The following is a 144179-nucleotide window of genomic DNA, read 5'->3' as shown; positions in this document are numbered from 1 at the left end:
AATCACTTTTCATATATTAAAACCAAGATACTGAGAAGAATCCTGAATATGCCCCAGAAAATCAAAGCTTCTACTCTACTCCAGAAGAAAGGTAGTTAAGGCAGGTTGATATGCACTGAAATGGGTTGCCCCCAAATTCATATGTTGAAGGCCTAGCCCCCAATGTTAAGTGGAGGGTCTTTGGAGATGTGGCCTATGGGAGGTAATTAAGGTTAGATTAGGTTGTGAAACTGGGCCTTCATGGTGGGGTTAGTGCACTTGTAAGAAGAATTCTCTGTCTCTCTCTGTCTCTCTCTCCTCTCTCTCTCCACTAAGTGAGCACACACCAAGAAAATAGCCAGAAAGAGAATTCTCACCAGGAGCCAAATTGGGTGGCACTTTGGTCTTGGACTTCCAGCCTCCGGAACTGCAAGAAATAACTTTCTGCTTTTTAAGCCAGCCAGTCTATGGTACTTTGCTACAGCAGCTCCAGCAGACTAACACAGAGGTCAAGACCCAGATACTGCAACCTCCCAGGTTTCTTGGTTTCCAGCGTGGAGCTCCAGTACTCTGTCAGTCAGGTAAGACAACAGACTACTTGCCACATTTTCTTTGTTTGAAGAAGAAAAGAGATGGGAATGGATTGTCCCTGAGGGTCTGGATGTGCTAAACTATGAAGACCTTAATAGAAGCCTGGCATTTATCCTAGCCATCCACAGGGGCTTCTTATTAATAATTCTTTTCTCTTTTCTCTTTCTTTCTTTCTCCATTTCTTTCTTTATTTCTTTCTCTCTTTCTTTCTTTTTTATAGAGAGAGGCAGAGAGTGCCAAGCATGGGGGAGGAGCAGAAGAAGAGAGAGAGAGAGAATCCCAAGCAGGTTCCGTGCCCAGCACAGAGTCTGATGCAGGGCTTGATCCCATGACCCTGAGATCATGACCTGAGCCAACATCAAGAGTCAGATGCTAAATGGACTGAGCTACCCAGGCACCTCATTAATAACAATTCATAACCTAAAGAACAACTTGAGCAATTAGATTTTTTAAAAATATGAAACATTGCTATAGATAAGATTCATTTTCAAGAGAAGGAAAAAAAAAAAACTGTGAAATTGGAGTCACAACCTTAGATTCAAAAAGTTCCTGGTCACTGGCCTATTCAAAACCTGCCAAAATACCACCTTATATCCAAAAGTCTGTTTTTATTCTATTGTGGAGAACTAAAATGTTGATTTTTTTTAAAAAGCCTAAGCTCTAAAAAATGAGTAAGTCACTTTAGTCAAAAATATTTTTTGTACGGCCTGAAATAATTAAAATGATATGGATAGTCTGCTCTTGCAAGCTTATATTTTTGAGTCATTCTCCTGACCTTGTGTGCTCATTTTGGAGTGCAAAAATTACCTCTGAAAATTGGTTGTAAACACAAGCAATGAAGGGGTAACCAACCATGAAAGTAATTAATTAAAAGAGTTCCCACTTAGTTGCACATTTTCTCCAGTAAAAACACTTTCAGAAAATTGCTCACATTGTAGACTCAGATGCACTACTAGCCAAATCTTAATTTAAGAAAATTATAACCACATACAATTACCCTAAGAAGTTAGCATCCCTGTGGTGGCCACCCCTAACCAGGAGAGCCAGTTTTCTGGAAGCCCCAAGGTATGGCTTAATTTGGAGAAACGTTAAGGCAAAAATAAGGTGGGAAGGGAGGAAGTGCAAGAAACATGTGCATGCCATTATAATAACACTTTATATGCACAAAAATCAAGCATAAAGACAACCTAGGGAGTAATTAAATTACCAATGATGTTTTTTATTATGGCAAAAAACACCTAAGATTTCCCCCTCTTAACAATATTTCAGTGTACAGTATGGTATTGCTAACTATGGGCAAAATGATGTATAGTGGGTCTCTAGAACTTCTTCATCTTGCAAATCTGAAAGTCTGTACTTACCAGACAGCAACTCCCCTTTCTCTCTCTCACCCCCCAGCTCCTAGAAACCACCATCCTACTTTCTGTCTCTCTGAACTTGACTCCTCTAAGGACCTCATATAGGAGGAATCATGCAGCATTTGTCTTTTTATAACTGATTTATTTCACTTAACAATGTCCTCAAGGTTCATCCATGCTGTAGCTTGTGTTAGAAGTTCCTTCTTTTTGAAGGCTGAATAATATTCCATTGTATGCACAGACCACATTTTCATTATCCATTCATTTGTCAATGGACATTTAGGCTGGTCCCACCTCTTGGCTCTTGTGAATAATGCTGCAATGAACATGGGAATGAAAACATCTCTTCTGGATCCTGATTTAAATTCTTTTGGAGAAATACCCAGCAGGGTAATTGCTGGATCATATCGCAGTTCCATTTTCAACCTGCCAATGAGATTTTATGTATACAAATCTTTGGGAATAGTTTTCTAAGATTAAGTTCTATTTATCCTGTTCTAAGAGCTAGAAGCCTTTTTCTTTCTCCTGGTTTTAGTGGAAGGCTTGTTTTTCCTTATTACAGATAATGAGCATGTAGATTTTTTGCTTTTTTTGTAACTAATATTATGATGTGAATTGTTTCAATCTTGCTGTGATTCTAGACACACAGAGCAGCTTGTGTGTTTGAGAGACTTTGTGTGCCCTTGTGCACATAGGTATTTCTTCTTCAGCCCCTTCCCACTGCCCAGAGTTACACAGCTTGACTCGCCCAGCATCCCTGCAAGGTCAATCAGGAGCTCTCAGCAGCTCTGATTAATGTCTCAGCTCCCTCTGTCCCACAGACAGGAGAATATTTTCCAAGTCTCAGATTAGATTTTCCTCATCTTCTTTCCTTTCTCCCAAGTTTTAGTGGAAAAATCTCTCTTCCTGATCTTCTACTCACTTTATATTTCTCTCTATTCCAAACCTCCTGATTTTATCCCTTCCCAGGGCACACACGTGAGAAAGAAAGTCCTTGCAAACGACACAATGTTATACAGAAGTCAACCCCTGTATAATGCAACTGTGGTGGGGAAGGAATTATTAATCCCTTCTGAAACCATATTTGATTTTTGTTTTTTAGGGAGAGAGAGGAAGCACATGTTGGGCCTGGAGGGCAGAAGGAGAGGGAGAGAAAATCTTAAGCAGACTCCATGCGCATCGTGGAGCCCAATGTGGGGCTTGATCTCATGACCATAAGATCATGACCTGAGCCAAAAGCAAGAGTCAGATGCTTAACCTGTTATGGAACCTGGACTGGATCCCGATGGAGGAACCAAGAAGCACTCAGAGGCCTTGGAGGACAGGAGATTTATTTAATGTGGCAGGCTCACAGGAGAGTAATTTCCCAAGAGCCCTGAGCACAAACAAAGGGGATCATTTATACACTTTCACTTCCATTCTGTGGCTCTCTGTGGCAGGCAGGGCAGGAGGGAAAACCCGGAATGGCCCTAGGGCCGGGACTGGGATTCCCCTGCTGGATTGGTCAACCACCTTAGAACACAGATTTCCCCTATCATTCCCCTCTTCGATGCCCTTTAAACACCTAGTTTAGAGGGCATCATCTTTATTTTTAAGGGGCAATAGTGAGTAAGGAGTGACTGGAGTCTGATCTTGGCAATTTGAGCAGCGATAAACCTAGCAAGAGCATTAAGAGTACAAGGACCAAATGGTACTGTGAGGAGGAGCGTGTGGTGGGAGCCGGTGAGGGGGGGCGAACCAAGGGAACAATGCTGAGAGGGAATCCCACCAAGTTGCCTGCTGGAGTGCTTTCCACTGGTGATTTACTTGTTCCTATAATTGGGTTAGAGTGTTTTGGATCACCCCAACTCATTAGCATAGAAACAACATTTCTCCTGTAAGAAGAGGCCGAGTCCCCATTGTGCAGCCGTGAGCAGGTCAAGCCTGCGCCTGTTCTGGAGGACCACTGAGGCCAGCGAATTGTGTTGGCACTGCCGAGCTAGGGCTGACTGAGTGAGGGCAGAAAAATCTGCCGTGAGTCGTTGAGTTAGCCCCTGGTACTGAACCTGTGGCATCCTGAGGCCAGTGGCGCTGAGGGTAGCTCCTGACGCAACCAGCAGGCTCACAAGAAGGCAGCGGGGGGTTCTCCATGTAAGTGGAGTGTCGCTCCCAGGGAGGACTGAAAGATCAGGTGAGAGACTGACAAGCGTGCGTGACTGATTGTGCGGGGTGTCTGGCCCTCCTCTGGCCTGCGGGTTTGGCAAGCTAAAGGTAGTGAGGAGGAACAGCACACCAGGCAGCAGAAGACCAGGACTGACTGGGGTCAGGAAAACCATAGTGAAATGCGCTCGGGAGTAGACAGCAGAGGGCCAATCAATGTTGGGTCCACAGTCTTAGAGGGAGCCATGGTGGCTAGTCTGACAGCAGATAAAACCTGTGGACAATAAGTGTAGTAACATACCTCAGGGTCACTTAATAAACAACAACAATGGCAAGTCTCTAGGGGAAAATCCAGTCAGGAGGGGCACCGGTGTAGGGTCCGACCCCTAGGATAAGGGATGTTACACCGATGAGAACTACGGACCACGGCAAGCAGGTGTCCATTAGTCAGTGGGGTCTCGTCAGAGGTGAAGCTGGAGCGAGTCTATAGGGTTTGGCTGGACTTTCCACTGGTGTAGCTTCTCATCCGGGTGATGGGCTTTGTTCACTCTGGAGTGGTGGACCCACGGGGTGACACCAGAGACCTAAGGGCAGTAGGAGTGGTTAGAACAACGGTGTGAGGCCCCGTCCACTGTGGTTTGAGGGGGTCCCTTTTTAAAAAAATTTTGACCCAGACTGAGTCCCCTGCCTAGAAGGAGTGCACCTGGGACCCTAAGGAGATTGGGGCCCTCTCAATGGTGTACCTTTGTCACTATTTAGGGTGGTCCCCAGGGCCTGAAGTTTGTTTTTCTGTCTCTTTACCCCCAATCTGATATAAGTTTCTTGGAAGGCTCCCCAGGCATGGGGGAGGCCGTCCACACACTAATTTGGAAGGGGAGTAACCTAGCATCCCGGGTGTGCAGCGGGCACACAGGAGGGCCAGGGGTAGCAGATCTGGCCGTGGGAGGTTAGTCTCCTCACAAAACTTTACTAAGGTTCCCTCAAGGGTAGGATTCAATCACTCTACTTTCCCTGAGCTTTGGGGCCGGTAGGTGGTGTGGAGCCTCCAGGTGATGCTGAGAGGCTTGGTCAAGACCTGTACAGTGTCTGCTATGAATGCAGGCCCATCGTTACTATGGATTGTTGATGGCAGGCCAAACCCGGGCACCACCTCCCGCAAGAGGACTTTGGCTACTTCCTGGCTTTGTTCCATCCTGGTTGGGAAGGCCTCGACCCACCCAGAGTATATTATGTGCATTATCGCTAGGAGATATCTGAACCCCCCATTTGGCAGCACATCTGCAAAGTTTATCTCTAGATCTTCGAAAGAGGTTACTCCCCTCCTCTGGACACCTGGCGGGGCCATGGTGCAGGCCGAGCTTTATTTTTAGCACGTGCAGTGTATTGTTCACTGGTTGCTCGGCACAGTGCTGGCGGCTGGCTGATGTAGGACTGCTTCTGCAAGAGGGCCTCTAATGCGGTTTTTCCCAGGTGGGTGAGTTGGTGGTATTTCTTGACTAGATGCCCTCCTGTTACTGCCGGAATGAAGACACACCCATCTGGCATCACCCGCCATTTCTTTTTACTCAGGGTGGCCCCTTCAGCCATGGCTCATTCTCTTTCCTTCTTAGTGTACCTAGGCGAAGGGACTTTTTCTTGGGGTGTCAGGGCCATGGTGAGGGAAGGGGCTCTGTCCATGTCCTTACTGGCTGTGGTCTTGGCAGCCTCATCTGCCAGACGATTTCCCCACACTATGGAGTCATCTCCTTTCTGGGGTCCCTTACTGTGCAGGATTGCTTCTTTTGGAAGCAACATGGCTTTGAGGAGTTTCAGTATCTCTTCCTTGTTTTTGATAGCTTTTCCTGCGGGGGTAAGGAGGCCCCTTTCCTTGTACATGTACATGCACCGTAGCAAAGGCTTATGGAGAGTCAGTGTGGATGTTGACCCGCTTGTCTTCACTGAGGGTGAGGGCTCGGACTCAGGCGTACAGGTCAGCTCGTGGTGCTGATTGTCCAGCTGGTAACGCCTCAGCCTCTAGGACTTCAGTGGTTCTGGTCACTTCATAACCTGCTTTCCGGGCACCCTCTTGCTGCCATCACTGAACAGCGTGAACTCTGGGTTCTTTATGGCTTGATCGGGTAAGCCTGGACACCTCATGTAGACTTCATCAGTTACCTCGGAGCAGTCATGGTCTGGTTCTCAGTCTTCCATAGGGAGAAGGGTTGCTGGGTTTAATGTCTTCACTGTTTCAAAGGCGACCTGCAGATTTTCACAGAGGAGCCCTTGGTATTGTGCTAGTTGAGAATTAGAAAGGAAGCAGTGCCCCTATGTGTTCATGAGGGACGTAACTGCATGAGGGTCCTTGACGTTAAGTTCTTGCTCCCAGGGTGAGCTTGTCTGCCTCCTTAATGAGTAGGACTGTGGCTGCTAGCGCCCTGAGGCACAGTGGCCATCCTGCTTCCACAGGGTCCTGTTTCTTTCATAGATATGCAACTGGCCGTTGCCAGGGCCCAACACTCTGGGTGAATACTCCCAGCACTACCTTTTCTTCTGTAGGTCCTGATTTTGGCCTAGTCCGGGTGGGATGTCTTCAGCCCATACTGAAGGGAAAGTGAGTCTGAACTCCGGCAGGCTCCTCAGCTGGGGCTGGGCCCAGGATAACCTCTATTCTTCTTCCCTTGGAGTGGTAATCGCTAGTACCAGTGACCCCGTCTCCTCTTGCCCTGGGTTCACTCAGAGGCTGGTGTGCCCGGTGGGCTCAAAGGTTATCGGAGCCCCAAGCTTGGAGAGTATGTCTCAACCCAGGAGGAGGATGGGCAATCAGGTAGATAAAGGAGTTCATGTCGGACCTTGTGGCCCCCAAGTTCACACTGATGAGCCTGGCAAATGGGCTGTTGTGTTGCCCATGTCCTGGTAGCCCCAAGGATGGTCACAGTTCTTTAGCTGAAAAGGGCCACTGACAACAGAGTGCTCGGCCCCAGGATCAACCATAAAAGTCATTGGTTGGCCCCCTATTTTCATTCTGACCATGGGCTCATGGGAGCCAAAGAGAAGAGAGCCTGCCCCCCACCCCCGAGTCTATTTCCACAAGGCCTATGAGGTCCCATTCTCGGGGTTCTTCCTTGTAGTGGCTGGGCTTCTGAGCCTTTCCCCAGTTGGGACATTTGTTCTTCTGATGCCCCTTTTCTTTACGGTTGGCACATTGATCCCTGGCCAAGGGGTTCTGGGTCTCCCCCATTTCGGTGGTCAGGGCCTCTCCATCTCACAAACCTGCCAACAGAGCCGCTCTGAAAACCCTTTCCCAGAATGAACCTTTCCCACCTGTCCACCCTCCCGGAGGAGACTTGGGTGCGTCTTAGCCATAGTGAGTCCATATTAAGCCCCGGACTGGTGCCCCAAGGACTAGCCATAGATCCTATGAGGTCACCACCCAAACAGGTTGGGGTCCACTCAGACTCCATAGTCTCAAGACTGTGGAGCCACAGACACAAACAGGCTGGCCATTCACTCATTTACACACTCACACCGAAGTTATTACAGTTCTACTCGCCCCCCCTCCCAGCCCTGACCTGTGGAATTCCTTTTGGAAATTCCTTCCTGCCCCCCAACCTTGGGAGACTCCTGACCTGAGGGACCTCCCACACTGGGAGGCCCTGACCTGTGAGACCTCTAAGAGGTCTCCGGGAGGTGATCAGTCTCCCCTTCTACCCTGATGGGTGGGCCTGACTGGGCCCTGGGGCCCCAGGCCTTACCAGAATCCGACACTGGGACCAGGGCCTCACCTGCCAAGTATCCTTTGAGGCCGGCGGGAACAGCGGAGCAGGAGCGGGCCTGTCCAAGGCGACCGGGTGGGAGACTGCTGAAGATTAGGCCGGGCGCACCTTCTGGGTTACGACCCCTCATTCCATCACCGCCTGTGGTTGCCCCCAAACCAGTGGCAACAATGGGCCAGCGCGGTTGGTTTTCCCGGTCAGGGAAACAAATGTGATGGAACCTGGACAGGATCCTGGCAGAAGAACCAAGTGGCCCTCAGAGAAGTTGGAGGATCAGAGGTTTATTCAACACCAGCAAGCTCAGAGGAGAGTAAATCTCTCGGGGTCTGAGCTCTGAGCCCGAAGCACAAACAAAGGGGGTAGTTTATATACTTTTACTGCCCTATCTGTGGAGCTCTAGCGCCCCGCAGCCCACAGCACAGGAGGGAAAACCTGGAACGGCTCTGGGGTGGGACTGGGATTCCCCTGCTGGATTGGTCGGCCACCTTAGCACACAGATTTCTGGTATCAAACCGGCTGAGCCAAAGAGGTGCCCCTCTTCTGAAACCATGTTGTAAAGAGGTTGGTTGAAATTTGAAAGCAAGCAAGAGCCGTGCGTGTCCACATGCTGCTGCTACTCAATTAGGTGTTAATTCTGTTTTAAAGATCTCAAGAACCTATCAACAACAGAAGTATAGAAATTGTGGCAGACTGTATTTTCCAAAGATGGCCACAATGGTGTCTCCCATCCCACACCATTTACTTGCAATTGACTTTGATAATCCTCTCACAGAGACATGGAGTCTATGTTCCCAGCCCATAAATTTGGGTAGGTTCATGACTCTGGTGAAAAGGATGTGTGGCTTTAGAGACTAGGTTCTAAAAGATGATAAAGCTTTCCCTGATTCTCTTGGGACACTTGTTTCTGGAAGCCCGAGTTGCCACATCAGTCATCAATCTGCTCTGAAGCCACCATGCTCAGAGGAAGCCCAAACTAGCCCATGCAGAGAGACCACACAGAGAGTCTCTGAGACTAATTGAAGAGAGCTGTCCAACTAACCCCAACTGTCCCAGCTCCAGCCACTGTCTGACTGAAACCACATGAGAGACTTGAGCCAGAACCGTCCCGCCAAAACTTCCTGAGTTCCTGACCCACAGAAATCACAAAAGATAAGACATGAAGTTTTGGGCTGATTTGTTACACAGCAATAAATAACTGATACAGAATCACACCTTTTCTCTTTCCTCTTTAATAATATTGTCTCACATAATCTTTCTTAAAATTGAGTATGGAATGTACAGGATGTTTACTTAAATAATTTTTATTATGAAGATAATTAGATATGTATTTAGGGGTTAAAAGGGCCAACTCTGGAGTCAGTCTGCTGGGCTGGGTTGTGGTTACCACTTATTTCTCACATAACCTTGGGCAACTTGGTGGGGTGGATACTGTGATTATGGTGGATACTGTGATGTTATGGAACTCAGTCTCCTTCAACTCCATGCTTAGACTTCCATGGGTCAATGGAGCCCATCATGATCAAATCATCCCCACGGACACAGTGATTATTTCAAGCCCAAACCTATTAGTGCCAGAACTTGGGCTGAAGCAAAGCAAAACAATCATAGCAAAGCCAGAAGGAGGTGTGGAAGTGACTCTTACCCCCAAGGTGTGAATGAGGAGACATGTAGTCTTGGTGGATGAAGCAGCCATCTTGTGATCCTGATGGAAGCCAATCAGAAAATGAAGCTGACCCATAATAGGGGTTGAGCCAAAGCAATTACAGAGAAGCTGAGCCAGATCCCTAGCCAAACTGTATCTGAGGCTCACTCTACTTCCAGACTTTTCTATGATATGATTTGACAAATCTCTATTACTATTCTAAAAACCTTGAGTTGAGTCTTCTGTTACTTCAGCTTTACCTCACTATGCCCCAATAACCTCATATATAAGATGGGGATAAGACTACCACCTTCTTCACCGAGTTGTTGTAGGAAACAAAGGCAATAAGACATTTCAAGTTTTTAGATCAGTGCCTGGCACAAAGAAACAAGCTTAATAAAATAATATATGTGTGCACATAAAGCACTAAAGTGATACGTATAGTTCTCATGCAACTATAAATTAAAAAGAAATTATAAATTAAACTCAAGCACACAGAGGCCCTGAAGGTATGTGAAAGTACTTGGTTATAATGTAGCCATTCTGATGATTCAGAATATGCTAATATTCATTTTCTTATAATGCCATAGAAATTAAAACAAAATAATCCTCACCGAGAACTCAGGCGTCTCCTAGAACACACACATAATCCTTGCAGAATCCAAAATGTCATCTCATTACACATTCAGGACATTCCTACCAAATGAAGGAGCATAGCAAATGTGATTTGAGATCTTTTCTAGGAAAATAAAGCCAGTTGAGTTTTTTGTTTTGTATCCAGAAATCCTTGAAATCAAAATGTCATCATTCCATACAGAAAAAGTCTCCAAAAATGAACTTCAAAAAATTGCTTGGGGGAAACTTTAGTTTCATGCCACATTTCCTAACAATAGAAAAGGTGTTATTAAAATCCTAAAATACAGTTCATTACGCTGATCCATTTAACACCACTTTGCTTATTGAGAGATATTGCCTCAGAAGGAACGCCAGTCCTTTGGATTTTTTCCACACAGTTTCATGATCAGCCGTTAGATTCAGAGGACCACCTGACAAGCCCAACACAGCTAAAGGCAGCTTAAGTTCAATTACATGTCTATGGTTCTAGAGTCAGGAGTTATTCGCACTGAGTTAATAATACTGATTTTGTTTATTTCATTGTCTCTGTGATATATACTGAGGCTTGTGCAGCTGGTAAATTTTGTAACTTGTTGAGCTATTTTTCACTCTTATCTACAAAGCTGCATTCCACTGAGATCTTTTCTCTCCCCCAACTGTAGCTGTACTTGCTTTGAGAATTCTCATGACAAAAATTTCCAGTTAAAGACAATGGCAATACAGATGAGTTTTGGTGGAAGACCAACTTCAACCATCTCTCTTTTGTCAACATAGTCAAGGGGAGGGAGTCATTTGATCCAGGGACATTCTTGGCAGATTGGAAAATGCTGACCTGGGGTATAAGTAAGATACTGTTTTGATGGCGGACTCTGGCTTGAGTCCAAGCTACGTGGCCAGGAAGATTCAGACTTGTACCATGTGCTGGATGGTAGAGGCTGTCCACTGGAAGTCTATTTGCAGGAGGGCTGAGATGTAGCAAAGAGCACAGTCTTGGGCACCATGTAACTTTGGGTCTCTGAGGTGTATCGGTGACTCTCTTCTGGAGAGAGGGGAAATGTTTAAAAGAACCTCTCTTTCTGGGGGATTTGTTTTCTTACAGTGCAACACCCAGGAACAGGCTCTATCAAGGCATGCCAGGATGATGTCTGCAGAACATTATTTCCTGGGTGGCCACTATGCCTGCCCTAGCTATTTGTTACCATATAAACAAACTATCCATAATGTAATGACTTAAAACCACAATTAGCACTCACAATTTTGTGTTAGAAATCTGGGCAGGATTCAGTTGGGGAACTCTTCTCCTTGTGCTTTTGCCTGGAGTCACTAGATGCTGGTCAGGCTGGGTCTGGAGGGGTCTCTAAGAAGGTTTTGCTCCCTTGTTTGGTGTCTTAGTAGAAAGGTCTGTACTACTGGGTTCAGCAGAATCTCTCCCCCTCTCCCTGGAGTCCCAGGGCCTTCCCATGTGGTCTTTTCCAACAGAGGAGCTGGACTTGTTCTCTGGCAGCTCAGAACTCCAACAGACCAGAGTGGAAGCTGCAAGCCTCCCTGGCCCTAGGTCTGGATCTGCCATAACATTGCTCCTAACATACTCGGATGTTGGAGCAGACACAGGGCAGCCCCGAATCAAAAGGAGGGGGAGGGGACTCTACTCTCAATAGGAGAAATCCCAAGGGAATGACAGCCACACTATCCTCCCTCTGCCCAAATAGCACAGACCTGGAACCTGAATGAGGATTGAGGTACCACAGAACCCTAGCTCAAGGGCACCACGAAGGGAATGAAAACTGAACTGAGGTTTTCTTCCTTAGGAGCTGGGGTGGTTGGCCTCAGCCAGAGCACATAATAGTCTAGAAGTCATGTTCTTCCTTGTACTTCACTGGGATACTCTACGTGATGAGCCGTGTTCTTTCCCTTGTGCTGCTTTCATCATTCTCCATGGCTTATTTGAATTTTCTCTGAGTTAAACAGATCATGGGGCTCTCCTGGAATCTCTCAGCCCCACAGAGGCCTAACCAGTAGAACAAGTCTCTAGTGTCTTCTAAAAAGCCTCACAAATATTCAAACAAGGTCTAAGGAGGTGCCATCAGAAAAGCACATTTTTTTTGCCACATCTAGAAGAAAGAGGAGGAGAAGGAGGAGGAGGTGGGGAGGAGGGGTAGGGAAGGGGGAGGGGAGGGGGGAGAGGGAGGAGGGGGAGGAGGAGGAGAAGGAGGAGGAGGAACTTCATGTTTGGAAAAATATATAAATATTTAGTCAGCTTCTGCAGAGCATTTCAAAGAATGTTATGTCTAAGAATCTGAACATAAAAGTTCAGAAGATAACATGATAATGCCTGCTTGGCAACCCCATCTTCCCAACGGAAATGAAAACAGGCAAAGGCAAAGCTTCTTATTCAGAATGGATTGTAAACACTAGGCCCTACCAACATACTAATTTGAACATTATTTTATTACTGTGTACGCTTCAGGGCTAAATTGGAAACATCTGTCTTCCTGAGAATTAACTGGAAAAAGATCACAGCTGAGCATGAGATGGCAAAGACCATTTCAATTGCCTCCTCCTGAAGACGGGCGTCCCTATCTCCTAAATGTTGGAAGTGTGTTTTGGGTGTGCGCACCCCATTATTTCTTAAACTACAATTAAGTACATACTACAAGTCTATAATGCACCCAGACTCCTCTATATGAAACATAAGTTAATTTTCTTAAATTTCCATTTTTCAAAAAAAAGCCTCTGGAACCAGGGAACCCCAGGCCTTACTGATCTGTGCATTCCAATTAATCATGTTCTATTGGCTCCACATCTAGACACTCTGACTCTTCATCTACTTGATTCTCAGTGCCTTAAACCACAGAAAAGCCTGTCTTTTCCCAGAATCCCCTTTTCCAATAGTCTCTAAAGTCCTCATGGAAATAGGTCAGATTGTTCCTTAGGCTTTCTTTCTATCTGTCCCCAGGGAGCTTATTTATAGTGAGACTGTCACCTGCAGCTCTCTAGATGCCCTATTTCTGGGTCAACAGCCCTCTTCATCCTTCTGCCCCAAGGAATCCTCTCTGCCTCCCTCGTGTCACCTCTCCCACCCCAGCTGCCACTGATCTTGGAACCCCTTCAGTTCCGACGACCCACAAGTCTTCCACATCTGTCCTCTGTCCACATCTTCCACTTAGGTCCTCTGACCTACGGGAAATATGCTTCTTGATCCTCATGACCAACTCTCGCAGAGGGACTCCCCACACCAGAGTTGTTGAATTCCTAAGCTGGATTTGGTTGTTTTCTTTATATGGAAACCCTCCCCTTCCTAGCACATACGAGCACTAGAACTTGGTGTGAGGGTTGCTCAAAGGGGAGCCACTGGGTTGAGAATGGGTTGAGAACAGCCTCCCCCTATACCTAGAACCATTTGTGCCTTGATCAGCCGAACTGTGCTACTCATCCTGTCAACATTTCCAGCCTTCTTTCTCACCCACTGTCGGTTATGTTTTTCTCGGCAGCCAAGATGGCTTCCATTAGAGATTCCCCAGTCAATAATGGCCATTAGATTCAAGTAAAAAGACCCTCATCCTGAGCCCCATGGTTTAGAGGGCTTAGCTTCAGCTTTCTAGACATGTTCCACCTCAGGCAGTGAGGATTCAACAGGACCAAGGGGTCGTGCTCACGTGGAGACCATGGTCTTCCATGCTCTGAGTGCCCAGATTCCTGGAATCTCTGCCCAAGTGGGCCCATGATATCTGGAGTTTGCACACCCTCTTATCTGGCTGTGCTTCTAGTATGTGCAGCCTAGACCTGGGAGATGGACCAGAGACAACTGCTGAAGGGATACTGTGGACAGAGCTTGGAAATGGGGTCTAGGTTGTCCACATATGTGCACTCGAACCTTCTTGCAGTGACAGATGGAGCTGCATGCGCAAGCAGAAGCTGGGCAGTACGGAGGCCACACCGGCTCTCCCACACTCTGATGTTTAGAAGGACAAGTCCAAAGAGTCTAAGAATTCTGAATCTGATCTTAGCCATCCACGTCATTATGAAAGTACATTTGTCAAAGTTGGAAGATATCTTGTATTTGATAGTTTATTAGGTTAATTTATAACTTTGAAATATTTGAACTTATTGTTGTGGGCCTTTGTTAACTCTCTTGCCCTGGTCCTGGCCCATGTCTCTTGAACAGGTCAGTATATACCTGAAGTTCATCTGTGGATAGGCTCAACTTATTTCCTTTGAACTCCGGAATCACCACAAATCAAGGGATGTAGTCGAGTGTCTACCTGTAATGGTATACATTATGATATCTAAGATGATACCCCATGATCCTGTCGTTGAAGGAACATGACCAAGAGCACCAGAGGACCTCTAGGGGGCAGTGTTGCCTAAGTCTCAACTCTGGCCCAGGTAAGGAACCCTGGTATACCCAGAAACCTTAAAAATGGAGACTGTAATTCACCAGCTCCTCCCAGACTTCATGCCACAACCAGTTGAAATCTTGGCTGTTTCTAAGACTATTTTACAAGATGAAGTTCAGTGGAAGAGGTAGGGCCAGTTTCTCAGTCTTCCTGATTATCACTTCTCCTTTTCAGGAAACAATACCCCTCTCCACTTTCCCCACCCCCCCGACCCATTAGGGAAGTCAGTGTAGGGACGTAATGGGCCCCAGAAGGGGAAAATCTGTTGAGCAATTATTTTCATTCATCCTTTGGTCAGACAAACTCCATGGTCCTGAGGCTCTGAGTTCCTCCAGAGTCTGCCCTAGGTATCATCAATATTAGTTGCTCTGGGTGAAGGGCCAGGAGGCCCAAATTTAAAGAAATCGCCCTTCACCTCCCGTGTAGGCTGAGCTAGGGGCCAGCCACAGGGATGAAGCACAGAAATTGACCTCAGGTACTATACCAGGGTTTAGAATCAGAAGGTCTTATGGTTTCTCCAAAAGCTGACATGAGAAATAACTTTTCCAAGCAAGTTATTCCCACCAGACTCAATTAACACCTTCAAGAGCTTGGGGTCAAGTGGGAGGGAAGAACTACTGGCTGGGCGTCTACTCCATGCCAGACACAATTAGGAATTGATTTAGATACCTTCATGAGTCCTCACAGCAACCAAATGGCTGATATCTACAAATCCATGATTCCCACTTTCCAGGGAGGGGCCCAAGGTTCAGAGACATCGTAACAGGGTATTAAGACACAAGTTTTACCTGAAGCATGAAGATAACACATAACAAAGGTGAGGGACAGCAATACAAACTTTTCAAGATTGGTCATGACTGTTGGATCCCTAAACCCCATGAAGAGGAGCAGGAGAGGCACCGACAGAGAGAGCTCTGTAGAGAGAGTTCTCGGTGTGCTTTGTGTCTTCCCCTCTCCCATTGCCGGTCAGGAGTAGGGATGATTTTTCCTCACCTCAAGCCTATGGAAAAGGGCTTTAGGGCTTCCACTTAGAAAGCAAAATGTGTGTCCCCTGTAGTTTGGGGGTACCCAGAGGACTGGTGTCTAACTCCTGCCTGATGAGTCTGAAGGGGGCGGGACTGCTAGGTTCCCAAATTGTGGGGAGAGGCTGCTACTGCACTGGGTTTGGCCTGACTAACCTAAATATGTCACGGTAAAGGACGTGTGATGGGCAAAGGATGGGTGGTGAGAGAAAGCTAAAGCTAAAGCCCTAAAAGGGCTTCCCTGGAGGGGCAAAGGGATCCCCAATACAGAGAGTTTAGGGAGGTACATCCCGATGCCTAAGGACTTGTGAAGGGGTCACAGAGGACCAGAAACTACAGAGATATATTCACTCAGGTCAAGAGAAAGAAGATGAGAGATCCTGGTGGATGAAGGGTCTCCCAAGAACCCGCAAGAGAAATTTCCAGAGAAATGATCAGCTTTAAACATTTTCCAAGTCTAGAACACGCCAGTGCTAGGTCTCTAGGTCAGTACCACTCCAGATGGCCAGAAGAAACATGAATCCTGCCAGAATGCTCATCCAAGGGCAGGGCCAGAACCAGCCTACCAGAGGGGCCAAGGGATACAAATTTCAATCTACTTCTGGGGCACCTGGCTGGCTCTGTCTGTAGGGCCTGTGACTCTCGAACTCAGGGTTGTTAGTTTGAACCCCACGTCGGGTGTGGAGATTACTTAAAAATAAAATCCTAAAAAACAATCAGCCTGCTTCTGGTTACCTCTTAAAATGATAATGGGATTTTTCCCAAAATAGATTATTGTAACTTGTATACATTTATTCAATCAGTTGTTAGCACTTTCTGTGTGCAAGGCATCATTTATCTCATTTTGTTTTTTCACAAAATTTTTTAGAAGGCTCATTTTAGTGATGCAGGAAAAGAAGTCCATGCAAATGAAAACTGTCCATGCCTGTTCCCTTGGCAAGCAACATGGGAGGCGAGAATGTGAGTGTCAGGAGTGAGCACTTGGCATAAACCAGCTCTCCACGGGTCTCTTCCAGAAAACACAGCTGCATGAGGATGATGTGCGAAAGCAAGGCCTACTGGAAACATCCCTAAGTGTTAACACATGTGACATAAAATGCAAAACTCGAGCTTCAGACTCTTGACCCAAGAATGGAGAGTTCATGAGAGCAGGCTCGAGCAATGCAAAAGAGGCATGTTTGCATCTTAAAGTCTTTTTCCTCTGTGGTGCATTGTACCTATCTGGTATGTCAGCCAGGCAACTTACAGAGGGAAAGCAGCCCACGACAGACCCTCTCCTCCCCAAATAGAAAAGTATACACAGTAGTCCCCCCGCAGTCACCATGTGAGCAGACACAGGTTCAAATATTTAAAAATGATCTCAAATATTCATGCTTGTGTCTCTAGCCCTCTCTCCAGATCGCTCTTCTCACACACACACACACACACACACACACACACGCAATCTCTTTCTCTTACTCTTCCCACTCCTCATCCCTCCCCCTTCCCTACCCTCCATGGGTCAGCATAGTAAATGTTTTCTGTTTCTTAGATGCATCACACTCTCTTCAGCTTCTGTATGTACTCCCAGAACTCTTTATCACCAGAAACCCCCACTCCTTAAACCCCAAGTCAGAGTTATGTACCAGCCCCGCCCCACACAGTCTCTTTCTATATTTGAATTGTCTATCTTTTTGCATATCCTCTAAACTCTAAGTTCCATGAAAGCAAGGAATGTGTCTTCCAGGCATGGACTTAACAAATAAATAGTGAGTACTCTCTCTGTGCCAGGCTCAACTCTGAGGGAGACATTCCCTTGCTCCCTGTCTGGAACAGTGTGGGTATCTCTCCCAACTTGGCTGACCAGCTGAATAGATACATGAATGCTCTGACAATTAGGAACATGTCAGTTAGGAATGTGTTCAACTACAGCAAAAATAAAACCTTCACCGTGGCTTAAATAAAGAAGGAACTTATTTGACTCACACGAGAAGGCAGAGGTAGCCTGTCTAACGGTGGTAATCCCACAGGGCTGTCCAGGGCTTCGATCTTCCTTCTGTCTATTTTTAGTGTGTTTTATGGCCCCACCCCCCAAAAATGTGTCCATGGCTTGACCTCTGGTACTTGTGAATGTGATCTTATTTGGAAACAGGGTCTTTTGTGGATGTCCTCATGTTCAGATGAGGTCATGTTGGAGTACGGTAGGCCCTAAATCCAATATGACTGGTTCCCTTATAAGAAGAGAAGAGACACAGACACAGAGAGAAGGCCATGTGACAACATAGGCAGAGATTGGCATGATGCTCCTATGAGCCAAGGAGTGTCAAGGAGTGCCAGCAACACCAGAAGACAAAGAGGCAAGGAAGGATCCTCCCCTAGAGACATCAGAGGGACACAGAGACTGGGTGTCAGGCCCTGCTGACACCTTGATTTTGAACTTCTAGCCCCCTGAACGGTGAGGGGATACATTTCTGTGGTTTTAGGCCACCCAGTTTGAAGTACTTTATCATGGTGGCCCTGGGAAATGAACAGCGTGTGACTTTCATCTTCATAGTTCTAGGACGGCAGCTACATTTCAAGACATCTGCAGTCTGCCCAGGGAAAGGGGGGGTTAGAGCAAAACTCTGACGGGTCCTTCTAGTCTAGACTGCCCCTGCAGGAAGCTTTCCCGGAAGTCTGATCAGGGATACGGATGAACGTCTCGGGGAACAGGACCGGGTCACGTGGTCACCCTCCAGCTGCACGGAACTCTGGGAAAGGGAGTATTTTTAGTTTTCAAATTCTACAGTTGAGGGCAAGTGGGATCGTAAATGACTGTGGGCTTACTAATTTCAAAGTCACGTAATTCATATCATAAGGCCTGTCATTGTCCTGTTCAGGGCACGAGTGTCAATACACCTCCCATGTCTCTCCCGTCCCCAGTAGATCCTTATTTAGCAAATAAACACTGCGTTCCTGAGAACGAGAGCCGTGGCACGGCTGACGGCTGGACGACTTCAGTTAGGAATCAGCCTCTCATAGGCGGTAACAGGTGAGAAATACTGCTCTTTTCTGGCTCAGCCCCATGACCAGGGTCGGGATGAGTCCAGTGAAGGAACCCTGCCTGAGGGAGAGAGCTGCCCGCCCACAGCTCCCGCTCCCTCATCCACCCACCCCTCTCTGCCCCCCCCCCCCGGCTGCTCTTCATCCCCTGGTAAAACTGGGAAACAGTCACTGAGCCGCAAACTCAGCTCTTCAGAGACCAGGTCACAAGGACCTGCCACCTCTTAGCATTTGGCTTTGACCTTTGAAAATGACACATGTCATAAATATCCTAAAAAAATAACTATTTGAATACAGACTAGAACAACAAATAGAATATAGATTAGAAATGAAAAGTCTTCCTCTACCAGCAACCCCCATCACCTGCCCCCAGTCACATGTCCCTTAGCAGGTGCCATCACTAAGAATGGTCTGTGTGTTGGGGGCGGGGGGGCGAGCCTGGGTGGCTCAGCGGGTTAAGGGCCTACCTTTGGCTCAGGTCATGATTCCAGGGTCCTAGGATCGAGTCCTGCATCAGGCTCCCTGCTCAGCGGGGAGCCTGCTTCTCCCTTTGCCTGCTGCTGCTCATACTTGCTCTCTCTCTCTCTAGTAAATAAAATCTTAAAAAAGAAAAAAAAAAAAGAACGGTCGGCGTGTTTCTTCCAATTTGTCCTCATCTGTGCATTTACATACACACACCCCACACACACCGTGGACGGCTTGTGTATTTCATAAATGCGATTACACAGCTACCCATTTATTTCATTTTACAATAGGTCTTGGTTTTGCTTGCAAGGATCTTCCCTGATTTATTGAAGCCCTCCCGTACTGGATGTCGGTGGTGTGGCCCAGACTCGTGCCAGACCGCCTGGGTCTGGTCCCATCCGATCGCAATTCTGCCTCCTGCCACCTCGAGGCCATTCCCTATTTTGCGTCCTTCCTCTGGACAGGGAGGCTCCTGAAATCACTTCCAGCGTTGTCATGGGGGATTAAGTGAGCTCATTTATGTAAAGTGCTTCGTCTAGTGCTGACCCAGAGGAGGCTTTCTGTGTCAGCTGTTATTCACAGTAATGGCAATATTTGTCACTTTCCTACAATGATATTTTAGCAGTCACCTTGTAGGCAGTCCTATGTGAGCATTTCTATGGGGCAGGTTTCTATTCCTAGAAGTGGAACTGCTGTATTCAGAGACACATTTAACTTTGCTAGACGGTACTAAGCTGTGTCTCCAAGAGAGAAAACATGTGTGTGTGATTGTCTATTTATTTGCACCTGAGCTAGTACCCGCGTTACCTCCAGTCCTGGGCAATCTGTGGGTTGGAATGGTGCATTAATGTTTTATTTTGCACTCCCCAGATTACCATGAAAAGTGTTGATACCTTTTCATGGGTTTGTGAACCATTCTTCACCCTTGGTCCCCTCTTTCTTCTGTGAATCCACCAGCCACAAATTTTACTGATTTTGACGCTGAGTTACCTTTCTTTTTCCTTAAGGATTTGAATTTGCTTGCCAAATGTCATGGCTAAAAACCTTTAGCAATTATGCAGGCCACCCAGATTTTCACCCAGTGAGTGATGTGCCTTTTATCAGTCTGCCATGCAAAATTATCACGTGTGTAGTGGTCAGTTACGACAGTCTTTTCCTTCGGCATATTGGGTCTTGCTCGGGGAGGCTTTTCCCACCCCAGCATATGGAAAACACTCCTCATTATCCAAGGATAATGGTTACCAAGGAAACAATGAAAAAAAAAAAGTTGGGGTTGAAATTTTATGTGGAACAGTAAAATTAAATAAGTGTTTCTTATACCTAACAGCATTTCCATTATAATGTGAACCATAAACTACTTTTCAAAATGAACAAGAAATAAATCAGGCTTTTACAGAGGGGGATCGTTTTTCCGACTGAAATCTGTGATTGCATAATAGAGCAATCAGAAGAAATAAAAGTTTACAAAAATATCTGCAGACAGTGTGAATTCTCCCAAGGGATTCTCTCAATCCTTTGATGTTTAAATCATCCCCTTTTGAAGAATGGATCCTGATTTGCTTATAAACTTTCTCTCCTTTGTTCCTTAACTGGTCTCCTGCTGCCAGGGTCTCCTCTGCCCATGGCTCTGCATGCCGTCTAAGCTGGGACCCACCATCATTTCATCAGCTGCATGAAGAGCCCTACCCCTTGCCAGGTCTGCACCGTCATTGTGCCGTCTGTCAGCCCTGGCACAACGTCGCTGAGTGTTTACAACCCCAGACTCCAATCAAAGATATTCGAGATCAGGACAGATGTTTGAGCAGAGGAAGATTTTTAAATGTGGCCAATTCATTGCTTAATATTTTCATGATGTGTCTATTTTTGCTTTTTTTGTGTAACTCTATAACTTCAGAAACTCTGATAATGAAGACTGGAATGATGAAGACTCCTGGAGCCTGCCAGTCCATTTAAGTGACCCAATACTAAGGGTAGACGGAGCACTATTCTAAGCACAATAAATAAGGGACTGTCGCAGTCAGGGTTGTCTGGAGAAATAAATATAGATATTTATAGGATAAATATAGATAGATGCATACATGGATAGATACGTAGATACATACACACATACATACATGGAGAGATACATAGATACATGCATACACACATGGAGAGATACATAATACATACATAGATACACACACACACACACGGAGACATACATACAAATACACATATATATTTACTCTGAGGAATCAGCTCATGTGATTCTGGAGGCTGGGAAGTCCCATGAGCTACCGTCTGCAAGCTGGAGAAGAAGGGGAGCCGGGGGGTGAGCCCCAGTCTGGGGGAAGAAGATGGCCGGCCCAACTCGGGCACTTGGGCAGAAAGACTGAATCCTCCCTTTCTTTTTGTTCCTCCCCACCTTTTTTCCCATTAGGCCCCTCACAGATTGGATGAGGACCATCCACGCTGGGGAGGGTGCTCTGCTTTACTCGGGCCCCTGATTCCAACGCGAATCCCTTCCAGAAATAATGTTTAAGCAGGTCCCTGAGCCCCTGTGCCCCAGGAAGCGGACACATACCACCGACCATCCCAGGGCGTTCCAGGCCTTACCACACCGGTGCTGTGTACTTTTTCCTCTACTGACGGAACAGCACACACCGAACGACCTTCGCCCCAACCCCACCCTACAGCCCCCTCACACTCACCCATATAGCCCAACGCCACCAGCCTACTTCCTCCGGAGCATTCCTATGAAAACCGTGGAAGGTTATCTCCAAAACCATCAGGGGCAAATCACACTTACTACCCATGAGAATGTACGACCCTGGTCAGGGCAGGAGGGGAGTTCAGAAGTGCGTTACCTACGGAACAGATGGGCCTCGTTCTCTCACCTGACAAGCAAGCCGATGGGGGCAGGCTGGAAAGCCGACAAACCCCACCCTGTCCCCGCTCCAGCATTCTACGGTTGTGCCTCTCACGGTCCCGAGCCAGGGCCTGACTCGTGTTTGACCACGTACCCAAGTACATTGGGTTCAACAACTACCTCTGAACATTTGAGGATGTCAAAGTTCAAAGACAGTGAGCTCTCCCCCTCCAGCCTCCACGTCGTGGGCCCTCCCTGCCACCTAGACGTTTGGGGGAACGGAGATCTCTCCCCAGGTTTGACACCTGAGCCTACGTGAGTATGATTCTGTGTCAACTTGGCTGGGCCATTGTCCCCAGATAGTAGTTGGTCAAACATTATTTGGAATCTCTTTGTGAGGGTGTTTTTGGAGGACACTGACGTTTAAATTAGGAGACCACGAGTAAAGCAGATTATCTGCCATGAAAGGGGTGGGCCTCATCTAAACAGTAGACAGCCTGACTAGAACAAAAAGACTGAGCTTCCCAAGAAAGAGCAAATTCTGTCAGCAGATGGCCTTTGGACATGAATTGCAACATTGGCTCTTCCCTGGGTCTCCAGGCTGCCAGCCCACCCTCTACATCTTGGACTTGACAGCCTTTACAACAGAATGAGCCAACTCCTTCGAAGAAATCTTTTTATGTAAATCTACATATATCCTATTGGCTCTGTTTGTCTGGACAACCCAGACTGATACTGTGAGTCAGGCCAGGCCTTCCGGTCCATTCATATAGGTCTGGTTTGGGAAAGGATATAGGAGGCCCAGGGACATTCTGTAATCTGGCATTACAGGGCCCAGGCACTTGCATTATTGCTGGTGATAAAATCAATATTTCAACCCCCTTTTGGGCTCCTTACATCTGTTCTCTATCAATCAAAGGAGGGAGGACGATGAGCAGTAGACACCCTTAACCTTAGGCATTTATCCCAGCTGGTTTCCAAAGGGATCTCAAAGTCATTCACACAAAGTTATATAAATGACAGGAGCCTCATGTATTTTTTCCAAAGATACCTGAATTTCAAAAGGGAACAAATATGGCTGGTTCTCCTAGTGGCTTTGTTTTTCTTCTTTACATTGTTGTGATTCTTTCCTACATTCTTCGGCTAGCGGGTATAATTTGTGCATTGGAAAAATTAATGTGAATAGAAATGGACTGTGTTTCACCACATCCACCTCCCCCAAATCGTTGTTCTTTTCCCCTGGTGTTTGATGGTGATTTGCCTGGCACCCCAGTCTAAAGCTGGATTCAACCTCTTTGCTTCCACAGGTTCATGCATACATCAGTAGATTTGCTGAACACGTTTTCACACAGCAGCCCTGTGCCCACGTGGTCTGGGAGTCCTAACAGGGGCTGGCCCTCTGGACTCGGTTCACCTGAGTTCGTATCCCAGCTCTGCGCCTGCAAGTCCTGCGAGCTCAGTCCAGTCCCATCATCTCTCTGTGCCTCGCATTTGTTGGTGTAAGTGAAAAAGGCCAAACAGCAGATGAAGTGAGTTGGCCAGGGAAGCATTTAGGGCAGGGCTGGGTCACTGCAAACACGCACTTCGTTTTCAGTTATTATCATTCCAGACGTTGCAAAGGGAATAGCTTTGGTGGGGGAAAGTAAAAGACGTTCCTGTCTGTTGGTCTCCATTTTCAGAGTGAAGAGGGAAGTGGTCCAGCTGTCGTTTTGAGGGAAGCAAACGACACGCGAAGAGGGAAGTTAGAGGGATGCAGGGTAGGGATGGGGGTCCGGACACGTCCAGCCGCACCAGGCTGGATCTCGTGGTATCCTTCAGGGCACGGGGCTGGAACAGGGAGAAGGATTAGTTCAGGGTTAGTCCAGGCTGGGTTTCACCTGGATGTGAGGGAGGGCTGTCAGGAACAAGGATGTGGGCCAGAGAGTGGGCGGTGGGACAGACAGAAGCAGGAGTATTGCGCCCTTCTTGTTTCTGTAGAGGACACCAGACTCTTCCATAACCAGCCTGAGCCACCTCACTGGCTCTGTGCATGAGGAAGGCAGCATCCCTTTTACTTTTCAAACTGAATTCAGCTCAGACTGCAGCATGCCAGATTAGCAGGAAGTTGAACATCTCCCATGTGGCTTCCTGCCAACGTCTTAGCATTGTGCAACCCTTCCCCTCCCTGCCCACCCCCGTGTGCTTATTGGTGTCTCCAAAGCCAGTCCCCTCCAGTCGCATGAAGGAGACCTGAGACAGATGCCCCTGGGGCTGAAGGAAACCACAGCCACCCCCAGAACTGGGCTGCTCCAGATTTAGCTGCCTGGCCAGGCAGAGAGGATCACAAGAGCTACAATTAAGCACTCATCTTGTCTGATTCGAAGAAATCATTGGTGCTACTGTGGGTTTCAGGACATAGCATTCCTTCAAGGCAGCAAAATCCCACTTTCCAAGGGTATTTCCATACCGGAAGCCACACACCCAAACCAGCTCAGGCTCCCAAGATCCCCCTACAAGCGTGCATCCCACAGCAGGCAGATAGGTGCCCCCAACACTACTCTCTCTGTAAGACAGTCTCAGCCAGAAGCCATCTCAATCTGCAGGGGTCCAAACGGCACTCAACCTCAAAAGGGAAAAGACTGGGGTTCCCATTTCTTTCCTCACAGGAAGTTTCTGTTCTTTCTACACTTTGGTGACCAGACAGATGAGTAGCCTCCATCAAGCCATCAAAAGGGCCCTGCCCTGCCCCCACAGGACAAGGCTTGTTGCCCATTTCCAAAAACAAAGGACTCTCCCAGAACAGAGAAAATCTGACAGACTGATGGTTTCTTACAAAGCCAAACACAGTCTCACCATATGATCCAGCAACTGCACTCCTTGATATTCACCCAAAGGAGCTAAAAACTCCTGTCATACAAAAACCACACACAGTTGTTATTAGCAACTTTATTTATAGTTGCCAAATCTTAGAAGCAACCAAGATGCCCTTCAAAAGATGAATGGATAAATGACCCCTACTTCATCCAGACAACAGGACATTATTTAGTGCTAAAAAGAAATGAGCTATCAAGCCTTAAAAATGCACAGAAGAACCTCAAACCCATATTACTAAGTGAAAGAAGCCAATCTGAAAATGCTACACAGGGTATTCTCCCAACTACATGACATTCTGGGGAATTCGAAACTAGGGATATAGTCAGAAGATTAGAGGTTGCCAGGGGTTATGGAGGTGGGATGAATAGGGAGAGCACAGAGGATTTGGGGGGCAGTAGAGATACTCTGTAACACCACAATGATGGATCCATTTCATTAGACATTTGCCCAAACCCATAGAGTGTGCAACACCAGGAAGGAACCGTAATACAAGTTATGGACTTTGGGTGATGATCATGGTTCAGCGCAGGTTCATCAATCGTAACCCATGTTCCACTCTGGTAGGAAATGTTGAAATGGGGGAGAGGCTGTGTATATAGCCGAGCAGGGGGTATACGGGAAATCACTGTATCTCCTCTCCATTTGTCTGTGAACCTAAAACTGCTCTACAAAAATAAAGTCTTAAAGATATTTTTAAGTAAAGAAATAATTGATCGTAGGTTGTGTTGCTGTTGCTTCATTTGAGCAGAAGTAGATGGATTAGAGAGAATACATTCCTTCTTTTGAGACTGGATCGCCTAGGACAGTGACCCTCATTCATTCACCCAACAAATATGGATTGTACACCCTCTGTGTGCCAGCACTGCCATAGGCACTGAGGACATGGCCTTGCGCAAAAAGACCGAGTCCCCTGCACTTGGGAAACTTGCATAAGAATGTAAGCTGTATTAGATAATGAATGCAACAGAGCTAAATAACACGATCAGGGGAAGGGAAGAAAAGCACAATTTTCAGTAAGATGTTCTGGAGAGGCCTCTTCGATAAGACTTTTAATAGAGAACTGGAGGATGTAAGAACCAAGCTTTCAGGCAGAAGGAAAGGGGAGGGCCATGGGTGGGACCAAGCCTCTCATGCCTGAGGAGGCTGGAGCAGGTGGAGTCCTGGAGACAGTGGCAGGAGGTAAGACCAGAAGCTTGGGTGTGGGCACAGGCCCTGTAGGGCCTTGAAGATCTCAGTGAGAACCTGGCATTTTACTCTGCGTGAGATGGGGAGCCTTTGGGTGATTTTGAGCAGAGAAATGACACGGCCCTATTTCCAGTTTAAAAGGACCATGCTGGTCCTTGGCTCCTAGGTGGAGAGACGGGTCATAAGAAGGACAAGGCAGAAGGAGGGAGACCTCGTAAGAGTTTTTTCTAACCTTGTGAAGGTGACATGGGCTCAAACAAGACTGATGGGAGTGGTGGTGGGAGGAAATGGTAAAATGCTTGATCATGCCAATGGGATTTCCCAATGGGTTGGATGTGGGCATTAGAAAGAGTGAAGGAAGAGGCCAGAAGATTGGGCCATGGGCATTCCAGTATTTAAAGTTTAGAGATAAAAGGAAAAACCAGCAATGGCCTGTGATGTGGAAGGGAGAGATAGGAGAGAGCAGAGTCTGGGATGTGAGGAAAGTATTTCGAGAAGAGACTCAGCAATGTTGTCAACTACGGTTGGGTCAAGATGAGGACTGAGACTTGACCACTGCATGTGTCAACGTGAAAGTCATTTCTGGCCTTAACTCAGCTGTCGAGGTGGAGTGCTAGAGGCAAAAACCGAACTGGGAATAGACTCAAGAGAGGAAAAGAAGAGAGAGAAGAGACAAGAAGAGAGGAGAGGAGAGGAGAGGAAAGAGCAAGCGAGGACAGCATGTACAGGAAACTCTTTTAAAGCGATTTGCTGTAAAGGAGAGCAGAGAAATGGGGTGGTCACTAGAGGGGATTAGGGGGTGAAGGTAAGGTATTTGTGCTGTTGTTTTGTTTTGTATTAAGATGGTGAGTATCAGGAGGTTTGAGTCCTGATGGGAGGTGTCCATAGAGAGAGGAAAATCGATGATGGGAGACAGAGGGACATAGTAGGAACACCGTCTTTGGGTGAGTGAGAGAGGAATGTCCAGTGCAGGAGAAGAGGTGGTGTTCTTAGAGGGAGCCTGGAATAATTCATCCATTGTAATAGAAGCGAGGATCAGGCTTTGAGAAGTTAGCCGAACTTTTTGCATCAGGCTTTCTTTTCAACTTTTTGCCATAAGGTGGCAGTAGATGGCTTCATATAAACCCAACAATCTTTAAAGAACGCCTTTGGGAAAAAGGCAAAAGCTTAAGTTGATTTTGAATTTTTTTTAAGACGCGATGGGTGTTGGGAAGGACTACACTGGTACCTCCTGCTCCTTCCGGCCTCATCTTACAGTGTCTTCTCGATCAGTCCATCCCTGTCCAAACTTCCTAGATAGATCTGTAAGTCTTCCTGATCAAACTGCTAAAGGATGTGTGGTGCTTTGCTGGGAAGAGTGTGGGGAGGAGTCCAGGCCATTGCCCAGGCGATCACAACTGGGACTGATCTGAGCATTGCCAAGAGCAACTAGGAAGTGTTTGCCGCCGTCAGAGCAAGAGAGGCTCAGTGCCTGGACTCTGAGCAGGGTGATGAGTATGGGAAGGACAGAGGCGCTTAAACACATATTTAGGAGATCCTGTCTAGCAGTAGAGAAGAGGGAGAACTCCAGACTGGGTCTCAGATCTCTAGCATGGGGGAACAGGAAGATGGTGCCATGAACTGAACACAAGGGACAACACAGGAGGCAGAGACCACAGTTTTGTACTGTGGAGTCTGAAGTACGTGGACAACATTTGGGGAAGGTATGCAATTTTCCACATAAACATGGCGCTCTCCAGAGAGCTCTAGGTTGAAATCATTGAATTGGTTACTGTCAGCAGATAAAACGTAAGAGTGGGTGACATCTGCTGGGCAGAGCATATAAAATAAGAAAGGTTATTTACCCTGAAAATCACCAATATTTAAGAATGAGCAAAGGACAAGAAGTCTACCCAGAAAGAACAGTTGGAAAGCCAGTTGGAGCTGGGGGAATTGAGGCAGTAGTGGTAAGTTTGGTTGTATTTGTCTGCGAAGAGCTGCTGTAACATAGTGCCACAGACGGGGCTGTGAAACAATAGAAATTTATTTGCTCACAGTTCTGGAGGCTGGAAGTTCAAGGCCAAGGTGTCATCAGGGTTGGTTCCCTCTAAGACCTGTCTCCTGGACTTGGGGATGGCAGTCTTTTCCCTGTGTCCTCATGCTGTCTTTCCTCTCTAAATGTCTTGTGTCCTCATGTCCTTTTCTTAGAAAGACACCAGTCCTACTGGGTTAGGTTTGACCTAACTACCTCCGCAAAGGACTTTCTCCAAATAAAAAGTCACATTCTGATGTGCTACAGGTTAGTACTTCAACACGTAAATGTAGGGGGACACAATTTAGCCCATAAAGATGGTTTGATAGTTAAACAGAGCACAGAGGCCCAGTAACTTAAAGATGCAGGGACGCCTGGGTGGCTCAGTCGGTTAAGCGTCTGACTTGATTTCAGCTCAGGTCATGATCTCAGGGCTGTGAGATTGAGCCCCCTGTCAGGCTCCAGGCTCAGCACAGAGTCTGCTTGAGGTTCTCTCTCTCTCTCTTTCCCTCTCCCCATGCCCCTCCCACCCACCCCAGCTCCTCCAGCTCACACACATACATGCACCCACGTGCTCTCTCTTTAAAAAAAAAAAAAAAAAAGATGCAAACTGCCCTTTGGATGTGGCAATGCAGAAGTCATCGATCTCAGTTGCTGCCACAAGACAGCAGGGCATTACAGGAGGTTCCTGAATGGGAACAAACACTCTTTAGAGACATGCAGACAAAGGCACATGCAAGGAGTGTTAAGAAGAGTAGCTATAATGTCTCTACTCACTTTTTCTCATTTGAGATGATCTCCAGAACAGGACAACTTCATTTACTGAGTACTTGTTATGTGCTAGAAAAATTCATTAATCTTCACAACAAGTTGAGAAACTGAGTCTTCTGGGGGTTAAGCAATTTGCCCACAGGGACACGTCCGTAGGTGGCCAGGCTGGGAGTCACCCTCGCAGCTGTTTGAAAGCTTCAAAGCTCATGCCCTTCCCCACTTCGTTAGGCTGCCTGTATTTAAAGCAGACAGTCGGCAAATTAGAGATGGGATATTTACTAAAAGTTCATTTGTAAGTCATTTGCTTGGATCTCAGAATACATTTTCCCATAGAAATGTGATCCGTGGTGACTGGGCCCCCACCAGCCCACAAGTGGGCTGTTTCAGTTGTAATGTATGAGAAATGTTTTTCATATACTACCAAAAAAAGAAAAACCTAAGGCTTTTACCATACTAGTGATTAAATAAAACAGCAAAACAAGAATATCATTGAGCAAAAAGCTTTTGAAAATTATCTTAAGTCCTAGGCCTTGATTAAATGTCGCTAAGGAAGTCAGTAGGGGAAGGCTCTGGGGCATTTTTTTGAACATGTGCATTTGAAACGTTTCTTTATTCTGTCCAATTTACTTCAAACATATGGTTCCCCTCCCTGCTCTTTGATTCAAGTCATTCATTGGCCATGACTGGGAAGTTTCTTAACTCATAAAAGTGATTTTAAGATGAATAGAATTTTTTTCAAAAATTAGTTAATATATGTAAAATATAAAATAGAGCCCGGCATGTAGTAAGTGGGTTATAGTGCTGGGTGATGGGGTCCGTGATCAAAGGAGCGAGACTGATACAAAGCGAAGGTCAAGCAAAGCTTTATTTCGTGCCAGCACCGAGAATCAAACCGACCGGCCAAGGCCGTCTCTTACGGAGAGCGCGACCACCCCCAGCTTCACAGACTAGCTTTCATAGAGCAAAGGCCCTGTGGTTGAGCCTGGCCAATGAGATTGTCTCCACCTGGCCTGACTCGTCCTTGCATTCTGGGCTCTGTTATCTCCACCTGACCTGATCCGTCCTTGTATTTGGGCTCTGTTATCAGGGACTGGTCGACCATATTTTATTGGTTTCCCAGACTTGCTTTTAAGTAAGTTCCTCGGGGGAGGGGGGCAGGGTCAGTTTAAGTTTTACTGCACAAACAACAAAATGGCTGTTTAACCGAGATGGAGTCGCTCTGGCTAAGTAGGCCCCTACACTGGGTACCCTTCTGTAGGCTCTTTGAATGTATTAACTCTCTTATATCCATTCATTTAATTCTTTTTTTTTTTTTTTAGGATTTTATTTATTTATTTGACAGAGATCACAAGTAGGCAGAGAGCAGACAGAGAGGAGGAAGCAGGCTCCCTGCTGAGCAGAGAGCCTGATGCAGGGCTCAATCCCAGGACCCTGAGATCATGACCTGAGTCAAAGACAGAGGCTTTAACCCACTGAGCCACCCAGGTGCCCCATCATTCATTTAATTCTTGTATATCAACCCTACTATTGCCCCAGATTTATATTGGAAAAATGGAGACTCAGAAAGACAAGTAACTATCCCAAGGTAACACAGCTAGCCACGTGCAGAGCAGAAGAGCAAACCCAGACTTTTAATGGCCTTAAATGGGAGGAAAGATGCTAAAGAAGATGTGTGATGGCTAATTTTATGTGTCAATTTAGCTAAGCTAAGGGAACCATTTGTTTGATCAAACACCAGTTCAGATATTGCATGGTATTTTTTAGATGTGATTATAATTTCTCTTTTACAATTTTTTAAGAGAGCAGGTGGATAGAGGGGTGGAGAGGCAAAGGGAGAGACAGAAAGATGGAAAGAGAGAATCCCAATCAATCTCCATGTCCAGCACAGAGCCCACCTGAGGCTCAATCTCACGACCCTGAGATCATGACCTGAGCCAAAATCAAGAGTCGGATGCTTAACCGGCTGAGCCACCCAGGAGCCCTGATGTGATTAATATTTCAATCAGACTTTGGGTAAAGCAGGTGACCTTCCACAATGTGGGTGGGCCTCTTCCAATCAGTAGAAGGCCTTAAGAAGGCTTTAAACTCAAAATACTCAAAGAAGGAACTCTACCTCTAGACTGCCACAGAGAAATTCTGCCTGAGTTCCCAGCCTTCAGACTCAAGATTACATCAGCTCTTCACTGAATTTCCAGCCTGCTGGCCTGCCCTGCAAATTCCAGACTTGCTAGTCCTGACGACTGCAGGAGTACATTCCTTTAAACTAAAAGTCTCCCTCATTCTTTCTCTTTCTCTCTAGAGAGGTAGATAGATATATAGATAGATACACAGGCAGACAGATGATAGACGGATAGATGAATAGATAGATGAATAGAGGGATAGAGAGAAGATAGACGGATGGATAGATGGATGGGTAAACAGACAGACAGACAGATGATATAGAGATCTTTGCTGGTCTGTTTCTCCGGAGAACCCGAATACACATGGGATAAACATTGCCCACAGTCACCAATAAGACTGTGGAGCAAAGCTAGGCAAAAGGGAAAGCGACTACAGAGGAAGATGTGGTGAGGGAGTGTTGGTTCGTGTTATACTGGGAGCCAGATACCAGTTAGTAGAGTTGAACCAAGGCAACCTGGCTTCTCCCAGTGGAAGAAGGAGTGTTGGAGAAAGTGGAGACCTCCTCTGGCTGGAGCGTTGGAGTGTGGGTGGGTGGAGGGAGTGAGCAACATGCAATTCAGGAGCACTGAAGAAAAATCGGCCCGAGGGGCGCCTGGGTGGCTCAGTGGGTTAAGCCTCTGCCTTTGGCTCAGGTCATGATCCCAGGGTCCTGGGACAGAGCCCCGCATCGGGCTCCTTGCTCAGCAGGGAGCCTGCTTCTCCCTCTCCCTCTCCCTCTCCCCCTGCCCATGTTCTCTCTCTCTCGCTCCCTCTCTCTCAAATAAATAAATTTTAAGAAAACAGGAAAAAGAAAAAAGGAAAAACGGGCATGAGCAAGCTGGGGAGCATTTACACAGGTCTCTCAAGCATCCAGGAACTCCTTAGTCAATAGTTTCATTACTTTCATCTTTATTCCTTCCCTAGGATTTTTGTCAGCTTTTTTGAGCTTTTTTGACATACAATAAAATTCTCCAATTTTTGAAGTTACACTCTGATAGGTGGTGACAAATGTACATGATCACGTTGCCCATCACCACCATCAGGATACAGAACACTTCCAGCACTCCCACAAGCTCCCTTGTGCCCCTTTGCAGTCCATCCCCTCTCCTCACCACCTCCCTCTACCCCCCCAACCCCCACTCCCACACCCCTGCCAATCACTCGAGGCAGCCTCTATCACCTTCAATTTTTGCTTTGCAGAGGATTTCCTATGGGTGGAACCCTACGGCACGCACTCGTCTGTGTTCAGCCACTCTCATTTAGCATCATGCTTTTGCGCTCCTTCCCTATGGTTGCATGTATCAATAACTCATTCATTCAGTTTGCTGAATAGCGTTTCATGATATGGATACACCAAATTTGGGTTCCACGTACTAGCTGGACATTCGGATCATTTCCAGTTTTTTTGATGATGAATAAAGCTGCTACATAGAACATTCATGTACAGGCCTCTGTGTGGACATATGTTTTCATTTCTTTACGGTAAATACCTAGGAGTGGGATTGCCAGATCATGTGGTAAGTGTATGTTTAATTTTATAGGAAGCTGCCAAATTCCTTTTCAAAGTGGCCGTATATGATACTGACAAGGAGAGGAAAGGGAGAAAGTAGGAAAAATCATCCTGCTGTTGTTTAGTGAAAAATCAATAAAAGGCTTTCAATAAGGAAAAGCAGTTTGGAATTAGCAGAGGGTTTCATTTCTATGTGCCATTCTTTTCCATGGGCCATAAAATTAGAACCTGTTGTGCTTTGACTTCTTCAGATTAATGTAATGTGAGACAGGTATGACCATTCTTGGACCTCAGATTCAAATGCACCAGGAAAAAATGCATTAAAAATTTCTCTAGATCAAATTAATTTTAACTTGGTGCCCACATTCCCTAGGCTGGAGGGAAACCCAACCTCAATCATTCTTAGGGTTCTTTCCCTACCTCCAGTGAAATGAAAAGGTGCCAGGGTCTTACCTCGACCAAAGCCAAGGGATGGGTCCTGCTCTGTCAGTCATCAGCTCCTCTGGGACACCGACTGCCCAGTCCTCAGGTCACTGTGCTGTGCTAGAGAGTTAGTAAGATATTTCTGCCAATCTTGGAGGAAGTCCCTGTTTGTCCACGTAGCTCCACATGTCAGCACCCCTGATATGCCTATGAGATTCTTGGGGCACAGGAATATTTTTTAAGCTTTATTTATTTATTTTAGAGAGAGTGCACACATGCATGTGAGTGGGTGGGAGAGGACCAGAGGGAGAGGGACAAGCACAGTTTGAGCTGAGTGCAGAGCCCGATATAGGGCTCAATCCCATGACCCCAAGGTCAGGACCTGAGCTGAAATCAATCAGATGCTCAACCAGTTGAGCCACCCAGATGCTCAGGGCACAGGAATATTTGACAGCGCTAGGGATCCCATAGCCAATTTTTCCTTGAGGTGTTGCCACCTCTGGGAGAAGGATGCAGTACCCAAAAAGGCTTATAAATAAAAATCAGGGTGGGGGAAAGTCTTGGAAATAGCTGCTACTTTCCACCCACATAACTTGTTAGCTACCTGAATGGGAGAAGAGAAAGAAAAATACACGAGAAGGAAAACATAAAGTAATGCTACCGAATTATCCCACCAATACAGAGTAATGTTTGTGACATGTTAATAATAATTTGTGTTTTTAAATGATGACAAAACAAAGACACAAAACTACTAGAAACATTGATAGTAAAAGGAAAAGGGATTACCTGTCCACTCACGTTCTGCCTGGTAGAGAGGAAGATCTTTCAGGAGACCCTCTAGCTGCATGAGTGACTTTCAAATTGCTCACCCAGACCCAGCAAGCATCCTTGACCCAAGGCAGACAAAGCTCTCAGGCTCACAGACCTGGCTGAAGCGGAGAGGAGGACTTGAAGACCAAAAGAAGTCCCTCCTAGAAGGGGGTGGGTCATCTCTGGCAATGACAGCCAGCTGTGCTGGGCTTTGAGGCTTTTCTCCCATACAGACATGTCTTCTTAATCTCGGATCTTCGGGTTTTTCAGCAACAGAGAGTAGAAGCTAGACTTCGTGGAGACACTGAGAGTGCGCTGGAAGAGGAGGTTGTGGGGCATGTATCGTGAGGCTGCTTGGTGTACTGCCAGCAGCCAATTGACAGATTCCACCATCATGGCGGCGACTATGCATTGTGCTTGTGATGCTGTCTCAATGGACAGTCCCTGGGCATCTCCACCAACCACTGCAGATTGATGGCAGTGGGACCCCGCTGGTCAAAGTGACTTTTAAGGGGCCTGAGCGTCATTAGCTGGAGGAGGATCTGACCATTCAAAGCCCCTGGGGTGAGGAAACTCTTGCCTCCATTTGCCAGAATCAAGGACAGTGCTTAATGCTCCCCCTAGGGCAGCTCTCCGGAGCACTTACCATACTCTCTTCTCTCAGCTTCTCCACAACCCTGGTTCCCCCCTTTGACCTCTCTTCCTCTTTGTTGGCCTGTAATTCTCCACTTGACATCTAAATGGTGGCATCTGTCCCGCTCTACCCTCCCTGCGCCATCCAGCCTGATGGTCTCCTAGGTCACTTGCTGTTGTCACTGGCTCTCCTCACGCCACCCAGCAGCCTTTCTTCTGCCTCTCTACAATTGGGAGGTCATTTGTGCCATCTGTCAGGGTTTCATATATGCATTTCTCTCAGATAGTGTCCCTATGGAGGGCAGAGTTAGGCACTCAGTGGAATGGGATGGAGTTGCTGAGCTGTTTACTGGACACTCATTTCTTACCTTGTTATTGACAATCGCCCTCTCCTGACTCTCATTCTTCCATTTTTCACACTGTTAAGTCTTGGAGGAAAGAAGTTTCCAAGATGGGAGTTCCCTCTGTCAATGTCAATCAGAGGTCAGACACCGGAGAAATACGTTTTGTTTTTATTTAAAAATCTCATTAGAGGACATGTATGTATCTGTTGTGTCCCATACACCAGCATAATCCCCTCCAGTTCCACCCGTGTCAGTGCAAATGGTGGGTTTTCATCCTTTCTGACGGCTGAGTAATATTCCATTGTGTATATGAACCACATCTTCTTTATCCATTCATCCACTGAAGGACATCTCGGCTCCTTCCACAGTTTGGCTATTGTGAACATTGCTGCTATGTTGTGCCAGCTCCCCTGCCACATGACAAAGTGAATGAATTCAAAGTAGGAATCCTTAGTGTCTTTGTGTCCCCATGCAGCTTACAGGGTGAAAGAGACAGCAGTTGGTAAGTGCTGTGTCAAAATACAGGCCAGGGAAATGCAAAGCAAAACCACAATGAGACAGCACCTTACACTTGTTAGGATGGCTAGTACGCAAAAGACAAGAAATGTGATTATTGGCGAGGATGTGGAGAAAAGGGGACCCTGTGTGCGGTTAGTGGGAGTGTAAATTGGTGCAACCACTATGGAAAACAGTATGGAGGTTTCTCAGAAAATTAAAAATAGTTCCTCCCTATGATTCAGCAATTCCACTTCCAAGTATTTATCCTAAGGAAATGAAAACACTAGATCGAAAGTTGATCTGCACTGCCATGTTCATGACAGCATTATTTACAAGAGCCAAGACATGGAAACAACCTAAGTGTCCATCAGTAGAGGAATGGGTAAAGACAATGTGATATGAATGGGATACTACTCAGCCATAGAAAAGGTGGAAACCCTGCCATTTGTGATAACATGGATGGACCTAGAGGGTATGATGCCAAGTGAAATAAATCAGACAGAGAAAGACAAATACCATATTATCTCACTTACATGTGAAAGCTTTTTTTAAAAAAAAGAACTAATAGATACAGAGAACAGATTGGTGGTCTCCAGAGGTCAGGGGTAAGGGGAGAGAGCGATGGCTGAAGGTGGTCAACAGGTACAAACTTCCAGTTATAAAACAAGTAAGTCCTGGGCATGTAATGTACAGCATGGTGACTGTAGGTTAATATATTTGTGTATTGTATTGTGTAAGATGTATCGTATTTTTGAAAGGTGCTAAGAGAGTAAATCTTAACCTCTCATTATAAGAAACAAATTGTAACTGTATGTGGGTGTGGTAATGCATGTTACCTAGACTTATTCATTTCATAATATAAACACGTATCAAACCATTATGTTGTATATCTGAAACTAATATAATGTTATATGTCAATTAAACCCCAATTTTAAAAAGCATACAGTCATATGTTATATGTCAATTAAACCCCAATTTTAAAAAGCATACAGTGGAATATTATCAGTCTTGGAAAAGAAAGAAACAATACAATATGGATGAATCTTGAGGACATTATGCTAAATAAAATAAGCCAGACACAAAAGAGTAAATACTATATGATTCTGGGACCCCTGGGTGGCCCAGTCAGTTAAGTGTCTGACTCCTGATTTCAGCTCTGGTCATGATCTTGGGGTCATAGGATCAAGCCCCACATCAGGCTCTGCGCTCAACAGGGAGTCTGCTTGAGGATTCTCTCTCTCCTTCCTCTGCCCCTCCCCCAGCCTTTCCCTAAAATAAATAAATAAATAAATACTATATGATTCATCTTATATGAGGCACCTAGAGAAGTCAAATTCACAAAGAAAGAACGTGGAATGGTGGTTGTCGGGGACCCGGGGGGAGAAGGGAATAGGGAGTTATTTTTATTAAGCATAGAGTTTCAGTTTTACAAGATGAAGAAAGTTCTGGAGACAGATGGTGAGGATGGCTACATTAACAATGTACTTAATGTACTTAATGCCACTAAACTGCACAGTTAAAAATAGTTATAATTGTACATTTTGTTATATTTTTACTACATTAAAAAAAAAAACCTTTAAAAGTATAGGGTAAATGCTGTGGGAGCTCAGAGGAAAGTCTCCTGTGTCTCTCCTAAGATGATTGTCATACCAACTGCTTAAATAATGTACTTTTTCATTCCTAGTATAGAGGATTAAGATCATAGGGGTGGAGGGGTGGAGGGGAGTGTTTATGAAGCTAATGAAGGATTGGGTAACACTAATGAGAAGTAAAATGCTTTGTTACACTGTTTTTCATGTGCAAAGACCATTGGAAGCACTTCCGAACAGGTGTGGGGCACAGTTTCTAAATAGTGGTCTCAAATTACCCTGACTGTGGGTCTCGAATCACCCTGACTGTGGGCCACCATTTCCATCTCCGCATGGATCTCAGGACTGCTCGCTTCTGGAGAAATTCACCAGGCAGAACTGAGCTGCTCGAATAGATGTGCTGCTTCCCAATAATGGAGTTTTCCTTTCCATTTTTAAAACAGCAAATTTCCTATTACTGCCAGATCCAATCACTACTTAACCACACAATGACTTCAACTCTCCCAAATGTTCCAAGGGGATGGAAAACATTCCTGCCGCACATATGTACTTGGCTCTGAGGCAAATGGAAAACACCAAGGAAGGGATGTTTCAGGAGGTGATGGCAGGCCATCTAGATCCTTCCATGAGAGCCTTGCTGTGGTGGGGAGTCCTATTTCAAATGATTTCCCTGGAGCCTGGCAAATAATAAATACCACTCTTACCTCTCGCCCCTTTTTGTGGTTTACTCTCTCTTCCACTCTCTGACCCCGGCACGTGCATTGCTTCTTCCCACCAAAATGGCTGTGCGTGTATGCAGCCACAGGAGTGGAAGAGTCTGGAATAAGGGAGCTTGCACACCAGTAGGAACCACCAGCCCAGCCCAGCCATTCAGGAGGGTTCTCACGAGAGCAAAAGACCATTAGAACTGACAATTCCGTCTGTTTATGTAGTGTTTCAACCATGGTGTTCCATTTCAGTTCCTTTTAGTATTAAATGCCCATCAGAGTTAATAGAAATTCTCTTCAGGGGCACCTGGGTGGCTCAGGGGGTTAAAGCCTCTGCCTTCAGCTGAGGGTCATGATCTCAGGGTCCTGGGATCGAGCCCCGCATCGGACTCTCTGCTCAGCAGGGATCCTGCTTCCCCCCACCCCCTGCCTGCCTCTCTGCCTACTTGTGATCTCTGTCAAATAAATAAATAAAATCTTAAAAAAAAAAGAAAAGAAAAGAAATTATCTTCAAAGGCATCCAGTCTTTTTAAGGAACACGAAAAAAAAAAAAACTAACAGATTAACAACCTGAAAATTTAATTTCTTTAGGTATGAAATCAGTGTGATTATCTTTTTTTTTTTTTTTTTTTTTTTGAGAGAGAGCGAGAAAGAACTTGTGAGGTAGGGTGGAGGGAGGTAAGGAGCAGGGGCAGAGGAAGAAGAGAGAGAATCCTCAGTAGGCTCCACGCCAAACACAGAGCCTGACTTGGGGATCAACTCATGGCCCCAAGATCACAACCTGAGCTGAAATCAAGAGTTGGACACTTAACTGACTGAACCACCCCCGGGGGCCCCAATATGATCACCTTTACTGAACTGGAATTCTCATTTATTTTCCACTGTGTCTTTATAATCTCTGGGATAAAATGGTTTATCTTTGCATGTCACCCATGTTTCTTAACTTCTGTTTCCACTGTCCACATATTGATGGTATAGATGCCTCTTCAGGCTGAGATGAGGGGGGTCTCCATCACAAGGAGTTCTGGGATCCTTCCATTTAAGTAGTTGATTCCAACTTCCAGTAACCATCGCATGAATTCCCTCCTGGATAGTATTCAAAATATCTTAGGTTCTCTCCAAAGGACCTTGAGGTAAGAGTGTGGATCCAAAGCAACCCAAGTGTCCCTAGATAATGAATGGATAAACAAAATGTGGTGCACACCTACAATGGAATCTTATCACGCCTTAAAAAGGAAGGAAATCTTGTCATATATTGCAATGTAGATGAAACTTGAGGACATGATGCTTAGTGAAATAAGCCAGTAACAGAAGGACAAACAGTGTATGGTTCCGCTTGTGTGTGGTACCCAGAGTAGTCAAATTCATGGACACAGAAAGTAGAATGGTGGTTGCCAGGGGCTGATGTTTGGGGAGGGAATGGGAATGGAGAAGTTAGTGTTTAATGAGGACGGAGTTTCAGTTTGGGAACATGAAAAAGTTCTGAAAATGGACAGGGATGGTGGTGGCACAACAATATGAATAAGCTTAATACCACAGAACTGAACACTTAAAAATGGTCAAAATATTTAATTTTATGTTATGGATATTTTACATACATAATACAATAAAAGTAAAAAAATAATTTCTTAAAAATAAAAAGAATATGGATCCAAGTAGTTCCTTTAGGAGGAAACCCCAGGAAGCACCATAAGGGAAGAAAAAAATTCCATCTAGGGTATATTAATGAGTTCCCACTGTAGGCAAGCGGGCGCCATTTCTCTGAGCAGAGCACACCTCAGAATGGTCCCCCTGAGAGTGAGGGAGCCGGGGTATTTATCCACCACCTGCAGTCCCATGCTTACTCCAGGAGCATTTAACTCTCTGACCCTTCTAGCCTGCCAGCACCAGGCAAAGCACCCACCAGAGGCCAGCCAATGCTCTGGTCCAGAGAGGGGCACAGGCCATGGATGCACACAAGGACTGTCGGCAGTCAGCCTCAAGGACAGGCCAGGGAGATGTAGGTCAGGCACCAAGAGTGTCTGCTACGGGCATGTGGTGTCCAGACAGCTCAAAATTCACGTTCCCCTAAAAGCAGGTCTGTTGTTTCATCAGGAAGAGAATCTCCAGCCCCACCTAATTTTCTGAGTCATCAAGGCTTTCTATGCATTTTGTGTAGGTTCTTTAAAAGTGCCTTTATGTGTCCCTACACTCACAATAACAAACAACATAGCTACGTTTGAAACATGTTTCGTTTTCATTCCCAAATTTCAAACTGTACCCCCTGAAAACATTTCCTTTTAAAGATAAACATTTCCATGCCTAGAATATTCAGCCTGAGTGTATTCCAACTAATTTTGGAGGGACGGAGGAATACTCCTTGAAGCCAGACAAATTTGTTTCACTTGTATTAAGTGTGGTTATGTTTAAATTTGGAGGGTTCACACTGAAAAGGCTGGGAACTCCTTTGGAGAAAGAAGTGTGCATTTTTTTTATTGGGGCAAAATATATATCACATAAAATTCAGCATTTTAGCCATTTTTCAGTGTAGTTCACTGGCAGGAAGTCCATTCGCAGTGTTAGGCAAGCAGCACCTCGATCAGGACTTCTTCATCTCCCCAAACTGAAACTCTGTATCTGTGAAACATTGACTCCCCATCCCCCGTTCCACCCCAGGCCCTGGCAACCACCCTTCTGCTTTCTGTCTTTGTGGATTTGACTCCTCTAGGGACCTTATCATATAAGTGGACTCATGCAGTGTTTGTCCTTTTGTGAATGACTTACTTCACTGAACATCATATCCTCAAGTTTCATGCATGTTGTAACATGTGTCCAAAGTTCCTTCTTTTTTGAAGCTGAATAATATTCCATGGTATGTATAGACCACATTTTCTTTAACCATTCACCTGTCAATAGATGTTTGGGTTGCTTTCACGTTTTGGCTATTGTGCTTCTTTAGATAAAACACCTCACATGGATTTACTTAATGCTCTGTGCTTCCTTCTTCTCATCAATAAAATAAGAATGAGAATAACAGGGCCCTCCTCCCAGAGATTAGGAGAGATGAAGACTGGCTGAGTTCAGACGTGGGAAGCACATGCAATAGAGGCTGACGTATAGTAATCACTTAATAGTAACTATTCTTGTTAGCATCATTGTGATGACTATTACTGAGAATTTTAATAAATCTACTTGTTCTTCTCTTGGTCTACTAGTCTCATGGGACCTCGAGAGTCAAGCATACAGTTTCTCTTTGCCATCACGAATCAGTTCATGAGGCTAGTGTGTTTCAGGGTTCCATATCAATATAGTGACTAACCATTTATAATGGTGCCTTGAAGATTATCAAGCAACAAAGAAATGTGTTCATAATACGAGTATTAAGCTTAGTGGCGGATTGGAGGTTATTCATACAGCATAATCTCATTCAAAACTATATTAAATCTATACAAATACATTTTATAAAAGTATGTCTGTTGTTGTTGTTGTTCAAAACACTGGAAGAACAGTGGTCCTTAGTTTCTCATCTGGGCTAATGCAATCCTCTCCTGATTTTTTCTCATCCTTCTTCTCTGGCTTTCATTCATTCTCCATTCAGAGACCAGTATGTTTCAAATATCTAAATCATATCCCAACTCAGGACCATAACCTGTGAGGTCACAGTCTGCCTTTTGATGTCTGGCCCTTCAAGACTGCTCAGCTCACCCTACGGGTTCTTTTTTTTTTTTTTTAAGATTTTATTTATTTTTATCTGACAGAGATCACAAGTAGGCAGAGAGGCAGGCAGAGAGAGAGAGAGGAGGAAGCAGGCTTCCCGCCGAGCAGAGAGCCTGATGCAGGGCTCGATCCCAGGACCCTGGGATCATGACCTGAGCTGAAGGCAGAGGCTCTAACCCACTGAGCCACCCAGGCGCCCCTTATCAGTCAGGTCTTCACTCAGATGTCTCCTCCTCAGGGAGGCCTTCTTGACCTCTTGACCAGAGCTGTCACCCAGCCCCTCACCATCACAGCATGCCAATTGTCTGCACACAATTGTGGCAACACTGAAAGTTCTCCTCTTTCCCCATCTGCTCCTTGCGCCGCTCTGGACTGTGAGTTTCATGAGAGCAGGGATCTTATCTTGTTCATTGCTATCTCCCCAGAATGGCGCCTGGAACAAGGCACAGACACAGTGGGTGTTCAGTATGGGTGCTGAATGAGGGAGCGAGCAAATGACAAAGACCACGCCGGAAATGGTAGTGGAAACTCTGAGTGGTAGAATTAGACCACAGATGATTTTTTTTTTTTTTGGCCTGCCTCTATTTCTCACATTTTCTACAATAAGTAGAAAATGTGTTTGTGTCATGTAAAACTCTTTCTGTATTAGGCAATCAAAAGAAGGTAGTTTGCACAGTTAGCTGCTTCTGTGGCACAGTAAAACCAGTGCAAGAAGAAATTTTGGGGAAAAAAAAAGAAGAATGAAATTTTGAGAGATCCTGCTAAGAGAGCTCACCCAAGTTTTCAGTTACCTTACTTGGCATTTGTGTCACTTCTCACATCCTCAACCTCCTTGGGGCACAAACAGGGACTTCTGCCTCATTCTGGGGCTTGGGGGACACAGTACCTGTCCACAGTCACTCCTTCTTGTGGAAATCTGAAGCGAGCATCATCGTGGTGCAAGACACAGAGGCAGGCACCAAATCTGTACAGCGGGGACAACATCCCTGCCATCATTCACCAAACAGGTATCGAGAGCGTGAGCATGAAGACTTGTTCAGACATCATTCTCATTTGTGGCGAGGACCCTACAAACAGGAAGTGACTCCACCCGGGGAATGGCTCTGCCGAAATGATCGGGCACCATTTGAGACCTGGACACTTCCAGGAGAGTCACATTTCAGTACTGGAGACATTTCCTGATAGTCATATTTATTTAGTAAGAGTCAGAGGGAGGTCAGAGAGTCATTTTCCTCAGGTCACACTCAGCCCATTCGGAATAGGGAGAATGGTGGATATGAAAATGTTTTCAGGAAGGGAGTAGAGCAGAAAGAGAGAAGTGACACAGTAGTCTGAGGGAGAAGAGAAGCATCTGTTCCCTTATCATCATGTGCCTGTCACCTTATCATGAATCCAACCTGAACCTGTATCTGTAGGATTCCAATAAATCTGTCAAGCAGTGTATGTGAGTGGGTTTATGTGTGTGTGTACATTCACACACACACACACACACACACACACTGACATGGTCCCCTTGTACCAGGCTGGGAAGATGAACCCTGAAAATGAGGGGCGAACATTTAATATTTAATACACACATTAATCCTGAGTAATGTGTATACTAAATATTAGAATGAAACCAAGCAATTACAGAGGTTGAACCTAGTCTGATTTTTGGAATAGTCTTGGTAACTGTAAGACATAAAGGCGGAGTACAAACTGCAAAGGCCCTCAATCAGGAAGCAACATGCACTGTAACAGAAGTGGCCTCAAGAACACTCCACAGTTAATTTAAAAAAAAAAAAAAAAAAAAAAGAACACTCCACAGCTTCAGGAAACCAGGAAGATGATGGCTTGTCAACAGAAAAAGTTAAAATGATCAAAATTATCACAATGTCTTGCATTTTTAAATTTGTGCGAAGAGTCAGGCTCTGAAAGATGTCTCTGGCTCATGCCATAGGATTGGCAATTCCAGTACTCACGGTGAGGAGACACACAAGGTGAGGGGAGGTAAGGGGCATGAGTGTAGAGATGATGGGAGATGGGGGAGTGTGGAGATAATGGGGAAGAGTGTGGAGATGTTGGGGGGGTAGTATGGAGATGATGGGGAGTGTAGACCTGGGGGAGTATGGAGATATTGGGGGTAAGTGTGGAGATGATGGGGGTGAGTGTGGAGATGATGGAGGAATGTAGACATGGGGGAGTGTGGAGATGATGGGGGGAGTGTGGAGATGATGGGGAGTGTAGACCTGAGGGAGTGTGGAGATGGTGGGGGGAGGGTGGAGATGATGGAGGAATGTAGACATGAGGGAGTGTGGAGGTGATGGGGGTGAATGTGGAGATGATGGTGGAATGTAGAGTGTGGAGATGATGAGGGAGTATATACGTGGGGGTGTGTGGAGATGATGGGGGGTGACTATGGAAACCATAAGTGTGGAGATAATGAGGTGTGTAAGAGATAAACCAGACTTCCTCTCTTGTGCCTCACTTCTATTATTAATACCGTGATTCCAATGCCCAAGAGACAAAGAATCCTTGGGATTATTGCCTCAAGAGAGAAAATCATTCCCTTTTTTAATCTCCCTCACCCTTCTTTATCAAAGCAGTACTTCTGGAGGGCCCTCACTACCGGGGCAGGAATGACCTGGGATCTGGGTAATAACTATGTCCACATACATACATCCATGTACACAAAATCCACCCTCACAGGCTGGGTTAGGTATGGCAATGTCCACTCCTAGTTCTGGATTTTCGTCCAGTCATCTGAGATCAGCAGGTGACTGTTTTTTCCTAGCGTGGGTCAAACACCAACCCAGGAACAAGATAAAGCAGGGAGGGGGATCAACCACTCAGTGGTCTGCTGAGACTGAGCTTGCAACGGACATTGGGCGGCAAGCTCCTGACCCTCCTGCAGCAGGATCCTCCCTGAGAACAGAGAGGCCTTGCAAGAGAGTCCATGGCTCTGAATGGAATTCAACCCACTGGCTGAAGCTGTCGCTAGGAGAAAGAGATCCCTGTATCTTGGAGCCCCGGGGAACGAAGGAAGGGGATCCTGGCCAGACTGACCCGTCACCTTGGCTTTAGGAATGTGGATTTCAAACACCTTGGAGGAAAAAATGTTACTGCAACATGGCCAGAGAGTCTTAGAATGACTGCAAATCAAGACCAACAGGAAGTTCTAGAAACAAAATTATTTCAGTCACAGCATGGAAGGGCATAGCCCCTGCTGCTGGGGTGGGGCTCCTGTGAAGGCTCCACAGGGAGCTCTCCTGGCGCTTTCTGCCCCCTTCACTCCTCCTGGGGCCAGGCCTGGATGATGGGTGAGTTTGGGAGGAGGAGCTGGGGATTCTCAGCCTGCAGAAGGCAGGTGTGCTGGGCCTCCCTCTGCCACATAGGACAAGGGCCCGAGGGAGGGGTCTGCATTGGTTTAGCTGTGCCGACAATGGGGGGGGAACGCCTCACTGGTTCTCAGGATGAATGTCGGGGACCCCATATTTCAACTGAGCATTAACATTAGTACAGCTGACATTGCCGTTCCAGCTGGCCCCTTGTCTATCCCGTTTTGAATTTAGGTAGGGGGCAGGGGTATCATAAATCATACCAATTATGAAACAGTGGATGTCCAGTGTTTCTGTGGAAAAAGAAAGCAGGTTAGTGGCTGCAGGGAAGGGAGGAAGGAATGGGGAACGCTATGGACTGAATAATATTCCCCAAAAATTCATAGATGGAAGTTAACCCCCAGGGTGACTATATTTGCATATAGGAACTGTATGGAAATAATTAAGATTAAATGAGGTCATAAGAGTGGGGCCCTACTCCACAGGATTAGGGCCCTTATACGGAGAGATACCGGGGAGCTTGCTCTCTGTCCCTGAGCATGCACAGAAAGGTCACATGAGCACAAAGAAAGAAGGCAGCACCTATAAGCCCAGAGAAGAAGCCTCAAAATGAAATCTACCTTGGAGCACCTTGATCTTGGACTTCTCAGCCTCCAGAATTGTTGAGAAATAAATTTCCACTTCTAAGCCACCCAGTCTGGGGTATTTTCTTAGAGCAGCCAAAGCCAACTCATTAGGGAGTGACTGTCAATGGGTATAATTTCTTCTTAGGGTAATACAAATGTTCTAAGACTGATTGTGGTGATGGACACACAACTCCACAAATAACCCCAAACCATCAAATTGTGCACTTTAAACAGGTGAAACGTATAGTATGTAAATTGTAGTAATAAAGCTGTTTTTAAGCAGTGATAACATTTTATACACAGATTTTGTAAAGATTTATTTATTTGAGAGAGAGAAAGAGTGAGAGACAGTGTGTGTGCACAAGCGTGGGGGAGGGGGAGGGAGAAGCAGAAGCAGACTCCTCTCTGAGCAGGAAGCCCAATGTGGACTCGCTCCCAGGACCCTGAGATCATGACCTGAGCCTAAGGCAGACACTTAACCAACTGAGCCACCCAGGCACCCTATACAGATTTCTTCTAGAACTTATACTCAGTGAAAGAGAGTTAAAGTCAACACATGTCAGATTCCACCTGCAAAATGATGGGAGCAGGCACATCAGACAGGAGGCTTGGGGTCGCAAGTGACTTCACAACAAGGACATTTCATCTCACACTGAGAAGTCCAGATGAAGGCCCTCTGGGGTTGGCTTATTCAGAGTCTCAACAACCCAAATTCTCTTATGTTCCAAGCATCATGCTTCACACAGCCATGTGCTGAGGTATAAAAGTGAGTGCTTTTGTATGAGATGTCTCTTTTTGAGAGCAAGGAAAGCCTTTCCCAGAAGGCCCCCAGGAGACAGCCTCTTACCTAACACTGGCCAGATGGAGTCACATGACCACTCCAAGACAGATCACTGCCAAGGGGGTGGGGTCACATGACTAGCTCAGACGAGGGAGCCCTGGGAAGACCTTTCCTGAGCTCCTGGGCTCTGAAAGCAAGAAAAAAAGGGGGAGGAACGGATTTAGGTGTACGACCAGTGGCGTCTGCTAGCGAGCTGAATGATCTCTAAGGGTCCTTTGCAGCTCAAATATCTGGTCACCGTGTGAAAAACCAACATGTAACACTGGTTAAGCAGTGCTTATCACTAACATGCGCACACATAAGATTTGCATCTTCCTTCTTTTACATCAGCTCAGATCTTCCACCGAGAATCTTGAGATTCCTTCAAGAGCTCAACCGGGGACAGGAATTTAGAGCCACACCGAAAAGGTACCCAAAGTCACAACATTAGTTTGAATAACCTATGATGCACTATGGTAACAAATTAATCCTGAACTATCAGTAGTCTCACATAACAAATATTTAGTTCTTCCTCGTGCTGCACAGCCCACGTGGGTCAGCAGAAGGCTCTGGTGTCACTCAGCAATCCAGGAGGACAGAGGATCCGCCAGCTGGTGACACCACCATATTGACACAGTTTCAGAATCTGATGTGACACAGAGCACTCCCATCGGCTCATTAAGGGCCTTCTGACTGGAAATGACCCTTGTTCCTTCGCACAACCCATTGGCCAAAACATATGGCCCTCACATAACTGCTAAGGATCTGGAAAGTCTTCTCATGTGCTCAGGAAGTAAAGAAAAAATTAAATGTGATGAACACATCTAGTCTGTGTCACAGACACTTTCCTTCTCAAATCATGAGAACCTGGACTCTGTCCCTGAATGTTTCTATCTTCTAGTTCTACATTGACATCTATCATCTGAATGATCAATTAGTGCTCTTGCATTTATACCTGATGACTTAATACATCTTTTTTAAAAGCAAAACCATTTTTTTAAGGGGGAAAGGCCCAGGGAGAGGGAGAGAGAGAGAGAGAATCCTAAGCAAGTTCCATGCCCAGCATGGAGCCCAATACAGGGCTTGATCTCATGACCCTGAGATCATGACCTCAGCCAAAATCAAGAGTCGGATGCTCAACTGACTGAACCACCTGGGTGCCCCACAGAAAAATAATTTTTAAAGTACTGTCTTAGTTTTATTTCCTTATTCTTTTTTAAGTCATGCACATACTATGTAAGCAGATGACCAAAATAAGTGAATATTCACTAAAGGTTAAGTATCCATGAACAGAGTCTGGGACTGTAATCAAATAATTTTATATTAAATACATAAGTTCACATATTCAATTACAAATACAAACATTATTTGGTTCTATTGAAATAAAGCATAAAGGTGGGACGTTCATAAAAAATATTATAATTCATATTAATTCTAGGCACACTGATAACAACTTTCCAACACCAAGTGGGTGTCTTGCAACACAGTTTTCATATAACTACCTGGAGTTAAGTATCATACTAAGATAGGATTAAAAATTCCATCCTCCACAAGACTGCCTTCATTTCAGATGCCAGCCACAAGTGGGGTTCCCAGGCCACATGCACCTCTGATCAACCAGCTATACATTTGAAGATTCCCATAACGCTTTCAGGTTCAATAATTTGCCAGAATGACTCACAGAGATCACTTAAAGCATTACTGTGATTACAGCTGAGTATACAGGATGCAATTCAAAAACAGCCAAATGAAGAAACACATAGGACAAGGTCTGGGGGCAAGAGGAGGGGTCAGACAGGAAAGGGCACAGAACTGCCATGCCTTCTTCTAATGGAATCTAACCATGTCATCCTCCCAGCACACCAATGTGTTCATCAACTGGGAAGCTCTACTGAATCTCGGTGTCCAGAGATTTTTATTGGGGCATCATGATTACACATGATTACACACAACTGATTAAATCATTGACTATATGACTGAACTCAATCTCCAATTCCCCTCTGTGGAGGCTGGGCTGGCCCAATGTTCCAATGCTTAAGTGGTTGGTCTTTCTGGTGACCAGATCCTGAAGCTGTCTCAGGAGCTACCTCGAGTTGCCTCATCGGCATAACAAAACACTGGTCATTCAGGAAATTCTATGGGTGCTTGAAGCTCTGGAACTGAGGGCAAACACAGATGTATTCTTTATTATACCATATAAACAAACCACATTTTCAGTCTTTCTCTTCATGCTCCTTAATCCTACAATATTTCTGATCAGTCATGATAATGACTGTTTTCCTGATAGGCTCATAGACCTAAACTAATATCATCAGGAAGGATCTTAGAAATTTCCCTATTTTGCAGATAAGAAAAGTAGGATTTATAGACGTTATATTACTTGCCTAAAGCCAAACTACTTGGTGGAAGAATTGGAATTAAATCCGTATCTTCTGTTTAGCCTGCATATTTCATAGAAAGCCATAATATCTCTTAATGCCATGTAGCTAACATACATTTCTGGAGAGACCCAGCTCCTCTAATCCAGAGTTCCCTGCAAACTTACCCCATAGCCCAAGGCTAAGCTGCTCTTGGTCACAGTTAGTAGTACCAGCCTTAACTGGTTTCTACTTCCTGATGCTACAGCAGCCAAATGTGTCCCCATCTTCTATTTTGGTCCTTTCACAGAGACAGAGAGGCGACAGAGAAGAAACCAGTCCAGTTCCCCCACCATCCCTAGATACCACAGAATGACAAGAGACATTAGACATTAGACATTAGAGACAGCCTAAGCAAGGGTATAGTATGATTACCATTTTATCAGTACCCACTCCACCCCTCAAAAAAAAAAAATCCCTATACCATCATCAGCATTTGGAAACTCTGTTCCTTTTTTTTCCCCCTCTAAAGATTTTATTTATTTATTAGACAGACAGAGATCACAAGTAGGCAGAGAGGCAGACAGAGAGAGAGAGGAGGAAGCAGGCTCCCCGCTGAGTGGAGAGCCCAATGCAGGGCTCGATCCCAGGACCCCGAGATCATGACCTGAGCCAAAGGCAGAGGCTTAACTCACTGAGCCACCCAGGTGCCCCTGGAAATTCCGTTTCTTTAAGGTAAGCAAATGCTTTCATTTTATGAGAGATATGTTCCAAAATTTCAAAGCCCTGCAAAGGGAGTACATTTACGCAAACTCTCCCTAGAATGTGACTGACTGCTATCTGATTATGGGTTTTGCTTTGCATTTCATTTTAAAGTCAGAGAGGATTAATACCCACAAAGACACTGAGTATATTAAATGCATCCTGAAATTATACTCTGAGCTGATCATAGCAACACTGGAATGTACTTGTATTTCATTTCTAATCTCTTACCCCTGCTTATGATGGAGATGTTGAGGGTGAAGTAGGGAATGGGAGGAGAGACAGAAAATACATAACTATAAATTGACTAGTAAAATCTTGAACTGTTTAATAATGGAGAATCATTGCCCAATTGCCCCATAATCAAGAATCATTGCCCAATTACCTATTAACTAAGAATAACCAAGAATGCTCATGAATCATTGCCTTCCTCCCTGGAAGACCAATGAATAAAGATATGAGTTTCTAATATGAAAGTAAAACTCAAAATTCCTTAAAAATTAACTCATCTAAACATGTATTTGTTAAAAGCACAAACATACTATGTTTTTTCATCTAGGTCTTTTATCAAGAGATATCTTCTCTACCTGTTATATATCCCTTCCTCTCTAAGGAATAAAAGAAATATGTTGGTTTTTTCTTGACAATTCTTTCTCTTATCCCTCTCTAATCGAACCTGTAATCAAACAATTGCCTTAAAGATCACAGTTTTCTTTTTAAACATTTTATTGCTTTTAAGTAATCTCCTCACCCTACATGGGGCTCAAACTCATGACCCTGAGATCAAGAGTTGTATGCTCCAACAACTGAACCAGCCAGATGACCCTCAAAGATCATAATTTTTAAGACCCCTAAAGAAGGCTGAACTGTATTAAAAGCTGATCATGGGGGAGGAGCAAGATGGTGGAGGAGTAGGAGAGCTAAATATCATCAGGTCCCAGGAGTTGAGCTAGATAGTTATCAAACCATTTTGAACACCTACAAACTCAACAGGAAATTGAAGAGAAGAAAAGCAGCAATTCTAGGAACAGAAAAGCGACCACATTCCTGAAGGTAAGATGTGTGGAGAAGTGAATCCCAAACAATAGGAAGATAGACCGTGGTGGGGAGGGGCCAGCTCCCCGCAAGCAGTGGAGCAGTGAGCACAAAATCGGAACTTTTAGATGTCTGCTCCACTGAGAGACGTTGCTCCAGAGGCTAAGCGGGGGTGGAGCCTTCACAGGGACAGTGTGGTCTCAGGTCCCACAGGGTCACAGAAAAACCGGGGGTGTCTGAGGGTGGCAGAGCTCCCAGGTATCAGAGCTGAGAAGCCCGTGGCAGAGATGGAGCCAAAGAGTGAGCTCTCAGCTCAGGGTTACCTTAAACAATGATTCCAGGCACAGTCGGGCCACTGCTCTTTGAACAGGGACCCCACAAGTGGCAGATGTGGGAGACTTACCCTACTCACCCAGGGGGAGTGGCACAGGATCACACGGCAGGAATCTGCTGGGTTTGGAGACTCCAAATGGAGCCGTCTGCCAGAGATAGAAATGCTCAGTCACAGGCTGGGTGAGCTTGGAGTGCAGCCAGAGACCAGGGAGACGGGAGGGATTGACTGCGTTTCTCTGATGGTGCACTGAAGAGGGGGGCCCCGAGCTCTCAGCGCCTCTGGGCCAGAGATTGGGTGGCCTCAATCTTCATTCCTGTCCTCTAAACAAACCCAAGCAGATTACTTAGCCCAGCCCCTGGCAAGGACAGTGCAATTCTGCCTTGGGCAAAGACATTTGAGAATCACAGCAACAGACCTCTTCCCCAAAAGATCAGCAAGAACATCCAGCCAAGACCAAGTTTACCAATCAATGAGAACTGCAGAACTCCAGAGCTAGGGGAACACAGCACATAGAATTCATGGCTTTTTTCCCATGATCCTTTAGTATTTCAAATTTAATTTTAAAAATTTGGTCTCTTATTCTATTTTTTAAAATTTTTTCCTCTTTCCTATTTTAAACTTTTTAAAAATGTTTTATCTTATCAATACATTTTTTTTAAAAAAATCTTTTTTAGATTTTCATTGTTATAGTCATATTCTATCCCTTCATTGTATTTAACCTCATTTTTTGTATACATATAGGTTTTTCTTTCTTTAAAAATTTGGGATACAGTTTCTTCTCACAGATCAAAATATACCCTAAATCTAGCACATGGCTTTGTCCTAGTTTCCAGCCTGATCACATTTTTTTCCTCTTTTTTATTATTTTTTCAAAGAACTTCTTATCTTATCAATTCCCTTTTTAGAATCTTTTAAAATTTTCATCTTTATAGTCATATTCCATCCCTTCATTGTGTTTACCCTTATTTTTGTATATATATAAGTTTTTTATTCTTTAACATTTTGGGAGGCAGTTTCTCCTAACAGACCAAAATATACCCAAAATCAAGTGTGTGCCTCTGTTCTATTCACCAGTCTAACATATGTATGTGTAATATGTAATATATACATACATAATATATAAATATAAACATTTATTTATATATAAATTTTTGTTTATTTGTTTTGTTTTTCCTTCTCTCCTTTCTTCTCTTTCCCAGTTTCAGGTCTCTTCCAATTTGGTTAGTGTATATTTTTCTGGAGTCACTGTTTCCCTTTTAGTATCTTGTTCTCTCAATCATCTATTCTTATCTGGATAAAATGACAAGGCGGAAAAACTCACCTCAAAAAACAAGAGGCAGTACCGATAGCTAGGGACCTGATCAATACAGACATTAGGAAGATGTCAGAACTAGAGTTCAGAATGATGATTATCAAGGTGGTAGCTGGGCTCAAAAAAAGCATGGAAGATACCAGAGAATCCCCTTCTGGAGAAATAAAATCCCTTTCTGGAGAAATAAAAGAGCTAAAATCTAACCAAGTTGAAATTAAAAAAGCTATTAATGAGGTACAATCAAAAATGGAGGCTCTTACTGCTAGGATAAATGAAGGAGAAGAGAGAATTAGTGATATAGAAGACCAAATGATGGAGAATAAAGAAGCTGAGAAAAAAGAGAGATAAACAACTCTTAATGGACCATGAGGGGAGAATTTGAGAGATAAGTGATACCATAAGACAAAACAATATTAGAATGTGAATGGGCTAAATGCCCCAACCAAAAGACACAGGGTATCGGAATGGACAAAAAAGCAAGACCCATCGATATACTGTCTGCAGGAAACTCATTTTATACCCAAAGACACCTCCAGATTTAAAAAGGGGTGGAAAACAATTTACCATGCTAATGGACATCAAAAGAAAGCTGGGGTGGCAATACTTACATCAGATAAATTAGATTTTAAGTCAAAAACTATAATAAGAGATGAGGCAGGACACTATATCATACTTAAAGGGTCTGTCCAACAAGAAGATATAACAATTTTAGTGGCACCTGGGTGGCTCAGTGGGTTAAAGTCTCTGCCTTTGGCTCAGGTCATGATCCCAGGGTCCTGGGATTGAGCCCCCCATCGGGCTCTCTGCTCAGCAGGGACCCTGCTTTCTCCTCTCTCTCTGCCTGCCTCTCTGCCTCCTTGCAATTTCTGTCAAATAAATAAAACAAAATAAAATAAAAAGAAGATATAGCAATTTTAAATATCTATGCCCCAACATGGGAGCAGCCAATTATATAAACCAATTAATAACAAAATCAAAGAAACACATGGACAATAATACAATAATAGTAGGGGACTTTAACACCCCCTCACTGAAATGGACAGATCATCTAAGCAAAAGATCAACAAGAAAATAAAGGCTTTAAATGACACACTGGACCAGATGGACATCACGGATATATTCAGAACACTCCACACCAAAGCAACAGAATACACATTCTTCTCTAGTGCACATGGAACATTCTCCAGAATAGGTCATACCCTGGGTCACAAATCAGATCTCAACCAGTACCAAAAGATTGGGATCATTCCCTGCATATTTTCAGACCACAGAGCTTTGAAACTAGAATTCTACAACAAGAGGAAAGTTGAAAAGAGCTCAAATACATGGAGGCTAAAGAGCATCCTACTAAGGCATGAATGGGTCAACCAGGAAATTAAACAAGAATTGAAAAAATTCATGGAAACAAATGAAAATGAAAACACAACTGTTCAAAATCTTTGGGACACAGCAAAGGTGGTCCTGAGGGGAAAGTATATAGCAGTACAAGCCTTTCTCAAGAAACAAGAAAGGTCTCAAGACACATCCTAACCCTACGCCAAAAGGAGCTGGAGAAAGAACAACAAATAAAGCCTAAACCCAGCAGGAGAAGAGAAATCATAAGGATCAGAGCAGAAATCAATGAAATAGAAACCAAAAGAACAATAGAACAGATCAATGAAACTGGGAGCTGGTTCTTTGAAAGAATTAATAAGATTGATAAACCCCGGCCAGACTTATCAAAAAGAAAAGAGAAAGGACCCAAATTAACAAAGTCATGAGTGAAAGAGGAGAAATCATAACCAACACCAAAGAAATACAAACAATTATAAGAACATATTATGAGCAACTATACGCCAGCAAATTTGACAATCTGGAAGAAATGGATGCATTCCTAGAGACATATACATTACCACAACTGAACCAGGAAGAAATAGAAAACCAGAACAGACCCATAAGCAGTAAGGAGATTGAAGCAGTCATCAAAAATCTCCCCAACAAACAAGAGCCCAGGGCCAGACAGCTTCCCAGGGCAATTCAACCAAACATTTAAAGAAGAATTAATACCTATTCTCCTGAAACTGTTCCAAAAAATAGAAATGAAAGGAAAACTTCCAAACTCATTTTATGAGGTCAACATTACCTTGATCTGAAAACCAGACAAAGACCCCATCAAAAAGGAGAAATATAGACCAATATCCTTAATGAACAGAGATGCAAAAATTCTCACCAAAATACTAGCCAATAGGATCCAACAGAGTACATTAAGAGGATCATTCACCACGACCAAGTGGGATTTATTCCTGGGGTGCAAGGTTGGTTCAACATCCACAAATCAATCAATGTGATACAATACATTAATGAAAGAAAGAACAAGAACCATATGATACTCTCAATAGATGCTGAAAAAGCATTTGAGAAAGTACAGCATCCTTTCTTGATCAAAACTCTTCAAAGTGTAGGGATAGAGGGTATACACCTCAGTATCATCAAAGCCGTCTATGAAAAACCCACACCAAATATCATTCTCAATAGGAAAAAACTGAGAGTTTTTCTGCTAAGGTCAGGAACATGGCAGGGCTGTCCACTATCACCACTGCTATTCAACATTGTACTAGAAGTCCTAGATTCAGCAATCAGACAACAAAAAGAAATAAAAGGCAACTGAGACAGCAAAGAAGTCAAACTATCACTCTTTCCAGATGATACGATACTTTATGTGGAAAACGAAAAGACTCCACTCCAAAACTGCTAGAACTTGTACAGGAATTCAGTAGAGAGCCCAGAAATGGACCCTCAAGTCTATGGTCAACTATCTTCAACAAAGCAGAAAAGAATGTCCAATGGAAAAAAGACAGTCTCTTCAACAAACGATGTTGGGGAAATTGGACAGCCACATGCAGAAGAATGAAACTGGACCATTTCCTTACACCACATACAAAAACAGACTCAAAATGGATGAAAGATCTCAATGTGGGACAGGTATCCATCAAAATCCTTGAGGAGAATGCAGGCAGCAACCTCTTCGACCTCAGCTACGCAATTTCTTCCTAGGAACATTGCCAAAGGCAAGGGAAGCAAGGGCAAAAATGAACTATTGGGACTTCATCAAGATCAAAAGCTTTTGCACAGCAAAGGAAACAGTCAACAAAACCAAAAGACAACTGACAGAATGGGAGAAGATATTTGCAAATGACCTATCAGATAAAGGGGTAGTATCCAATATCTATAAAGAACTTATCAAACTCAACACCCAGAGAACAAATAATCCAATCCAGAAATGGGCAGAAGACATGAACAGACATTTCTGCAACGAAGACATCCAAATGGCCAACAGACACATGAAAAAGTGCTCAACATCAATCGGCATCAGAGAAATACAAATCAAAACCACAGTGAGATACCACCTCACAGCAGTCAGAACTAAAATTAACAAGTCGAGAAATGACAGATGCTGGCGAGGATGTGGAGAAAGGGCAACCCTCCTACACTGCTAGTGGAAATGCAAGCTGGTGCAGCCACTCTGGAAAACAGTATGGAGGTTCCCCCAAAAGTTGAGAATAGAGCTACCCTATGACCCAGGAATTGCACTACTGGGTATTTACCCTAAAGATATAAATGTAGTGATCCGAAGGGGCACTTGCACCTGAATGTTCATAGCAGCAATGTCCACAATAGCCAAACTATGGAAAGAACCTAGATGTCCATCAACAGATGAATGGATAAAGAAGATCTGGTATATATATACAATGGAATACTATGCAGCCATCAAAAGAAACAAACTCTTGCCATTTGCAATGATATAGATGGAACTGGAGGGTATTATGCTGAGTGAAATAAGTCAATCAGAGAAAGACAATTATCATATGATCTCCCTGATATGAGTAATTTGAGAGGCAGGGCGGAGGGTCATGTGGAGAAGGGAGGGAAAAAATGAAACAAGATGGGAGTGGGGAGGGAGACACACCATAAGAGACAATCTCAGGAAACAAACTAAGGGTTGCTGGAGGTTGGGGTGGCTGGGTCATGGACATTGGGGAGGGTATGTGCTATGGAGAGTATTCTGAAATATGTTAGCCTGATGATTCACAGACCTGTACCCCTGAAGCAAATAATACATTATATGTAAATTTAAAAAAAAAAAAAAAAGGTGATCACTTTAGGCCAATGATCTGTGGATCGAGCAGTAGTTTTTCAAGGCCAACCAGTGAACCAGTGAATGATCAGGCTTTTTCATCAGAATTGCTTTGGGGGCTTTATGACAATGAGATTCTGAAGGATTATTATATAAATGTGTAAATGCACTATGCTCCTTTGATCTGTAATATACCAAAATTGTTATTAAAAACAATTGCTAGGGTGCCTGTGTGGCTCAGTGAGTTAACTGTCCATCTCATAATCTCAGTTCAGGTCCTGATCTCAGGGTTGTGAGTTCAAGCCCCACGTTGGGCTCCAGGCTGGGTACAGAATAATAAAATAAAAATAATAATTAAAAATTTTTAAAAATTGCCCTTTAAGTTATACATAATTCATTTAATCAAAACTAAGTATTTTTAAACTTCTCTACATTTTTTTCTCAAAATAGTAAAGTCATATAACACTTGATCATTATTGAATGGAAAGACCATAAAAAGAAACATTTATTAAGTATCTGTTATATGACTGAACTCTGCCAATTTCCCAAAGGAAAATTCCTAACTTTTGATGTTAGTCTTTCATTCTCAAATGAATGCCTTGATTTATTGCCAAATAAATATTAAAGAATGTTAGTAAATCAAAAGAGTGATTATTTTAAAATGCTAATATTGGGAGTGGAAATAAAAGAGCAAAAACAAGTATAATTTATCTCCTGTTCTATGTGCTACAACTTTCTCTAGTTTGGACAAATAGTTTTTTATATTTAATAAAACCACTAGGCTATGAGTCATAAGAGCAGAGCAGCTACATTATTTGCGGGACCCTGAGAAAAATAAAAATGCAGAGTTCCTTGTCAATAGAGCAGGAAAACAAAAATGATCTTTTCCTCTTTCATGATCTCTTTCTTGACCTGTCAAGGTCGTTTTTATTTGCTTTCAATGTCATGCTCCCTCCAGGCGTGAGGATGGCCATAGGTCAAGCGCTGACCGCCATAGGAACACCGAGGTGAATGCATCCAAGCCCCTATAGGGCCAGGACAGGCATGAAGGGCTGTCCTAGGAGATGGGAGGTGAGAGAGACCACATGCGGACCAAGGCTCTAAACCCCATCACGTGCTCCAGGGTCCCATAGGACTACACTAACAAGACACAAACTCAAAGATAAAAGCTGTTAAGAATTTCAGAATGGCAATGAGAGAGTATTGAACCCCAAGCACAGGTTCCCATTCTGAGAGTGGGGCTCAGGGTGACATCCCTGAGGCCGACTCCATAAGAGCATTGGGGTTATAGGAATACACTACGAGGACATCCAGAAACTTGTCAGAAGGAATGTTGGAAGATGCCGTTGCTTATTTTAAAACACACACACACACACACACACACACACACACAATTAGTCATTCTTTTAGAAAAGAGAACAAAACTCAGCCTTTTTGAGGAGGAGTGGGCAAACTTTCTGCAAAAAAGGGACAGATAGTGAGTGTTTTAAGTCACCTGTCTCGGTTGCAAGTCCAGTTCCCATGCAGCCATGGACAATATGTAAACGATTAGGGGCAATGGTGGGCCAAGAAACCATTACGGACACTGAAATTTGAATTTTATATGATTTTCATGTGTTATGAAATAGTATTCTTTTGATTTCTCTCCCAACCATTTAAAAATGTAAAAAAACATTCTTAGCTCACAGACAACAAAAACAGGTGGCCTCTTGGCCACTCAAGAGAGGGAAGCTGCCACATTTCAAGTCTAGGAGGCCTCAGTCACAAGACGCCTGCTGCCGATGGAGCGTCTGTGTCCCCCACAACATGTGTATGTTTACCCCTCACCCCTAACGTGATAGTATGGGGAGGTGGGGCCTCGGGGAGGCGATTAGGTCGTGAGAGTGGCATGCTCATGAATGGGGTTCTCGCTCTTACAAAGGAGGCTGCAGAGAGAGTCCTCGCCCCTTCCACCACGTGAGAAGACCGCTGTCTACGAACCAGGAAGCAAGATTTCACTGGACACCAAACGTGCTGGCACGTGGTCTTGGACTTCCCAGCCTCCAGAACTCTGAGAACTAATGTCTATTATAGAAGCCAGCTGGCCTATGATATTCTGTTCCCGCAGCCCGAACGGCCTCAAAGTGTGTTCTTCATTAAGAGATTCGGAGCTCACGAAACCATGGGAAGGACTGGAGGACTTGGACCTAGGCTGGGCTTTCAGAAATAAATCCCACAACAATACCTGAGACCTGGCCCGCTTCAAACTGCCGCCTCTGTCCCAACCAGGAGCTGGGAGTCTGGAAGCTTCTGAGTGACAAAGATCTGGAGACTTCGTGATGACAAAGCTCCAGACATGCCCCCGGCTCAAGAAACACCACGAAATCTCCCCAAGAACCACCCCTGCAGAATCCACACCCTGCTCCCTGCCTGGGAGGTCTGCCCAGGCCACACTCACCTGTGTCCCTTGGACTGGCTGCCTGCCACCTCATTAACGCTTGCTGGGACCCAGAAGCACAGCTCTTAGTGCAGGAAAACAAAGGACTGGGAGAGTAGAATGAGCACCGCCCCTCCCCCACCCCAGGGAACTTCCCTAAAGAGCCTAGCACTGTGCCTGTCACCTAGGAAGTACCCAGTACATTTCCAGCTAGAAACACACAATGAAAACTGATACATGTCTTCCCTCTTAGCGTAGGGAAGAGTCAAATTAAAGGGGAAGGCTAACCTGTGTCTTTTCTTCTGGGTGACTTTTGTCCCCACACTGGAATGACTCCCACTATTATCTATCCAGCAATAAGACAGATTTTTTTTGAAGGAGCTGGTTTGCAAAGCAGCCGAGGAAGTGAAACTCCTGGATAAAGTAAAAGAATGCTCCTTTCAACGAAGACAGTTGCCTTTTATGGCTTTTGCAGTAGATTCACTTGAAAAGCTTTATTTCCCTGCAAATACACTGCCCCTTCTTAACGATTAATTAAGCCAACAAAGCCCTAGAAATCTCAGAACTTTTCTGAAAGGCTTTACTTTTGCTTCCCAGGAACAATTTCAAGACTGGTGACATTTGTTTCTGCAAGCAGGTAAGGAGACCAGGGGTTCATCTAAGCATCACCTGCCCTACTCACCTCAGAGGGAAAGGGGACAACATCTCACCCTTCTGCTAAGAAGCCTCCATTGGGAGATGCCTGGCTGGCTTAGTTGGTGGAGCACAGGACTGTTGATCTCAGGGTTGCAAGTTCGAACCCCACATTGGCTGTAGAGATTCCTGAAAAATAAAATCTTTGGAGAAAAATTAAAAAAAAAAAAAGACGCCTCCCCTGGGATACATGTGGGGAGTGCAGGGACAAGGTGACACATCTGTGCCCATGGTCATCAGGTCACGCCTTTGCATGATTCTGGGTGAGCTCCTATCTTTCCTGGCCTCAGTGTTCTCACCTCTAAAGTGGGGACTGAGCCTACATTCTCCAGCACCTCACAGGCATGGAGGGCAGAAGAGAAAACACAGGCGTACACTGCAGACACCGCAGAACAGTAAGCTAGCCTGGCTGCCCCGCACTGCATCACCATGGCGGGAAGTCCTTTCTAGTTCTGTATTTCCGGGTAAAAATTCTTACAAGGGCTGGACACACACATTTCCCTGTTTCTTTCTTACTTTTTTTTTTTTTTTTTAAGATTTTATGTATTTATTTGTCAGAGAGCGAGCACAAGCAGAGGGAGCAGCAGGCAGACAGAGAAGCAGACTCCCCACTTAGCAGGGAGCCGCACACGGGACTTGATCCCAGGACTCTGGGATCATGATTTGAGCCAAAGGTAGATGCTTAAGTGACTGAGCCACCCAGGCATCCCTCCCTCTTTCTTTCTTACCAAAGAATGCAGTCTGAGCTGCCAAGAGTGCAGCCTGCGGGCTCCGGGGTCAAGACCTGGGTGCTGTGGAGATGCAGTGAAATGATGGGTGTCAGGTGCGCTGAACTCGGACAGTACGGGTGTCCAGAAAATGACAGCTGTTATGAGTGCAGTCTCATTGCTACTGTTTACCAGCCGCCACCTCCGGTCTAGATGTTATGTCTCAGTGACGTTCCTGACGTCGTTTTCTGGAATGTTCCACAGCTAGAGAATTTTCAGGGTACTGAAGAGTTCCTTGCAGCTTCCTGGCTAACACCTGCACACCCCTCTAAGGGATGCCAAATCTGGAGTCTTGCCTGTCCTGCCTGCTCTCCGAGAGGGTGTCAGCTGCTGTCCACTCACCTGTGCCCCCGTCCCTCCATCAATTCCCTCAGGCACCCGGACGATGCCTGGTGCTGCTCAACCCCCACCGGCCCCACACTGACAACGGGACAGGTAAGGCAGGATGAGAATGGCAGGGGAATGGAAGCAGCTTCATCAGAGAATCCAACTCACTGGCTTTTCCTAACTCAGAAAGCCCGATGCTCTGAAATCTAGACTTGCTTCTTCACTTTGCCTTCGAATGTGCTTCCATGTAAAAACAAGCCAGTCTGGAGCCAGAAAAATGTGGCACGCTGCCCCTTTCACTGTCACATATTACCCAGAAAACTCTGACCTCCTAGAATTTTTTGAAAATTCCAAATCTTGATTCTTACCCTGTCAAACAAAGCCACATTTTCAAATAATCTTTTTTTAAAAATAGACTCTTTTTTTTTTTTTTAAGATTTTATTTATTTGTCAGAGAGAGACAGCGAGAGATGGTACACAAGCAGGGGGAGTGAGAGAGGGAGAAGCAGGCTTCCCATCCGACGCGGGGCTCAACCCCAGAGCCCTGAGATCATGACCTGAGCCGAAAGCAGACACTTAACCACTGAACCACCCATGCACCCCAAAAATAGACTTTATTTTTTAGAAAACTTTTGGCTCAGCAAAATGGAGCAAAGGTACAGAGCTCCTACACATTCCCGACTCCCTCACCATGTGCACAGCCTCCCAACTGTTGACCTCCCCCAATCATCATCTTTAATGATCACTCTCATAAAACAAACTAAGGTGCAGAACCTTTTTTTCATGCATCTCCTGGAATAACTTGCCTTGTGTATATAGTCACACTCTAACTTGGCAAAAAATTATGGGAAATGTAGCTATGCTTGATGAAACCATAATTCAACAAAGCTATCAATTTTGGTTCCTTCACTCCACATTTCTACTTTTTCTCCAAAGAAATCAAACTCTTTAAACCTGTAGCAGTATTTTTGGGGGAGGTGGTGTTGCTGTTACTTGTTTTTCAAGTAGGTTGTCCACACGGATCTTCTGTAAGAGGGAGAAAAATCTTTCCTTTCCTCTCTTCCGGACTCAGCATCCATCTCAAATTCGATCCCTTTCCCTTTGTGGTCTGAGTTCTTCTGCCTCTTTAGGATTATTATCAGAACCACTGGGTTTAGTACCTCATCTCCAATAATCTGCTACTCAAAACCCATAACCCACAGGGATATGCCCACAAATCCCCTGCAGTCTATGCATTCCCGTTTACTCTCAACCTTCTGGTACTTCCCAGGTGTTGGTTTTTATTCTCCCAATGATCACCCTGAAGTCTTGTTTCTTTCATATTCCCAAGACCAAGCTAGACACAGTGTGTGTGTTCCAGTTAAAGTACAGTTGCTCCAAGCTGCCTTACACAGGGCAGAATCCAGAGTCTTTCCAGATCGATAAAAGTAAGATGGGAAGGCCTATGCTGACTTGTTAAGGAGAAAGCCTCTGTTTTAAATTCCTTCCTCGAAGGAAGCTAGACTTGCTTCCCTCATTCCCGTGGCATGGCCGAGCATTACTGATCACCAGCCCATGGCACGGTTTTGCAACTACCAATCCCGGGTGTGATAGAACATGTTTAAGTGAATTATACCGGACTCCTAATCATTCATCACCTTAAGTTTTTTTCCAGACTATCTTGACTCCCTACATAGACTGGGAGTTCCTGGAGGGAATAAGCTATCATATTCTTTATTCTTTCTTTCCTTTTTTCTTTTTTCATTGCTGAGGTATAATTTTACTATAATAAAACTCACCTATCTTAGGTGTATGATTTGGTAAGTTTTAACAAATGTATTCAGTCTTGCAACCAACATAATAGTGATATAGAACATTTCCATCATCCTAAAAAGCTTCTTTGTGTTACTTTACAGCTCCCTCTCCTCACCCCTCAATCCCTACCAACCACTGATTTGTCACTAGGTTTTACCTCTTCTACCATTGTATTTAAGTGGAATCGTGCAGTATATAGTCTTATATGTGTGGCTTCTTTCACTTAACATGCTTTTGGGATTCGTCCATTGCTGTATCAATAGTTCACTCCTTTTTATGACTGAGTGGTGTCCCACTGGATGGATAGATAATTTGTCTATGCATTCACCAGCTGATGGGCGTTTCAGTTGTTTCTGCTTTGGGGCTACTATGAATAAAGCCGCTTGAATATTTGTGGGCAGGTCAGAGTACAGACATGTTTCCTTTTACCTTTGGTAACACAGAGGCAATCTAGGAATAGTTTAGGAGAAATGCTGCTGGATTGATTGTATGGTATGTTAAACTTTAAAATTAAAGAAAAAAAAATCACACTCTAAATTTTCTAAAGTGGTTGTACAATGATACAGTCCTGCCGGCAATAAACGAGAATTCTGGTTGTTCCACATTTTCACCAACACTCGGTAGTATCAGTCTCTCACTTTCAGCCATTCTGGGATGCGCAGTGTTACTACATGGTGGTTTTAGTTTGCATTTCCCTTAGTAATTCTGTTGAGTTTCATGTGCTTATTTACCATCCATATATCTTCCCTTGTTGAGTATCTACTCAAGTCTTTCGTCCATTTTTGGGAGGTGGTTTTAAGAGGTCTTTACGTATTCTAGATCTGTCCTTTGTCTGCTACATGCTTTGTGAATACTTACTCCCACTCTTTGGTTTGCCTTAACAATGTCTTGTAAAGAGCAAAAGTTCAATTTGATGAAATCCAACTTAGTGGTTTTCTCTTTCTGTTTTCTCTTTTATGTGTCCTGTTTAAGAAATCTTTGCCTAACCCAAGGTCACAAACAACTTCTGCTATGTTCTCTTTTAGAAATTTTACTTTAGCTTTTATGTAAGTTTATGATTATCTTCGGGTTGATGCTGGTGTATGACTTGAGGTAAAACTTGAGGTTCCTTGTATTTCCTATGGATTTCACGTTGTTCCAGCATATTAGTACCATCCTTTCCTCATTGAATTACCTCAGCAGCTTGTCAAAAATCAACGGACCACACATCTGTGCATTTATTTCTGGATTTGCTCTTCTGTTTTACTCATCTACATGACTATCCTTTTGCTAATACCACTCTGTCTTGGTTACTGTAACTTCATAATAAATCTTGAAATCAGGTAGTGTAAGTCTTCCAACTTTGTTCTTTTTCCTCCTAAAATGTTCTGGTTAAGTCCACTGCATTTCCATATCATTTTTAAATCAGGCTGTCAAAGGAAGGAAGGAAGAAAGGGAGGGAGAGAGGGAGGGTGGGAGAAAGGGAGGGAAGGAGAAAGGGGGTAGGGAAAGGAAAGGTACAAAGAAACAAAGCAAGCAGGCTAGCCAGTCTGTGGGCAGGCTACAACATGGATGAACCTTCAGGACATTATGCTAAGTGCAATTAGCCAAACACAAAAGTACAAATATTTTATGGTTCCACTTATATGAGGTTCCTAGAGTAGCCAAATTCATAGAAAATGAAATGGTGGTTGCCAGGCGCTAGAAGAGGGGAAATGGGGAGTTGTTTGATGGGTTTGGGGAGATGAAGAAGTTCTAGAGATGGATGGTGGTGGGAGTTGCACAGCAATGTGAATGGACTTAATGCCACTGACTTGTACGTCTAAAAATGGTTAAAATGGTTAAAAATAAAAAATATAGTACGCCATTTTTTAGGAGGGCCTGCTGGTAATTTATTGCAATTGCATAGAATCTGTTGTTCAATCTAATGAGAATTGGTGCCTTAAAAAGAGTGTTCTGATTGGTGGGCATGACATCTCTCTTCATTTATTTAAATCTTCTTTAATTTCTCTCAGCAAGATTTATAGTGTTCAGTGTACAGGTCCTGCACATGTTTTGTTCAATTTACCCCATATATTTTATGTTCTTTGATGCTAGTTCCAATTTTCATTACTAGCATATAAAAATTACAAGATTTCTGTATATTGGTTATATAGCCTTGCTAAATTTATTAGTTCTAGTTGTTTTTTTTGTAAATTCCTTAGGATCTTCTACACAGATGATTATGTCATCTATGAATAAAGACAGTATTACTTTCCAATCTATACATTTTCTTTCTTTTTATTGCATTATTGTACCAATTAGGACCTCAGTACAACGTTGAACAGAAGTGGCAAAGCAGACATCTTTGCCTTGCTCCCAATCAGAAGAAATGATTCTTTCTTCCACTGTTAAATACAATCTTAGCTCCAGATTTTTTGTAGATGTCCCTTACCGGGTTGAGGTTTCCTTCCATTTCTAGATGCTGAGAGCATTTTGTTTTGTTTTTTTTTAAACCATGAATGGGTATTGAATTTTATCATATGCTTTTCCTGCATCTGTGGAGGATCACAGATTTTTCTTCATCAATGTGGTCAATTACCCTGATGTTTAATGTTATATCATCCTTGAATTCCTGGAATAAAACTTATATGATCATAAGGCATTTTTTTTTAATGTGTTGCTGGATTTGTTCGCAAAACATTGCCAAATTTTTGTTAAGGTATCTATGTTCATGAACTCTGTTGGTCTAAAGTTTACTTATAATATCTTTGGTTTTGGTATCAAGAGCACAGCTGGGAGTTGCCTCCCTCTTCTATTATCTGGGTTTGTGAAGAATTGGTATTATTCCTCCCTACATATTTGGTAGAACTTACCAGTGAAGCTGTTTGGGACTGGTTTTCTTGTGGGAAAGTTTCTAACTGAATTCAATGTATTTATTGGAGATGAGTATCTCAAATTGCTTCTTCTTGAATAGGTCTAGGTGATTTGTGTATTTTAAGGAATTTATCCATTTCATCTAAGTTGTTGGATTTATTGGCATGATATTGTAACACTCCCTTTTTATCATTTTAAAGTCTCTAGAATCTATAGCAACTTGTTCACGTTCACTCTTTTTTTGTGTTCACTCTTGGTATCAATCATTTGTGTCTCCTTTTTTAAAAATTTTTTCTCTTTCCTCCTCGCTGGAGTCTGGTTGGATCCACCTGCCTACAGGCTGGTCAATTTTATTCATCATTTTTTAAAAAATTTTAAAGATTTGTTAATTTGAGAGAGAGAGCAAGCGAGCACAGTGGGGGAGAGAGAAACTTTAGCAGACTTTGGCAGTGAGCGCAGAGCCTGATGCAGAGCTCTATCCCAGGATCCTGAAATCATGACCTGAGTCAAAACCAAGAGTTGGATGCTTAACTGACTGCGCCACCCAGGTGCCCCTTGACATTGTTTAAAAATCTGCCTTTGGTTCCGTTTACTTTCTTTACTGCTTTTCAGTTTTCTATTTCATTGATTTCTGTTGTTTCCTTCCTTCTGTTTAATTTGATCTTTATCTATACTGTTTCAGGATGGGAGCTTAGGTCATTAATGTAACACTTTCAAATTTTCTTAGTCAAGCATTTAGTATCATAAATGTCCTTCCAAGCACTGCATTAGCTACATCCCACAAATTCTGATATGCTGTGTTTTTGTTCTGATTCAGTTTAGAGTATTTTCTAATTTGCCTTATAATTTTTTGGCCCATGAGTTATTTAGAAGTAGGCTGTTAAATTTCTCAATATTTGAGGATTCTTCAAACATCTTTTATTGATTTCTAGTTTAATTCTCTTGTGGTCAGAGTAATACTTCGTGTGATTTCAATCCTCTCCAATGTATCAGGATTGTTTTATGGCCCACCTGGTCACTATCACAAGTGTGTATGAAAATATTCTGCTGGTTGTCCATTCTACATTCTACAAATGTCACTTGTGCAACATTTCTTTCTTGAAGTGCTATCTGCTCACACTATGTATTGCTAAGGCACAAGTGTTGAAATCTCCACCGTAATTACGAACTTGCCCTATTGTCCCTTCAGTCCTTTGTTGTAGGTATTTTGAACCTCTTATGAGGTGCACATCTATTTAGGATTGTTATGTCCTCCTGATGAACTGACTTCTGTGACGTTGTGAAATGTTCCTCTTCATCTCTGGTAACACTCATTGTTCTGAAGTCTACTTTGGTTGTAAAACAGCTTTCGTTTAGTGTTAGCATGACACATTTTCCTTATCTTGGTATTTTTAACCTATTGGTATCCTCATATTTAAAATGGGTTTCTTATAGACAACATACACCTAGGTCTTGCCTTTTTATCCAATTTGACCACCTCTGCCTTTTGAGCACTTAGAACATTTACATTTAATGTTTAATAAGGTCAATGGGTGGGTTTAAATCCACCTTCTTGCTATTTTTTATCTTACCTGTTCTTTCCTTCTCTTTTTCTTCCTACCTTCTTCTTTTGGATGGTTTTTAGTGATTCTGTTTCCTCTCTACTATGGCTTATTAGATATTCCTGTTTTATTTACTTAGTGGCTTCTCTAGGGTTTATTTTATATATTCACTTACTATAATCATATTCGAATATGATACATATATAGTGTGAAACCCTTACAATTTCTGATTCCTCCTTCCTTTTTGTACTACTGTGGTCTACAGGGAGCTGTGGCTGACTCAATTTTGTGTAACCATGCCCACGATCAGTATCCCCACAATACAGCAACCTGCACACAGAGCCCACTGTATGGGGCAAAGTGAGAAATGGATTAATACATCCGTGTTAACAATGGTATCACTGTTTGGGGACAGGCTGACTGCATAGTCACCAATTAATCAGCCACCAACCAGCCTTCGCTCTGGAGCCGGGTACTCCAAGGCCTCCAGCTGTGCCAGACATCATCCCTTTCTTTTTGCTGGATCATGATGGTGCCTAGGAGACAGTCAGGAATTTCCATGGCAAAGAAGGGGAGATGGGAGGTGGGGCTTGGAACAGCAGTTATTTACCAAGCAGCTTAAGAGGTATTTCAGTATTTTTATGCTGGTCAGCCATTCAGGTGCGTGCAGCTGCATACATGCCCTGGAGATAGGGAATGTGAAGCACTTCCCTATAAACGCTTCTCTACGGAGTCCTCAAAGATGTATGGCCTGTGTGCTGACATTACAGTGGGACAGAATTCTCTGAGGGCATGAGACAGGTATCTAGGTTGGTCCAACATAGAAGGCAGAGCAGAAAGAAAATATTCACAAGTGTGTTACAAATAATAATGGCAAGTATACTGTGTGAGACAAGTCACATTCATTATCTCTAAACCTCACCACGACCCTGGAGAGCATATTGTTATTCTAATCTGCAGATGAGGAATAGGAGGCAGGGAAAGATTAACTTGCGCTGGGTCATAGTGAAGAGGCAGACCTGTATTGCATCCATCTCACTCATCCCAGCGCCCCCTTTGATCAAGGCTATTCCTCCCATTATGTGAAGAATTTGTTACTTACAAGTGTTTCATTTGTATGAAATAGTGTCAGCAATAGCAAATAAAGCCCAGGCTCATGCTTCATCTCTCTGGATTCCTGAAAGCTCCCCTTAATTAGCCTTCTAATTCTAGAAGAGGAATCATGCCTTGGAGCTGAAGGAAAAACATGGGTTACCAAAGTTCCATGATTATGGTAAATTAGCCTCATAAACATAGTACTCAAGCAACCCAACCCCAAATCCCTTAATTGGTGCCACAAGGTATGATCCTCACAAGGCATGGCCTCTCTGGGGCCTGCAGTCTTCCTTAACTTAACATTGTCCAGATGCTGTGTATAGCAACTTTTTATTTTATTTTTAATTCGTCTGACAGAGAGAGCATAAGCGAGGGGAGAGGCAGAGGGAGAGGGAGAAGCAGGCTCCCCAGCGAGCTGGGAGCCTGACACAGGGCTGGATCCCAGGACCTGGAGATCATGACCTCAGCGGAAGGCAGACGTTTAACCATCTGAGCCCCCTAGGCGCCTAGCGACTTTTTAAACTGGAAGTGCTTCCTGCCTTTTATTACTACGCCAAAGGACTAAAAGTAAGTTTGAAGTTTATATTCTATTTTATGATGGCATCCTTTCTCCTAGGTGACCATACTGGGTTTTTGGACGGGAAACTGACTCAACTTGCTCAGTAAAGATGAATCCAACTTGCAGCCCCTTGAATCTGACAAATCTTAATTTTTTCTTTCCTGAAAAGGAGCAATAGAAATTACTGGTGTCAATCCAAATATCCAAAAGCTGTGAGGACTTTCCATGAGACCAAACTCCCAAATCTATGACCAGAGTACGAAGTAAAACCGCAAATGTAGTAAGTGAGATTTAGTTTCATAATTAACACACCTGCTGGCTCAGTTATAACAACTCAAAAGCAGGCTACATAAAAAGAAATCAACCTCATAAACATACTCAAAAACTACAAATAGATTTTGGTTTTTTACACTCAATGGAACAAAGCTTCACACCAGAACTCTTGGACCTACACAAATTCACTAAACATAAAAAGAAAGTGTCCTCAAAGATAGGAGTAAAGACCTTACACACACTTTCACGGTATTAATACTTCTGTGCAACATAATAAATAGATGTTTAAAAATTTTTTTTCAAAGCCAACTTAAAACATTTTATGTAAAATTTGCCATTTGACAACTAACTTTCACTAAAAGGCTCAAGATTACCCCATCAGCCTTACTCCACAGTGACAAAGACTTGGATATCACTGACCTAATTAATAAATCTGAGTGACAGGTTCAGTTTCCCATTGAATGTAATCAGTGCCCTGGGCTCTGCACAGTAGCCACCTTGACAACATGTAAATTAAAGCAACCAAGACCAGTCTAAATATGTGAGAAGTTGCCTTAACTTCTTTTTGCTCGCAAATGCCTCTCCCTTAAACTTCAGCGTAAGTGCTGTTCTCCTGTGGCAGATTAAAAAACCATACCCACATCCTCTTTAAAAGGAGTAGGAGAGATAGGAGGCAGTAGGCAGGAGGACAGAGCAGGTTTCAATTTTTCCTCAGCTGCTTCCAACTTCCTTACTATGCTGGCTAAGATTCTTCCAAAAACCTCACATTTAACTGTCAAGCACTCTTAATTTTGAAAGTACTGTGAGATTTTGGGGTGCCTGCATGGCTCAGGCGGTTAAGCCGCTGTCTTTGGCTCAGGTCATGATCCCAGGGTCCTGGGACTGAGTCCCGAATCCGGCTCCTTGCTCAGCAGGGAGCCTGCTTCTCTCTGGGCCTCTGCCTGCCACTCTGCCTGCTTGTGCACTCACTCACTCTCTCTCGCTCTCTCTCTCTCTCTCTCGCGCTGACAAATAAATAAATAAAATCTTTCACAAGGTACTGTGAGATTTTGATTTTTAGGTCTTCATGTGAAACGTAAAATTGATCACTGCAATGAACTTTGGTATATAATTAATAGGTATCAAGACATAAGGCAAGTTTATTTATGAATCAGTTTGCATCTAACAAAATGATAGGTGGGAAACGTTCACTTTTTCAGATTTTATAAAGGAGCTCAGAAAACCTGGTGGATAATGCAGAGATTGTTATGAAATGGTAGACACTACCATGATGTAAGTCCATTCAAACGTGTCCACAGTTAATAATAGTTTGTATAGGGGCGCCTGGCTGGCTCAGTGAACATGCAGCTTGATCTTGGGGTTGAGTACGAGCACCACGACAGGTGTAGAGATTACTTACAAAAAAACAAAACAGAACAAAAACACCTTTATAAATAAATAAATAAATAAATAAATAAATGTCTGTATAGTGGTTAAGAGCAGGGGCTCTAATTCCAATCTTTGTTGCACTGTTTGTATGACACTGGGAAAATAATTAAGCATTTTTATGCCTGAATTTTCTTATCAATAAACATTTATCACCTACATCATTCAAGGAATCATACTAAGCACTTTGGGGACTCAGATAAACATATCTTACTTTCAAAAAATTTTAAAACCTAGCTGGAGACACAAGCAATTTTGAGTAAGTAATTATAATAGAAAAGGGACGTACTGAAAGAGCACGAACCCTGGGGCAAGAGTGCCAAGACCAGGCCTCCAGCTCTACCACTCCCTTTGAGAACAAGAGCAGGTTATTTAGTTCCTTGAACCTCAATTTCGTCATGTCTAAAATGGTGAAAATACTAGTCTTTACGCCTCAGAGTGTTTCCTGACAACTAAATATGTTTATTACAAAGAGCTCATCAAAACCACAAAGAGATACCACTTCACACCCATAAGAATGACTATTACCAAACACATACATAAAAAACACCAGAAAATACCAAGTATTGCCAAAGACGTAGAGAAACTGTATACCTGCTGCACTGCTGGTGGAAATGTAAAATGTATAGGCCCTGTGGAAAACACTACGAAGGTTTCTCAAAAAATGAAACCCAGAGTTACCTTATGACCGAATGATTCCAATTCTAGACATACATCCACAAGAAGTGAAGACAGGGACTCAAACAGATCTCTGTACGGCCACGTTCACAGTAGCGTTATTCACAAGAGCCAAAAGTTGGAAATAATCCAAATGCCCACCGAGAGATGAATGGACGAACAGATATGGAATATTTACACAATGGAGTATTATTCAGCCTTACAAGAAATGAATTTCTGATACATGCTACAACATGGATGAACCTTGAAAACACTAAGTAAAATAAGCCACACACACACATACACACAATTCTGATTCCACTTCTATGAGGTCCCTAGAGGAGTCAAATTCATAGAGAGTGGAGTGGTGATTACCAAGGGCTGAGGGAAGGGGTAAATGGAGAGCTGCTGTTTAATGGGTAGAGACAGATTCAGTTTGGGATGATGAAAACATTCTGGAGACATATAGTGGTGATGGTTGTACAACAATGTGATTACTAATGCCACGGAACTATGGACTTAAAAACAGCTAAAATGGTAAATGTTGCTATGTATACTTTATATATGTATATTTTTTTAAAAAGTTTCTGCTACATAGTAAGTGATCAATGAATGTTAACTATCCTTAGTGCTTTTAAGAGAGTTCAGGAGAGAAAACTGTTTATGGCCAGTAGATCATAAATGTAGGCATGAAGGTGCCACCTGAGGTGGGATTTAATATGGATAAGATGGACAGCAGTTATAGCACTTATACATATCAGTATTTTGTGAATCAAAAATTAGATGTTAAGTGACAGGGGCTTGCAAATCCTTCTGCCAAAATTTAAAATGATAAATTGACAGCTATTGTGCTAGGCATGGGGGTTATATTGATAAAGATATAAAACCTTCTCTCAAAGAGCTCATAATCCAGTGAAGGAGTCTAAGACACAAACAGATAAGCATGGAAAATGAATATGTGCAAGGATCAAATAAAGGCTCTTTCCATCTAAATCTATTTTATTGGATAGCTTGCAGTAGCTGGTATTACACTTAAAAATCTGTAAAGAACTCTGGTTACATTTTACTTCTCACCCTTGCGCGGGAGCCATGCTCATCTTCTCTGCACCCTCCCAATTCTGGTATATGTACTGTTGAAGCAAGCACTCTGGTTAGATGATCTCCTTTTCCCTTCTAACCTATTTTTCGTTAAGTCCACCAACACACTTCTTTCCACTTATTTCTCTCTTCTACTAAAAATCCAAGTATGCCTTTCAATCTCACTTTTTAGTTTCTTCCACTCAGCAAAATCACTGAAATCACATTGAAAAACAAAACAATAAATTAAGTTACAACATATAAAACCGCTGATGAATTCAAATGGTTTTTGACCTACAAAAGCAGCGATTCCACATGGTTCCCCATTATGTAACACCAAAGTCCTTAAGATTTTTAAATCTGAATTTTATATATTTAGAAATTAAGTACAATAGCAGTAGTAAGACTTCATATTGGCAGGTAAACTGTTGATTTCCAACTTATAAATCTGAGAGCTGTTTTTTATACCTAAAGCCCAACAGCCAATCTGATCTAAAGCCAGTCAACCTTTCTGTCACTGTCAGTTACTTATTTTAAGTTTCATTGCTATTTGAAACCCACTTTGGAATCTTCACCCTGAGTTTTTAAGATTCCAAATATTGTTACTAGACAGGAGGTGATTAACATTTAATGGCCAAGTTTCACCTGAGTGACCTATCATACAACAAAATATACTACAAACAAAAAGGAGGAGACAACTGACACACAAAACATGGGTCGATCTCAAAAATACGTGGAGTGGAAGAAGGTACATATTATAGTATTCCATTTATTGGAATTCTGAAAAAGATACATCTAATCAATAGCAACAAAAACCAGATCTTGGTTGCCTAGAGAAATTGGAAAAGGGGTATATGAGAATTTTGGGGGGTGATGGAAATGTTCTCTACCTTGATCAAGGTGACAACTTCATTGGCTGGGGTATAAGTTGGTCAAAATTAAATGAAACGTACACTTAAAATGGGTGCATTTTATTTTATATAAACAGTACCTCAATAAAGATGATTTACATAAAAGAAAATGACAGTATATTTTTAATTTTAATTAAAATCTACTTTTAATTAACACGTGAAAGATGAATGCCTTTAAAAAATTAACATATTGTGGATAAAGCTGAAGTTTTCTTTGACCACCCTCTCAATCCTGGTTTTCATTCCATATCTCTCCCATCTATACCTCCTCCCACAAATAATTACTGTTATGAGATTGGAATTGGTCCTTCTGAACCTTTAAAAATATATTTACATACATACATGGTCACAGAAAATGTACAGTATTATATTGTACGTAAATGTAACTTGTATATATTTTTCTGCAGTTTGCTATTTTCACTTAGCATTATGTTTCTGAGATCTATCCATGTTATTATAAAGTTTATTTCTTTTAAATCCAATATAGTTATCTATCACATGACTATACCATATTTTATTTAACCAGGCCATTCCCCTTCTGACAGATATTTAGGTGGTTTTTGCCCTACTACATTTCACCAGTGCAGTGGTTAAGTCGTAGTTTCTGAGGTGGCCACAGGGATTACAGATTGTGGTTCCAAGGGGATGTTAACCTTAGCTATGAGGTTTCATTTTTAAAAATGAGAATGTGTTCGTGTATTATTTATATAGTTTAAGTACAGACTTTAAAGAATTTTCTGATACATAAATTATCATAAAGAATGAAACAAAATCTATAATAGGAAGCAATCATCTATTAAAATATAAGCAAAACAAAGTTAAAGGACATAATAGTATACTCATGGTTTGAAACAAAGTACTTACTGAAAATTAATGATCTGAGCACTAAACAAGTCATATAAACATTCTCCTACTCAAAGAAATTTTAATTAAAATGTTGTCATACTGGTTACCATGACATAAGCATAATTAATACATGTACCAATACCTCATTATATTTTTTGCTTTCTCCTTTTATGACTATGATGTCTTTCCCCATCCCTGAAATGACAGGAGTGGAAAAAAAGGTATTACAAATGATGGACATCTTAATATCAGAATTTTAAAATAGTAATTCACCAGTAATATACTTCAGAACAAGTTAAAAGATACAGTGAGAAGTAAAGAATACTTTTTTTTAACTAAGTAAGCTCTACCCTCATTGTGGGGTTTGAAATCATGAGCCCGAGATCAAGAGTCACATGCTCTGCCAACTAAGACAAACAGATACCCTAACAGTAATTTCTTTTAAGAGTAAATATGGAAAATGAATCATTAAAACTAAAGGACAAAATTGACATGGGGATAAGCAAAATGAGAATTTTTTTTAAACTGCATTTTAGAGTTCTGCTTTAAAATTGACTTTGAATATATATATATATACACATACATATGAAGACCAGAGAACTTATTCCAAATAAAATATTGAAGTCATAAGGTCATAGACGGAATTCAAAAATTGTCTGATATCCTTATGCTGGTTGCTATCAAGTCCCTGTAATTCATTAAGACCAACCCTGTACTTTTGAGAAGTATTTCCTACTAATACTATTTAAACTTTAAATATATCCTCTGTAAAAGCAAATTATTTCATGTTTACATTTGAAGCTAATGTATTTAAGTCAATAAAAACTGTTCAGAAGTGCTAAAAATTACTTCAATGGAAGAAGCATTAACAAACCAGAAAGCAGTAAAAGAGCATAATAACTCTGATAACTAAGTTAATTTGTATATAATTATTATAAAATATCATTCATTATATGAATCAAAGCGATTACTAAGGAAATATTTCATTTTTATAAGAGGACTAAATCACAGCCAGCTTTAAACCTACAAACTGAAGGACAGTAAGATGAACCAAATTATTAAATCAATAAGCATTACTAATTCCTGATCACCAGCGGCCCTGGAGAGAGACAAGACACCACTTGAGAAGCTATTATTAGACAAATACTGAGCGTATACTACTAAATCAGACATGGACTTGCCTTCAAGAAGCTCAGTCTACTAGGGAGAGTAATAAGTTAAGTTCAATAAAAAATACGTGGTAGGCGGAATGCTGACAAAATCGGAAAGATCAGCTCTGCCTCAATGAGTGAAGAGAGGTTTCATGGAAATGACTAAGCTGGGTCTTAAAAGACCAAGCAGGCTTTAAAAATAAAAATTAGGCAGCAGAACCTGACACAGACAGGCATAAATGTGGCACAGTACAGATGAGTAACTATTTAAGCAACTGAGGCTAGCTAAAGCATAATTCACTATTTCATGGGGTAGCGGCAAAAACAAGGATGGGAAGCCAAAAGCCCTGATGCTGGCGGTCTTGGGAGCCATTCTAAACAATGTGGATTTTGCCCCGAAGAGTTGTAAGAGTGAAAATTCACTCAGGCAGTAAAGCAGGGATGACTCCATATGGGACAAGGTTACAGATGGTTAGTACAATTACGAAAACTATTATTTCCCAGGTGGACAGCAGTAAGGAGGTACACATAACGGTATCTTCAGGTAGAACTGACGGCAATGAGGAACTAAACAGATGGCAGGAATAAAAAAGGAGCAACTAAAATAACTCCATGATTTCTGGCTTAGGTGAACAGATGATGGCTGTTCCATTAACCAGAAGAGGAAATGCTGGGGAAAGAGGATCCGTACGAGAAAGAGTTCTGAATAACACTGAGAGCCATGCAGATGCCCTGTAAGCAGCTGGACTACTGGACCAGATTGCAAGTGATATAAATTTATTATTTTACCTTTAGTTCATAACTTCCCAGCTGTCAAAATTCTATCAGCGATATTAACAAGGACAAAACTGACTTGATAATAAAGTTTGGATCTTCTCTCTGACCCTACAGACCCTTTAACTCAGGAATTAGCAGGAGAAAGAAATGACAAGAAAAAGGAGGAAGGAGCAGAAAAAAGAGATCTAGGCAAACACCTAATTTATAGAGTTAACTTCCTACCTACCTTCCTACCTAGACATTACTTCCCTATGTCCTTGCTAGGAAACAAGGAGTAAAGAGGGAAACCCATATCGAATCAGGCATACAGAGAACTATGCCACCAGAGCTATGGTTACTTGAACTAAAATCAAATGATAAGAAATCTCATCAATAACTTACTCTCCTTACTGTAATTTACTCTTACAACCCATTTTTTCAACGTTGTCTACAACAAAAGGATCTATTTACCTTTCAAGAGTAAACAATTCAACATCAGATGATACAGTGTTAGACTTACCTGTCCTTCCTTCTTCTCGAGTCCCAGTTTTTATCCTTATCTTTATTTCTTTTTCGTTTATGTGGGCTCCTACTCCGATCCTTTCTATGTCGTGAATACTCAGCATCCAAATAACTTCCACCAGACTGCCGGGAATCTACTGAAGCCGATCGTCTTTCTTCATTCCTGAAACACAGAACAGTTAGTTTTAACCAGTCTCCACCAAACACACACAGACACACTAGCTTAAAGTTGAATATTCTGTATCAGAACAATGACTGAGTCAATATAAATAGGTATAACCTTATATTCTATATGAGAGGGCAAAGAAATATAGCTCTTACGTTTTATGTCTTTTCTATCTCACTAATATATTTCTCTCTCCAAAACTGTCAAAGAGCTATGTCAACAGAAAAACTCTGGTGTAGTAATCTTGAGCAATGACAACATGGAACAATTTCAGCATTTTAATTAATTATGGTGTGCTATTATTAATGGTCTTGGAAAGGCTAAAATTTAGTTAAATAATTATAATGTAACAGATTAAAAAGAGAGTATTTTCACCAGTAAACATCATGACATACTTTTCAGCATCATCCTCTGCTCTTTGCTCTTCTTGCCAATGACTACTGAGTTCTTCCATGTGCACATTTATGACATCCCGAATCACCTTAGGGGAAAGAAGCACCCAATTTCAGATAAGAAAGATTTTTCAAAAAATTATATAAAGCTAGAAAAATCACTGTTAACAATCAGAATGGACTATGGGACATGAGTTTAGAGAACATAAAAAAGTCAATGGTCAAATTGGAATATGAATGGTAGATGAAAGTACTGTAATTATTGATAAACTCGCTAGTTGACCACTATATTATGATTATGTTAGGAAAACTATCCCTGTTCTTAAGAAGTATATACTAGGGACGCCTGGGTGGCTCAGTGGGTTAAAGCCTCTGCTTTCAGCTCAGGTCATGATCCCAGGGCCCTGGGATCAAGCCCCGCATCAGGCTCTCTGCTCAGTAGGAAGCCTGCTTTCCACAACCCCCCTCGCCTGCCTCTCTGCCTACCAGTGATCTCTGTCAAATAAATAAACAAAACCTTAAAAAAAAAAAAAAAAAAAAAAAGAAGTACATACTAAGTATTTAGCAACAAAAAGATCATGGGGTAACTTCCTCTCAAATAGTTTAGGAAAAGAATAATGTACAGTTAGAGATCAAAAGAGAAAAACATACAGACAGAGTACAAATGACAAGCAAATGGGACAAAATGTTAACAACAGGTGATCTGGGTAAAGGATATTCAGGAGTTTTTTATACTATTTTTAGTTTTGCAACTTATTTGTATATTTGAGATTATTTACAATTAAAATTTTTTTTAATTTTTTTTAAAGATTTTATTTATTTATTTGACAGAGAGAGATCACAAGTAGGCAAAGAGGCAGGCAGAGAGAGAGAGAGAGAGAGGGAAGCAGGCTCGCCGCTGAGCAGAGAGCCTGATGCGGGACTCGATCCCAGGACCCTGAGATCATGACCCGAGCCGAAGGCAGCGGCTTAACCCACTGAGCCACCCAGGCACCCTAAAATTTTTTTAAATTTTATAATTAAGTCAAGATGACTGACATAAAACATCTCAGTCACTTCATAGATACTTTCCTAACAGACTATATAAACCCCTAACTTCTCAGAACAACTTGGAAGTTTTTTCTTTCCTATTTATCCATGCTAACAACAAGCATAGGGCTGGTCACCTGGGAGCACAGATGAAACTAAAATAGCTTACACTTCCGTCATGCCTACTGAGGAAGTGTTTTAAGAAGGTACGGGGTGGGGGGCACCTGGGTGGCTCAGTGGGTTAAAGCATCTGCCTTTAGCTCAGGTCGTGATCCCAGGGTCCTGGGATCGAGCCCCACATCGGGCTCTCTGCTCTGCAGGGAGCCTGCTTCCCCCTCTCCCTCTGCCTGCTTCTCTGCCTACTTGTGCTCTATCAATTAAATAAATAAAATCTTTAAAAAAAAAAAAAAAAAAGAAGGTACCGGGGAGGGGCACCTGCGTGGCTCAGTGGGTTAAAGCCTCTGCCTTCGGCTCAGGTCATGATCCCAGGGTCCTGGGATCTAGCCCCGCGCGTCCGGCTCTCTGCTCGGCAGGGAGCATGCTTCCTCCTCTCTCTCTGCCTGCCTCTCTGCCTACTTGTGATCTCTGTCTGTCAAATGAATAAATAAAATCTTTAAAAAAAAAAAAAAAAAAAAAAAAGGGAGGGGACACCTAGGTAGCTCAGTCAGTTAAACATCTGCCTTCAGTCAGGTCATGATCCCAGGATCCTGGGATTGAGTCCTGCATCAGGGTCCCTGCTCAGTGGGGAGTTGGCTTCTCCTTCTACCCCTTCCTCACCCCCAGCCCCGGTCGTGATCTCTCGCAAATAGATAAACAGACAGACAGAAGGTACAAGGGACAAGGGGCAATCTCAAAGACACACACTATATAGTCACTATGTAGTGACTGAGTTTCTCCCCACTTTAAAGAAACTTTCAATGGCTCCCAAAGTAAAATGGAACAATGTCCAAAATCCTTAATAGAGCCTCTGAAGCCTTTCGTGATTTTACTACATCACATAATTGAAACCAGCCTTATCTCTTACTGCATAGTTCAGAAACCCTAAGCTCTAGGCACCTTGGATTACTGATGGGTCTCTGGAAAACTGCTGCTCTTTTATATGTTTTTAGGAACATTAGTCCTTTGACCTGGAATATCCTTACCCACGAGTTCCCCTCCTCTACTGTACTCTCTTGTGAAAATCTAAGACATGTAACATGAGTCAAACACACACACCTACATTCCCACTCCCAGCTCTAACACTTCCAGAGTAGCCCAACATGACTCCAGACTAGTAGTAGCTTTACATGAGCTCCACGAGGCCTGAATGTTACTGGATAGTTTCCAGGTTCACCACACAGGAAAGAGCCTATGAACAGACATGCTTTACCATTCCTGCTTCTCCCTTTCCTTCCACTGCTATCTTCTCTATAAAGCTGGTATACCAGCTTATTTTCAGAAAACATATTAAAGATGGTATACCAATCTTATATTTTAAAAGAAGAATCGCTATTTTCTCCCACATACTTTGATCTCACTTTATCACTTAATGCAATCTGTATTTTGAAAGAAGTTTCACTTGTTAAATTACACTAAGCTCCTGCTGGGTGGGGGCTGTGTGCCATTTATCTTTACCTACCCAACAGCAGTGTTATGCATACGGAGTACAGGCAGCAATAATTTTTTTTCTAAATTCTAACAAAGTTTAGGTTCTAATCCAAAGCAAACAAAAATTTTAGATGGTATGAATGAAACTAGAAAGAGGTAAAATGTTGACAAAGCCATGACCAGAAATATGATAAATCACTGAAAGATTTGTAAACACTGAAGTTTTTACAGATGAAAGGTATTTCGCATCTGCTTCCTAAATTATCAGTGTGGAGGAAGAAGAGAATGGGAGGTAGTGAGTGAGAATATAAATAAAATGACAAGGTCATCTGTTGATAATTGTTGAGGCTGAGTGACAGGGACAAAAGGGTTCATAAGACTACTCCAGTCACTTTAGTATATGTTTGAATATTTGCATAATAAAAAGTTAATATACAATTGTGAAGAACACTAGTAACAACATTTACACTTGATTACAAGGTAATGAGCCTGGAGAAGAAACACTGATGAACCACCAAGTACTTGAGGGACTATAAGAATACTTAGGCAGTATGACATGGTCCCAGACCTCCACTGGAAGAGATAAGCCTAGAACATGTATTTTAATTGTAAAATGAACAGCAGAAGATTTAAATACCAAGCTATGTGGTACCGAGAACATAACAGCAATCAACCAGGGAAGGAGCACCTCATGGTGACAGTGGACCTTAAACTTATTGAGATTTAAAAGAGCAACAACAAAGAACATTTCAGGTGAGCAAACAACTTGTTATCCTGACACAAAGATAGGAGTAAATGTGTGTAATCAGATATAGTTTAAGAGACACTCTTGACTAGTGCAAAAGAAAATATTCAGTAAAATGAGGCCAGATTATGGACAGTCTTAGAAATCATAGAGAGAAGTAAGAAATAATGTGGTTAAGAATTTAGAGATCCAATGAAGAAATTATTTGTAGTGTGGGTAAAGTAAGTCATGTACCAAAAAATTCACCAGCTCTATCCACTAAAGGAACTCTGAAAATAAGTCTAGATATATATCAAGAAATTAAAGTATAAATAATTTATACCAAACGTTTTTTAAGCCCAAATACTTAACAGAGTACACAAAAGCATGCTAAAATTTCTGTAAGGAAAAGAGAAAGGCTATTTGTTGACCAATTTCTGTGTCCACATGCATTCTCAATCAATTCGTGTAACAACCCTACAAAGTCTACATAAAATGTTTAAAATGAAAAATATTGACACTTAAAATGTTCAAATAAGCTGTTCAAGCCAAACAGCCAATGATAAACAGCAGGATCAAAACTCTAACACAGGTCTAAGGCCAAAATCTATTCTTTTATCGTGACATAATGCTCTCAAAAGCTGGTATTTTTTTTAAGATTGTACAGACTCTTCACATAAGATTGTTGAACCCTGAAAAGCCTTTGCCTGGTACAGTGGATCTGAAAGGAATGGAGCAAATACAAATCAGGTGTGGCCGCCTTGAAGATACCTTCTTTCAGATAACCTCTAAGGAACTGTGGAAACCCACAGAGCAGAATTACATAACTAAGGGAAATTTCTGTTCTCAACAAAGCTCTAAAAGAATATATAAAACTTACCTCCGTATATGATTTCTTGGTTATGTGAACATTCTTAGCTCTATAGGACTGGCGTCTTCTTTTATAATCTCTCACTTCTGCCAGGATTTCAAGGTAAGATTTTGGACTTTTTCGACTATTATCTAATAAAAGAATAAAATAAATTACATCCTCGGAAGCTTTTAAATTCTTATGAATTAGCAGGAAGAAAGACCACAATAATCTCATATTTCAACATGTTTCCATGCATCCAAAAACATCCTAAAAAGTTTCATATTATAGAAATAGGCTGTTTTATATCATTCCTTTTCTCTAGCCATTAGTTGCAGCTAAGACTATTAAAGTACAAAGATTAAAGGACAAGCACAGCTGTAACAATTTTATAGAAGGAAGGTATGCTTAATGTAAAAGTCAGAGAGCAAAATTTCACGCACTGAGTAAACATCTTAACATCTATGTGAATATCAGATAATGCAAAACCATTCTATTTCTATTCAAAGTGGTCTGACAACTAAATCTTAGTAATACACAAAGAATGAAATGACAATTAAGAAATATAACATGGTATTCATCTCAAACCTTGATTGACTTTGGCAGCCAAGTCTACAAAGAGATCACTGTCATTTTCAATAATCTGTGAATCAGAGCGCTTTTTCTTCGTCTCCTCCACTACAAAATCATACAGGGCAAGACGATCAGCTTGGGTCAGATCACAAACACACCGTTTGTGATTCAGAGGAACTTCAACAGGTAATGAAGAATAAATCCCTAAAGTAAAAATAAAACCACAAGAATAAACAATACATGAAGCATAAATACGTTATGGACTTAAAATCCACTCCTTATCTTTAAACATGCTCTGTAATAATGCAACATTAACACAACTGTTTTCATAGTAATCCCTTAATATATAAGATATCCATCTATGTGATAAATGGTAAACAGTGACTTTATCCTCAATGCTATATCCACAGAGAAGATGTATGTGGATTCTTTGCTATTCTCTTCAACAATGTTAGGACAGATCCCATGAAGGCAGGCAGTAATAACCATGAGATAATTTGCTCATAAAACTTCCTGGGTAACAATTTTTAGAAGGTTACCAATATTATAAAAGTAGATATTAACTTTCTTTCTGTTTAAATGCTTTTCCCCATAAAAGGTGGGAGAAAAAAATGTAGTACACATTGTAGTCCTTCTGAAAATAAATTATGGAAGTATGAAAAATGTGTAAAAAATGTCTTTTTATATGAGGCATCATGTTAGGTGCTCCATAGTCAAAATATATCCCAACTGTACAATGATTCAGAGTTAGGGACCAAAACACAATTACTTAAGTAGCAGAAATCCCAAACTTCCCCAGACCAGAGAATGACAGATTAAACTAAAACCAAACTTCTAATTTTCTGAAGAAGCATACTGGCATAACCAAATTCATTTTAAAAAGTTAACAGGAGTGCCCCCCCCAATAGTCACAGAACTTTCTAAAATCTGTTCATTAATGAAAGAAAGTAAATACAATACCTTGATATGATGTATTAAACATTGAAGAAAATTTTTGTTTTGAGATTCAAATTTTCTCAAAGAAATAAAAAAATTATAACTGTAAATAAAGCAATTGTTTTAAAACAATTCTTTCTAGCCTTCATTATTCACTGATGAAAACAATGAACAGGAGCTACTAATGTTTCCTAAGTTACCCTAAAGTAATAACTCTGGTTCATAGAACAAGGTAAGATCAGTAGCTCTTCCCAGTACTTTTATTTGATAAAGCCTAACCTCATTGACTTCCTAAGTAAAGAGGCAAAAGAAAAATTAAAATAAGAGCAAACTATGAACTAAGAACTACAACACACAAAAAAGAGGTGACTTTACATTTGTCTACAAATTAAGAGGAGTGCTACATTGAATATGAGTTTGTGAATAGCCATGGATAACAATACATGGTCATTTGTATTAGTCAAAGGGTTCTGAATTAGTGGAGAAGGGTTTCCTTTCAAGTCGATCAATTTCACTCTAATTCTGGTAGACACTTGGAAAAGCCTTTTTATGCAGGTAAGTGTTAAAACATTTAACTTTGTACTATAAAAATGACTTAGCTTTGATAAGCCTAATTCCTTTGAATATAAGCTATAAAAAGCTGGGAGGAAAAAATACAAAGATTGGAAAATACTGATATATTATAAACAAGCTCCACATAAACCTTTGCCTGTTACTTTTAGACAAAGAAATATAATTTCCTCCTTAAAATATTCTGGAGTCGTCTTTATTCATCTGAAATTTCTGTATGGTGAAGACTGATACTTAAATTCCTTGAAATTCAACTAAAATTCCAAAGATTATAATATTGTGACAGTGGTTAAGATAAAGTTTAGAAATTTGAGTGATACTTTTAAAAGGATATCATTTGCAAAAAGGATACTGCATATCTTTAAATAAGGAGTATATTCAGGTTCCTAATTCCTCTTTATACTCACCCCAATTACTGAAAAAGAAAAAGTACAGGAAAAGTTAAACAACAAACTGCATTCAAATCATTGAGAACATATAGATATTTCTGACCAAAAAAAAAAAAAAGGAAAACACAAATAAGCTTACATTTCCATTAAAAAGTAAATTTTCAAATATAAGCTTCTACATGATTTAGAAGTACATCTGAATGTGCTGTAACCATATTAAATTCTATGATCCTCTATTTTTTTTATAGTAGCTTTTTAAAAATTGTGGTAAATACACATTACATACAGCTTAGTGGCATTAAATACATTACACTGTTTTGCAACCATGACCTCTACCCATCTCCAGAACTTTTTCATCACCCGAACTGAAACTCTAATCTAGCTTTTTAGTAACTCTAATTCTTGTTTTAGTCACCTTTGCCACGACAGAGCATCTTAAACATAGACATATAATATTAAATACTCATAAAAAGTACTGGTTTCAAAGCTACAAATTCAGAATTTTACAGAGAATTCATACAGAGTCAATTTCCAAATATCACAGAAAAATAAATTAAGGCCCACAGAAGTAAAATGACTTGCCCAAGTCTCACAAGTGGTAGGAACAGATTAGGCCTAATCAGTTACTTGGGTCTCTTGAGGGTTCTTTTAGTATAATGCACTGATCTTCAAATCATGGCCATGATTCAAATATATGTAATGAAACTGAAGTACAGCAAATAATAATGAAGGAAAAAGATAAACCACTAAATATAAAATGAGTGTTTATGATTAAAATTAGCATCCTGGTTATAAAATTAACAAAGGTAATTATATCTGAAAATAAGTAAGACCTAATGGTTGTTTCAAGCTTTCACAAAGGTAAATGAACTGAGAATTCTATACACTGGTGGAGACCTAGTATGAATGATAAATGGAAACATAAATATAACTCATCAAAAAATGTATAATTTCATATGTGACAAACAAAATATTAATTAAATGGGAAAATGTAAAATTGCTCGTATTAGTCATTCTTCCTTCAAAGTAAATAAATTAGCAAGATATTAGGAGATTCTTGTTCTTGGCTATTAGATTTTAAAATCTCTTAACACACAAGTGGGCCACAAAAATAAGGTCTATTGAGAATCAGTAGAACTCTATACAATATGAAAAAAAGTTTTAAAAAGAGGATCATATCATATAACAAAATTCTTAAGTTAAATCTTAATTTAAGAGAGTGCCAAAACAAAAGTTCCTCTTAACTTTCTACTGAAGGAACTACTTATTCAAAGTAATTCTTCGCTTTTGTAATGAACTAAACTCAAGGTCCAAATCTACCTTATTACTTAGTCATATAAATAAAAAATTTTGAGAACTTTCTCTAAATTACACACATACATAAAATTCTCAACCATTTCATTATCTTAAAAAACACTTTCTGTACATTAATGTGCTTAGAATTAAATTGCTGACACATAAGCAGCCAATTATTAGAACCCGGGCTAGTTTAGCATTCATTATTTCCATTACCCTAAACAACACTACAAGATAGTTTCATACCAGAGACAAGGAAACAAAACCTCAAAAAAGCTGTCATTTGTACCAGGCCAAGAAACTAGTTTCTTTAAAGTAGGCTTACACAAACCAGAATAAACAAAGAACAGTGCTAATAATAGCAAGCAGTCAGTAGGTACAGATTTAAAGTTTGTGGTTTCTTCTACTTAATTATAACAGACATAATAAATAACGAATATATTTGAGCAGTGATTCCTAGTCCACAAATTTCACTTAAATGCAATTTCTATCAGAAAACAGAATAACTCAGTTCAGAGTATGTACCAAATCTAAAACTTGGTTCTCAATCCAGCGCGGCCATTAGCAAGCCTTGCTATCATCTAGCAAAGGAGTGTTAATCTATTTCTTCACCTAATAGGAGGGGGAAGTAGTTGTCCAGCCTATGTAAGTGTGTTATGAAAGAGAAATGAATACATGAAATAACTATAAAGAATCTCTTTTTAAAAAACTAAAGTATTGATAGTCTTCAGAATAAACACATAAGAACCTCATTATGACTCTCAGACAGGGTGTGTTTCCTCAACAAAGACACTGGATTAGATGATCTCCCAGTTCTCTTTCAACTCCAAAATACATCTAGTAAATCTATCTAACTAGTTAGGTCAAAAAAGGCCTTGAACTATTAGCCCCTCCAAAAAACAACAGCAAAAATCTTCTACATTTTTACTGGCTCATTAACTAAACAGGAGTAGGGGGCAGAATCAATAATAGGAGCCCAAAAAAGGACTGACTGATCACAGCTCAGTAATCTTTTCAAATAAGAGCCAAATGTCTCCCTCAAAGAAAGGAAAACAACAACAACAACCCAGAATTTAGCACAAAGTACATAAAAATGGGACCTTTAAAACAGGAAATAGAGGAAAGATTATTCTGTCTGTGGTATGGAACCACTATAATGTACACCAAAGGTAAGAGAGCTCCTCCTGAAGCCACAGTACAACTTAGGAAAAAGATGAAGTCCAGATACTGGTTTAGAACAATGGGTAAAGACTGAATTTCAACAAGGGAGAAACAAATCCTAACTCTGGACTAATTTAATGAATAGAATTCAGCTAGAAAGAATAATGAGAGGGGGGAAAAAAAGGTAAGATGTCCAGAGAAAGCTACCTTCAGAAGGTTCAAGGACAACTCAGAAATCCTTGTAAGAAAAGCAAAGTCATGCTTTGGCTACATGTTATCCCCAGGTTCAGAAATCTATTAACCCTATTTACTCATCTATTAAATCTATTAACTCTATTAGTTAATAAATCTATTAACGCTATTAACATTCCAATGGATTGTTTTTTCTTTTCATTTCCTAAAAGCTCATACTTAAAAATTCTAACTTGTTCTCTGCTGAAGTTAAGTCCCAGGCAGAAACTCTTCACCCAGCTCCAAAGCTGTGTATGAAGGGATCCACAAAGTTTCTGACACTCTATGTAAAACTTTGTGTTTGGGCTTTATCTGAAGGGCCAGCTAGGAAGATGGCTCTCTTTTAGCATAAGCCTGTCCTTTAACACTGCATTTCAACATTCTTACATTTAACAAGGGACTAATTCTCAAGAGAGAGAGCAAATCACAGGGTAAGACACTCTCAATGCAATTTAGTTACCTAATAATCATAATAAAAATTATCTACAAGGTAATCTCACCTATCAGGAGATTCCAAAGCATGAATCCCTAGCTAAGACACTAGCTAAAGCTGCTCAAATACTCTGCTGTATTTGAGCAGAAAATATCTACCAAATGAAGCTGACACTAAACACACTGATCTCATATTAAATATAAAATGTAACTTTCCCCATGCAACTGTTTCCACAAGATTTTTCTTAAAAATGAGTAACATTTGCTTATGCGACAAAAATAGTTCAAATCATCAATTAGCTCAAACTACGATGCCACTTACTTTGATTATAACCATCACCATCTTTTCCAACTGCAGTTCTAGCTTGTTTAATTATCTGGAATTGTGAGTCCTTATCTGTCAAAAAAGCACCCATAAACACAATATGAATCATCAGTGTCCACAATCATATGATTAACTTGTTTCCAATCCAAGCTCTTTGGGCACACTGACAAATCTCCAGAATCTGAAAAGTGAAGAAACTTACACTGCTACCTAGGTAATCTGAATGCAGAATTTTTTCAGATCTAGCTAGAACCCAAGTAACTAGATTTCAGGCAGTCTAGAAAACATTACCATCAGGCATACTGCAGTAGTTGCTGCAAATTTTAGCAACCAGTAACAGCTACCATTTTTTGAATCCTGCTTAGTGTCAGGAACTATTCTAAGCATTTTACGTATACTACAACACTTAATCAGCGCAAAGGTGCATTATCATCATCCCGTTTCATGGAGAAATTCAGGCAACAAAAAGGTGTAATTACTTGCTAAAAGTCACAAATTTAGTAGTGATAAAACCAGGAGTTGAATCAGGGCATTCGATTCTAGAGTCTGGAATTTTAACCTCTGCATATGCTGTGAACACTTGGAACACATTTCCAGCCTCAGTTTGCAAACTGTGTTGTACGGCCAGATTTCTGTTATATCCAAGCAGGAAGGTATCTTGTCTTACTGCACAAAGCTTTGAAGGGCTTTTACTGCCTATTAATATAAGCCTGGTCTCTAAATTCCAGATTAAGCAAACTAGTTTCACTATACATTAATTAATCTTACATTCTCTTAAAGTATGAAATGTCTTTCTTAATCACAAGCATACTTATAAAGAGTCCATTCTTCTGATAATTCAAAAATGAAATATCAATGCTTATACTATCTTTAATATAATCTATTAAATACTTACTCAAAGTAATTGAAGGTATCTTCACATTCTCATAGAAAAAATCAGAATTATACATTTGATCCTAAACAGTAAAAACAAAGAAGTTAGTATTTGTAACCAATAACTGCCTATTTTAAGATTTGACATGAACAAACAAGAGAGTACTATCATTTCAGTATTTCTTACAAAAATCAGCAGTTAGGCAAATACCATTCTACCCCACAAATGACTAGTATTTATGTCAGAAAACTTCACACTACACCCACCAAATCATCTGAATTTATCCATGCATGAATTACATGACATATACATAATAAATATATGGTACCTCTTCTTCTTTGGTATAGCCCAGTTTCCTCAATCTACAAGACACCATGTGCTTTGCTAAAGATGATTTAGGCATGTGATGATTGGAATCATAGGGACATATCACAACTTCATCCTATAAAAAAGAAAGAGAAGCAAAGAAACATTTTTTTAAAGACTTATTTATTGGAGAGAAAGAGAGAGAGAGAGAGAAAGACAGCACGTGTGTGGGGCAGAGGGAGAGAATCTCAAGGGAACTCCCTGCTGAGCACTGAACCCAGGTGGGGCTGGATCCCACGACCCATGAGATCCTGACCTGAAGCGAAACCAAGAGTCAGACACTTAACCAACTGAGCCACCCAGGCACCCCACGGGAATACAATATTCAAATGATTAAATCATTAAATGTTTACTACTTGATCAAGTAGTACTATCCATTTATCTCCTCTTCTGGAGGCCTCTTTCCCAACCCCGGTGTTATGTATGTGCATTTTTAAAAAAACAAAAAAACAAAAAATTTCCCTCAATCTCTCTCTCCTTTATAGCCCCCTCTCCATCTCTCCAAAGCCCAACTTTAAAAGATTTGTTTACAAACTACCAGTCAGTAGGTCACTAACAATCTTCTTGCTAAAGAAGATGTGTCAAAGCACATGTCAGACTCTTTAAAAATATTTGAACTCTTTGAAGGTCACAATCCAATTGCCCATTTCTGTCATCCAGATACAGTCTTCATGTTCTACCTCTCTAGTTCTTCTACTTGGTCTTCTCTAAAGATGTCTCCCTTGTTCTACCTGTACCCCTTTAAATGTTGGTGTTTCACGTTAAGTCAAACCAGTGACCTTTTGCCATTTGATATACACTTACTGGAAAATCTCCTGGCTTTAATTTTCACTATAGAGTAATGGCTCCCAAAATCTAGATTTTTAGGCCTTGTTTCTCTTTTAAGTATCTTATGCTAAAAACACTAACAATTCAATATAACAAAAATAAATTCATTATATTCCTGGTCTCCTGACCCCAAACCCATTCCTCTTATGTCTCCCAGTTTCCTCATGCAGAAAACCATCTCCTCTTCCTCGTCATTGACATCTAATCAATACCCAGCCCTATTCACCCCTAAGTAACTCTGAAATCCCTCCACAAATCCATCCTCACTGTTACTTCCCCAATTCAGGACATGAACATCATCGTTCTGGATTACAACAGCCATTGCCTAACTGCTCTGCTTCCAGACCTGTGGCTACTCTGAATCCCAGGTCTGCCACTTATTGTATGAACCTGGTCAAGGTATTTTACCTTTCTTTGCCTAAGCTTCCTCATTTATAAAATGGGAAAAACTTTTCTTTTCTCACAGAGCTGTTGTGAAGATTAAATAAATTATACATGGGTTTATACATTTAGAGCAATCAAACAGGGCCTGGTACATAGCAAGTGTTCCAATGTAAGCAATTACTAGTTTATTAAAAGGCAAATATGATATCGTCTGGCTTAAGATACTTCCATGCTTCCCCACTGCCCTCATTTAAACAACAACAAAAACCCAGATTCTTTAATACGGCTGACACAAGGACCTTTAAGATCTGGATCCTTCCCACCATCATCATTCTCTACAGTCTATGCTTAGCTATCCTTAACCACCTTGGGTTTCCTGATCTGGTCACACCCTTTTCTCTGGACTTCCCTACCACTGATGCTTCCTCTGTGCTTCCCTAGCTAATTCAGCACACTTTAATCAGCTTAGAATTCACTTTATCCAGGAAACCTCTACTGTCCTACCACAGCCTATAATCCCTTCATAGACTTTATCACATTGTAATGTAGGCTGATTTCTCTAGGTTTCCCCTCACTATGACCACACAGTTAGCTCTACGATAGAACCTGTGACTGCTCTTCGCTAAACTTCAGAATTAAAACCCTCTAGCAGAGGGGCGCCTGGGTGGCTGAGTGGGTTAAGGCCTCTGCCTTCGGCTCGGGTCGTGGTCTCGGGGTCCTGGGATTGGGCCCCGCATTGGGCTCTCTGCTCAGCGGGGATCCTGCTTCCCCTTCTCTCTCTGCCTGCCTCTCTGCCTACGTGTGTTCTCTGTCAAAATAAATAAATAAACTTTAAAAAAAACAAAAAAGCCTCCAGCAGAAAAGTGAGGCTTCGTTAACTATGCAGACTGCACCTATTCCAGGAACGATGGATGTCACCTACCAGGATTTTTAAACTAGTCACTCTCTTGAATCTCAGACGTTAGTTCTGTAGCATTTTACACTCAGAGTTATTTGTCATAATTTTGGAATTTTACAAAGATGTTTTAGAGAAGCAGCCTAGCAATTAAACACAGAGATTCTCAGGAGCCAGATGCCTGGGTTCAAAATCCCAATTGCTATTTACTAGCAGTGTGTCCTTGGACAAATTACCACCTCTCTGGGTTTGTTTTCTCATCTGTAAAATGTGGCTAACAGTACTCACAGGGTAATTGTAACTATTAAACGAAGTAACTAAGATATAGTAAGTGGCATAAGCAAAGTGCTATTTAAGTGTTAATCCAAGAAATTTCAGGTTATTATGATGCTGAGTAAACAGTGTTAAGTAAGAGCATGGAAGGCCCCACTCAACGGAATTCATAGCTTCAAACATCACTCTAAACAAATTTTTAAAATTTCCACGACGCCTTTAATACAATAAATGTGAATTGTCTGTGTATAAGTCAAACACGCCTTAGGTGTCTTTACGGAATCAGTCATGTAATTTAAACCTGGGAGAAAGTATTACAGAGTGATGAACCCAGAAAGAGCATTAGAGATCATGAATTATCCCAAACTGAAGCGTTGCTTCTCCTCCCACCCCAAACACAAACAAACAAACAATCAGGATTGTTCATTTTTATACACCTACCTACATTTTTTAAGGCAATTCTAATGTTCAAAAGAGTTGTTAGTCACCATCTCTTAGTGATACCCTCTAATAATCCTAGGATCGAAGCTGCCCCATCAGAAGTGCAGAATTTTAGGGGCGCCTGGGTGGCTCAGTGGGTTAAAGCCTCTGCCTTCGGCTCAGGTCATGATCCCAGGGTCCTGGGATCGAGCCCCGCATCGGGCTCTCTGCTCAGCAGGGAGCCTGCTTCCTCCCCTCTCTCTCTCTGCCTGCCTCTCTGCCTACTTGTGATCTATGTCTGTCAAATAAAGAAATAAAATCTTTAAAAAAAAAAAAAAAAAAAAAAAAAAAAAAAAAAAAAAAGAAGTGCAGAATTTTAAGGCAGAAAAGGGGGAAGTGAACTCCCAAGCTCTCCCGACACCAAATCTGGAGCAACTGCGCCATCCATGTGACACATGACAAAGCAAACGGGCAACGCCTCCGCTAGCGGCACTCTGAGGCCGATTCCCGTATTTTCTAGATAAACCCTAGACCTGCCATCCCTCCTCACCCAGCGCATTTTCACCCTCTTCTTGAACCGAAATTCCGCAGGAGCGCCGCACGGGCGACCGGCGCAGAGCGCTCTGAAGGCGCCCACGCGCCCCACCCGAGGCCCGCAGGCGTCAAGGGCGCTCCAGGCCCGGTCCCGGGCGCCCACCACGGCTCTGCAGACCGGAGGGGGCTCCCACGCGGATTCCTCCTCCCAACAGGACACCGCACGCTGAGGGCCCCCAAAAGGACCCGGGACGCAAGCCCCCCTCACCTCTGCCGCCTCCTCCCCAGGGTCCAGCCGATCCAGGCTCCAGCCCAGGGACGCCGTCACCTCCTCCAGCCTCCGGCAGCAGCTCTCCACGAACTCGCTAAGCTCCTGCTGTAGCCGCCGCCGCTCCTCCACTGGAGGCGGCTCGCCCTCCATGGTCGCGCCCGACCCGCCAGAAGGAAGCAGTCGAACTGCCGGCGCCGCGCGCGGGCCTCTGGGAGCTGTGGGCCGGACCAGGCTGCCACGTGATTGGAACCGCCTATAGGGAGAGGCCCGGGAAGGGCGGAGCTGTCATTTTGAGCGGTGTTCCCAGCGGTCTTCCGTGTCTTCCAGGAACTGCGGCTGGTGAACTGCTCCCCGGTGCGTTTGAGCCCGGGCTTCCCTGAACTGCATTCCCTCCCGCCCCCAGAACTTTTAAGAAATGTTTTATGTCGCCCTTGCCTCAGCTGCCGCTAAGATGCTGGGTCCTTCCGATGAAGCTAGGCCACTCGCTTCGATTGGGATGAGGTCTTCATTTCAAACAGCGACAAGCACCGGCTTGCAGCAGCCCGCCGGGCGCTTTCCCCGCACCGTGGCCTCCACCTCGGAGCTCGCCTGCAACTCTTTGGCCCTCATGCTGCACGAGGATGAGGTGGCGGTCACGGAGGATAAGATCAATGCCCTCATTAAATGCTGAACCTTTCCGGCCAGGCTTCTTTGGAAAGGCCCTGGCCGGTGTTCGCATTGGGAGCCTCATCTCAATGTAGGGGCTGGTGGACCTGCCCCAGCGGCTCACGCTGCACCAGCCAAGGTCCTGCTCTGTCCACCAGTGTCTGCCGCTGCTGAGAAGAAAACGGGAAGCAAAGAAAGAAGAACCCGAGGAGTCTCGTGATGACATGCACTTTGGTCTTTTTGACTAAATGTCTTTAAACATGTCCAATAAAAAGCTGAGCTTTAAAAAATATATAATGGTTTGTATCTACAGACAAGTTTAAAGAGTATTTGCATGGCCATCCTCCAGCTCATTAATTGTTAACATTTGCCCACGTTTGCGTTCTCAATCTCTCTCTCTCTCCACAAACGCACAGCCCCACATACTATTTTCCCAGAATTTGAAAGTCAGTTGCAGCTGCTTCAACCCCCAAATGTGTCTGCATTCATCTCATAAGAATAAGGACATTGTCCTACATAACTGCCATACATGGTCAAATCTAAGCGAACTAATAGTTTCATATCATCCAATGTTCAGTTTATATTCAAATTTCCCCAGTTGTCCCCCGAATTCCTTTCACAGCCATTTCATTATGAGTTTTTTCAACCCATGAGCTGTAATGGGCTGTTGTCTCTTTTAACCTAGAACATCTCCCCACCCTCTTTTTCAAATTAAGTCACTGAATTTTGTCAGGAGCTGCAACCAGTTGTCTTGTAGAGTGTTTCTCTTTCTGGACTTATAACATTTTCCCCCTTATGACTACGTTTTGTTCAAGCATTTTTGCAAGGAGATGTATGTGACTTTATTACACCTCATACAGAACACATATCATAAATGTTCCTGTTAGTAATGCTAAATTTGATCATTAGGTAAAGGTAGATGGTTACATCACTCCATCGTAGGCCGTTTCCCTCTGAGGGATGATACTTTGAGGCCATATGAATGTCCTGTCCCCAACAAACTCACACAATCCTTCAGTGAACCTGTCATTATGTTAGGAGTCATAATTGATTATTCTCTAATACTGTCATGGCTTCTATATTTGTTAACTGGCATCCCTACCATACATTCACTTTCTTGTTCACTATGGAATCAAAAGATTTTATTTTTTTTTTTTAAGATTTTGTGTATTTATTTGGCAGAGAGAGGGAGCGAGCACAAGTAGGAGGTGCAGCAGGCAGAGGGAGAGGGAGAAGCAGGCTCCACACCCAGCAGGGAGCCTGATGCGGTGTTCCATCCCAGGACCCTGGGATAATGACCCAAGCCAAAGGCAGATGCTTAACCAACTTAACCCAGGTACCCTTTGACCTTGGCTAATTTTGATTTGGTTCAATACAGTGTGCCTCCACAGATGTATATGTATATGTGTATGTATATGTGTATGTATGGAGTTCCCTGTTCAGTAGAGAGCCTGCTTCTCCCTCTCCCTTTGCTGCTCCCCCTGTTTGTGCTCTCTGCCAAATAAATAATTTTTAAAAAATTAGCCAAGGTCAAGCATGTCCTCTCTTCAGGTCACAGCCTATCTCAACTCTGAGCTTAATGACAACTTGGGCAACAGCCTGGGGGTATACTCTTTCAACCTGAAGAACTGTTTTACACTGATGCTTATTAATTTTTTTTTAACTTTTTAAAGATTTTATTTATTTGACAGAGAGAAAGAGAGCACAAGCAGGGGGAGTGGGAGAGGGAGAAGCAGGCTCCCCACTGAGCAAGCAGCCCGAAGTAGGGCTCGATCCCAAGACCCTGGGACCATGACTTGAGCTAAAGGCAAATGTTTAGCCAATTGAGCCACCCAGGTGCCCCTAATTAATCTGTTTAATCACCATTTTTCCAGGGAGAACTTCTGACCCATTCTAGATTAGGCTCCTATTATAGGCTGAATTGTGTGCTGTCCCCACCCCCACCCCAATTCATACACTGGAGCCCTAACCTCCAATGTGACTGTATTTGGACATAGGGACTATATGGAGGTAATTAAAGTTGAATGAGGTAATAAAGATGGGGCTCTAACGTGATAAAACTGAAGTCCTTCTAAGACAAGGAAGACATACCAGAGCTCCTTCCCTGCCCCTTACTGCCTACCACCCAGAAAGAGAGCTTTCACCAGCAACCAACCTAAGAACACCTCTACCTTGGACTTCTAGCCTCCGAAATTATGAGAAAATGAATTTAAGTCACATAGTCTGTGGCATCTTGTTGTGGTAGCCCAAGCTGACTGATACAGCCTCCTAGCTCTAGCCTGAAGATCTTCCTTCATTTTGCTCAACACAGCATTTACCACATATTTTCCCTCTCCCTTTAATATTATGAGGGCTATTTTTGCATCATGTGTTTCTACCATGGGATTCATAGCTTCTGGCGTAATGTGTAGCACACAGAGCTCAATACTTACTGAATGACGTTAATTACAAGTCCTCCAGCTTGGGAGAGGAGCAAGGAGAAGAAACGGAGGTAAGACAAGGAAGAAAGGAATGCTGTTTTTCACCCAAAGTCCCGAAAGCCCCCAAGATTTTAAGTACTATCTTACATATGCTCTTTCTTGTTCTTCACAATTAGCAACTCATTTGTTTTCCTATTTTCTCATCTATACTATAAAATGTTTGAGTCAAGCACAGAAAGTCAATTATCATACGGTTTCACTTACTTGTGGAGCCTAAGGAATAACATGGAGAACATTAGGAGAAAGAAAGGAAAAGTCAGTTGGGGGGAAAATCGGAGGGGGAGACGAACCATGAGAGACTGTGGACTCTGAGAAACAAACTGAGGGTTTTAGAGGGGACGGGCATGGAGGGTTGGCTGAGCCTGGTGATGGGTAGGTATTAAGGAGGGCGCATGTTGTATGGAGCACTGGGTGTTATATGTAAACAATGAATCTTGGAACACTGCGTCAGAAACTAATGATGTGCTGTACGGTGACTAACACAAACAATTTTGGAAAATTTGAGTATATTAATACATACTGCTGATATATGAAAGTTGTCCCTCTGATTGTTTTATATGTGTCTCCTGTCCCCACCCAGACTGCAAGTGTCTTGAAGTCAGTTGGCTTGTAAATTCTGTTGAATCCTCATAGTACCTAGCCTAATACTAGATGTTAATAAGTATTCAGGAAGGTCCTGTTGATTTAACGACAAATGTCTGAATTTCAAAAGTTTCTCTCTGATACAAAGAATAGGCTTATATATCTCACTGTCCTTCAACAGAGAGTCAAGAACTCTTCAGGACTTGTTTTTATAGATTCGATGACAATTCTTTCCTCTTAGGGGACAAAATGAAACCCCTTGTATTTGGAGAATACCCGAATGGAATCTGAGACACTTCATTTTTTTTTTTTTAAATGGGATTATGGTGACTTTTGCCCATGCTCCTTAGAACTTATTGTCCAGAATAAACAAGAACTGGGCATTGATTTGTGGTCTGACCTCTGTACACTGCCTGGCACACAACAGGCACTTAAGAGATGTTGAAGAAACTACAAAAGACCAACTTCCAGCAAGAATTCAGAACTAAAATAGTTTTTTTTAGTGGTTTTTCTTTTTTTTAAATTTTTCTTTTGAAAATTTTTTTTATGTATTTGCCAGAGAGATAGAGAGAGAGCATAAGTAGGCAGAGCAGCAGCCAGAGGGAGAGGCTCCCTGCTAAGCAGGGAGTCCGATGTGGGGCTCGATCCCAGGACCCTGGGATCATGACCTGACCTGAAGGCAGCCGCTTAACTGACTGAGCCACCCAGGTGCCCTAAGGGTCTTTTTTAATAGTTATTTAATAAACAGAAGGTTTTAGAGATAATTTAACATAATTAACAGAAAGATGTTGATAAATACCTTGGATGTACAGACGTATAAAATCAAAACGCAAAAACTTCAAAAGTCTAAAAGTTTATTGCCAGAATAGCAAACTTCATAAAGACACCTTTTTAAAGTACATAGTAAATGACGAGCAAAATAAACAGAAAACTTTGGCCAAAGAGAAGCAAAGATTGCTGCTATCACGCACATATAGTCAAATTAATGCCAAACCAAACAAGTGCATTTAAGAGCATATAGGTTACACAATCCACAATCTAAAACTAAAGGAGACTCATTCCAAAATGTTTGGGTTTGCGGTGGAGTATTCTAGGGAGAATGGGAGGGGTAATTTTCTCCTAATACAGAAAAATGGAAGCATTTAGATGAGAAACAGAATGAGGACTAAAATAACCACGATCAGCTTAATTTCATCTCCAAGAACAGAAATACGTACTATAGGCCAAAAGAAGTACAACCATCGATCAAAAATCTAAACACGGAAGGAACGAACTCTAGATTCAATTTGTGCTATCCTTACAACTGATTACCACGTCATACGCACTACATCCGGCGTATTACGTACTTCAGGTGAGCTAAGAAGATAAAAAGCCAGAACAGCCTTTACTACTAGATTTCAACCAGGGTTATGTCTTCGGAATCATAGAAAGCTCTATCGCTATACTTGCAAGCACTAGGTTTTCTTCTAGTAAAGTATTTAGTAAAGTGAACATTCACGTAAACGAACCCAAGAAAATAGCAAGTAACTGACTACTAGTGCCCAATAGAGCTACTGCTGAAGGAGTAGGAGTAAGAGTAGGAGGAATTCCCGGTCGCATCAAAGCTTCCCCTCCGGGACCCACTGCGGGAACCAGAGCGAGAGCCCGAGCGGGATCCAGAGCGAGAGCCGGAGCGGGATCCAGAGCGGGAGCCTGGGGCAGAAGACATGTTATAGGGGCTAGGCAAGCCCTTAGATGAAACAGAGGCAGCCTCCAGAAGGCGAAGGCCGGTGATATCTTCCACCATGGAGCGATTCATGGCATCCTTATAGGATATTTTTAATTTGGTTTTGGGGCAGGTCAGGATTTTGGCGTAGCTGCTGGTGTCCTGCAGCCTCTGAGCGGCTCTGCCGTCGATGAACCCCTTCCTGATGGCTTCTTCCGTGCTTATCCTCCCATGCACTTCCGGGTCAACAAGGCCCCCAGTGAGGTACTGGAACTCCAGGAAGCGCTGACCTGCCTCGTAGGGGAGCCATTTTTCTTTGACTGCCTCTGCGGCTGACATCTTCTTCTTTCCCTTCACACCTTCAAAGCCGATGAAGGCTTTCTGAGCGGGCTTCAGCCTGGTGGCCATATCTTGGTCGACCAGGCCCTGGGAGACTGCGTCCTGAAGTGACAGCTTCTGACCACTGGTTGGGTGGATGATGCCGCCCGTGCAGGCCTGCGCCTCCAGAAGCCTCTGACCAGTGATGCTGTCGACAATGCCCCGCTCTATCCCTTCCGTGATGGAGATCTTCTCCAAGTTTTCTGTGTCAAAGATGGCTGCAATGGGGCTCGATTCTTCCAGCGGGTCAGACAGAGAGCTGCTCCGGATGGTTATGTTCCTGACACTGGAGATGGTGGAAATCTTACTCACTGACTCATGTCGGGAGTTGCTGAAGACCTCATCACTGACACCACCCCCTATCCCACTGCTGTTGCCGACACCATTTTTCAAGGAGATCATATCAGCAAACTGAGTGAGGCTGAGGCTGCCGGATCGGTACTGATCGAAGAACTTCCTGTCAATGAGGCCCTTGTCAATGGCGTCTTGGATATCATACTGACTGCCTGTCTTCCTGTCAACCAGGACCACCCTGGTGGAGCCGTCGGATCCAGTGATGGTTATTTCTTCCCACTCACACTCCTGCTCACACAGTTCTCTGAAGGTTTCATAATCTATCAGGCCCTTCTTGTAGGCCTCCTGAACGGACATCTCCTTGTTGGTCTCTGGGTCAACGATGACCACTCTACGCTTCCTGAGAGTGTTCTTCTGTGACGTCTGCACCTCCTTCTTCTTCTCCTTCAGGGGCAGAAGACAGAGCCCTGTCTCCTCATCCTTGATACACCGCTCTTTCAGTTGCAGATAGGTAAGATTCTCTTCGGTGTTGGGGTCAAAAAACCCTTTCGTATCGTCACTTGGATCTGACAGAATCTCACTGAGCTCCTCATTAAAGTAGCCCCTCTTGTAGGCCATGTCAACCGGCAAACGATGGCTCTCCTTTGGGTCGATGATCCCGCCCGTCGCGATCTGTGCTTCCAATAAACGGATGCCGTGGCCCTTTTCAATGAGTTCCTTGTTCATGGCTTGGAACAAAGAAATGATGTTTCCTGTTTCGGGATCATTGTACCCGGTGACGGCTCGTTCTGCAGACAGGAGCTTCTCTTTGAATTCAATACCCACCAGGCCTCTTTTGTAGGCTTCCTCCACCGGTAACCTCAAGTTGCTGACAGGATCCACTATAAAGCCAGTGGCTGCTTGGGCTTCCAGCAGCTCCAGGGCAGTACCAGGTCGGACCAAGCCAATCTTCATGGCCTCATAAATGCCAAGCTTCTGCTTCGTGGTCTCATTGTATATGCCTGCTATGCAACTTGAACCCTGAAGGAAGTCTTTAATTCTCTCACCAACCTCGTCATAGGAAATCTGACCCGATTCCAGTTCATTTACAGTGGACGGTCTCAATATACCGGAATCTACCAGCTCAGAGACGGTCACCTGTTGTCTGATTCCTTGGAAGGACATACTTCTCTTCTGCACCGACAGCAAGAGCAGCCCTGTGTGTGGTTCGATTCTGCACCGTTCCCTCAGCTGCATGTAACTGACTTTCTTTTTGGTGACTGGATCCACAAAGTTTTTCTGACTATCTCGGGGATCATTCAGGGACCGATACAAATCTCTGTCAATCAGCCCACGGGCCAACGCTACATCTTTTGGCAAAAAGACACTATTCACGGGGTCCACCACACCCCCCGAAGCAATCTGGGCTTCCAGCAGGCGCATTCCAGTTTCTCTATCGATCAGATTTTTCTTGATGGCTTCCGAAACAGAGACCGTCTTGCCCGAGAACGGGTCGTCAAAACCAGTGACGGCTTTCTCTGCTGTGTATATCTGCTGGCGGTCATCAAAGTCGATGAGGTCCCGAGCGATTGCGTTGTCCACAGTCAGCTTCTCGTTCCTGTGGGGGTCGATTATACCGCCTGTAGCCGCCTGGGCCTCCAGGAGCATGACCGTGGATTCCGGGGTGATTAACTTCTTCCTCTTGGCCTCCACCAGGGAGTACTTCTCCTTCGGGGAAGCAGATGCTCCGGCGATGGCTCCCGCACCCCGAAGGAAAGGCTGGATTTCAGAGGCAACTTCCTCCACAGACTTTTTCCCCTTCAACAGTTTGTCCAAGGTTGTTTTGTCAATCAGTTGGCACTCGTAGAGCTGCATGGCCGTCACCTTCTTCCTCAGTCCATCGAACACCAGCTTGGAGGAGTCGACGGTCCACTCGTACTCAGTCTGGGTCTCCCGGTGGGAGCCGTAGGGACGCTGCTTGAGCCTGTCGATTTCCCTCTGAAGGCGGGAGCGCTCGGTTTCCAGCTGCGACTGCGTCTCCCTGGTGGAGTCCTCCAGCTTGCGCCTGTACCGCTCCTCGATCCTCTTGATCTCAGCCTGCAGTCTTTCGATCTCGCTCCGGAAGCTGTTCTTCTCCCTCTCGCTCTTTTCTCTCTCCGACTCGATCTTCCTAATGGTCTCTTCCTTGCGGGAGTACTGGGTTTTCCACTGGTTGAGGTCATTCTGGATCTGCTGCTTCTCGCACTCCAGGCGTTGCTTCAGCCTGCTTTCCGCCTCCAGCGCTGTTTTCAGGCGGTTGAGCTCATCCTCCAGCCTCTGCAGCCGGCTCTTGTCCTGCTCCAGAACTTTGATCTTCAGCAGAAGGCTCTCCCTTTCCTGCACCACCTGAGTGCACTGGTTCTTGGATTCCTGAATCCTGTTCGATGCCTGGAATTTAAAAAGAGAGAAACGGGAAGAGATAATGTGACTGTATCATACGGTGATCATAATTCAATCTCTTTTCTTACATTAAAAAAGAAAAACTTTACTTATTTGCCCTTCCTCTGTGTTCCCTGGATATACTGCTATTTTATCTTATAAATTCATAAAAAAATAAATTCCGTAAATATAGGTTGCCACTTTGATAAATGGCTTCATACTTACTACTGTTTTAGAAGGAACTAGGAGAAGTTGTAGACCTCTCTTGTTCTTAACAGGAATTACGGTTTGAAAAAATATGGGGAGTTTTGTTTCCCGGTTATCGCACCTGCTAACACCTACATCCTACCTGTTATATCTACACTAACACATTTAATAAAGCAAAATAAATCGATGGACGTATGCACACCCCACATCCAGCCCCACACAAATATTGTCTACAGAAGTCAATCGTATTAGAACTTAAAGAAGGTATTTTTTAAATTAGGGGTTAAAAGAAGAAAAGGCAAACAAAAAGAAACATATTACGGTGGTGATCAAAAGAGAATTGAATAATGATCAAAAGAGAACTGGACAATGCATGCAGAAAAATCACATAAGCAAAAAAGAAAAGGTGATTTTTAAACGCCTTTAATGTGGCTTTTATCAGAAACATTTGTGAAAAATGCAGGCCAGAGCTCATTAAGCAAAGAGCTATCTTCTAGAAAACAGAGTGGACCGTCCAGAAGACAAGCTCTGAGCTGTTACACCCCCGCTAATGTTCGAAAGGCATGGCCAGACAGCGTTTCCACACAGAGGGGCATCGAAGCAAGGAGAGAAGAGAAGGGCACACAGCACTGAAATTACACTAGAGCAGAGCAGTGGCCTGGGTTACGACAGGGAGCAGCACGGCAAGCAGCAGAAAAAGCAGAGAGTCTGAGAGCATCCAATCCCGGGAGCAGGAGCACGGCCGAGACCAGCTAGAAGCAGAGCGAACGATTTAAAAGACAGTGAAGCTGTGATCAAATATTTGTGAGTACCTCTAAAGCCTGCTTTTGGAATTTCTCAATTTCCTGTCTCAAATTTTCCCTCTCTCTCTGTAAATCATTAATGAGCCCCTGCAGCTCCAGGGTCCGGTTGTTGCTCAGCTGTAGCTGGCTCCTGAGCTCGGAGATGGTGGTGTTTTTGTCGCTGTCCGCCTCGCTCCGGCTCCTCCTGAGGTCGTCGTACTCCAGCCGCAGGTTCCGAAGCTCCTCCTCCAGCATCAGGTGCTCCTTGGTCAGGTTCTCCGTGAGAGACTGCAGCCTCTCGATTTCGATCTTGCTCTCGTTCAAGCTCCGGCTCTTATCCTCGATCGCCTTCTGGAAGTGCTCGTTCCTCAGGTGAGCCTGCTTGACGTTGTCCTGCTCCTGGAGCAGCTGCCGCCGGAGGGCCTCGACCTCGCCCGAGAGCCTTCTCAGCTCCTCCTGCGTCCGCTGCTTGTCCCGCAGGTGGCCCTCCAGCACGTCCCTCTGCTGCCGCAGGTCATCCTCACTGCGCTTCTTGACGATGGACGCCTGCTCCAGCTGTTGCGTCAGGCTGGTGATCTTGATCGCCTGCTCCTTCAGGGACCGCCTCATGCCTTCCAGCTCCTCCTCCAGCTTCTTCCTCTTGGACGAGTCCTCGCAGGCGGTCCTCCGCAGCCGGGCCAGCTCGTCTTCCACCTTCTGCTTCTGCAGCTGCAGGTCCTTCAGGGAGCTCTGGAACCGTGAGATGTCCTGGTCCTTCACGCTCCTCTCCTGGGACACCCTCTCGTAGTCGATCCTCAGCCGCGAGAGCTCCTGCTCCTGCAGCTTCAGCTTCCCGATCGTCTCGGCGGCGCTGCTGTTGGCTTTCTGCAGCTCGTACTGGGTCCTCTGCAGCTTCGCGTTCTCCTCCTCCAGGCACTTCCGTGCGCTGGTTTCCGAGTCGATCAGCTGTTTGAGCCTTTCTATCTCCTTGTTTTTGTCCTGGATCGTCTTGGCGGCGTCGTCGAGAGACTGCTTGTAGCGCAGGCTCTCCTCTGTGCGCATCTGGGTGACCTGGCGCAGCTCGATCTCCAGCTGCTGCTTCCTCTGCGACACCTCGGTGCCGGTGGCCTTCTGCTGCTGGGCGCTCTCCTCCACCCTCCGGAGCGTCTCCGTGGTCTGGGCCAGCGTGTCCTTCAGACGCTTCACCTCCTCGGACAGGCTCCGGTTCTCCCGGGTGAGGGTGTCGATCTGGGCTCGGTAGCCGCTGGTGTCCTCCTCCTTCTGCATGGTGAGCTGGTGGATGGTGGTCTTGGTGATGTTGATCTCCGTCTCGAACTGGTTCTTCAAGCTGATGATCTCCTCATCGTAACTGTTCCTTACCTTTGCCAGTTCATTCTCATACTCCCAGCGGCGCTTGGCCTCCTCCTGAAACTCGGCTTTGAGTCTCTCGATCTCCTTGTTCTTGTCCTGGATGGTCTTCGCCGCCTCCTCCAGGGACTGCTTGTGTCGAGCATTGTCCTCGGAGCGCTGCTGGAGGACCTGCTTCAGCTCCAGCTCCAGGTGCTGCTTCTTCTGCAGCATCTCGGAGCCACAGGCCTTCTGCTGCAGGGCGTCCTCCTCCGCCCGCCGCCGCTGCTCTGTGGTCTGCAGGATGCTGTCGTTGAGCCGGACGATTTCGTCCTTCAGGTCGCGGTTTTCCCTCGAGAGGCGGTCAAGTTGGTTCCTCAGGTTTTTGGAATCGTCCTCCTTCTGCATGGATATCTCCTTGATGGTGGTCTTCGTAATGTTAATCTCTGTTTCATACTTGTTCCTTAAATTACTCATCTCCTCATTATAGTGGTTTCTTACCTTTGCCAGCTCATTTTCATATTCTCTCTTCCGGGCGCCCTCCTCCTGCAGAAGAACCCTCAACCTCTCTATCTCGTACTCCTTCTCCTTGATGGCTTTCTCAGACTCCATCTTCTGCCAGCCAAGGCTCTCCTTCTCGCACTGCCTGGCCTTCTGCAGCTGGTCATAGTCACTCTTCTGCTGGTCAAACCTGTCTTCCACGGCCTTCCTCCTCCGCTTCTCGTCTTCGATCTCGTAAGTCAGCCGGGTGATCTTCTCATTCAGTTCTTTTATTTGGCCGTAGCACTTGTCCAGGTTTTGCTTCGCGGACTTTCCGTCCAGCTCCGCTTGCCTCTTCAGCTCCTCCAAGCTCACGAGCTTGGCTTTGAACTGGGAACATTCCGCCTGGTATTTCTGCAGGTTCTGATCCAGGAATTTGTTCTTGTTGCAGTTTTCAGAGTTGGCATCCCGGGCCAGCCTGAGCTCCTCTTCCAAAACTTCGATCTTGGTATTTTTCAGCTGGGGAAGGGAAAGCAGAAATTAGGTTGAAAGAAAAACATCTCGAAAACATCTCGAAAGAAAAAACAGCTCGTCGCCCCTCCCAGCCCATCCTGGGGTCTCCTTTCTCTTTACACGCCTGCACGTGGGCACACACACACCACACACACACACAGAAGCACACATACAGAGTGACAGAAGGCTATAGCTACTACACAAAAATTCATGAAATCTGTATTCTCAAAATTCTTCCATCAGTGATCTGTACAATCTTAGCAAATGACACAACACTCTGAGTTTCCCCTGCCTCGTCTGTAAGTGAGCCTGTCTCTCCCAAGATCAAAAGCTTGAGGTTTCACGAATTATGTTTCCTTTCTTTCAAGGTAGAAAGTTTCCATAGGGACTCAATGTGTGTATTAGAAATGAGGAGTAAATGAAATAATTACTCAACATTAAAAATCCAAATCCAGCCAATTCAGGACATTCTCTTCCTTAACTGAACACATACACACAAACAAATAAAGCAAATCCCTTAACCAAACAATAAAGGAAATTACCGGTTTTTTTCGTAAGGCAAAGTAGCTAGAATTTTATAAATATTACCTAACTCCATTCACAGCCGCATCCCAGATCACAGAACTCACACCTGACTTATGAACAAACTATGTACCAGTAAGTGTTTACAGTGAGTGTGTCCAAATCCAGATTACAATGAGGCAATAATAAGGTTCTATTCCATTTTCTTTCTGATCCTCCAAGGAAATCAAGTAAATTACCTTCAGATCTTCCAAACTCTTCAGCATCTCACTTAAGAATCTATAGTAGTCTCCAGACCTTGTAAGTAGTTCTATGTACCGAGCGTGGATATCTGCAGCCTTGCAAAAAAAAAGGAGTGAAAGAAATTTTAATTGAAAACTGAAATGATCATTTCAAGAGTGAACTCCCCTCATTGACGTGTGCTAATTCCAAAATCTAGAGGTACAACAAAGGGCTGATAATATTGTATTCCAACCGCACGACTCTAGGATATTTCTCCGAAGCCATCTGATCAGCAGTGCTCTCTGATGTCTTTGGGAAGAAGCTGTCTTTTAAAAATCTGCTAGACGTTTTCCACTTGTTAAGAGCCTCCCTCATTAAGCCTAGAATTTTAGCCCAGTTCCTGCAAAGATTCTAGCATATAAACACTAGATTCAGACTTCCACTGACCATTTCCTAAAATGCATCACATATTGATGATCTACACTGAGGGAGCATAACCTGCTTTTAAACCTGTTTTGAGTAGATCCCCTGGAACAAGCGGTGAATTCAGGGTCTGCAGGGAGGATAGGAAGGGGACAGGGAAAAAGGATGCACGAGGGGCAACTAGGAAACAGGTAATGACATAGATACCTCTTGCAGAATCACCCCAGAGGGAGACTGGACCATGGTTCTCTTGATAGGTATGTTCAGGAGAGTTTCCAAGCCTGAGGTGTACGACGCCAGCTGGAGTTCATAATCCTGCCAAATAAAAAATTTAAGGTAAACATAACTAATGAACCTAAACAAGTCACTGACAGCTACAGTTCCATGGTTTTTAATCACAAGCTGTATTTCTAATGACCAACCCCAGAGGCTATCATGTACTGATAGTGTCCAAGTAGCTAATATTACATTATTAAAACAAATGGTACATCTTTATATACTAAATGAAGATTTTTACACATACTACCAGTGTAAAGAATGAAGACCAGCCCACCCCCACAGATGTTGCCCATGTGCAGTGAATTCAAGTTAAAGGTTAACAAACTTTTTATGGTCTGTTCAGGAAAGACTACATGAAAGCCGTAATTGCTATCCTCAAGAAGTTTATAGTTTTTGGGGCGCCGGGGTGGCTCAGACAGCTAAGCATGTCATTGCTGATTTTGGTTCGGGTCATGATCTTAGGGTCATGAGCTCGAGTACCACATCAAGCTCTGTGCTTAGCCTGGAGTCTGCTTGGGATTCCCTCTTTCCCTCTCCCTTTGCCCCTCCCCCTGCTCAAGCATGTGCATATGTGTGTGTGCTCTCTTAAAAAAAAAAAAAAAAATTAAAATATAAGAAAAGAGGTGTGCACTCTTTAAAGTAAATCAGAAAATAATGCAGTTAATAGTATGGATTTTTAAAATATGGAACACTTTACAAATTTGCATGTCATCCCTGTGCAAGAGCCATGCTGATATTCTCTGTCTCGTTCCACTTCCAGTCCATGTGCTGCTGAAGTGAACACAGTTAATGTTATTCTTGATGAAATGCCAACATTCTTTATGAAACCGGCATACCTTAATTGAATTTGCACAAAGTTCGGCAATTTTTTGTACTTCTTCTGATTTGTCTCGTTTCCCACATATTTCATTGTGCAAGTTCTATACAAAAAATAAAATATAAACAACAAAGTGTACAAATAATTGCATATAAATATTATTACATGGCTAAACAACTGTTTTCCCTCAGTTTATTACTACATTCAGTGACCTCACATTCTCACAGCTAAACCTTAGGAGATGAGGGTGTTTTCTCTTCAGCAAAGAGAAGCACAATTGTCACCTTTTTTTTCTCTAAGAGGAAGCTTTCTAATCTGTGCTCTTTTCTGATCCTAAGGCCTCAATTTATAAAGATACTTTACTATAATGTTACATTATTTCTAGTTAATAATTGATTTCTTTGTAAGTATCTCAATTATTTTTCCTTTGGGCCATCTGCCAACCATTCACAAGATGAACTAGTAATATTATTAAATACCCTTTCAAACCTAGGTACTGCTGAGAAAACCAGAGGAAAATACAGCTTACTCCCAGTGTTCTCTAAGGGAATGACATACTGGCTGATACCTTCTGCTCATTCAAAAATCTCATGACTGTGTTGGAGTCACCAAACTTCATGGATTCCAAGGCATCCTGGCGGCGCTTGGCGTCATAGAGCCACTTGCAGAAAGCCTGATAGTTATCACGGTAATTCCTCAGTTGCTTGATTTGTTTCTCGAGGTCCCACAGTCTGGAGGAAACAGATAGAATAAAATTATTAAAGCAATGCTACCTTTCCTGAAAATATTTAACAGAGTTATCACGTGATATCACACGTTATCGCCCAGTAATTCCACCTGCTACATGCTCAGAACTGGAAACATACACCCGTACAAAAAGTTATCCATGAATGTTCCTAGGGACAGCTTTCATGATAGCCAAAAATCATCAATGGATGAAGGAATAAATAAAATGTGGTACAGCCGTACGATAAAATATTACTCAACCATAAAAAGGAATGAAGTATGGATACATGCTGCCCCACGGAGGAACCTTGAAAACATTATGATGAGTGGGGAAAAACAGTCACAAAGGACCACATATGGGCTGATTCCATTCCTACAAAATGTCTGGAATAGGCAAATATACAGAGACAGAGGGAAGACGGGTGGTTCCTTGGGGCCAGAGGGTTGGGAAGTAACAGGGAATGACTACTAATGGGAACAGAGCTTTTTTTTTCCTAGGGTAAAGAAAATGTTGTAGACGTAGATTGTGGTGATGGTTACACCCTTCTGAATGCACTGAAATCCACTAGACTGTACACTGCCAGTGGGTGAATTGTGTGACATGTGAATTAGCTATCAATAAAGATGTCTGTGTTCTTTTTTAGTCAATAAAGATATTTTTAAAAAGTAGTTACTAAAAGGAACGACATCAAAATTCAGGATACTTTCAAACCCTCATTTGGAGTGAGGTGGTAGAAGACATAATTTTCTTAAATTTCAGAAGAACACTCACTCAAAGCATCTGCTCCTTCCAACCGTCCTAACAAGAGTTTATAGGGCCTACAAGAACCTGATCAATGGCTTCCATTTTTTTCTAAGAGCCTGGAGAGCACCTGTTAGGGGTTGATTCAAGCTGGGCTGTGGTGACGTACCCACTTCCCATTTCCAACAAAGTTGCCGCCAAAAACAGAGTGCCCCTTGTGCCTAACTTACATACCAAACCAAACCAAACCACTACTTTGACAGTGATCACTGCAAGTGACATTATCTTGGAACAAGCAAACGGGAAGAACGCAGGGAAAGAGGTTAGCACACCTGTAGTCTATCTGTTTATCTATTTTTTGCCAGCGGTCTGTCAGCTGTGTGACTTTGTCACTGAACTTGCCCAGATCCAGGTCATAGAGTGGATACTGCTGTGAGGTCTGGGAGTGGATCTGCTGGGCTTTCTGCAGCTCTGTCTTCATGGTGGCCAGCAAGGACTTCTTCAAGTTCAAGTCATTTTTTATTTTCTGTCACAGGAGAAAGAAAAGAGTACACGTTAATCTGTTGGAACACTTGTATTTTTAAGTGCTAATCAACCCAGGAAGACATATTTACTGATTGCATTTTCCAATATTTATGTCCATGATCTAGTTCCTGATGCTACCCCATTGATAAAAGATTCAGTGTGAGAAATTCATTTGTTTGAGAAATGCTAAATACCATACTGTATTCCATTCCTGAATAATTATAACACATATGAACGTTCTTGAAGAGGAAGAAAAGTCCTGTCGTAAAGAAACCAGTTTAATTATGTTTAACTCTGCATTCCGCAAACTAATCTCACCACAAATTACCTGTGCACATAGTTCCTGCTAGCGCACTCTGGAAAGCAAGTGTTCTAGAGATAACGACCAACGTCAACCACGTGTGGCCAGCGAAACCCAGGAATCCTCAAGACTCATTAAAAAGTTACCGAAGCCTCAGGATTGGGCACTGAGCAGTCCTGCATTATTTCCCATAACCCCGGGCACTGCGATAACGGACTGTGACTTCCGGTTACCTTCAGTCCACAGCGGTAAGCTTCCACTTTATCCAGATCCAGGCACACGGTTTCCTCTTCAGTGAGTCTGGCTTCGTACACCTTCAACATATCTTCTGTCTGCAGGATAGCCTGGAGTAGAGCTCTCACTGTGCATAAGCTGTAAGGAACCAAGGAGGCCAAGAGCATTGCCGGTGACATAATTAGACTTGGAACGTTTGGCTCTGGCCGCTATTAATGAAAGAATGTTAAAGCCAATAAAAAAAATTCATTTTGCCTATTCTACAACTGCAGGAGCAACAGACTCCCTCCCCCACCCCACCCCTGCACCACGATTCAGACAGCCATCGTGTGTTCACTGAAGATTTCAAAGTCCTGACTCTTACAGATATACCTCGGCTGTAAGACACATTAGATTTCACTATGGTGGAAGGAACACCAGGGCCAGAGGACCCTCTCTCTGAGGCACAGAAGAATGTGAGGAAGCCCGTAGTGAACTGAGCAACTGGGAGGCAAGGCTAGAGTGAGTCAAGCAGAGAAAGCAAACGAAGTGTGACAAAATGAAGCCTGAGAACGGCAGAATGTGTGTGACCGAGGTCACTCGCGTTTACCTGTTTAAGTAGCCATCTGTCACACCATTGATATTTTCCAGTTTCTGGAACAGCCCGAATACCTCATTCTGTAAGTAGCAGTATTTTTCCGAACCTCTGAAGTTAGCGAGCATGTCTTTCAGCTGGTTGAGAACCTCAGCAATTGCTTGAGAATCGTTCTGCACACTCTGTTCAAAGAAAGAAGGAAAGTGCTAGATGTAGCCATCCAATTCTTAGGGTCCCTTTTTTTTTTTTTTTTTTGTCCCGAACAAGTCCACTAAATGGAAAAGCCTCGAAAGACAAAGTTGACATTTCATTTTGTTCTTTGGGGAGGCCCTATAGGCACGGTGTAAACATGGCCCTCTTCTGTAGGGTATCTAATTTGCACTTCCCAGTGCAGTGCCCAGGCGTGGCTGAGCAGAAAAGATCACGGAACGGGGAGTTCAAACACTGCAGGTGTAGTCCCAGCTCTGTCCATGGCTTTGAGTTTTTACCAACATCCGCCTCACCCCATCAAATCTCTCCGTGTCAGTCTCCTGTCTATAAATAAAAATAATTCTAACTGTTTACCTGTATCATAGGTGGTAGCAGGCAGCAACCTAATTAATGTCTATGAAAACTCTCCCTATGTCCCACAAAGGGAAATGCTATAGCCTGATTCAGCAACCCACAAACCAACACAAAGGTGGCCTAATCCCCAGCCTGGTAACCTTCTACAAATCTCGAAGCAGAGGAGAGAAAAAAGGAAATCCTGCCAGAAGCCCGTTTTCTTGAAAATTCGTGCTTCTTCTCTATAAATATTTAAACCAATAGGTTTTTTAACCTATTTTTAACCTATATATTGTATTTATCACAGATAAATACAAATATAGCTAGTATTGGTTGAAACAATACTGGATGCCTACCTTTAGCTCATTTATTTTCACTGTGATGTGGTGCGTAGACCCCTGGTCTGCTAGAAGCATGTTTTTAAGGGTCATTCTGCCCTCACAGTGCTCCATCTGCCTGCGAATCTTCTGGAGCTCCATCAGCATCCATGTTTCTTGCTTGTCATTTTCTCGGTTGGTTTCAATCACTTTATTATGGTTGAGATCTTGGCAGGAACTATGATGAGTGATTTCAGTGGTGGTTACTGTAAAAAGATGTTAGGACCGCAAACATCAGAGAGTTCCTAGAGAAGGGTGCTTGGCCTCAAAAATTACCCACACTGCACAAACTGTAGCTCCCTCCTTTGATTTGATTCTGAATATTTAGAGTATAAGTCACTTTAGATATGTTATTTTCTGAAGAAGGGATTCTGAAACTAGTTGTATGCAAACTACTTTCTGTTGGAGATGTGTGTGTGGTTGATACAAAGAAAAAGATGCCCCAAACCTGTCTGGTGCTGGGGGTGGCCAGGGAGCTGGATGACCAGGGTCTGGTAGTGCTTCTGGGCGTCCGTGAACTGAGACTGCATTTTCCGCTTGTCATCATCTCCAAACATCTCCGAGCCCTGGCTGTTTCTGATGAACTCTTGGTAATGCAGCTCAAGGTCAGATATTGTCTTCATGTAATCTTCCTGCCGCATGGTTTTCAGCTGGAAGTAAACCAGGCAGGAGTGTCGGATCATCCCCATGCCATGACCAAGAAGAGTGCCAGAAAATGCCCTATGCTAGAGGGGCCTTAAGGCAATACTTGTCAGAGGCCCATTAGGATACAAAAGGTCTTCGGGGCACCTCGGTGGCACAGTCGGTTAAGCATCTGACTCTTAGTTTCAGCTCAGGTCACGATCTCAAGCTTGTGAGATCAAGTCCCACATCAGGCTCTGTGTGGAGTCTGCCTGAGATTCCCTCTCCCTCTGCCCCTTTCCCCCTCTAGTGCTCCCTCTCTCTCTCTCTCAAATAGATAAGTAAATATATATACATATATTATATATATAATTATATGTATATTTATATATATTGCATTATATTTTATACAAACACACACACAAACATATAGACCTTGAGGACTCCAAGATTGCTCCTAAGAGCTACAGCAGTGCATTGTGTATTTTTTCCTACAGAATTTTATTCGTCACAGGAAATATTACTGTGAAGTTGCAAATCTAAAGCAGGTTCCAGCAAAGCTGCACTGATTGAAAACAGAGAAAACGGGGAGTAAGGGGGAGCCCACCAGACTTATCCATTCTGTGCCTCTCTCCTCTCTGCTGGCCCTGTCATCCCTAGAGGACCCTCCTGAAGCTGGAATTCTTCAGACCACAACTTGAAAACCACTGGGCTACAGAACTAATGTTTCGGGTGTTAATAATCTATGGCCTAGCTTTCTATTACTTCAAAGGAGAATCAGATCCAGGACATTACAGGACCGCAGGCCTTTTCCATGGGCACTTCTGTCTTGCCAGGCAACTTTAATTTGTACTTCCGTCTGTACCGAAGCCGACTGCGTGTGACTCCCTCCCATCCTACGTGGGATGGACCCTAACGACTCAGGCAGGCTGAGCTAACTCTCCAGATGAAATACTAAAGCCTCAGCTGCTAGTCAGTGTGTCTGGCGGGAACAAGCGCCCTGGGGAACAGCATGGTGCACCCGCCAGCAGCCTGAATGGTCCTAAGGATGTACCTTGGCAATGGTCATGGCCCTGATTTTCTCGATGTCAATCATGCAGTAGTGCCAGGACACCAGGCTCTTCATGTTGATGTACAGCTGGTTCCACAGAGCCAAGATGGCCTCGTAGTACTGCTCGATCCTAGAAGGCACAAGGGGAAAGAAAACACACTGGAGCCCGGCTTTCAAACCCTGACCCAAACGGGAAACCTTGCCATGCTTACACACCACATAGAAAACGACAACAAGAATGAACAGAGTAATGGGCAAATGTATATTTTTTAAACACTCAACATTTCAATGGATCTGGACTAAGTTACTTCCCCAAAGCTCATTCTAGATGATCTACATTAGTAGAGATAATGAACTTTGGGTCAAAATACACATTTCTTTGTTCTCGTGTTGTTTGTCAGCAACTTTTTAATTGACAGAGGTCTAACACCATGCAGGATGACAGGGAGAAACCAGTCATGGGATGCTGATGGCTACTGCAGCTTGGAAGTGAGCATGTGGGCTCACTTTGCTACCCTCCCTATTCTCATGTATGGCTGAGGATTTCCATGATAAACGGTAGACAAGAATCTGCTGTGGACAATCTGTACAATGAATGCTCTACTTGCTTGTCGATGAGCAGGTATTAAAATGAAGGGCGTTTTATATTTGTGGCTACCTGCAAAATTAGTGATATTCTAAGAATGGAAGAAGAACTTTGAAACGATGCCTTCAAGATACATGGTAGGAATTGTTTCTTCACAGACATCCAGATCTAGGAGGCACAGAGAACTCCCACCAATTTCAACAAAAGCAGGCCAACACCAAGACATATTATAATTAAATCCGTAAAATATAGTGAGAAAGAAAAAAATCTTAAAAGCAGCAAAACAAAGAAGTCCTTAACTTACAAAGGAAAACCTGTAAGGTTAGCTGGAGATTTCTCAACAGAAACTTGGCAAGCCAGAAGGGAGTGACATGATATAGTCAAAGTGCTGAATAGGAAAAATCTGCAGCCAAGAATATTCTATCCAGCAAGGCTATCATTCAGAATAGGAGAGATAAAAGAGTTTCCCAGACAAACAAAAACTAAAGGAGTTCATGACCACTAACCCAGAACTGCAGGAAATATTAAAGGAGACTCTTTGTGCACAAAGAAGAGAAAAAAAGTCACAAACGCAAGAAAGAATCCGAGAACATCTCCAGAAACAATGACAAAACAAGTAGTAAAATGGCAATAAATACATATCTATCAATAATTACTTTGACTGTAAACAGACTAAATACTCCAATCAAAAGATACAGGATGTCAGAATGGATTAAAAAACGAGACCCATCTGTATGACTCCTACAAGAGACTCATTTTAGACTGAAAGACACCTGCAGATTGAAAGTGAGGAGGTAGAGAAACATTATGCAAATAAAAAACATTTATTATGTAGATTTCAAAAGAAAGAGTAGCAATACTTATATGGGACAAACTAGACTATTTCGTTCTTATATTATTTTTATCCTGCTCTGGTCAGGGTCGTAAGGTCCTCATGGAATGATTTTGAATCTGTTTCCTCTATTCCATTATTTGTAAGATCTTGATAAAGATTGTCATTAATTATTTTTTTAAATGTTTGGTAGAATTCACCAATGAAACCATGTGGTCTTGAGCTTTTCTGTGCTGGGAGATTTTTCATTCCTAATTCAGCTTTCTTTCTTGTTACTGGTCTAAGAAAATTTCCTATTACTTGGATTCAAGATTCATGATTCACTCTTGGTAACTTGTGCATTTTTAGGAATTATCTGGGTTTTTTTCCTTAAGTTATCTGATTTGTTAGTATATAATTCTTTATAGTAATCTGTTAATCATACTACATATTTCTGTAGTGAATTTTTGTACTGTTTTCTCTTCCATTTCTAATTTTGATTTTTGAATCTTCTCTCCTTTTTTCCCCTTAGCTACTGTAGTTAAAGTACTGCTAATTTTGCTTCTCTTTTTAGAAAAACTGATCATCAACTTTCAATATTATGTTATTGTTTATTCTAGTCTTTATTTTATTTATTTCTGTTTTTCTTTGTTCTTTCCTTCCTCTACTGAATTTCAGCTAAGTTTCTTCTTTTTCTAGTTCCCTGTGGTATAATGTTGTTTATTTGAACTTTTTTTCTTAATACCAGCATTTATAGATAAATTTTACTATTATATCTCCTTTTGCTACATCCCATAGGTTTTGGAATATTGTGGGTTTTTTTCTTTTGTTTTGAGACATATTTTGATTTGCTGTTTGATTTCTAATTTGGCCCACTGCTTGCTCAGTACTGTATTGTTTAATGTTCACATATTAAATGTTCAGTATTTTAAAAAAATGTTTCCTCCAGCCCCCATACAGTCAGACATTCTCTTTTACCTTCCAGTAAAAACTATAGCTCTTCAACATTAAGTTGCATGACAATGCAAGGGACCTTCCTGAAGTTCCTTTTTTTCAAGGGAGGGGATTTTTGTGATAAAGGGCACGTCTGTGTTTCTTGTACAAGCATTTGCCCTATTTTTCCACACTCACATTCATGTTGTGGCTACTAGAAACTTCAACAACTTACTTGCACGAGAGGTCTATGGCCAGAGGGTTTGGAGGAGGGATAATCAGGCCAACGGAAGGGACGAGCATGTCCACGCCTCCAGGACCCGTCACATACCACTTGCTGCGCTCATTATTGTCCTTCAGGATGCACTCATCCCCTTTGTGCACGATTTTCTGTAAGGCAAGTGGCCCCGTGTTTTGGCTTTACTCACAAGTACATATGGTTATCTTTTTTTCCCAAAGAGAGAAATAGAGATAAAACTGTGCAAACCATTTGAGCTTTTACCTTATTATTTTTCTTTTTCTATTTTATTTTTTTAAAATAGGCTCCATGCCCAGCATGGAGCCCAGCGTGGGGCTTGAACTCACGACAGTGAGTTCAAGACCCGGGCTGAAATCAAGAGTCAGATGTTTAACTGACTGAGCCACCCAGGTGGCCCTTATTATTTTTCTTTAAATGAAGGTGATCTTTACACATTCCAACAATACTGATGCATTAAATAATGCACAAGAGCCTAAAAGCTGTCTAGAGTGATTTAGGTAAAGTAACTTTCCAAAGAAAGCCCAGAGAATCCATTAATAAAGTGAGAAATCCTTTTGTAAAGTAACAACTCGCCCCACGGCTTTCCTATTTTTGTGAGTTCATATTTTACATATTAGATCTACTATGTGGAACTCACTTGACTCGTACACTTGCTCTTAAAATTTAGAAGTAAAAACAAGAAATTCCAGCATCAGGTCCCCAGAAAAACAACTTTCTAAATTAACTCTACCATCAGAACACCTCACTTTCTAAATTAACTCCCTGACTTCTTGAAAGGGGTACACTTTGAATATGACAACTATCTTCACTCGTAAAATGTAACAAGCTTGATATGTATGTACTTGAATCTCCATTTCGACTTCTCCTCTCCATGCAAGTTCTTAAAATATTTCTTCCTGCCAGAATAAACTCGCTGTTTTACTACATTCATGTAAGCAACTGATCATGTTTCTTAAACCCCCCGTGATTCTTATAAGAAATCAGAGCTGTGGGAATTAGATAAATAATTAGTAAAACCAAGTCATCGTTCCTTATAGATGCTTGTAGGTACTGCAGAGCCCACAGAATTGATGTGTTCCGTGATGACAGAAAATCTGCAATGATAGTCACTTCTCCTGCAGCATAATGGTCATATCTCTCATTTCTTTTATGTCAGAAATTTAAAGACTTTTCAAGAAACTTAAAGATTTTAGAAGTTAAGATTTAAAGGATTCACAGATAAAGTTTTGAGTATTAGAAGTATTAAGACTTAAAACGAATAGTCTAGGGGAGCCTGGGTGGCTCAGTCAGTTAACCATCTGCCTTAGGCTCAGGTCATGATCCCAGGGTCCTGGGTCGCGGGGCTCCCTGCTCAGTGGGGAGTCTGTTCTCCACCCCCACCCCTCCTCCTGCTTCTGCTCCCTCTGGTCTTTCAAAGAAATAAAATCTTTACCAAAAAAGTAATTTAAAAAATTAAAAATAAAATAAAATAATCCATAAATACTCGCTGTCCTCATTCTTAAAGACTCTGCTAAGGACTCCGAACAGAGCTGCTGCATTTCCGTGGCTTGCTGCTTTGTGTATGAAAGAAAGGTATTTACTGTGCTGCTCACTGAAACCTGGATTAAACTCTCCTCCCTCTATTGGCAAAACTCTCAGTATAAAGAAAGGGAAAAACTTGGGCTTCACCCCGGAATAACAGTGCCCACCTGGTCTTGTTTGTAGTCACAGAGAGCCCTGAGAATAATGGGTTTGTTGCTCCTATAGTCCGGGTTCCGCGGTTTCAGCTGCACGATCTTCTTGGACTTGTTGACCAAGTTCTGTACCTGACGCTTGTATTCAAGGATTTTCTCTCGTTCTTTCTGCAATTGCAAATAAGATCATATTTTCATCACACCGATACCCTGTGAATGTCACAGAAGACCTGCAAGGGACATCAGCCTAGCCGCTACGACATGACAGATGAGACACTGCTAGAGTGGCATGAGCTCCAAAAAGCCACAAACTACCTACCCCCTCTGCAGGGACTTTAGGGACCTTTCATAATGACCCACTTCGGAAGCTACAGAGCCGTGAAGTAAATGGGCAGGAAAGAATGTCATTGCATGAAAAGCCTATGGGGCTGGAATTTGAAGCATGCTTTTTCCCAAAGGAACTTCCACATCAAGTAATCAGTATTCTCTCTGTTTTCCGTTCGGCGACGGTACCTCCAGCTCCTTGATCTGGTCCAGTAGGCGCTGCAGGGGCATGTTCTTGTCACAGGGGTACTTCTTTCTGATGGAGTCCTGAAGGCCTTTCAGGTAGGCTTCAGTCGACTGGGCCTCTTCAAAGAACTGTTGAAGATAAGCATGACAGTCGTTAAGCATCTGCCTTCGGCTCAGGTCATGATCCCAGGGTCCTGGGATCGAGCCCCGCCTAAGGCTCCCTGCTCATCGGGAAGCCTGCTTCTCCCTCTCCCACGCCCCCTGCTTGCGTTCCCTCTCTCGCTGTCTCTCTCAGTCAAATAAATAAAATCTTGAGAAAAATAAAGATGATAAATAAAGATGAGCATGATCGCGTGCTCATGAAAAGGCACTCAGTAAGCAGCAGCGTCTAGTATTTTCCTGGTATTTCCAGGTCAAGGACTACCTTTCTGGGGTCGAGTTAACAGGTGGCTAAAGAAACGGTATTAAGTCATGGGACAGTAAGAGACATCTGAGCGACGGGTGCCTGGGTCACCAATCTACACTCCTCTAAACTGAAAGTCAATAAGTGGTATTTGTAAAATATTTCGAAGGTTGTTTTTGGTGCTTTTACAAAATATATTCCAAAACATAAGGTATTAGGACCTAAACGGCAATTAAATTACAACTAAGCATAAAAACCTGAAAGTAGGGGCGTCTGGGTGGCTCAGTGGGTTAAAGCCTCTGCTCAGGTCATGATCCCAGAGTCCTGGGATCGAGCCCCACATCAGGCTCTCTGCTCAGCAGGGAGCCTTCTTCCCCCCGACCCCGCCCCGCTGCTCTCTCGGCCTGCCTCTCTGCCTACTTGTGATCTCTGTCAAATAAATAAGTAAAATCTTTAAAACAAACAAACAAACAAACAAAACCTGAAAGTAGGCAGCATTTTCTTTGAGGTGAACATCAATGCACTTGGTGATCTGAAGAATCCAGCTCCACTGAGTCTGAAGAGTATCCATATAGGCCTGAAGCAAGAAAACATCCGCCATCATATCACCGCTCAGGCATATAAAGACATCGTCCTTTCACAGGTATGTGACCCCCCCAGTGAAAGGTACAGAACATTTCTTTATCGAATATCCACTCAAGCAAACGTTTTTCTAAAGAGTGAAAACAGAATTTCCCAACAGGGAACTCATGGTATGGTAGTGATTCAACTTAAAAACCAGTTGTAGCAAATAGATACCATTAGGAGTATTGGTCAAAATACTCACTCGAACGGCATAGCTACTGACCAATCAGAATTAAAGCAGACACTAGAGACAGAACTGTCCCAGGGCTGCTCCAGGGCACCCTGTCCTTATACTGCTGCTAGATGATGGGCACGTCCGAGGAGCCCGTTCAGAGGGCTCAAGGGTCTTAAGGCAGTGACTCTCACCAACTGATAGGAAAACACTTTGTTTTGTTCTTTAACAACCAGTATGGCCATACCAGTTGATGTCATACCAGCTAATGTCAGCCTTGAGCACAGCCCACAGATGGCAGCCTCTGCAGGGCAGAGGTCAGCAAGTCACAGCCCCAGGGCCACATCTGGCCCACTGCCTGCATTTATAAATAAAGTTTTATTGGAACGCAGCCATGCTCCTTCACTTACATATTGTTATGGTTGCTTTCATACTATAATGACAGAGTCACATAATTTCAACAGAAACCAAATGGTCTGCAAACCTAAAACGTGTATTATTTGGTCCTTCCCAGAAAAGCTTGCCAACCACCAGTCTAGGGTGTTGATCCCAAAATATACAAAATAAACTCGTCATGGCTTTATGACAGATAAAAATCATTCATCTAGATAGTCTTTACCAAAAGTTCCCTTTTTTTTCTCTAGTAAAAAAATATAAATCACATGAAGCCTACCTCAATTTTGTCTGAAGCCGGATGCTGATTGAGGACAAGCTGGTCACTTTCTTGTTTAAGCTTATTGAGCTCTTTTTCTTTAACCTCCAGTTGGCTCATGCGTATCTGTAAATGAGAGAAAAACCGACCCTTCAGAGCAAGTCACCATTAGCCTTCCAGCATTTCTGCCATATTCAAGAGAAGTTAGAACTCAAAACTGCACTGTGGAAATGAACAGCTCAAAGAATTGTGTTATGGTTTCCTCCAGAATCATACCATTTTTAAGACCAAAAAGAATCTCTGAGGTCATCCAGTACCTGGCAGAGGACACACTGGTGACATTTCTTGGCCAGATCCACACAGGTAAAGGAGGTAAAGGACAGTGACAAGTAACGCAGGCATTTTCTAATTCTAGGTTTCAATCCCCCATCCTACTGTGCTACCCACACTCTGGGATATCAGAATGCCTGATGACCCTCTCTACGGGCTTCTGGGATGTTAAGCAATGCACCGCCTCTCTAGAGTCCCTGGAAAGCTTCCAGAAAGGAATGGTTCTCCACGACCACTTCAGCAGAGGCTGGATTCCAATTAGCTGATTAAGTTCATCCCCATCCATCCCCAGGCAAGAGCCTCACGTATACTGCCGGGAGGGGCGAGCTTACAGAGAAGGCCTCCTGCTTCTGGGCAATGTTGGTGTTGCGGTCGCTCCAGTCGTACAGAAGCTCCTCCTCCTCGCAGTCATTGATCCACATGATCTCTCGGGACGTGGCCTGGATGATGTTCTGCAGCTGCCGCAGGTGATCCATCCTCTCGAAGGACGCTTTCTGCACGGGAAGTTCAAAAGCAGCGTTAGGGTAACAGCAGGCATGTTAATGGGGTTCTCTGCAGATTCCAGAGATTGGTCTGTGTGGTCCCTTTTGCCAAAAAATAATTCATTAATCAATGAATCAATCAATTAAATCACATGAACCAATAAAATGTTCAGTGACCCCCGAGTATGTAAAAAAGACCCATCCAAACTTATGACAAACAAGGGAGCAATTTTAGATTATTGGAAGAGCCTAATTCAGAAGGATCTTGACCCAGACACTGAGGTTTGGGTTCAATAATTATTTTCAGATTACAAAGGGGAAATTCGAATCTTAAAAAGATAAATCAAGTTTTCCTGCCCTCTTCCGCACCCCCAAAATTCAAGGGACTGTCAGCCACAGCCAGACCTAATAGGACACTTGTGTCACTGCTAGCTACACTATTTAAAAAGGATCACCACCAGGGCACCTGGGTGGCTGTGTCAGTTGAGCGTCCCACTCCTGATTTCAGCTGGGGTCATGATCTCGGGGTCCTGGGATCAAGTCCCACGTCAGGCTCTGCACTCAGCAGGGAATCCGCCTGAGACTTCTCTCTCTCTCCCTCTCCCCCTGCCTTTCCCCTGACTCACACTTGCTCTGTCTCTGTCTCTCTCTCTCTCAAAAAATAAACAAATCTTTAAAATCAATCAATAAATACAAAGGATCACTACCACAAGGAAATACTGAAAAGGTGAAGGTGACACAAATAGGTAAAAAAAAAAAAAAAAGAAAAAAAGACAACAGCTCTTCTTCTTACCAGACCAGTGAATTGATTTCTACTTTGTCATAAAATGGTCATGATGGTCTAAGAAACCCCTCTCTGGGGAAAACAAGCCTTATTTTTGCTTATACTTCAAAAAAAGGCTGCAAGTCACACGTGGAAAAGCTTTATTTCTTTAACTCTAAGTACTTAAAATAGGAGCTATCTACGTGACTCTCAACTTATGATAGAACAGCACCCGGTACTGTTTTCAGAAAAAAAAAAAAAAAGTCTTCTAACACTCACTTCTAAAGGAAACCGGCCAGGAGACCTGGAAGTAGCATCTCCAGGCCCCGCGCGTGTACTCCCAGAGACTCCCCCGGCCGTCAGGTTCCTCTCGCCCAGGCGGGCTCCATTTTAATGGAACGGAACCAGACTGAACACAGAGACTTCAGAAGTAAGTCAGCTTACCAGCAGGTTTTCATACTCCTCCTCCAACTGGTAGATGGCAGATTTCTCACGCTAGAAGACGACAAAACAGCGAGTAATTATTTAATGCCCCTTGTGGGTGTGTATACCAAGAGCAGCCCTTCTGAACCTCCCTTTTGTCAGATAATGACTTCAGATCACTCGGTAGAAAGAAGTGTTTGCTCTACAGAAACTTTTACCCACAGGGACGTTTTCCCAGTTGGACTTGAAGGCAACCCTCTCCCCGCACTGGCCTGGTGGTACCATCTCCACAAAGTAAAGGGCTGATCACTGTCACTTGAGGACTCACTTGTTTAAAAATGTTAAGTTTGACAATCTAAATTAGAACTCCCTAGATCTTAGAGAAAAGAGGGAGAAATCTGGTCAGAGACTTAGGGGGACAAAAGTAAGGGGAGAAAAAAAGGCAGTACAAGTGAGGATGAGTATCTCTGGTCCAAGTAAAAAAAAAAAAAAAAAAAAAAAGAGGGATTTAAAAGCATGGAGATCTGGGTGGGAACCAGGCACTAAAAACCAGGTGATTATAAAATCTCAAAAAAAAAGGGGGGGGGGGCGCCTGGGTGGCTCATTCGGTTAAGACACTGCCTTCGGCTCAGGTCATGATCCCAGGGTCCTAGGGTCGAGTCCCGCAGCGGGCTCCTTGCTTGGCAGGGAGCCTACTTCTCTCTCTGCCTCTGCCTGCCACTCTGCCTGCTTGTGCACTCTCTCTCTGGGACAAATAAATAAATAAATAAATTCTTTTTAAAAAATAATAAAAAAAAATAAAAACCAGGTGATTATTTCATGATGCAATTCTTGACCTAGCTTCAAGGAAGAGTGACGGTAAGAGACACGAAGGAAAGGATTTGCCAAGCCCACAAAACTCTACAATTGCTGTGCTCTATTTGAAGAGATGCTCTGCTTGCTGAAAACAACAAACAAAAAACCCCACCATTCCCCCCACCTCAAAAACACTCATCTACAAACTATGCACAAAACCACGTGGGTACGCCCTTTGCCTTTTGCTTAGGTCTTCCTTAAGAGTTAACACAATCTCTACTAGGTCTACCCGAGTCCACTTCCCCATTTATGAAATGGGATTTTTAGAAATTTTCAGTCCATTGGGGGAGAAATCGTAGGCTAATGTCTCAGCCAACAATGCCCAGGATTGAGAAACGACACAATGCTTCGGTATGCTTTTCCAAGACTCGACAACTGAAACATCTCCAAGTACCAGGTCGGCTTTGATCTTGTCCAGCTGCCAGCGGTAGTCCCCAATGGCGTTGTGGATGCTCCTGTGGCTGTCGATGTGCTGCTCCACGGAGGCCAAGTCTACACCCCAGGCCACCATGTCCATCTCCGCCTGCCGGGGGAAAGAGAGCGTGCCTTCATGCCCAATGTTTTGCGTCCAACTCACCCTACCCCCCGCATCAGGGGTCCGAGCACCAAGGGACATACATAACTTCCATTCCGATAAAACTGAAGATGTATACATTCAGTATTTTCGAAACAAAAAAAAAAATTGTGTAAAGGTTTGGAACTCACAAGCAGAGAATGGGGCTGGCCCAATACTTCCCCCAACTTGTTGAACTCCAGCTCAACATGGCTGAGGAGAGATGATGGGGGAACGAGATTCCTGAAAGCTACATCATGTCCTCTGAGGGGGGAAAACAAAAAATCTACCTGTGTACAAGTGGGGTGTGCATGTGTATGTGTGTGTAATAGGTGCGCATATCTACGTATGACACATTAGAAATTACTGACAGAAGTTTCTATACACAGTCATTTTCAACCGTGAGATAGTTCATTAAGCTCAGTCATGTACTATGTCCCAGCTAAACAACCTACCTAAACGTATTTTACATTGTTTATTCCTTTAATTTGTTTTGATCCCTGTAATTGTCAACTCTTTAAATTCAGTGTTTACCATCATCTTTCAGGATACCGAACTCTCTATAGCCCATTTCAAAGAGAAGTTGCTACAGAGCATACTCAAAGCTCATTTCAATTAACGTTGGCAATATTAAGATGGTGGGTGTATGTGAGCTCTTTAAAAAACTAAATCTGACTCCCTTTCCAATTTGAGTCTCCCCTACTTTGAATTTAAACACCCCATAATAAGAATCAAGCGTTCTGTTCCACAAGCCTATCAGCTCATCTGTCTTTTGCATGAGCTCATGTAAATTTCCAAATCACCTGTGTCATCTCTTAGACATGCCAAGGGCAAACATTCCAGTCTGGTATTGCAGCAAGAACATAACACACATTGTTCTAAGCCACATCCATGTCCTAATACACTTGGCAAGCCTTCAGAGAGGGGAGCCATTTCAGCCAGAGTGCCGAGAGTTACCTAGGACTTTGACCTTTCTCCTCCTCGGCTCACTGGGGCTTTAAAGCAGAAACAGGTGAGGGCACTTGGAAAGTTAATGAGATGACCAGGCTCCCGTGCCCACCCCTCATTACCAGCCAGGGGTGCAGTATCTGACCCGTCCATCAGCAGAAGCACAAATCAGGGAAACAAAACAAAAGCCTGGCACAGGAGATGTGTGACTGCCTACTGATCATGGCGAGGGACACTGCTCCCTTATCAGCTGGCCCGGCCTGCCAGGCCTGCAGCTCAGTCCCTCGGGGGAGTGAGAAAGAATGCGGGCTATGCTTGGGGGAAGAAGGATAAGAGGGAAAGGGCCCCAGAGGATCCCAGAGCAAACGGGCAGGAAGGGATCGAACAATTTTTAGTTCCCTTGAAACCCTGGAGGCCAGCTGATCTGAAGTGCTTCACTCATGAATTGCACCTATTAAAAAAACACTCCCCTACCTGACACAAAACCGAGTCCACGAGAGGATGCCATTTCCCAAAACTTAAAAAATGCTGAGCCTCCGCAACAAGGGAGTGTCACGAAGCTACACCCAACATGCATGCAGAAAATGACCAATTATGAGCTGTCCTTTCATGTAACTGTCATACTGACTAAGAAGAAATTAAGGGATTGGATGTTTCCTAAGTAATTTGGTGCAAAGGTGGTCTCACCTAACATCACTTACGATGTAGTTCAAGCCCCATCAGCTCTGCCAAGCCTTCTTTTCAGGGCTCCCTTCCTTCCCCAGGGACTGGAGCATCACCCCTCCCCCAGCCCTGTCTGGGCGGGATTTTATTACAGCTCAAACAGCAGTTAACCCCACATGCTCTGGACAGAAACGTGGCGTGTGGGTGTCCATGTTTTCGTCAATAGTATCTACTTTCAGAATTTCTGAACACTCACTTTCTGGTATGGTGCCAATACATATAGAGAGTTCTAGAAATGTGTGTTCAAAGATCAAAAGGGAATCTGAAAACTAGGACTCTAGTCAGGTTTCTGGGATTACAACGGACTTTTCTCTTCTAGAAGCCCCTACCTTCTGTGATAGTGCCGCACCGTCTTTATAACACGGAGGGGGAAAGCTTAACTAACTGAATGAATGAATGTGTAGACTCATAAACCCACTTAGGAAAGAACACATCCCCCAAAATCTCGAGTGGCTGAGAAACTTTAGAACCGCCGCTCAACTGGGCCGATGACGAACAGTAAGACCAATGCTTCTTACGACCATGACCTCGGGGCACCACAAACGATGTCTGTCCGATTAATCAACCTAACACATCCCCCTTCTCCAGAGAAGGGTGGCTCCTCGGCAGGTGGTTTTCATGATACAATTCCCAGCGACGAGATTATGGCGTATTTCTAATGCCACCTGTTCATTAAAGGGCCTAATGACCACATAAAACAACAAAACAATCATTAGCAGGGGAAACACTTTGTAGAAACTGCCGTGGCGGGGAAAGGCTCAGCATAGACTCCGGTCGCCATTATTTCTCTCCCCTCCCACACCCGTGCCGAAAGGGTTGCCCAAGAACAACCGACACCTCAAAAATATAAGGGAAGCAACCGATGAGCCCAAACCAGAATATCTGGTTTTACCGTTTCCAGCTCTCGGATTTACCATTTTAAATGCACCTCCACAACGTGTTTTTTTAAGTACCTATCACTAACACAAATGAGGTCACTTACCATTCACATAGAACAATCAATAGAACAATGAGTTTTTTTGGCGCATAAAGGCCAACACATTTTCAGGTTGTGAATCGTAAGAGCTAGACATTCAAAATCTACTAATTAAATTATACCTGTTAAGTGTTACCTGTGCGAGAAGTTTTGACCAGAAAACCAGGAGGCTCCTTCCCCAAGCCACAGGAGAGGGGAAAAAAAAAGTCTGAAGTTTTATTTATTTCAAAATAGAAGCCTTCAATTTAAATTGTACACAAGGCAGGGCACCTGGGTGGCTCAGTCGGTTGAGCATCCGACTCTTGATTTTGGTTCAGGTCATGATCTCAGGGTTGTGAGGTAGAGCCCCACACTGGGCTCCATACTGAGCATGGAGCCTGCTTAGGATTCTCAATCTCTCTCTCCCTCTCCTTTTATCCATCTATCCCTCCCCTAATTGCTCGTGAGTGCACACCACTCTCTCTCTCTAAAAAATAAAAAATTACAAATAAATTATATATGAGGAAACTACAGAAAATACCAGGTTTCCGCTGCCGGCTGAAATCCCAGACCACTCTGTGGCCAGACCGCAGGGGCTGAGCCTGCCACGTTCTATACCTCTGACCCACTCAGGCTCGGAACATTCGAGGACCAACCTCATCAGGAAGGTGCTTACCCTCTGCTGCCTCATCCACCCCAGACATTCGCTGGTGAGGCGCTTGGTGAATTCATCCCAGCCAGAGCCACTCTGACAGGTGTACCCTCCACCACCCTTGGAGCTGGCCCTCCGGACTCGAGGGGCGCTGATGGCTTTATAAAGGGCTCGCATTTGCTCCTGGAGCTGCAGCAGTCTGAAAAGAAAGGGAAACAATCACACTGTTGCAGGAAAACTGCCTATGAGCCCATGTTCTAGGCAAATGTCCCCCTTTCTGAGTCTCCTTCGTTGCCAGGATGGAGGTCGCAAATGTTGGATTTGGCGAATTCTTTACCACCTGACTCGAATCGCAATCTCGTATAAAAACCTCACTCTTGCGATGCTCAGAGCCTGAGACGTCACAGAAAGTGTAGCTGACTTTGCCTAACCTGGCAGCACCCTCTGCTTTCCCCCTAAATTTCACCCTGGGAATTTGCCTCGTATCCTGGGCCCCAGGTACCATGACAACAAAATCAAGACTCCCCGTTTCTGCTTTAAACTGCTTTTCCAACTCTACGAGTCTCATTTTTGTACACATGAAACTAAGCTTGACTTGGTATTGGGCCCTTGAAAGTCAAATGCTGTGCCAAAGGCCGTTGTGGCTCTCCAGATGGAGGTCCAGCGAACAGCGCGTAACAAACTCAACCCTTCAGCACAAGCCCGCTCCTTTGGGCGGGTCTGCCTGATTCTCTTCATGGCAGCCACATAAGATGGAGGCAGTGAGTGCCGAACATTTGTCCACAGTAGCTACGGAACAGCGAGCGAGGCGAGCCCTCCCCCTAGAACAGCTGTGCTCCCTTCAAGGGAGGACCTGGGCCACGGGATCAAGCAAAAATGAGTATGTGACATTCTTCTTCGAGAGGCCTGTCTGCATTTGGGCTCTGGGGTAAAGGCGATACCTCTTCTGATAAGCATCACACGGCTGGCCCATCTGTCGCATCTCTCTGATCAAGCTATCGGTAATTTCCATCTGATCATTGGCCTGGGCGAAACACTCATCCAGTTCTCTGCTCCGAGCCAGCTGTATCCCATCTCCATACTTCAGCTCCTAGAGGAAAGAATTCACATGAAGGAAACATGTGGAGAGACTGCTTCACGGGTGTTCACACTAGAGCGGAAAATGCTGGAGAGAGAAGATTCACTTGTGTTAATGGCAGCGAAAGCTTCTGCTGTGAACTTAACAAACAGTGTGAGTTTCCATTTTGCATGTGACTGCAAAGAATTCCTGCCTGGAAATTACCTTATTAATTTGAGAGAGGTGGGTAAAAAGAGGAGGATTCATGAAGCAAAATTTGTGGACCGTATTTTAAATTTTTACTAGGCTTTTAAAAGTGTATTTATGGAACAGTGACCTTTCCCTTTCTTCAATGTGTTAAATGCTATCTTTCCTATTTACAAAGAACATTCAGCCAATGGGAATTTCACTGGGGTAAGAACACAGTACTATTATGCTAGATAAGGTCTTTTACACACGAACTGCGATTTTCCTCCGTCTTATGGGAACAAAGCTTTTCCGTTCTTAAAAAGGAAGCTATCGGGGCGCCTGGGTGGCTCAGTGGGTTGAAGCCTCTGCCTTCAGCTCAGGTCGTGATTTCAGGGTCCTGGGATCGAGCCCCGCATCGGGCTCTCTGCTCAGCAGGGAGCCTGCCTCCCCCTCTCTCTCTGCCTGCCTCTCTGCCTACTTGTGATCTCTCTCTGTCAACTAAATAAATAAAATCTTTAAAATAGAAAAAAAGGAAGCTGTCTAATTCATTGTCTTGGGCCAATCAATCTCCTGCTTCTGATGACACATGACCCTTATGTGAGATGTCACCTTTGGGGGAGCTGGGTGATGGGCTCACGAGAGTGCTCTGTACTATTTTTACAACTTCTTGTGAGGCTATCATTATTTTCAAATTAAAAATTGTTTTAGAAAAGGAAACCATCCTCTTTTCCCATGCAAAAGCCTGCTGCCACAGGGCCATATAGGAGCTTTCCCTAGAATTTTACATTTGCTGCTTTAATGGGGCTTCAGCCAAATGAACCTTCTTTCTCTTAACAGAAATGGTAGCAAACACACTACATTTCCCTGACGTTATTACACTTCCGTGCACATAAGTAAAAATACACTGAGAACATGATGCCATGTAAATTTTCGAAACCACATGGAAAGCGTTTCCATAGCCACTACACCTTGTGTCCAGGTGTGGGGCGTGCACGTGTTCAGTGTGAGTCGCCGGGGTCTCCCATTTTGCTCTAGGTAAAGGAATCACGACTCTGTGAGAAGGAGTGCGTTGCAAATCAGAGACTTGAAACGACCCGAACTAGAATGAAGCTCGTTTGCCGAGTCCCAAATATCCTTTTACACGGACTAAAGTGAAGTTATTTTTTTTAACTGGGTGAAATAGACCAGAATCCACCCCAAATCTCCAAAATTGAGAAATCAGAACATTAAGATATTCTCCAAACAGAACCTTGCAAATTCACTTGGTTAAAATCCCTCTTTATATTTATTTAACAGGGGTACTTTGTGATGGGCCAGATCCTCAGTCCACATCGGGGAGGTTGGAACTCAGTCCCTTCGTGGGGACGTGCAATAAATCAGGGGAGGGAGAGAGAAGGGCCTAGGGCCCCACCATTCTCTAGTCTAGTTTTAGCAAATTCGAATGCTAGCTACAGTGTTTCAAAATAAAAACTTGACACATACAACATCACAGCGTCCAGGATTTCTAAGCCTATTTCAATGAGAACCTAAGCTAACATCCAAAAATACTGAGAGGTTTTCGTAAATGCTACCATTTTCCTCAATTTTCAATTGCATTTTCTTTTTTTCCCTTTTTCTTTCTTTCTTTCTTCCTTCCTTTCTCTCTCTTTTTCCTTCCTTCCTTCCTTCCTTTCTTTCTGTTTCTCAAACAGAATTGTTCTCACAATGTGGTAATTTTTCCTAAAGAAAAAAACTGACTTCTTAAATTGATGGTGTACAACACAAACCCGCGATATACACAAGTCAGGCTGCATTTCTAGGAAGAGAAAGCTCTACAATAATCACACAAATAATAATAAATGAGGAGTTGTTGCAAAGCCAAAAGGGTGGCCATCTGTGTAAACATTTGCTGGGGGAAATCCTGGGTGAGCACTGGTTTCCATTGTTAAACCAGCATCACCACTAGGTTAAGAAGATACACACCCCTCTCTAGTCCGTTTAGAAAAAGATAATCTCTAAACCCTAAATATGCGAAGGAGGGTCGTGAGTGAGGAAGCACAGGTCAGGAGAATAAGGCGACGCTAACGGGGAACAAAGCGAGATGTGGCCAACAGAGCGGGACAAGCAAGCTTACCGGCTGCACGATCAGCTCTGCCCGCATCAGGCAGTCTGAGCAGTTCTGGAGAAGCTCCTGGATGGTGTTCTGGTTCTGGTGCCTGGACATCGTCCCGGTTTGACTGATGAAGCAAACACAAAAAGCAGGCATGAATTTTTTTTTTCCTGTTTCAGAATAATTTCAAACTTTCAGAAAAGCTGCAAAAATGCAACAAAAACACTCCTGTAGACACTTCACCCAGAAATGCTAACTTGTTTCCTGTATCCCCCTCTTCCCTCTCTGTAGGTGTATTTACCTATCGATACCCATGCTTGTCTGAACCACCTGAAGATCGTCATAAGCTTTTACGCCAAAATATTCCAGCATAAGTTTCCTAAGAATAAAGACTCTCTATTACATAACCACGGTACAATTACCGAAATCAGGACATTCAAAACTGAATATGATTTGCTAATCTATAGAACATTTTTCAATTTTACTAATTAGCCTAATAATTACTAAAGTTTTTTTTTTCCAGGTCTAAGATCCAACCCAGAAATAGTCCCTTGAGTTGTAAAAACACATTTCTAGCAGCTTATCTATCACCTTTCCCGCTTCATCCCCCAATAATCCACAATGAGGATTATCTGCACAAGCCCCTCCAAGGAAGACCTCAACAGATCAGACCCAGAGCATGAAAGTTTCACTGGCCAGTCTGGCTGAGGAAAACAGGTAGAGGCATGAGACGAGCTCATTCTAAAAAAGTATTTTCTGCAATCACAATGAGACAATAATGATAAAGAAATACGGTGTCGGGAAAGTGAAGGGAAATGTAAACAACTCTAATACAAAAACAAGCCACTTTTCCTTTCAAGATGGCCCTAAGGAATATTTTTCTCTACAAGGACAATCACCCAAACGTACCTCTCAAATGAAACACTCTTTTTTAAAGATTTTGTTTGAGACAGAGTGAGAGAGAGAATGAGCTGGGGAGAGGGGACAGAAGGAGAGGGAGAAGCAGACTCCCTGCTGAGCAGGGAGCCTGACCTGGGGCTTGATCCCAGGACCCCAGGATCATGATCTGAGCCAAAGGCAGGTGCTTAATGAAGAAAGCCACCCAGATGTGTCCCCAAAACACTTTTCTGGTAGATGCATGGCAGAAATCTTAAAAGAAAGGTGGTGATGTAGATGTACCGTATTTTAAAGAAAGAGACTCCAGGAATGTAAAGTGTTCCAGATAGAAGTCAAAAGAACAAGGTATGATAAAAGCAGTCTTGCTCCGTCATTTGCCAGGATACTCTAAACCATGGCACAGCCTTCTATAGCTTAGTTTAAGAGAGATTTAAAGCATGTTGAATTATGGTTTAATGTTCAGGAAAAGGCCTCCCAAATGCGTTGCAAGAAGCCTGAGTCCCTCTCAGGGCCCCGGAGGCACCCAGGCCCCTTGGCCAGGGCCGGCCTACACCTGCAGAAAAAACCGTTCCACACCTGTTTGATGCATTCGCTTTCTCCTACAGGTGTGTGTACCTGAGGGGGGGAGGGGGTGTCTGTGTGTGCTGTAAAGAAAGATTTTCACTGTTTAATAAAGGGGGGGGTGTAAAACCAAGACTATACTATTATGCACAGATGGGGTAAAATTGTAAGAAATTTCTCCCAGGGCACCGGATTCTGCATCTGTTCACACTGGGGAAGCCCTGACTTTCCTGCCACTTCTTTGCAAGCAAAGCTCCTACAAGCCAGCACTAGCTGATGTATGTGGGTGAGGACCCAAGCTCTCCCTGGGAACCACTCCCGGATGATGACACCACTTGTCCAGGCAGGCCCAGGCAGAGCGCAGCCCGGACGGCCCACCCATCACAACCAGCACGCCCCACCCCTCACCCCCCATGATTGCAGCCTTCTCTTCCTTCCAAGCTAAATGATACAGGAAATCTGGCACATTACGTCGCTGAGATGTAAACAGGACTCCATCAGTTGTCAAAACTTGTGCAAAATTCCAATCGCCTTAGAATCACAGGAAAGACATTCAAGAGACGAAGGGGAAAAAATTGGGAAATACAGAAAGCTCATTTAGAACCCTAGGATGGGAACGGAATCAGGAAGGCCCTGTGTAATTATCTTTGTTTTCTTTCTTGAACGGGGATGAGAGCACCTTTGTTTGGAAGCATTTTCAGCAATCCTGTTCACAGAGTGATTCCCACAAAGAAAGCCAGTCCCCAGCATACAAATGAAAGGGCTATCTCTTCGGGCGATGGAAAGTCAGAGTCCCTTAAAAGACATAATAACTTTTGCTGTTTTAAAAAGTATCACAAACTGGGTGAAGGGTCCAGGAAAATTCTCTAGTAGCTTTGCAACTTTTCTGTAAACGTGAAATCATTCCAAAATAAAAATGCATTTAAAAAAAAGAGAGAGAGAGAAAGGCAGGGAGGCCAACTCAGCTGCGAATGAAGGGACCACAGTGTACATACGAGTCTTTTGAAGGGTGAGTTTATGACACTCAATTCTAAGTTCACTTGACAAAATATAAAACTCACCAGCTTCTTCAAAACCAATTATTAGTTACATGACACAGAAATAAACTGTATCCAGCAAAAAGGGAGGTGAGGAAGTTATATGTTGGCTTAAAATACTGATGGACTTTCTACATTTTTTTGGTTCCCTCCTACTTTTAGAAGACATTTGTCTGAAGAGCAGTGGACATCTCTATAAATTAAGACGCTATCTTCACTGCTTCCTCTCCCCTGCATACATCTGAACTTAAACTAAAAACAAAACAAAAAAAACCCAGGTAACTTCATGCTGCTGCTAATTCTCAAAAAAAAGTCTTCGCACTTCGCTAAAGGACCTGCCTATGTTCACCACACATGCCCTAGATATCCACTAAAACCCCATATGTGTCACTTGGCCATTAAGTAAATAGATTGACAACTATACAGCAAGAGAAATGCACAAAAATCTAATCTTTTTAAGGATCAACAAAAAAGGAGAAGCTAAGTGTTAGAACAACGTAATGGAGAATCTTTGGCCTTGCTGTTTGTCTATAGGACAAATATGACCTAATTAACCAAGTTCCATCTGACACACTACTCCTCAAGACTTTGCCTTGCCTGGCTCTTAAAGCAAGATCTACACATCCCCTCTTTAATCTGTTAAGACTCTCACTTCGGTTCCAGGTGTGGCCCAGAACCACCTTCGGAAAGAGAGCTCTGTGAGAAAGGGAACTGGGTGTATGCTTTTTCCCATAGGTCAGTCTGTCAACATGAGACAAAGGGAGGGAGACTCGGGCCCACTGAGGTTTGGTGACTGGGGAAAAGAGAATCCACTTTCCTGTTCCGTTTGAGGGTCTCTGGCCCAAGGGAGGATCCCCGTAGAAATGGATCTACTGAAATCAAGGAGGAAGGGCGGGCGAAAGGATTGTGACTCCTGGAGTCAGTCTGGCATCAGGCCCCTGACCTTGTGCGGTGCAGGATTCTTCAGCAGGAGAGCCGGGAGGGCTGGCTTCGGGGAACATGTGTGTTTTTTTTACAGTTGTGTGCCATTCACAACTTTTTGAGTCAAATCATATTTTGTATAGATCACATAACAATTCTGGAACTTTTTTTTTCTTTTAATATCAGAAATGTCTAGACCTGGGTTTTCTCATCTGTTAGACAAGATGATACCTAAGATTTCTTTAGTCCACTCTTCTGTAATTCTGTTTCATGAAACTACCAAATGAACTCCCTCCTACCGAGAATATTATAAAAGTCTGTTCTGTCTCATGGCAGGGAATTTTCCTCTTCAGTTCATCCAGGGATTGAGAAAATGTATAATTCTACCATAGGTGGAAAAATAATTTTTAAATAAATGTAGTTATTTAACAAGCATGGAAAGATTTTAAAAATCCCTGGCCTCAAAGAACTTTTCAGTATGGGTATGTATAGGTGTTGGGGTGCAGAGATATTAAACCATGGTGGGAATTGAATTAACAAGCTCAAAGTTCACATTTTAAATCCCATTTCAGTGACTCAGTGACATGGAAGATGAAAGATGTCATGTGAAAAAAAAAAGAAAGACCCATAAGAAAACAAAATTCACTTGGGTCAGATCAATCAAAAAATACTGAGTTCTAAACTAAAATCAATAGCTGTCCTTGAAAAAATAATATTTGTCCTCAACTTTTCTGAAATTCTGGTTTTTATCTTCAAACTTATAAAGGCAAACGATTCATATGACAAAGAACCTGCCTACACAAACACTTTAAAAAAAAATTTCATTCTGAAACTTGTTTAAACAAGTAGTGGTTCAAACAGTTTACATAAAGATCCCTTCAACAATGGCTAAACGGAAAATGTGTTCTGGATTTTAATCCAAGTTTTAGGGACAAAGCACACAAATATGTGAACAATATTAGACAGTTATCTTTTATTTTACTACTGACAAATAACATTATTTTCTTAAAAAAAAATAAGACTTCAGAATTAGCTGTTTTAAGACATTAGGTTCACACTGCCAAGAATACTATAGGAAAAAAAACACAAGACAAATATTTTGAACAGAGGCATGTAGCATTACAAGGTAATTTTTTTTTAATATTTACTTTTTGTTTTTAAAAGTCATTTTATAATATCTACACTGTTCATTACACACGTGGCCCAGGCCAATGAATTCTGCATTTCTTTTTGTGGATACACTTTCTCTCCTATAGGATTGATTCCTTCTCTTCTCCCTTCCTCCCTCTCTCTCTCTGCCACCATCTTTATCTCTTGCCTTTCTTTTGTTCATTCCATCAACCTAGGGTCCTGATCAAGTACCAGAAATGGCATTTTATGTCTCTTTATATATTCAGGTTTGAAGAAGAGTGGCCTTAGAAAAGCTCCATAAATACTGGTTGGAAATTACAATTGTGCGATGCATTAATACTGATCTTAAAGCTTATTTGCTTAGCTCTTTATAATTTTCAAAGCATTTTAACATGTACTATTTTGAGTTTCTTTCAAGTATCTTGAAAGAGGAAAAAGTGATCTTTTTACTTTTTCACGGAAGGACGGTATCATACCTCCAAGACACATCAAACACGCTACGCAGCCGAAATGTCATGTGTCCATCCTTTGGAAGTCACAGACCAAATGCCACCTGCCTGGAGCTCTTGCGTTCCCACCTCTGCCCTTGTTCTGCACTAGTTATTACACACCTGTCTACCCCAGTCCTGGAGAGCAAAGTCCCATATCTTAGTCACCCTTGACTCCTCCATGCACCTAACAACCTCGTTTTGCACACAGAATGTAGTTAATGCATGTTTGTTTGGTTTAGTAACGAAGAAGAAAAACAAAGGTAAATAAAAGACTGATCCAAGGATATGACCACCATCTCCTTACCCTGATTGCCAAATCCAAGTCAGGTAGTGCACCTGCCCTGTCCCCTACCCCCCATTCCCACCCCAACGATGTGCAAAAAGGGTTTTTTCCTATAAATTTTAGAAACGGGGTCTTCTCCAAGCCTTCATTTTGTCCTCACCCAGGAGCTCTGGAAACCGTCTGTAATAAAATCTCCACTTCCTTTCCGTTTTATTATTCTCACACTGCTTTCAGCGGATTGGAGCATTGTGGGGCGAGGAGATGACATACCATTAACTTCATGAACACTCTGAGGTCGGTAGACCAAGAGTCCATTCCCCGCCCAGCCACTTCTGCTTGTACACCCTGTGACTCTGAGCAAATGACTTAACTCGAGGTGCCTGGAGTTTCTTCTGCCTCTGTAATACACAGGAACACAACCGCCTCCTGGGCTCGATGGGATTCTTAAGGGGAACCAGGAAGGTCGGCAACGTCCCGCACAAACCCAGTCCTCTCTGCAGCTGCTGCTGGGATAGGATTCTGAGATTTCAGTTTTACCTTGCATTTTGTGTTTTTGTCTCAGTGCGTAATCCTGAGGTTTGCCCAAGGATATTTTGCACCAATTGGGATAAGGTGAGAAGCAAAAAAGAAAAACAACACAAAACAAAAACCAAACCAAACAAAAACATGAAAAAGAAGAAATGGATTAGGTATTAAATATGAGGCATTTCACAGATTCCCAAAATTATCACAAGACCTGAAATAAAAAGTTTGAGATGATTCAAAGAGAGTGACACATTTTAACAGCACAAAACTTACTAAAGGGACAAGAAAATTCAGAAAAAGATGCCCTCTTTTCCTTCATTAAGTGGGGATGACACATGAATATTTGGTCCTTACAAACTTAATGTCATAAGAATTTCTATTTTGAATTATTCCCCTATGAGAAACCTCCCATTCATTCTGAGGGGAAAAAAAAAAATCATTTACAGGTTATCTGGTTATTCCTCACGAAGTCAGCTCCTTTTCAACTTTTTTCAGGTGCCAGATGAAGCAAGGGATGTTATGTTTGCTCGTCGAAAAAATTTCATTCCAGGGGCACCTGGCTGGCTCAACTGGAAGAGCATGCCACTCTTGATCGTGGGGTTGTGAGTTCGAGCCCCATGTTGGGTACAGAGATTACTAAATAAATAAACTTTAGAAAACAAATAAATAAAAAATTGTCAATGTGATTCCAAGCAAGAACCTAAAATCTATTTGCTAAAGCATCGTCAATTTCATGAAATGTGGATTTCACCTTCATGAGGTCCTCCCAGGTCCTGGACCCATCCAGTGCCAGGTGCAGGCGATAAGATATAAATGGTTGGGCTGTGCTAACATTTTTCCAGGATGTCGCCCCAAAGGAGAGGCTCACTGAGACTTGGGGTCTGTGGGGCGGTGCCTTCAATATCAGAACCACACCTACTGTTTCCCATCGAGTGCAGGACAGAGAAAGAGAAAAGGGAAGGGTGGGGCCGGGCCGTAAGCAGCATGGCCTCCAGACTGAAGCACGCCTTCTAGAACCTCCTCATCTGGAAAGACTGGTTGGCTGAGGGTTGAGCTGGACTCCCCAAGTCACACCCAAGCCCGCCTTTGCTCCACCCTAGGTAGTCAGCTCTGAGCCATCAGGGCCATCAGCAGGTTTTTTTCTCTTTCCCAAGATATTTCAGTCACCTGAACTACAATGAAATTATGCCCATATTTAGAGGACAAAGTTAACTGCCGTTGAAAGCTGTTCTGTAGGGCCGACCAACACGAGTTGGCTGAAGGCAGCATCACACCGTGTTTCTTCCTAAGCAGATGGAAACCCTACCAGAGTAATAACAAAAGAATACAATGGCTGTGAAATAAATATTTCACAGGAACGCAACAGGTTAAAGCATTTTAGCTAGAAGAGTTTTCAAGTACAAAAGATGAATTCTAATAGCCAAGGTTTTTGATCGTTTCTTGACCCTCTGTGGTATCCTGGATTCAAATGCAGCTCAACCACTCACTAGCTGTGTGACCTGGGCCATGTCACAAAGTCACTACTTGAACCTCAGTTTACTATCTGTATAATGGGAACCTTCTGATAATGGACAGAAGATACCTGGCACATCACAGGTGTCTCCCGGGCGACAGTAACTATTATTAACCACTGATCTGATACTTTTATAAAAGATGGAACTTACTCAAAGTTAATAACCATGTCAGCGTTATCTGCTCTCGATTAAGCTAAACTGAATCTTACTTTGCAATCGCTTCCCAGAAAAATATTTAGAAGATCCCTGCTGTGAGTCACTGGACTCCAAGCCTGTTTTCTCAGACTCTCCCTGGCTTCTCGCATCCAGCTCTCAGTGGCCACCGCCACTCCACCCGGACGCAACCACTTTCCTAGCTCACGGTCAGGCCACCACCCTCAATCAGACTTTCATCACCTCTCTCCTTCACTGCCTGATGGTTTCCTTAAGCCACCTTCCTCCATACCCAGCACAAAGCTACACAGAAACCATCCTACAGCTCACTAGGACAGAGTGAGTTCTCTGCTCCTTCAGTGGAGGGCACTACCCCTTGGCTTCTGTGAAAACCTGCAACGGGAGGCACCTGGGTGGCTCAGTCATTGGGCATCTGCCTTTGGCTCAGGTCATGATCCCAGGGTCCTGGGATCAAGCCCCACATTGGGCTCTCTACTCCCCGACGAGCCTGCTTCTCCCTCTCCCACTCCCCCTGCTTGTGTTCCCTCTCTCACTGTGTCTGTCAAATAAATTAATAAAATCTTTTAAAAAAAAAAGAAAACCTGCAATGGCTCCCCTCTGCCTATGCACATTCCCCACCATGGAGTCAAGGTGTCCCAAGGGCTGGTCCCAACCTGCCCTTCCTCCTTGATGTCTTACAGCTTCCCACTCAGAAACCAGACTGCTCTACAGGCCTTGAATGTGCTCCTGGTCGCCTCCCAGATTTTTCTCGTGCTCCTCTCTCCCCCTGGAATGTTCTTTGCCCATGCATCCTGACCTGCTGAAACACTCCCAGGTCTAATTCAGCATCACTTTCTTTATAAAATCTCACTAGTGCCTCCACTACAGATGTTATCTTTAGGAAGCCTTGGAATCACTGATACTCTCCTGTCCATTATCCTTCTGTATTACGGTGCTTATTTTCCTTTAAAGAGCTCTATTTCTTTCAAGAAGTCTTTGTCATGGGAACAACAACAAAAAAAAAAGCCTTTGTATTTTCACCTTTGACTCTCCTTGACACCTAACACTCACCACATATTCCATATTTACTGAATGAATGAATGAATGAATGGAACTGAGATACTTCCGTTGTTTAAGTAAAGGACTGTCCAGTCTACTACAAAAGATACATGGTCTAAAGGCACAGGCTGACAGGAGGGCAGAGGGGAGTAGCCTTGAATTCCCCAGCCAACTTCGCCATGAGTGGACTTGGGGATTTAGGGCAAGTCTTACTCTACTGGTCTCCAAAATGGAAGAGGCCTCTGTACACCTTTGCACTCTCCCCAGCCTTAAAATTCAATGCAAATGGACCTGTGCATCTCTCGCTAAGGAAGAGGCTTCTTTTTAAAAGACAGTTTATTTTTTATTTAATTAATTAATTTATTTGACAGGCAGAGAGGCAGGCGGGGGGGGGGGGTGTGGAGAAGCAGGCTCCCTGCTGAGCAGAGAGCCCCATGCGATGCTGGGCTTGATCCCAGAATCCTGGGATCATGACCTGAACCGAAGGCAGAGGCTTTAACCCACTGAGCCACCCAGGTGCCCCTAAAAGATAGTTTAAAACAAACTTTGTATCAAGTAAGGTTCACATGTATTTGGCTTTGAAATCACGAGTTCTGGAGAAAAGTAAGCATTAACTTTATGACCACATATTTCTGAAGCTTAATCACCATATTTGGCTTTTAATCCTCCAATAATAACCACACTTTGATCAGTGAAATATACAACTGTGGGACTTTGTTGCTTGGCCTCCAAATTTCACTACAGATTTGTCATTTCTTTTAACCACAGAAACAAGGCTGGGGTAGATCTGCCTAAACTGAATGGCATATTAGTATAACATCCTATACAACCAAAATCCACAGTTTAAATTTTCAAAAATATACCTTTTACATCATCAAGCGCATAACATTTACCGAACTTTCAAACACTGAGTAAAGAAAAACAAATGAAAGTAGTTTTGATTCCATTCAGCCTACAATAAAGAAAACACAAAAGACGGGTGGGCAGGGAAGGAGGGAGAACCACAAATGAGATAAAATACTATCTTAAGAACTGACAAGTGTTCTTAATATAAAGCACAGAAGCAGGAAGATGTTTTAAAGTCATCTTAGAAAGAAAAAGGAGATTTAGGCTCTTTACATACTCAAATTAGTTTACTTAGGGAAAGGTTAGATACAAACACCAATTCTTTAAAATCGCGATTATTTAAAAAAATAATCACTCAGACAATAAAGTGGCAGTTTAAATAGACAAGCTTAAATTCAACCAATAGCTTCCATGCCACGTTTTGTGCCTTAAAAAGAAACAAAAACCTTTATTTAGAAAGACTTTGGGGGCAGAAAAGCACTTAGTGAATTCTTAATCCTCCTTCATTTGGGGGCAGTCGGGTCAGAGATGAAATCCTACTTCTACAAAGTACATGCTCTGGGACAAGAAGTCCCTCCGCGCAAAACCATTAAAAACACCAGAAAAAAGGTGTCGGGGCAAGTCCTTTCTCTCTTCAGTCAGTTCTCCTTATTTTTAAGATCCACAAGTCAGCAGTTGCTGGGAGTGTGTGTGTGTGTGTGTGTGTGTGTGTGTGTGTGTGCGCGCGCGCGCGCGCGCCCGCAAGCTAATTCTCATTCCAGAGGGGTCAGCTGCACCATAGGCTGGCCAGGCGTGCTGGGAGAATCTCCATTACTGGATCAAGAAAGAAGGGCCCCACGCTGACTCCAGCCCCCAAGCAAGACGCCCCGCTGCGGGTGGTGGTGGGGGGGGGAATATCAACATCAAAGCGCAGAAAGAAACGCCCTTCCCCCCAAATTACGTAATTCAAAACTTCAGTCTGTCTTCTCTTCCCAGAGAGGTAAAACTTGACATACTCATAAACAGCTTTTAGGCTGGAAAAACAGAACACAAGATATAATACTATGGGAAAAGATTGATCCTCCTCAAAAACTGCTCAAAAAAAGGATCCGTGAAGGATCCTTACAAACCATGCATCTTTCCGCAGTTCGTTAGCCGACACATAATTCTTCACAAATTTACCTCTACAGGAGGCCGAGGGAGCGAAATAGTCCATTAACCAGTAATGTTTATTGTCAATTTAAAAAAAAAACAAGGACTCTGAATGAACACAATCATATTTTTAAAAAAAAATACAAAATCAAAATGAAATACTTGGTTCATAAAATGCCAGAAAAAAAAAATTGCTGCCCAAGAATCCTTGCAAAATTCTGACTTGACTATAAATGTGTGGGTTAAAAGAACATGCTTCCCAAATACAGGAAGACTGGGAGGGAAAAGTAAAGTGTCAGATTTAATCCGTTGTTTAAGTTTTAAAACAAACTTAAAAACCAAAGTGATAACTGTCAAAACTTTCTCCCCATTTTTCCTAGTACTCGGTACGTGTCTCGTGGAAATCCCCGGGGTGCGTTATGTTCAGAGAACAAGAGCTCCAAGATCGAGACAATTCTTTGCTAACTCAAAAAGAGGAAATCAATTGCCAAGATGCTCGGGGAAAATAAAGACATAAATAAACCGAAGCAGAAAACAGGTCAGAAAACACGTTGCAACTCGAGCAGGCCCAGCGTTCAAATCTGCTGGTATAACAAAAAAACTCCTGGAGTGCATTCAGGCTGCTCCTCCCCAGCCTAAGGCCACAGGCAAGGTAAATAATTTTCTGGAACGCAGGCCAGTTTCCCAAAAGCCCTGCTTGGGAAGGGCTTGCAGCGGGGCGGGGAGGGCGCCGACCGCAAAATTCTCACGGCTCCCGTGGGCATCCCGCATCCAGCTCTGGGGACCGAGTAAAAGCAGCCTCATTATCTTCTCCCATCCTCCCAAACGACCCCCGCCATCGGTTCAGCAACGATTCTGAGAAGCAGACCCTCCCCACATCCCGGGGGTCCCCCGCGGGGTACCTGGATCGGGAGAGGCCCCCAGCGCCGCGGGCTGGCGCGGATGGGAAGCGGCGCCCACCCCGCCACATGTCCCCGCTGCCACCCGAAGACCCTGTGCCCGCACTTGGCTACCAATAATACACCGAGGTCCTTCCTCCGGGGCTTTTTCAAAAGGAGGAAACCAAGGGCGCAGGCTCAGGGCCACAGGTACGGGGGCTGCGGCGCAGCGGGGCAAGGGGGCAGGCGCGTCCCGGCAGAGCGGGGACCTGGGGCCTGGCGACTGCTCCTGCCCAAAAGCTCAGTTTGGGTAGCAAACTGAAGGCGGGGCCTTCTTGAGACCTGACCCAGAGCCGCCTTACAAAAGCCCTGGGTGGCGGAGCCGCCAGGCGCCGGAGGGGGGTGGTCTCGGTGTGACCAGGAATTTAGGATAAGCCACGAGAGGCGGGGGAGCCCCGAATCCGAGCCCAGCCTACAGGTCAGGCCGGAATCCCCGCTCGTTTACTGTTCTACTTTTGGTAATAGTTGGTTAGGTTGGGTTTTGTTGCCGCAGCCCCGCCCGACCTCCCACCTGCCGGCCAGGACAAAGGGGATGCCAGCTGGGCCCCGGCGCAGAGGGTGGAGGGGAGGAGTCCTGGAGGCAGAGACCCCCGTGGAACGCACGCCCGCCGCGTCCTCCTGCACCCCTCGCCGGCCCCCCTCCTGCCCCGGCTCGCGGGAAGCGAGAAGGTTGGGACGGAGAACCCGTTTGCAGGGAAGGACCGCTCCTCTCCGGGCTCGCACACCCACCCACCCGGGTGTGAGTAGCGCACGGGGCGGGAGGACACCGGGCTGCTGCCCCAGCGCCAGCAGGAAGTGCTTTCACGAGCTCGAGCAAAACCACTTTCCTCCTCCAGGACCTGGCTTTTTTTCGTCGACCAGAGGAGGACTCGTCCCTCCCGGTCCCAGCGTGCTGGGGTTCGGAGAGGAGAGCACGGAGACCCCGCGGGCCCGGGCGCCCGGTGTCTGCCCGTCGGCCGGTACCCACCAGTAGCCGTCCGAGTTCTGGTCGGTGACCGTGCAGCGCCTGGAGTAGTACATCCTGCTGGTGCCCCCGCCGCCGCCGCCGCCCCCACCGCCGCCGCCGCCGCAGGTCACCTCGTAGCGCAGGTCGGGACCGGACTCCGCGCGGGTCATGCGGCCCAGCGTGTTGATCCGCGGGTGGGAGCCTCCGTTGCAGCTCATGTCGGCGGGCACTCAGAGAGCAGCTCAGCGCCGAGGCATAAGCGAGGGCGGGCGGGCTCGGAGAATGTGGAGGGGGGTGGAGGAGGGTTCGAAGGAAAGGCCCCCAAACTGGGAACCGGGGCGGGCGCGCAGTAGGTCGCGGGGACGCTCCTGGCCACCAGGGCCGTCCTGGCCGCTGCGAGCGCGGTGCGGCGGACGGAGGTCGGGCGCGGGGACGACGACGCGCGGGGAGCAGGAGCGGCAGAAGAGCTGTGGCTCGGAGGGCGGCGAGGGCGCAGAGGAGCGGGCTCGCGGCTGGGTGTTGGTGTTGGTCGGTGGGGGCGCGAGTCTCCTCCCCGCTGGCACCCGGCGCCCAGGCCACACCTGGCGGGTTTCTTCCCAGGGCGGGGTGTGGCCGCTGCGCCTCCCCGCCCCACCGCGGGTGTCTCCGACGCGCTCGGGCCGCCCCTCCCCACCTGCGCCCGCCGGTCCGCGGCTCCGCCCTGCGCCTCCAAGGCCAGGGGAACGCCGGCAGGGGCGGGGTCCCCGAGACCCGAGCGCCCCGGGCGCGGCGACCGAGGGGAAGGCGTGCGCCGCCGGGGGCCTTTTGCTCAGCGCTTCGGCTGCGGCGGCGGCGGGGCAAGCGCGCCCCTGCTTTTCAGGATTTCCTCTGTCCCCGGGGCGGAAATAAGCCAAAAAATAAGGGCCATTCGATTGGAGGGTTACTTATTAAACACATACTTTTGCTAATCCCTGGAAACGGTGCCAGCCAAGCTTTGAACAGAAACATAATTGAGAAGAGCATGCTTAGATGGTGAGGTTTCATTTTAGGGAACTTTTTTGGGAATCTTCTTTTATTCCGGGATTCCAGAAAAGTTGTCTCAGAAGTCCGATTCCCGACGTGTAAAACGAGCCACCACTTCTGGGGAAGTCTTCCCCATGAATAGTTAATTTCTTTGGTGTGAAGCTTAAAAAGAACACACTAACCATTTTGCAGTAAGTAAAAGGAAAATATACATTGTCATTTATTTTACTTTGCCTGTTGGTGGTCATTTTGAATAAGTTGCAAAGACTTCCACCTTCAGATCCAGTTTTTTTAATTTTTTTTTTAAAAGAACCTTGGGAACGTTTGTCTCACGCCCCTGAGAACCTTCTCCCTGGACCCATCCCTTTCGAAAATCAGCGTTTCCCACAAGTCAGTGGCCTTCCTGGGACTTCAGTCTGAGAACAGCAAAGAATCCTGGACAGAGATCATCCACTTGGTACAGATGAGTAACTCTGAGCCAGAACATTCCAGCAACTTGCTCCGGGGCCCCTCCCAGTTAGGTGTGAAACACACTGTAGTCTCTGGGACCGGGGCTGAGATGCAGACCCAGTCAGGCAATCCGCAAACAACTGCTTTTATAATCTGGAGAACTGTTAGATTAGTCTTTAACAAACACCATTTAAAGATCTTTATAATAAATATTTGTCCTCTTCCCAAGCAATGCCCATTAACTTACCTTCCTACACAATATATCCCAAAATGTTTGTGAACTGAAAAGAACGAAAATGGAACTACATTTCCATGTCCTAAAGGGAGTAGGAAGTTTTCTAAAAGTTCCTATATTATAGCACCCCCCATCACACCTCACTCTTTAGGCACAAATCTCCAACAAAACGTGCTGTTCTTGTTCTTCTCAATCAACCACAGAGTTGACTAGATTAAATACCATGAGGTCAAAGTTTACCACTGTTAGCACACTCAATAATTCCCATCACTGTCTCAGTTTAGACTCCTTTTAATAAATGGGAATATGATAAAGTTCAAATTCAAATGATCACACTAGCTCTGATGTATAGACAAGAACGGTGTTTCTTCTGAACATTGAATCTATAGCTCAAAGTCTTTATCAGCACAAATGGCCCATAATATCCATTGGTTGGAGGGAAGAAAAGCCATTTGGGGTGTCAGTGCAAAAGGCACGTAATTTAATTTGGGGTGTTTTGTTACCTCTATGCATCTCATTGGTTCAGCAAATAATTATAATCTACTGCATGGGAGGGCCAACGTTAGACTTTGGAAAATACAAAGATGAATGAGGCATTGTCACCGCCCTGAAAAATATAGTAAATCTTCAAAAATCTCAGGGATTCCTTTATTCTTATGCTGTGTAATGAGAAGATCATGCAATTGCAGAGAAAATTCTCCTTTAAAAAAAAACACAAGACAAATCTGTAACCCACAGTCCATTCATGACAAAAGCTCCACCTAACTCACATTGGACCCAAACGCCACCCAGACTCACAGGGCTGCTCCATCTCTTTACAAAACAGGGGAAGAGGTGAAAAGTACAACCCACCAATTACACACCTCCTGGCTACCATTACTCGGGAGCCTATCCTACAGCTTCCTGAGCTCCTTTAGGGCATTTCCAGGAAGGGGATTGCTTTCAGCTAACCCAACATATCAGGTTTGGGAAGACAATGGCTTCCGTTTATCTTTCTCCAAGGATGATAAAGGAAGATAAAAAGATGAAATAAAAGATGGACATGATAGATGGAATCCAGACATATACACATGAGTTGTCTAAACGAGCTCACCTCGTGGAAGGTCCCACATTGAAGGCTGGAGACCAGAAAACTAGAGTTCTGATCTTGGTGCTACAATTTACTTGGGCAGGAAATCAATTTCTTCACATGCAGAATGGAGGTAATAATCTTGCCCTGCTAATTTTATAATATATGAACATTCTTGAAGGCAGAAACACTGTATAAAGCTAAGGTATCACCCATTAAATCAAAAGCTCTTGGCTAGATAGAAATTTTAGCTTTTAGTGTTTCTTTAATCCCCCATGAATCAATAAAACTCCCTTTTGCGATGTTTAACCTTCATTCACTTAAAACGCAGTTATTAGGTGCGCCTGGGTGGCTCAGTGGGTTGAGCCTCTGCCTTTGGCTCAGGTCATGATCTCAGGGTCCTGGAATTGATCCCTGCTTCCTGCTCTCTGCTCAGCGGGGAGCCTGCTTCCCCCCCGCTGCCCCCGGGCCTGCCTCTCTGCCTACTTGTGATCTCTCTCTGTCAAATAAATAAATAAAATCTTAAAAAAAAAAAAAAGCAGTTATTAAACATCCACAATGTGAGATGCCTGGGTGGCTTAATCAGTTAAGCATCCGCCTACAGCTCAGGTCCTGATCCCAGTGTCCTGGGATCTAGTCCTGCATTGGGCTTCTTTTTTTTTTTTTTTTTTTTAAGAAAGAGGAAGCATTTTTTTAAAGATTTTATTTATTTGACAGACAGATCACAAGTAGGCAAAGAGGCAGGCAGAGAGAGAGAGAGGAGGAAGCAGACTCCCCACTGAGCAGAGAGCCTGATGTGGGGCTTGATCCCAGGACCCTGAGATCATGACCTGAGCTGAAGGCAGAGGCCTTAACCCACGGAGCCACCCAGGTGCCCCCTGCGTTGGGCTTCTTGCTCAGGGAGGGGAGTCTGCTTCTCCCTCTGCCTGCTCCACTTCTCTCTCTCCCTGCATGTGTTCTCTTTCTCTGACATATAAATAAATAAAATCTTTTAAAAAATGAAAAAAATAAACATATACTATGCGCTTCACAATAGGCTCAGCGAATGATCACACGAAGATGAATAAGGCAGGGATCCTTTCTGTAGGTTATCAAGCCTGTGATAGGAAAACAAATCATTCCAGTACATTTGATATATTATGACAAAGGCATGTTTATAGAATCCTGGGAGCACAGCAGAAGGATTTAGCTTATTTCTTACAACGAGGCTGAAAAAGTGCCCCATCTAAAATCTGGCAAAGCCCTCACTAGCTGACCTAACTAAGGTCAGCTATTTTTTTCCCGGCCACTTGTAGATACGTCCCCTTGTACTGTTAGAGACAGATCACTGACATGTAACTTTCTCTCTGGCTGACCTTAGAGATGACCTTGTGGTTAGGTAAGAGGCATCAGTCAGATCCTGAGCATATTTTTAAAACTAAAGGGAGCACCTTGATTTCAATGAGATTAGGAGGGATCATTTACTTGCTCAAAATCCCATGGGAACGCTCTCATATCTCTTTGTTGGTGAAATGATATCCCTGGGCCACAGAAAAGATTTACAGCCCGTGAGTTAAAATAGCTGTTCCTCCTGCCAGGGGAGCGGTATTTTAACAAATCAGAACTACAGAAGCTAGGATTGGAACTATAACATGAGGTAAAGAAAATGCCTATTAAAATATCAGATGGTTTAATCTTTGCTTTTTCTTTCTTGTGAGTAAATTACAATCCTCCAGAAATCATTAAATCTGGGTTCTCAGTATCCCCAAAAAAAGA

General features: G+C 43.4%; 2 protein-coding genes and 1 pseudogene across 5 annotated transcripts; 1 reads left to right on the top strand and 2 right to left on the bottom strand.

Annotated features, from left to right (window-relative positions):
- Window positions 1-71912: 71912 nt before the first annotated feature.
- On the bottom strand, window positions 71913-91043 carry SNRNP48 (small nuclear ribonucleoprotein U11/U12 subunit 48). 2 transcript variants are annotated; one of them, XM_080806641.1, is made up of 9 exons: window positions 90845-91043; window positions 87205-87318; window positions 86898-86958; window positions 86000-86074; window positions 80678-80866; window positions 80120-80241; window positions 75903-75988; window positions 75340-75504; window positions 71913-73107 (listed from the first exon to the last, which is right to left on the bottom strand). In XM_080806641.1, the coding sequence occupies exons 1-9, from the start codon at window positions 90995-90997 to the stop codon at window positions 73059-73061; spliced, it is 1014 nt and encodes a 337-aa protein (XP_080662767.1). In that variant the 5' UTR covers window positions 90998-91043; the 3' UTR covers window positions 71913-73058. The 2 variants fall into 2 exon arrangements, with proteins under 2 accessions (XP_080662767.1, XP_080662766.1); XM_080806640.1 differs by having other exon boundaries at window positions 72113-73107; window positions 85988-86074.
- Window positions 91044-91298: 255 nt separating this feature from the next.
- On the top strand, window positions 91299-91740 carry LOC308344411 (large ribosomal subunit protein P1-like; annotated as a pseudogene). Its single transcript has one exon. The product of its transcript is annotated as a large ribosomal subunit protein P1-like (transcript).
- A 3651-nt stretch (window positions 91741-95391) lies between these two features.
- On the bottom strand, window positions 95392-140233 carry DSP (desmoplakin). Of its 2 annotated transcripts, none has more exons than XM_080805241.1 (24): window positions 139690-140233; window positions 127260-127362; window positions 124842-124990; window positions 123925-124099; window positions 120464-120592; window positions 119236-119286; window positions 117879-118040; window positions 117238-117342; window positions 116250-116345; window positions 115369-115494; window positions 114871-115023; window positions 113159-113313; window positions 110597-110723; window positions 109370-109571; window positions 108901-109127; window positions 108017-108183; window positions 107427-107565; window positions 106700-106893; window positions 105468-105630; window positions 104919-105002; window positions 104011-104118; window positions 103398-103496; window positions 100348-102642; window positions 95392-99337 (listed from the first exon to the last, which is right to left on the bottom strand). In XM_080805241.1, the coding sequence occupies exons 1-24, from the start codon at window positions 139884-139886 to the stop codon at window positions 96089-96091; spliced, it is 8655 nt and encodes a 2884-aa protein (XP_080661367.1). In that variant the 5' UTR covers window positions 139887-140233; the 3' UTR covers window positions 95392-96088. The 2 variants fall into 2 exon arrangements, with proteins under 2 accessions (XP_080661367.1, XP_080661368.1); XM_080805242.1 differs by having other exon boundaries at window positions 102145-102642.
- Between the last annotated feature and the right edge of the window lie 3946 nt (window positions 140234-144179).

This window comes from Martes martes (genome assembly GCF_963455335.1).
Source record: "Martes martes genome assembly, chromosome: 6".
NCBI lineage: Eukaryota > Metazoa > Chordata > Mammalia > Carnivora > Mustelidae > Martes > Martes martes.
Note: the sequence above shows the minus strand (reverse complement) of the source record. Positions and strands in the feature narration are given on the sequence as shown.

Excerpts from the sequence above, each read along its gene's own strand:
- SNRNP48 (XM_080806640.1), bottom strand. The coding sequence starts at position 90,997 with ATGGAGGGCGAGCCGCCTCCAGTGGAGGAGCGGCGGCGGCTACAGCAG. Across the intron at positions 86,959-87,204 it reads GCTATACCAAAGAAGAAGAG|GATCAAATGTATAATTCTGA; the intron begins GTACCATATATT and ends TTTACTGTTTAG. Across the intron at positions 80,242-80,677 it reads GGCTGCCAAAGTCAATCAAG|ATAATAGTCGAAAAAGTCCA; the intron begins GTTTGAGATGAA and ends TTCTTTTATTAG.
- DSP (XM_080805241.1), bottom strand. The coding sequence starts at position 139,886 with ATGAGCTGCAACGGAGGCTCCCACCCGCGGATCAACACGCTGGGCCGC. Across the intron at positions 109,572-110,596 it reads GGGCCATGACCATTGCCAAG|CTGAAAACCATGCGGCAGGA; the intron begins GTACATCCTTAG and ends GTTTACTTCCAG. Across the intron at positions 99,338-100,347 it reads TCCAAAAGCAGGCTTTAGAG|GCATCGAACAGGATTCAGGA; the intron begins GTACTCACAAAT and ends TTTAAATTCCAG.